At 40.8% G+C, this 144,179-nt stretch overlaps 2 protein-coding genes, 1 long non-coding RNA gene and 1 pseudogene across 3 annotated transcripts; 2 read left to right on the top strand and 2 right to left on the bottom strand.

Annotated features, from left to right (window-relative positions):
* Positions 1-11,148: 11,148 nt before the first annotated feature.
* On the bottom strand, positions 11,149-29,785 carry LOC122643072. Its single transcript, XR_006330160.1, has 3 exons — positions 29,396-29,785; positions 21,545-21,555; positions 11,149-11,160 (listed from the first exon to the last, which is right to left on the bottom strand). It is a non-coding gene; the product is annotated as an uncharacterized LOC122643072 (long non-coding RNA).
* A 34,782-nt stretch (positions 29,786-64,567) lies between these two features.
* LOC122643481 lies at positions 64,568-65,347 on the bottom strand. Its single transcript, XM_043837099.1, has one exon. It carries the CDS (start codon positions 65,345-65,347, stop codon positions 64,568-64,570), a length of 780 nt encoding a protein of 259 aa, XP_043693034.1.
* Positions 65,348-70,441: 5,094 nt separating this feature from the next.
* Positions 70,442-70,894, top strand: LOC122643048 (annotated as a pseudogene).
* Positions 70,895-71,401: 507 nt separating this feature from the next.
* On the top strand, positions 71,402-120,276 carry LOC122641575 (L-aminoadipate-semialdehyde dehydrogenase-phosphopantetheinyl transferase-like). Its single transcript, XM_043834852.1, has 5 exons — positions 71,402-71,601; positions 71,914-72,046; positions 82,778-83,022; positions 119,434-119,608; positions 119,967-120,276. The coding sequence occupies exons 1-5, from the start codon at positions 71,486-71,488 to the stop codon at positions 120,180-120,182; spliced, it is 885 nt and encodes a 294-aa protein (XP_043690787.1). The 5' UTR covers positions 71,402-71,485; the 3' UTR covers positions 120,183-120,276.
* Positions 120,277-144,179: the final 23,903 nt, after the last annotated feature.

Raw genomic sequence — 144,179 nt, 5'->3', positions numbered from 1 at the left:
GTCATATCCACATCCAACTGTTCAAGTTCAATTGAGAGTACATGTGTCGGATTGTTGATGTACTTCCTTAGCATTGACACATGGAAAACTTCATGGACACCTTGCAAAGTTGGTGGTAATGCCAGCCGGTATGCTACGAGTCCCACTTTATTAAGTATTTCATATGGACCGATGAATCTTGGGCTCCATTTCCCCTTCTTGTTGAAACGTAGCAGTCCTTTTGTTGGAGATACTCGGAGGAACACTTTTTCCCTAACTTTAAAATCAATATCCTTTCTTCGATTGTCCGCATAACTTTTCTGCCTTGATTGGGCCGCCTTGATTTTCTCTCTTATGATATCTACCTTATCACATATAACTTGTATCATCTCTGGCCCGAGATATCTTCGTTCACCGACTTCATCCCAATATAATGGGGTTCGGCACTTCCGGCCATAAAGCGCTTCAAATGGTGCCATGCCAATGGTGGAGTGATGGCTATTATCGTATGCAAATTCCACCAAAGGTATGTGGGCATCCCAACTGTCACTTATTTCTAGGACACAGGCTCTGAGCATGTCCTTCAGAGTCTGGATAGTCCTTTTCGATTGCCCATCCGTCTGCGGATGGAAAGCTCTACTAAGATTCAGTTGAGTTCCCAGTGCCTTTTTTAAACTTCTCAAAACCTTGAGGTAAATCAAGGATCTCTATCAGATACTATGCTAACAGGCACTCTGTGTAAGCAGACTATATTTTCAATGTATATCTTGGTAAGCTTCTCCATTGAATAACTTATCTTGATTGGTACAAAGTGAGCTGCCTTTGTCAGTCCATCCACGATTACCCATATGGCATTCATCTCCTTCCTGGTGTTGGGTAGATTCATCACGAAATCCATAGTTATCCTTTTCCACTTCCACTCAGGTATAGGGAGTGGCTGCAACAGTCCATACAGTTGGTGTCTCTCTGCTTTTATCTGTTGACAGGTGAGGCACTTGGACACGTATATCGCTATGGTCTCTTTCATCCCAATCCACCAGTAGTATTTCTTCAAGTCCTTGTACATCTTCGTACTCCCTGGATGAATTGAATAGGGTGAGTTGTGCGCCTCTTTAAGGATTCGATCTTGGACCTCAAAATCATCCAGCGTGCACAATCTGTCTCAAAACTTCAATGCACCATCATGGGCTAATGAAAAATCCGGGTCCTTATGGACTCCCTGTTGTACTTCCCAATTAATCTTGGCCAGCTCGGGGTCCAATGGTTGCTTCGCAATTACCTCTTCTCGTATCAATGGCTGCAAATCCATAGCTGCTAGTTGTACAGCCGTTCCTTCGATCACGAGTTCCAAATCAAGTTTTCGAGCTTCTTCGAATAACTGTTAGCTTACAACCAAGGAAGCGAGGGATGCAGTCTAAGATTTTCTGCCTAGTGCATCTGCAACAACGTTGGCCTTACCGGGGTGGTACTAGATTTCACAATCATAGTCCTTCACCAATTCCAGCCACCGCCTCTGTCTCATATTCAACTTCTTTTGGGTGAAAAAATACTTCAAACTTTTGTGATCGCTGAAGATTTCACTCTTTTCACCATACAGGTAATGTCACCATATTTTCAACGTGAAGACCGCTGCCAATTCTAAATCATGAGTGGGATAGTTCTTCTCGTGTTCCTTCAATTGTCTAGAGGCATAGGCGACCACTTTTCCTTTCTGCATTAGGATGCCACCTAATCCTATCCTGGATGCATCAGTATATACTACCATCCCTCTGATGCCGTCTAGAATGGTCAGAACTGGAGCTGTTACCAATCGGTTCCTTAATTCCTGAAAGCTTTTCTCGCTTGCTTCATTCCACTCAAACTTGGCGCCCTTCTTTGTAAGCTTTGTCATGGGTGCCGAAATACGCGAGAAATTCTCGATAAAGCGTCGATAATATCCGACCAATCCTAAGAAACTTTGAATCTCAGTGGCACTCTTTGGAGTCTCCCACTCAAGAACCACTTTCACCTTGCCTGGGTCTACTTTGATGCCGTCTTTGATGATGATGTGTCCAAGGAATCCAATTTGGTGTAGCCAAAATTTACACTTGCTGAATTTGGCATAAAGCTGGTGTTCTCACAATCGCTGCAACAAAAAGGTAAGGTGTTGAGCGTGCTCTTCCTCACTCTTGGAGTACACCAGGATGTCGTCAATGAATACAATGACGAACTTATCCAATACGTCATGGAATACTCTGTTCATCATATCCATAAATACTGCCGGGGCGTTGGTTAACCCGAACGATAAAACTAAGAATTCATAATGTCTATATCGTGTTCTAAATGCCGTTTTGTGAATGTCACCGCTTTTGATTTTCAATTGATGGTATCTTGACCTAAGATCAATCTTGGAGAAAACTGCAGCTCCTTGTAGCTGATCGAATAGATCGTTGATGCACGGCAACGGGTATCGATTCTTAATGGTTAGCTTGTTCAACTCACGGTAGTCGATACACAATCGTATGCTACCATCCTTCTTCTTTATGAACAGCACAAGTGCTCCCCAAGGAGATACACTGGGTCGTATAAATCCTTTCTTCAACAAGTCTTGTAGTTGGACCCGCAATTCCTTCAGTTCGATAGGTGCCATTCGATATGGTGCCTTGGATACCGGTGCTGCACCAGGGATCAGATCAATTGCGAACTTTGTCTCGCGGTCCGGCAGCAGTTGGGTTAGATCTTTTGGAAAAACATCAGGAAATTCTCTGACGGCGTGAAGTTCTTTCAAGGGTTTTATCTTTGCCTCTATGTCCATTACAGTGGCCAAAAAGCCTTGGTATCCTTCTTTTAGCAACTTTCGTGCCTGGAGTACAGATAATGTTATCCTTCTGGATTTCCTCTTCTGTTCACTCTAATTGGTGAAAACTGACCCATCTTCTAATTTAAATAAAATTTTCTTTTTTGCACACATGACGTTTGCACCGTAGGCAGATAACCAATCCATACCTAATATCACGTCAAAATCCTTCATGTCGATCTTTATCAACCGTGTGGCTAGATTCTTCCCACAAATCTTAATTTGACAGGGGTCGTATACCTCTATCAAACTTACGACACTGCTCGTCGGTGTACTGACTACTAACTCGTGCCCGATGTCTCTCGGTTGATCTTTCATCCTACTTGCAAAAGTGGTGGAAACGAAAGAGTGGGATGCGCCTGAGTTGAATAACACTCGTGCAGATATGGTTGAGACACTCAGGGTACCTAGGGTTTGTATGTAGTTTAGGTTACAGAAAGTAAGCCAATTGTCCCTAGAACTTAGTAGTGTTCACAAACTTACCTGTCAATACGTCGGGGTTTGCCTAAGCTTCTTCATTTGTCATTGTGAAGACCTTTCCTCGCGTCTGATTGTCCCGTGGCTGGAATGGCCTAGCATAGGGCTGATTGGGCAAGTTATTATACCCACACGATTTGCATTCTTTAGCCATGTGCCCTTCATTGTTGCACAGGTTACATTTATAGGGTGGAACAGCTGGTGTTGAGGCTTGGCTCGCTTGACTTGTAGCCGGTCTAGCTGCTACGGCTGCCATTGTCGTCGAACTCGTAGCCGGTTGAGTAGGTCGATTGAAAGTGGGGCGGAAAGGGTTCTGCAGACTGAATTTTGTCACCCCCTTAGCGATGATGAGAACAGGGCACGGACAGACATCGGTATCTCTCTCAAGAAGGACTCTAAACCAAATCACCCTAACATCCCTAAAATGACCCTTTTACCAAATGCTGAAGGAGGTACTGCTCACCTTCCCCAACCACGGCGGTCCCGCTAGCTGGTTAGCTGGCTATAGGGGTCTAGGGGGCAGGCAGCCCCCCCGACAGAAAATTTTCTAAAGGAGTCAAAAAGGAGAAGAAAAGCCCTAAAAAAAAAGCCTATGGGCCCAGATAGAACCCCAATGCTGGAGGAGCCCATTTAGGGCCCAAAATCAAGGAAAATTGGCACTGCACCCCCACGGCGCCGTGGACATTTCCACGGCACCGTGGGGACCCACTACGGCACCACTGTACTTTTTTCACAACGCTGCAAAGGGGTGTGACATCAGCCTGCTGGCGTCATCCACGGTGCCGTGGAGGTGTTATCTGGCCAGGGGAGAGGGTCCCCCCTCCCTTATAAATAGGAGGGTCCCCCTCCCTTATTTGGAAGAAGCTCCTCAGGTAGGGAGACCCTCCATAGGTGGTTTCTACCCCTTTTTCTCCCTTTTTCACCATCTTTTCCCCCTCTTTCTCTTGTGAGTGTGTGAGTGAGTGAAGCCCTTTCGGCGTGGGTAGATCCTTCGATTACCCATCCGAATGTAGAGCGATTCTGCTCTTAGAGTCCGTTATCCCGTCAGTGCACGGATAACAAGTGAAACCCCCCATTATAGACATTATTCTGTCCAGTTGTTTACTACCAAACTACTTAAAAGAGTCGTTATTCTGCCCAAAAGGAATCGACCTCGGTGCATTCGGTCGTCTCCTCTAAGCCAAGGGAATACATTCGCACAGGTATAACTACTGCATTTTTTATTGATTCAGTGTAATCCTTTTGTGTCTCATCGTTTTAGTGTACATTTTGTATATCTAATGTAGTTCATGATGTCATAATGTAGTTCATAGTGTTTCCCCCGTAATAAAAGGGAGAGAGAGTGATTTATCATTTTGTAGCATCTATTACAGAGAGACCGGTTTCGGCCGGGCGAGGTGGGTGCCTAACACCTTCCCACACTCGTAACCTGACCCCTTACCTAGAACCTATAGTCGGACCATATGGAGTCACGTAGCCCGATTCCGTTCACAACGGATAGGGTTACACTTAACGGGTCCTAGGCCCTAACCCTAGGTGGCGACTTCTCATCATTTTTGTATATTTTAATGTATGACCCCAATCCCTTGATTTCATTTTCGTCCATTGACAACATTACCCATACAATCCTTCTTGTCGCTGATAAGGCTGCGGAAACCCCGTCATGGCGAGGACCACGGTACTTATAGTGGCCACTTCACTGGGGAATTGAGTGAATGAACGTCCACTTGAGGTCAAACTTTCTAAAGTAGATGCTACTGACAAATGACAGAATATTCCCTCCGCATTTTTGTATAAAACCAAAAAATATAAAAAAATAAAAATAATATAATAATATATGTGTGGCTAACCCTTGTGTGTACTAACCGCATCAGGATAGTGCTCGAAGTGAAATCAGACTGCGAGGGTACTCCCTGTCGTGCCTTTACCCCTAGGGAGGTGAGGCACATCATACTAAGTACTCTGAGATCGGACGATAGCCGCTTCCTATACCACTTTCTCGCACACACACACTGCATGGGAACCCCTTTTACCCCTGTAGTTATTCGTTGGACCCCATGAGTAGTCATGGGTAATTCGTGGCAAAGCTACAACCCTTGATATTTACTGTACGAGTTTAGAATCACCAGCGAGGGTATTCACTAGTGTGCTGTGGAGTGCTTTAGCAACTCAAAAAAGGCACTAGCTTGATTACTCTGAGATTGTGTGACCTACTCTCCAGGTATATTAAAAGAACCATGTACCCGCAATTCGCGACCACGAGCGATAGGTATATCGGTTTTGTCAAGGGTGACCTTGTTCTGTCCTATTAAAGCCTACCCATTACATGCATCATGTAGGAAAATAGACCATATATGATTAGGGTACGACACAAATTAACCCTTGTTAGCCGTAAGAAAAACTGAGTTTAGGGTCGTTTGATGATTAATCTGGCTTCAATATGAGACGCCACCCAAAGTAAGGAATTTCATAATCCCACAATGGTCCCTCGAAGAAAAATGGAACCCCGCTTCCATATGATGGAACCTTACATGTCCCTCGAATTAAGGGCATCTCATGTTGACCCCAGGCATAATCATCAATAACCCAATAACTAGGGTCTTTCTTTTGTTTGTCTATTTTGTTTTGGCGACGATGGCATTCAAAGTGTGGTCTGAGAGAACTTCTACAATATCAGAAGTTTTGATAACAACTTCGATTACTTGACCCAAATAAAATACAAAAAATAAAAGACAAAAAAAATGATATAAATAAAATACAAAAAAAATGATAAAAATAAAGTACAAAAAAAAGAATACAAAAAGAATACAAAAAAAACACTTGTCCACAATTGTTTGATTTTGGAAGCCTTTTATTCAAATAAAATTCACTCTTAGTATCTAAACTAGGATTTCTCTTTTTCGTAGAGGCACAATTCCATACCAAAAAAAAAAAAAAAGAGCCATTCTCACAAGTCTGGGCCTGACAAGATGGAAGGTTGATCCAAGCCATGCCATCGTCCTTTTCAAGTTCCCCATCCTCTGGCCATTCATCCAATTCATCAACTGAGATATCACTTGAGAGCAACATGGATTCAATGGACGATCACCGATTTGAAAGTCACATAAAGCACCAAATAGAGAGATTACAAACAAATATGGCAAAAGTGCAACGACTCGTGGCACAATTGGCGCAGCCGGTCCATGAAATTTCCAAAAGAGGGTTCGCACCTGGATACGCAGAACAAGAAGTAAGAAGAACTACCTCTGTGACCCCCAAAACTTCAAGTACCATACTGGTAAAAGAAGGAGATGACAGTCGATTTGCAGATCCCCCCAAAACTGAGGTGGAAAAGAAGATAAGGGAAAGGGTTAAAGAGCTTGAGGTGGCAGTCAAAGATAAGAGTAAAGAAAAAGGTGAAGGAGAATTGGTGTTCTTCCCCGAAGGAAAAATCCATGAAGATTTCAAGTGGAAGTTGGGCAAGTTCGACGGATCAGGCAATCCTACAGCTCACCTCAAGATCTTCGCTACCATTGCCAGATCTTGTGGACTTATGAAAAATCAGTGGGGAAGGCCTTTCCATATTCCCTAGTGGGATGCGCATCAAAATGGTTGGCCCAACTGGATCATACCCAGACCCGATCATGGGCATCTGTGGTAAAGGCCTTTATAAAGCAGTATTCATATAATACTGAGATGGACATCACTAAAAAGGAGTTAGAGACTTTGCTCCAAGAAGAATTTTTAAAGTTCATTGCGGGATGCAGGGAGAAGGCTGCAAAGATATGGAATTATCCCATGAAAAAGGAACAACTAGATATCTTGCTTGAAAATTTGACCTTCGATGCACCCATGACCATTGGGGAGGAGATGGAAGATAAAATCTTCAAGGAGAAACCAGTATCGGGTGTAAACTGAGAGGCTACGGGAGCTCATGCTGGAAAGAAAAGCTCAAAAGAAGTAAATGCAACAGGAACAAGCTGCCAGATAGCAAGAGTGCAAGTGATGACCACAAGGACCACACCTTTGGTGATCCAGGTGAAGCCGGAACATCCCAAAAGAGCCTTCGACTTCGGAGGAATGACGCCATCACTGTTGTTCAGCAAGCTCAAAAAGGAAGGAATGATTGACTCGATTCCCCCTAAGCATGTGGATCTGAACAATCCACCTATATGGTACAAGTCTAGTCTTTATTGGCACTATCATGACCAGCAAGGCCATCACACTAACCGGTGCATATTCCTTAAGCATGCGATTCAAGACTTGATTGATGATGGCAAGGTCAAAATTCAAGCTGAGCAACAATCAAGCATGACTGCAAATCCTTTGAGTGAATGCGCTACAGGAAGATTCAAATAAGGGGGTCCCACCCTTTTAACCAAGCCAATCACAAGGAAGAAGAGATTAATAGATGAACGTGTTTATAGGGCGAATGGGTCATCCACGAAAATCATGAAGGAAGGAGAGAACTTTCCTTACTATGAAAACAATGAGCCACGGCTTTAACCAGGATGTGAGACATTCTTCAAAGATGAAGTAGATTGGATAGCCGTGGGACCAGATCAAGCAAGCGAGGTTGGAATCCAAGAGGATCAGGGAATTGACGAACTATTCGCAATGGCAGCAATGCGTGAGGAAGAAGGAGGGCCAGCACCTCAGCGTCTCATATAACCTCTGCGAGGATCCATTGCAAATTGAGCAAGGATGACGGAAATTTCCACATTATTGAGTCTAAAGTTGTAGCCAGCTCTGATGTAGTCCTGTCTGAGTCTGTTTTTGAGCTCGTATTTCTTTTCTCCAAAAAAAAAAGAAGGTTGGAAACTTCCAGTTTGTCGAGTCTCCCCCTCTTATCATAAATAAAATTGCTGATTTCGAGTATTACTCGTCTTCTTCTTCTTCTTCTTCTTCTAAGGATGATAATGCCTTTTAACATAACAACTTGTTAGAACAATTGGAGCAAAGAAAAGCTCAACCCGTCCGAAAGGACACTCATCTTATAAATCTAGGAACTGACCAATGCCCTCGAATAATCAAAATTAGTATCCCGAATGACCTCTCTCCTCAAGGAATTCGAGAAAGTCTTCACCTGGTCTTACAAGGACATGCCGGGCATCGACCCAGGAATCGTGCAGCATAGGCCATCTGCATACCCGAACGCTCGCCCTGCCACCTGTAGAAGCCGATCCAGATACGATCGGAATGGAGCAAGGAGGAAGTCATCAAGCAATGGAGTGCAGGATTCTTCCAAGTGACTCAATACCCTCAGTGATTGTCCAAAATTGTTCCAGTTCCTAAAAAATATGGAAAGGTTAGATAAGGTCAGCCCCAGGGATGATTTTCCATATCGACATACTGGTCGACAACGCTACAGGCTATGCATTCCTGTCATCCATGAATGGATTCTCTGGCCATAACCATATGTGTGCTCAAAGGACAGCGAAAGAAGCATAAAGATTCTTAGGCCGCATCCAATACATCAGCAGATTCGTAACTCGCTTAATCGCGACATGCAAACTCATTTTTAAGCCTCTGAGAAAGAAAAAGAAAAATTATGAATGAGACTTCCAAAGAAAAAAAAAAGAGGGCATTGTGTTAGTCCATTCCATAATCCTGCCAACCAGCGTCCCCTGCAAATACTGTAGATCCCGCCACTTGGCCTTCAAAAACTACCCTTTTGACTTTTAGTGTACCTAGGGTTGTTAAAGGCTAGCTATTAGCTGAAGACTTATTAATGTCCAGGGTGCTAACAGGATCCTTGAAGCATGATTAGACGAACAATTGCATCATTGGACCAGCATATGGATGGCCTTACACTATTGGACGACATCAAGTTGCCATTACTAGAAGAATTAGATGTTTCAGGCTTCATCATGATGATGGGGTCCTCGGTTGCATTTCTTCTGTTTTGGGAAAGTCAAGATAGCCTCAACTGTTGAAGAATTTTGATCTTGCATGAAGATTGCAAAAGGAACAATTTCTCAAAGCTTTATAAGATTTCTTCAACAACAGCAAACTTGAAGAATAAATGGGACCATCACATCGATGGATTATGGTCGGGTTCAATATAGGAAGCAAGCATACCCCTTTTTTGCATAATTGGAAAATACCTCTCGACAACTCCAAGGAAGGGCATATCTCTAATGGTTGTAGAACTTGTTGAGCACTTTGGGAAAGGGTGTGACGTCATGTAAAATGGAACAAATTTCTGTTATGGGTCTCCCATAAGTTCCCAAGTATGGTCAAGACTGGTGGAGTCAATCCCGGCCTAAGCGCTGCCAAGCAAGAAGGGAAACACAGGAATTTCTTGAGATCCAAGATTAAAAAGAATACTTGAATAAGAGGAATGTTCAAGAACTCCAGTGGGACTATCATTAGAAATGCCAGAGTGCAACTACGTGGGATTCATGGGTTGACTCACACCAGTTTAGGTCCCCCTCTTTGGTGTCTCTAAAACCAAAACAGTTCAAGCTAAAGAACTGTAAACCTCCAGAGGCCTTGACTCAGGAAATAGTGATTCTGCTATCAGATACATGTTGCAAACAAGTGATGTCAGCTTTATGTTTGAATTACCTTTTCAGTATCCATATACTTAAACCAGTTGTCAATAAAACTTTGTGCCTCTAGGGAAAAGAGAAGCCATTGTAATATAGTAAGTAATTACAAAGTCAAGCAAACAATAAGTTGTCTTAAAAAAAAAATACAAAAAAAAAAAAAAAACAAATAAAATAAAATACAAAAAAAGTTTTTTTTGTGACCTGAAATAATCCTCTCTGACTTATGTAAAGCACAATTCACATCAAAAGACTTCCTTTTACCTGCGTGAGCCCGCTATGATAATAGGCTAACCCGAACTGATCTAATCCAATACAGAAGTGTTCAAAACTTCCCTTTCTCCACTCAACATCGTGAGGTAGAGATCCGTCAGGCTTTTCCCAGACAGAATCACCATGGATTCATTAGGCAGTGATCCACCCAAAGTACAGTTGGGTCAGCGAGTGGACTAATTGCAGGCTAAGATAGCAGAGATGAAGCAACTTATGGTGCGAATCTTGCAAACAGTATGAGACACATCCCAAGGAGGCACAACACCTACTCTTGAGGAGCTGGAGTGTGCTCAACCAATGACCCCCGAGGTAACCCCGACAGTGCCCAGGATACCCGTCAGAATTGTGATGGAAGAAGAAGATGTCGTAATCGATGCACCTCAAGAGTATCATGAAACTAAAAAAGAGCGTATGATGAGGGATAAAGTTGAAAAGCTTGAAATTGCTGTCAAGGACACAGTTAGCAAGGAGCCTGAAGATGACTTGGTGTTCTTCTCTGAAGGAAAGATACCCAAAGACTTCAAATGGAAACTCGACAAGTTTGATGGGACTGGAGACCCTAAGGCCCACCTTAAAATCTTTGCTACAGTGGCTAAATCCTGGGACCTCATGGAAAATCAAATGGGGCAGACTTTTCTCTACTCACTTGTTGGATTTACTTTGCGATGATTGACACATTTGGATCAGGCACAGACTTAGACTTGGTCAATAGTGGTGGAAGCCTTCACAAAGCAGTACTCATACAACACTGAAGTGGACGTTACACGGAGAGAGTTGGAACACTACGGCAAGGCCCGACTGAGGAATTCTCCCATTTCATTATGAGGTTTAGAGAGAAAGCCGTAAAAATGTGGGATCGTCTGATGGAAGCGGAACAGGGGGGATAATCCTGGAGAATCTGTACGGAGAATATCATGATTGCCTTTACTACCAACACCTCAAGACTTTTGAAGAGCTAATGGCCGTAGGGAAGCGTATTGAAGACAAATTGTTCAGAAAGGCACATGGCCAGTATAGCCACACAATGCAATATCAGAGCCAAAATTCGGAGGTGAATATGGCAAACTCAAGACAACGTGAGTTCACCGATTTGGGTGTGGCTAGGTCTCTTACATATGCTGAATTGAAGAAACTAGGACTTTTGGGTACGGTTCCTCCGCGATCGGTGAGGGATCCTCCACCATCTTGGTATAACCCAGACCTATACTGTGACTATCACACCCAAAAGGGGCACCCCATTGATGAATGTATTGCACTCGGGCATGCTATCCAAGACCTATTGGAAGTAGGAAAATTCAAGCCAAGGGCAAAACAATAGTCTGTTAATCAGGCAATCAATACCCTCGAAGAAGATCTAGAAGGGTTTGACCCCACCTCCTTGATCCAAGCTTTGCCAGTTCCTTCAGAAGAGGTACTAACAGGTCGAAAGTTTTCATCAATGATGTTCGCTCAAGATGTCCATGAATCTTCCTTTCCTTCAACAACCGATATGACCAAGCTGAATGAATCTGAAGGCAATAAAGAGATCAAGGAAAAAGAGGTTTTGGCAGGATTGTAATCTTGGGTTGACCTTTTGCCTTTCCCTCTCCAAGATGAGATCATGCGTCAGATCCTACAATCGAGAAATAAAGATTGCCTAGATTTGTTTCATGAAATTACTCTCCTCAACCATCGCAATGACGACCTCCAAGGACTTTCTATCCATCCAGATTATCCTTTCTTCAATATCTTCGAGATAAGAGACCTCTACCAGTTGTCTACTGAAGCCCTTTATTTTCTCTGGTACCTTTTCGAAAGATATGTGATAGCATTCAACTTCCATGTTCCAGAATTGTTGACCTATATGAACCAGGATGAATTGCATCCAGAATTTGTTCCCCCTCGGTCGAACACAATGAAATTCCTTCTTCAATTTCAGACACAGACTCAATGGCTCGAGCAATTATTTAGCTGTGCAAAATGGAATGTCCTTTATACCCTCCACAATCCATATTGGATACAGGAGTCACGAGAAGAACCAAATGCAAATCTGATCATGCGTCGACCTCACTGCACCTTTCATTTTTTACAACATTCAATTTGTTGGATTTCTTTAATAGAGGATACAGAAAGGACGATTGGGAGAAGATAAGGAATCATTTGTGTAAGATTAACGGAGTCCCTAAGGAGCAGATTCCCCCAAGTTTATGGGAAAATCCTTTTGATGCTACCACCGGTTTTAAAAGGGAATACTTCTTTTACATTGCCAGCCTGCAAAGTGGTAGAATCATCGAAGAAAGTTCTCCTTATTCCTCGACGGAACAGGGGAAGACATTGATTGAGGACATTACTGTCGCCCGAAGGCGTTAAACTATGGTCATTAACTTGATGAGCATCAGTTTCGTTGGCTGACTTAAAATGGATCCAATGCCCAACTCTGGTTAGAAGGACATTTTTAATGGAATAAACTACACAGTCCCGTGACAAAGCAGTGACAGTGCTTCACTCTTGTGTAGATAGGATCGCACTAAAGACATCATTGGGTCTGCATCCCTTAGGTCTTTAGGTGTTTTCATTCAGTCGAATTTCCTTCTATAAACTCATCCACTGTGTTTTCCATAGTTATCAATGAATATGTTTCTTTCCCATCTATCCAATCCTTTTCTTTTTTCAATTCATCCAAGTAACAGTTTGTGATGATTTCATGACTGTTGGTAAAAACAAAGGAAAAAAAAAACTACTACCCATTTTCCAATGTCAAAGTCTTGATGGTCAAAGATCTAGAGCTTTCCATACATCTGATCCCCTTCAAACGAGCCGAAAGCCTAGATGAAGATTTCATCTCATAAAGCCTGTTAAGGGAGGCCCCTTTGGCCGCTAGTCATCTCAAATAAACCCTGAGATAGCAAAATTCACTAGTCCCCCAATTGTGTCTTAGCCTTTAAAAAAAAAACAAAAAACTCGCTTTGACCTACCTACACCTCATTATCCATATATCCTCTTGCTCATCAAAATGTCCCATTAGCTTCTAGGGTCTAACCGGAAGAGGTCTCTCAGTGAAGTAAGATGTCACAAGGGCAATATGTTTTCGAAGGATTTAGAAAAAAAAAAAAAAAAGTAGCTCCGTCTCCACAACCAAAATTAGGCCAATCTCAAAAAGAAAAAAATGAGAGTTCAAAAGAAAAAAAAAAGAGAGAAGAGAGGATGCGTTGGCTCAAGACATTGCAAATAATTGGGAGCACTTAGACCATGGGGCAAAAATAGCCATTTTTCCTTCGAAGATAATATTGTTAAAGCTATCAAGGTTGAAATTACCAAAGTCTTCAGTTGAGACACGAGAGGGATTGCCAAACTTCTCGATTACATTACTAAAAAGAAGAAATTCTCCAACAAGTTCAGTTACCAGAATCTTGGTAGAGTTTTGGGAGCAGAAGTGTCGAGTCATGGTTGGACCCTAGGGGCACATTTGAGCCTCTACCATCCTTTGGATCCAATCCTAAGCCCCATTACAACCTAGTAAAGCCCTCCCAGGCCAAATGATGATAAGACTCTCGTCGACAGCTTCGAGCTCACCTGACTATGATGAAACTTAATTATCAAGACTTTGAAGATCAAGTCATCTTTGTCCTGAACTAAGTTCGACTTGATCCCTATTTGGGGTACGTAGGCAACTTGATGAAGTAATAATCAAGTCCGGTCCTCCCACATGTACAGTTTCCCATTCGTCCATATCCAACTCTTCCTTTTTGCTCACTTGCATCATATCTATCATATTTCTACTTTTCCCCTTTCCTACTGGTATTCCTCTCTTTTTGATGTGATCCGATGGTGTAAAGAAAAAGAAGCACGTCTAAAAAAATCAGAAAGATTTATGGCTTATAGGGAATTAAATGCCAATAGCATTGTACTCACCCTCTCAACTAGTAAGATGACCCGAAAAATCAACTTGTCGCTGAGGCAATCTCTATCCAAGATAAGAAGGACAAAGGAGTATGAGGGAAAAGATTTGTTTCCTTGGGACAATCCACCAGTCAAGAGCATGTGGACTTAAAAGGGCATGTTGGCCATAAGGATCGACTCCCAATCATGAAGAGTCTCAGCCTAAAGGGCGAAATGACCGTACAAACGGAGAAGGATGATACTGTCTAGGATAAAATGCCATGACTCTCCATGAAGGAAGGGAAGGGTAACCTATCCACCCATCTTGTTCATACACATTCCTTCAATTTATCCTTTGACTTGCTTTGCCAAAAGTTCACCCAACACCCATTCAATGTTGGCCAATCGATGTTTGTCGAGCCTACATGTGTAAGAGGATGTAAATAATATGCCTATGTGGAATTGTGCATTACTAAGTCAGAATGTGAATAACTATAAGTATTCAAAATAAATTTCTCTAACAAATAAAGTTTTTTTTAAAAAATAAAAATATAAAAAAAAAAAGAGAAAATAAAATTGTTCGAGTAAATCCTAGATTTCTCTGCCAAGGTTTTTTTTTGTGATGTTGTAACATGCAATTGTTCACTAAGCTTTTGTGAAAGACAAGTCTTGTGCAACACAAAAATGGAGAATATTGGTAAGTACCTATGGTTGCATGTGATTGCTTTATTTGTATCATAAACATTTGCATAAAATTGATTACTTGCATGAGATTGTGTTTTCCTGTTTGCATGAGGACTATGATTCCCTTTGCATGCAAAAAAAATAACAAATAATAAAAATAACAAATAAAAAATAAATAAATAATAATAATAATAATAAAAATTACTCTTTTTGTTGCATTTTGGATCATAATACAAACTACCTGAGTTTTAATGGTAGACTTCTTTGCCATTGACATCATGGATCCGTGTGCATAAGATTGCATTGTCCTTTAAGCATTTCAGCATTCTGATTATGACAACACTCATATACTATCTAATTTTCATCACCATAGTGCCCATGTACTACTTGGCATCTAATGGTATACATGTTGGATTGCTTTTCCATTTTCATCATGGCTACACATGCATAGGATTGCGTTTCCCTAACCAATGTCTTGATCATAAACCATCTGAGTTCTCATTTCCATTATACTTGCATGCAACCTACTCATCTAATCATGGTAGAACTCATATGTAGCTTGGTCTCTGATCATTTAATTCCATCAGACCCTCGTACGGTTTGACCAAACCTTCAATCATTCCTGCACTCACGTGCGATTAGACTATCTGATTACTGTTGAGTTCACGTACTCCAATCATTTGGCCCCGTGTATAGTTTGACCAAGCCCTTAACCACTTCTGCACTCATGCGCATTTGGTTTTTTGGATCACTGTTAGTTTGATCTTTCGATTATACCAGATTCACGCATGGTTTCGCACTCTCGTGCAATTTGATCCTTTTGATCCTTGCTATACTCATACATAGCTTAATTCCCCATTGATTATTCTAATTACAACTACACTCGTTTATAGATAGATTACCATTTGAGTCTTCTGATCCCCTTTGTACTCGTGTACAAGATTGATCCATTATCTGATTTTTCTTATACTCATGTACGAGTTAATCATTAACATTTCTAATCTTCAATATACTCATGTATAGTTTGATCACCCCATGAATCTTTTGGTCTCCATTGTACTCGTGTACAGATTGACCCATCATCCTGATCCTCTTTGTACTCGTGTACAAGATCGATCCATTATCTGATTTTCCTTGTACTCGTGTACGAGTTAATCCTTAACATTTATGATCTTCACTATACTTGTGTATAGTTTGATCACCCCATGAATCTTTTGGTCTCCATTATACTCGTGTACAGATTGACCCACCATCATGATCCTCTTTGTACTCGTGTATAAGATCGATCCATTATCTGATTTTCCTTGTACTCATGTACAAGTTAATCGTTAACATTTTTTATCTTCACTATACTCGTGTGTAGTTCGATCTTCACATTTCTGATCACATAATGAAGATTTGGTTTTTCGAGAGTTTTTCTTTTGAGGTTTTCATCGTGATTAACCGTCTGTTTTGGAAACTCTACCACCTTTGAGCAAAGCGTCAGCAGTACATGTTCTTGGTGACAAAATTAGTTGGTCTTTTATCTTTACCCTTCGGCTGTTGGCACAGGCCTCGACCAAAGAGGGGCAAACTATAGACACTGAATTTTGTCACCTGCTTGGCGATGATGAGAATAGGACACGGACAGACATCGGTATCTCTCTCAAGAAGGACTCTAAGCCAAATCACCCTAACATCCCTAAAATGACCCTTTTACCAAATGCTGAAGGAGGTACTGCTCACCTTCCCCAACCACTGCGGTCTCGCTAGCCGGTTAGCGGGCTATGGGGGTCTAGGGGACAGGCAGCCCCCCGACAGAAAATTTTCAAAAGGAGTCAAAAAGGAGAAGAAAAGCCCTGAAGAGAAAGCCCACGGGCCCAGATAGAACCCCAGTGCTGAAGGAGCCCATTTAAGGTCCAAAATCAAGGAAAATTGGCATTGCGCCCCCACGGCGCGGTGGACATTTCCACGGCACTGTGGGGACCCACTACGGCACCACTGTACTTTTTCCATGGGTGTGACATCAGCCTACTGACGTCACCCACGGCGCTGTGGAAAAGTCTCCCAAGGAGCCGTGGACATCTCCACGGCGCTATGGAGGTGTTATCTGGCCAGGGGAGAGGATCACCCTCCCTTATTTGGAAGAAGCTCCTCGGGTAGGGAGACCCTCCATAGGAGGTTTCTATCCCTTTTTCTCCCTTTTTCACCTTCTTTTCTCCCTCTTTCTCTTGTGAGTGTGTGAGTGAGTGAAGCCCTTTCGGCGTGGGTAGATCCTTCGATTACCCATCCGAATGTAGAGCGATTCTGCTCTTAGAGTCAGTTATCCCGTCAGTGCATGGATAACAAGTGAAACCCCCCATTACAGACGTTATTCTATCCAGTTGTTTACTACCAAACTACTTAAAAGAGTCGTTATTCTGCCCAAAAGGAATTGACCTCGGTGCATTCATCCGTCTCCCCTGAGCCAAGGGAATACATTCGCACAGGTATAAATACTGCATTTTTTATCGATTCAATGTAGTCCTTTTGTGTCTCATCATTTTAGTGTACATTTTGTATATCTAATGTAGTTCATAATGTCATAATGTAGTTCATAGTGTTTCCCCCCGTAATAAAAGGGAGAGAGAGTATTTTGTCATTTTGTAGCATCTATTACAGAGAGACCGGTTTCGGCCGGGCGAGGTGGGTGCCTAACACCTTCCCACACTCGTAACCTGACCCCTTACCTAGAACCTATAATCGGACCATATGGAGTCATGTAGCCTGATTCCGTTCACAACGGATAGGGTTACACTTAATGGGTCCTAGGCCCTAACCCTAGGTGGCAACTTCACATCATTTTTGTATATTTTAATGTATGACCCCAATCCCCTGATTTCATTTTCGTCCATTGACAACATTACCCATATAATCCTTCTTGTCACCGATAAGGCTGCGAAAACCCCGTCATGGCGAGGACCACAGTACTTATAGGTTTGACCCACATTCGGCCTACGATATTGAGTCGAGTTGGAATACGAATTGGTTCCACGGTAGGCTTTATTTGGCCAGCCATAGGTCTGGAAATTATTTGGCCTCTTACCTACAGATGACATCGCAGCTTTGTCTTTCTCCTTCTCTCTAAATCTGTCTTCCATTGTCTTTGCCTTGTTGACCATTTGAGCATAATCCCGGATGTCCATAATTTACAGTACCGATCCAATCTCGGTTTTGAGTCCCTTCTCAAATTTCTTTGCCTTACTAACATCCCCTCTCAGGTGTTCTGGAGCGAAGTGGAACAGGTCTTCAAACCATTGTTGGTAATCCAACACTAACTTGGTCCCTTGTACCAGTGCGGTAAACTCAGCTTCTTTCCTGTCCCTGAAGCTCTTTGGGAAGTAGTTCTTGAAGAAGACTTCTTTAAAATGGTTCCACGTGGGATTTGGATGCGTGGCTTCCAAATTGGGCTTCGTGGCCTTCCACCAGGCTTCAGCCTCATTCTATAACTGATAACCTGCACATATCAGCTTCTGTGCATCTGTGCACTCAAGCACTTCAAATGCCTTCTCTAGGGCACTGATCCACCGTTTCGATTGCATCGCCTCTAAAGTTATCTTGGAAAACGCGGGTGGTTGGAGTTTCTTGAATCTCTCCATAACCTTGGCGGTAGAGTTTTTTGTTAAACATTGAGGCACAGGTGGTGGGAAATGTACTGGCCGGTTGGGTGGCGGAGGTGGCGTCGTGTGCTCATGCATCATAGTTTTGAATTGCATAGACATCTGGCCTAGCAATTCTTGTTGTTGTTGCATGGTCTGCATCATTATGGTCATGAGAGTGTTTACTTCACCGGCTGCTATTCCCAGTTGAGGTGCTGCAGCAGTGGCTCGTGCAGCCGCTGGTGCCTCTGATGAAGCAGCCGATGCTTCAAAATCTTGAGCCCCGGTTCCATCAAGTAGTTGTACCTCTGGTATAATGCGAGGGCGTTTTCCACCGCAACCACCTCGTGATCCTTTCCTTGTGTTGACCATTGTTGCTTCTCTGAAAAGAGCAGCATGTTCAATATTCCAATATTGCTTATCGGGGTCAACATTTAATTCCTAGTTAGTACATGTACACGTCTAGTCCACAATTCCAGTGAATTCATGTGGGTCTGCCAGTAAGGTATATTGTTAGATATGTTCTCCTATTTGTTATGAGGTGTTTCTCCTATCTTTTGTTTGTGTTCTTGTTTCTTAACATTTTATGTAATGGTAAGCTATTCATGACACTATATGAGAGGTTTCAAAATTTTTTAAAGAAAGTCTTTTAATTACTTACCTGCTCTAATAGGCAAGCCTTTCCAGTTTCCTTCCGATCACAAACTCCATCGCAAGTAGGTACTCTATGTCAGCTCTCACTTCTTCAGCTAAGGACATATAAAAGTCTCGCTCCCTGGGTCCACTAATGGCAGTAATGGCTAGATAAAAATCCAATTGGTTCTCTGATCGGGGTAGCACTAGACGTATCCGTCTCAATCTCTCTCTCAGCTGTCTAATATAGATCATGGTGTTAGGGTCTCCAGGCTTGGCTGAGCTAATAGGTTCTGTAATAGAGAGGTTCTAAGCATCAGGTTATACTTAATTAGAAGAATTAAGTACAGGCTATAGGAAAAATAAGCAACTACAAATAGTAAAAACATAATTAGGTTGGCTTGAGGTACCTTAGCGTCTACTATTTTCAGAATAACTTGACAACCTGACTAGTCCTAATCCGGTCTGACCTAGGTTATGGGTATGGTAAGACCTACACTCTTCGCACGTCGTAAATATGTATTACAACATACCTACATATCTATGTTTAGTTTCACATAGCACCACACCATTTGATTTGTACATCACAGTATCATGCACATAATATCAATTATTTACATACAAGTTATTTCCAATAATCGTATACATATTTTTTTTATTAAATATTTAGGCACCAAAAGAAAATCTCAAATTCCTATGTGTCTTGTGCTAGAATTTTCCAAGTGATAGCCATTTCCCCTTTTATGGGTCATTAGGCAATAAGTGATTTATCTCATAATGCATTATTGTATTTATTTAATTATTCATTATTTTTTTTTATAAATTTTTTTTTATATCATTTCATAAAAGTTTACGTTTCCATGCCTATTAAGGCTATTTTAGGCATTACCCAAGTTCCTATGTGCAAATTTTCAAAAACAGCAAAAATGCATTCGCTGGGCGATGTCTCTGGGCGTTAGGCACATCGCCCAGTGCCATCGCCCAGAGAATTGGGGCGCAGGTATATGAGTCCGAGAGGGGCCCATTTCATACCTAACTTCTTCTAAACTCCTCTAAACACTTGGAGAAGCTCCTTGGAGGGTAGTGTGACTGTTCCCACACCAAATCCTTGCATTTCTTCGAGTTCCTTGCGAATCCTCACGTGCTTAGGTAAGGTTTCTTACTTGCTTTCACTATTCTAGGTTTCTTTTTGTTTCTCCTTACATTAGCTAGGGTTTTATTGAATTTTCTTGCCCTAACTACCTCTTTTCTTCTCTTTTTGTAGCAAAATGTCTACTAGCCATCGTACGGCTAGGAAATCCGTGGCACAGAAGAGACTTCGAGTTGAGACTGAGGATTCTTCATCATCCTCAGTGCTACCATCCTCACCTAGGGACGATTCCTCTTCGGAGGAACCCGAGTTCGATCGATTCCACTTTTCTAACTATGAGCATGCTAGGGATTGGAAGAACTTTAGATCCTTAAAGATTGTGAACGGCCGAGTAGTACAGGTGGATGAGTTCCATCAGTACAGTCTTTTTACCAGGTTCAATATTTTGGGTTGGACCTCTATGTTGACACCTACCGAGCCTTGTTACCCTAACTTGGTTCGGTACTTTTATTGTAACTTGGTGCCATCTGGGGCACAAGAGTTCAGGTTGGAGAGCAGGGTGAAGGGAGTGGACATCAGTTTGACCACTGCTTCACTAGCAGGGATATTGGGACTACCCAATACTGGAGAGAGGTGTTACTATAAGCCTTGAGTTGACATTTTTGAGATGTTTTCCTTGGAGACTAGGAGGAGGGTCTTCAGGGTTTTGACTGGGTCTGAGAGCACACTCAAGTCTGAGGCTTCCTATAAGCCTAGTGGTCGTGTGATCAGTAGGTGTGATACCTACAATATCTACCCCAAGGGCAGGAATAGGGGTAGCATATCTATGCTGACAGCCTACATCACATATTGTCTATTGGGAGCTGGCAGAGGAGGTCCGATCATAAACCTCCCATATCTATTGCTTCAGGTCATGTTGTATCACGCACAGAACCCGTCTGATGGGAACCTTCCATATGGGAAGTTCCTCACTTTAGTCTTTCGGCATTTCGAGGTTCCTTTGGAGGGTGAGTATGCAGAGAAGGATAGGTCCAGGCCTATCGACAATACCTCGATTCTGAAGATGAAGGTGCCAGGGGGTGATCCACCAGAGGAGGAGGAGATGATTATGCTTGGAGATGAGCATGATGTGGAGCAGGGTGATATTGGAGGTGTAAATCCCCTACCCAAAAATAGGGGCTAATTGGAATTTTTGTTGAAAGCCCAAAATTTGAGGGTCAAGGCTACCAGTATACTATGGTGCATTGAACCCGAGGTTGAACATAATGAGGTAGCCCCATTGCTGAGGATCTACATACCATTAAGAAGGCAAACACCAACTCCTTGTGACTGTACAGCTCACCACCAAATGTACTGGCTAAGGAAGGTACCATCCCTTGATTCTAGGACCATTGGACAAAAATCCTAGTTCTAGGCTAAACTAATGATGACCCTCATCACCTCAAATGTTTTTGATAAAGCATTTTTAAACCCAAACATCAATTTTCATGATTGATTTGATGATGAGAACCCAATTCCATACATACATCTTAAATCCCAACATAAATGACAAATTCTGGTAATTTACAGATTGACCTTCTCTTAGTTAAAATGATATAACTCCACCACCCGAACTTCATTTGTATTGATTCCAATTTTGTTGGAAACTAGACTCATAGGGATGCATTTTGTTAGAAGACACTATTACCTAGTTATGTCTCTAAGTTAGCTAAAAATTTAGCTCAAGTTGCTGTCAAAATCGGATCCTGCTGTTTTGACAGGTTGACCTTTGCGTAATAAAAATATCATAACTTCATAATCCAATCATTTTTTTCTTTGAATACAATTTTCGTAGAAACTAGATTCATATACCTTCATTTTTTTAGAAGGAACCATGATCCAATTATGTGTCTAAATGGACTGAAATTTCATTTCAATCCAAACAATTTTGCAGATGAATTCTCTGGGCGATGCACACATCACCCAGAGACATCACCCAGAGTGCAAAAATGCATTAATTTAATGATTAAATCTGTGGGGACCACCCATATTGGACATGGGAACCCTCCATAGGATGAAGGGAGTCTAGGGAACCACCTCATACCCTTGGACCCCTGTGGACCCCACCTATGTGGCTAAAATGAGGGAGAATTAGCCTAAAAATGCATTTTGACCTTGGGACAGCTTGGGCCAAACAGACCCTAGTAACTTAATAGTCTATAAATAAGAAGACTCAGCCTCATTTTAGAACCTATTTCTACTGCTGAATCCGTGGGAGAGAAAAGAAGAGAGAAAAGAGAGAAAAGAGAAGGAGAGGAAGAAGGAAGGAAGGGAAAGAAGAAGAAAGAAGGGGGGGAAAGCTGTCCCTGCCACCAAGCCCAGCTCCAGCAGCCATTCTTGGCTGTTCTCAGGTATAAAACTACAACTATACCTGCTGCCTTGCTGCTATTACTGTCTTTCTCCTTAGATCTCTATTGTTTGGATGAGTTTCTAGCCATCTGGCAGCCCAGAACAGCTAGGAACTGCCTAGAACTGCTCCAGATCTGCCATGCAAGAATGGAGCATGGAAGATCTGAGATATTTGAGTAAAAATACAGATCTGTTTTGCTGGTCTTGAAGCCGAAATCTGGCTGTGCATGGCTGCACTGCCAGATGCACTGTTGTTTGACTGTTTGAAGTCCTGAGTGCATGCCCTGGCTGCATGGAACCTACCCCTAGGTGGTAGCAGCTTTGGATTACTATTTTATACCTAAAACCAGCCAAAACCGTGGCTTGCAGCTGAAGCTATGCTGGGTTACTATTCATTGGGCTGTCTGGGCAGCTTCTGGCAGCCAAGTGGTGGGCCTAGGTGAAAATCCACAAGGACCAGTGCAAAGTATACCCCTGGGGGTCCAAGATGACCTAACATGCATGAGGAGAGGATCCATACACTGCCTGTGGTTCAAAACCTTGGAATCTCAGGCTAATCCCGGTTTTGCAATCTCTGGGTGATGGCACTGGGCGATGCAGACATCACCCAGTGAATGGAAACTTCACTGTTTTGCCGATTTGACTTAGGGGACCTACACATATGGACTATAAACAGTGTAAGGAGGTGGAAAATGACCAAAATATCCCTCCTCACATCTGTCCATAATTATGTATACCTTGGGTACCCAAGTGGGCCCCGTAGGGCTTAGAAACCCTGTCTGTGTTGGTCCTGTAGCACTGCTGACCTAGGGGCTGTGTTGTAACACTATTGTGACCTAGGACCATGTACTACAGTGGTAAAATACCATATTGACCCTAAGCCACATTCTCCAGATGAGGCACCGGGACATGGGCCTAAAGCTCAGTGCAAGACCCAGAGAATTCAAAGTGATCTCGAACTGAGCACCGAGTTAGACCTAGGAGCCTAGACTAACACTAGGTTATCCAAAACAATTTTGAATAATTAAAATAACATATTTCTGATTTATTACTTTAGGATTTGTTTCCGTGCTCAAGGTGCACAGCCAGATACCGACCGGAACTGAACAAACATCTGAACCAGTAAGGATCAAACCAAGGTGAGTGGAACTACACCATGAGTGCAGGTGTAACATGACTGATGGGTCATGACAACAACAACAATATTTACTGTCTTTAATTACTTTAAATTGTTTTATATTCTCATTTGAATTCTGAATCTTATCTGATGAACATTGGAAATGGATGATAATGCTTGTATGTGGAATTGCTAGATTAGATGCCGTAGCCGACTTGGAAATGAGCCCTGTGGTAGCCCGTATTATGGGATACTGTAGACACCACCTGACTCATACAATGTCATATAGACATGGGGTTAGAGATTCATCACCCGTGTTATGCACCCTTGCCAACAGGGGTTAAGGTGTTGGATGCCTGTGGGGGCAACCATCTGAATATGAGAAAAGAGAAAAGAAATGAAAAGGACACCGGAATGGTGCATATGGGCTATAAGCCAGAAAAGAAATGGATTGTCCCACAGGTTAATCCAGAGGGCCAGTCGGGCTAACCTTGGAAAGGGATGCTGGAACCGACTGGTTTTCTCCGATAACTCAATGGGTGTATCGTGGGAAGGCGTAACATGTATTGGGGATTGTGGTAGCACTAACCTGCTTTAGTTGTGATGTTAGGTGGCTAATAAATAAAATGAATTGCACCTCATGTAGGACTCATTTGGTTGTGCTTGCATGTGCATGCATGGTTTACATTTCATTCACGGGCTCGGTGGAGCTCACACTCTTGTATATTCTCTTTTAGTTGACTTTACAGGAACGGGTTTGCCAATGGGCGAGGAAGCTGTCGATGGAATCATAGATCTTCCTCATCTTGTTGCATAGCGACGATTTTGTTATTATCTAAGTTTCTTTCTTTCAAGAAGTGTAATGACCAAGATAATGTACTTATTGAACATAAATGGATATGTATATGGTATAACATAGGTATTTGGGATCTTATTATCAATAATATAAACCATCTGTGGGTAGTCTAAATTCTGTTGCACTCTGATATTCTTTTATTATCATTTTACCCTCATTGTGTGGTTTGTGACATGTAAGTACTGCTTCTTGATCCTTGGGGATTGCGGATGTCGTAGGATATCCGGTCACTTGCCTAAATCCTCCCAGGGGGTGGTTTGGGGTGTGACAGGAGGAGACATCTAGGGCGAGCATGGAGAGGAGCAGGGTGTAGGTCAGGGCAACTTCGAGGGTGTTGGCACACAGTTTATAGACTTACCTACCTCTGAGGTGACAGGTGCCACCAGTTCTCAGGTTCCAGGGTCTTCTGAGTAGGCATAGATGATGTCACATTTCAGAGCCTCAGCACTCAGCTTACTGATATGTCGACCAGGATGGATCAGGGCTTCACATCTCTGGAGAGCAGGGTGGGATATGTGGAGTAGCGCTTAGATTTTTGGGACAGATTCTACCAAGTTGACTCATGCCAGACACAGCCTCCTTGGGGTGATTTTCCTCCTACTAAGTAGTTCTCCGATCAGCTTCCGATGTTTTTATGCTACGTGGTTCAGACTATCCTTTTTTTTTGGCTTATGTACTCTTTTTATTTGTTTGAGATGTATTTAGTTTCAGTTTTTTTTTTTGTCAGCTTATGATTCAATTTAGTTGCAGTACATGTAATTAAAGCTTATGTAGTGGCTCAGACATAGTTGCTTTTAGTTTAATGGAATTTATGCATCTTTTACTTAATTGCATCTACCTCCCTTGTAGCTTTTAATTATTACATGTTTTAATTGTTGGTAGCTTATTAACCCTAATCTGCATTCCATGAATGTAAGAAGAGCCTCACGCTCTGATACCAAGCTTTGTCACATCCCAAACCACCCCCTGGGAGGATTAGGTAGGTGATCTGAATTGCTTAACGGCAATCCGCCAAATCCCATGGATCTAGAAGCAGTTAATACATTCACGGATCCACATTCATCACATTACTACAAGTAAGATCAAAGTGCTGCAGATAAACTACAATTGCAATAACAAAGAGAAAGAGCAATACGGGAAATGATCATAATATGTACATAAGTGAGTTTGTCCTGAAACATTTCCCCAACAAACCACAAACTAAAACAATAAAGCTGACAAAAGCAAAAGCCAAAGTAAATATATACATATATATACAGGGTGAGCTGTCGCAACCCCAAAAAGAGAAATAAGAAACTACAACTGAACCACTGATAAGACGGGGATAAACTCCTGTAAAAAATAAAAAGGAGTCCCCAAGACAAAAAGCATCAAGTACACTCTTCACTGGTCTTCATCAACGACCACCGAGAATGCACGCATCATCGGCACGACCTTCGTCGGAGTCCATACCAACAATGTCATAATCACAATGGCTCTCCTCCTCGTAACGAGCCTCCATGCCACAGTGGCATCGATCTGCAAAATCATTTAAGAAAAACATATATAACAGAGTGTGAGCCCCACTAAGCTCGTGAGCAAAACATATCATCATGCATGCACGTGCAACCACAATCCACATGATCCTACATGATATGCATGTCCAGATTTATTATTAGCCACCTATCAATACAGCTAAGTTAAGTCTGTGCTACTATAATCCCCAATACATGTATCCCTGGTGTGGGCTTGGTTACCCCTTCCCGCGATACACCCATTGAGTTAGCGGAGAGGACCAGTAAGCCCCCGCATCCGTTCACCAAGGTCGGCCCGACCAACCCTCTGTGATTAACCCGTGGGGCAATCCATTCCTTTTCACTTTTCTTTTTTGTCTTATAGCCCATATTCACCATTCCAGTGCAAACACATTTCTTTTCATTCATTCACCATTCCGGTGCAAACATATTTCTTTTCATTTCTTTTCTTTTCTCATATATACATATGGTCTCCCCCACAGGCATCCAACACCTTAACCCCTGTTGGTAAGGGTGCATAGCACGGGTGATGAAACTCTAACCCCATGTCTATATGGCATCGTATGAGTCAGGCGGTGTCAACCATATCCCATACTACGGGCTACCACAGGCCTCATTTCCAAGCCGTCTACGGCATCTAGTCTAACAATCACAATCATCAGATAAGATTCACAGTGTTGATCAACAGACAGTCCATGTGTAACAATTGAATAATTTAATTGAAATTTAAGTAACACAGCATTTACAATTTGAATTTAATTGCCGGCACAGCATCACAGATTACATGTACACATATGATAATATTTCACTCACCTGAGTCTGGTTCTAAGAACTCGGTCGTAAACTCAATTCCAACAGCAGTCTGGTTGTAGGCCTCGAGCACGGGATCAAATCCTAGATATAAATCAAAAGTTGTCATTTTATATTTAAATCTGTCCTTGGAGATCCTAGGGTTGATCTATGCTCACTGGGTTGACCCGGTGTTTAGTTGGTCTTCACTTGGAATTCTTCGGTCCTTGCACTGGGCCTTAGGTCTATGTCCCAGTGCATCATCCAGAGACAGTGGCCAAGGGTATATTGGTCATTTTCAATAGTGGTACATGATCCTAGGATATAATAGGCTTACTATGCTCTCCTCAGCCTGACAGTGCTATGGGACCAAGCACAGGCAGGGTTTCCAACTCCTGCGGGGCCCACTTGGGTTCCCAAGCATTTCCCCCATATGGACTGATGTGGGGAGGGGCATTTAGGTCATTTTCCCCCTTCCCATACAGTTCCATGACCATTGGGTGAGGACCCCAAGCCAAACTGCAAAAACTGCAGCAATACCATCACTGGGCGTTGAGTGCATCGTCCAGTGGATCGCCCAGAGTCTTCAAATCGACAATGGGCTGAGATCCCTAGGTTGTGGCTCATGTGCAGTGATCAAATCATCAACCCATGCATGTTAGGGCTTAAGGTAACCCCTGGGGTGATCTTCATCATGGTCCATGTGGATTTTCCACTGGGCCCACCACTTGGCTGCAAGAGGCTGCCCAGACTGCCCAGTGAATAGTATCATAGGGTTTTCTCCAGTTGCAGATCTGGATTTTGGTCATATGCAAGGCTGGAAACAGATGTAAAATGATGTTTTAGGCCTGCTTCGACCTAGGGCTTGGTCCTATGCAGCCAGGGCTTGCATCTAGGGTTCCATTCAGCAGTCTAACAGTGCATCTGGCAGTGCAGCTGGGCACAGCCAGATCTCGGCTCCAAGACCAGCATATCAGCCTCATAAAATAAGCTAAACTTCTCAGATCTTGCATGCTTTGTACTTGCATGGCAGATTTGGAGCAGTTCAAGGCAGATCCCAGCTATTCTGGGCTGCCAGAGAGCAAAAATCCATTCATAACATAGGGATTCAGAGAGGGCAGCAGGTATGGACATGGAGATGTTTACCTAAGTAGGGCTGGGGTGCCACGAAATCTAGGCCCAGGTGTGTGTGAGCAGCTTCCCCCTCCTTTCTTCTTTCTCTCCTTTTTCTCTTCTTTTCCTCTCCACGAAATGAGCAGTAGCAAAGGCTTAAAATGAGCCTAAGGCTCATCTATTTATAGGCCCAGCCCTCCTTAGGGTCTATTTTGCAGCTAACGTCCCTTTTGAAAATGCATTTTTGACTGCATTCATGGCCATTCTGGGCACACTGGTGGGGTCCACAGTGAACCAAGGGTATGAGGTGGTCCCTCAGACTCCCCTCTACCTATGGAGGGTGCCCATGTCCAATGTGAGTGGTCCCCACAATTTAAAATCAATTAAATATGCTGTTTCACACTTTGGGCGATGTCTCTGGGCCTTGTCTGCATCGCCTAGAGATTTTAGCAAGGCTAAATCTCAGTGGGGTTTGCATAAGGGTTTGACCCATGGTCAGGGCTTTGTCCCCACATGCCACTTAGAGGTCTTTACACACTTTTCCAGGGGTGGGTCCCACAGTTGTGAAGAGGAGAGAGATTACTTGGGGTTTAGGCAATATATGATGCTGTGATCTGTACAGGAGCAAGGGTCAGTGATCCATCTACTGAAAGGCATGTAAGAGGTCATCCTCAATGTTTCCTCGTCAATCTCAACCACTGGAGTGCTACTCCACAATGTTCTTGGTTGCCTGATTAGGGGTTCCTATCCTTCAATCAAAATTCCCGCCAATCAGGAGCAGGGTTTGACAATTGGTGCTTGATAAAATCTGTTTCGTGGAACATGTAGGTTGTGTTTGGTTGAAGGTGTCAAACGAGTTGGATTCTTAAATTTGATCAGCTTCATAAGAATCTGGTTCATGTGGATCTGGATTCGGATAAAAAAACCTGTTTGGTTACCCTAGGTCTGTCATGTGGAATCCAGCTGAAAAACTGTTTGGTTGCACTAGGTCTGTCAAGTGGAATCCTTCTGAATCCATATGTAAGACTGTTTGGTTACCCTGAGTTTGTCAGTTGGATTCTACTTGAATTTTGTCTGGAAAAATATTTTAACCTTGTTTTGTTATACAACATATGCATACATTTATATGACTTTATAAAAATGAAGATAATCAAAAAATTGGATTAAAATTCTAAGTGTGTAGTTGCTTAGCCACCTCTGTGCAGGATTCATAGGGACTCTTCTGTATTGCAGTTGCTTAGCCACCTCTGTGGGTCTTTGAGGCTTCAGCTCTTTTTTTGTTGTTATTATACACAATTATATCTTCTCTTTTATTGTATTAACAATAAAATCTTTTTCTTACCTACCCCTCGTCCCCTCTCCCACTCCCAAAAAATGCAAATTACAGAATGCACATTTCATTAGTTTGGTCCAACCGAGTTCACAAAAGATTATCCTACAAGTAAATTAGTAAAAACCAAATATGAGAACTACTGAACACAGAGAAACCAATGAATTGAATGTCCTACTAGTAAATTAGTAAAGATCAAATAGGAGAACAACTGAACACAAACAAAGCAATGAGTTCCATAGTGCATAATAAAAACCCAGGAAATTTCTAAAGGGAAATAAACGAAGTAGAAATACGAAAAAGGAATTTACTGCTCTAGGGCATCTTTCAATTCGAAAGTAGCCTCTGTGGCTTCCTCCATTGTTGGAACTCCTCCAACGACAACTCTAGGCATTGGAGTCATTGAATCTACATGCAGGTCTTCTTCATACAAAGCAAATTCCCAATCATCGTCCCATAACGGCCTTTGAACAGATGCATCAATCTTCCCATTCTGACCAGAAAGCAAGAAGGAAGACCTCCCTTCTTCTATGGACACTGACGAGACGATAGAAGTCGTAGGCCTTGAAACCTTTTAGGAGGCAATCGCCATTGACTACTCTGCAGTTGGCACCAATGGGGAACCTCGCAGACCGCCATTAACACTGAAACTGGCAACCTTGGCTGCAGCTCTAATGGTTCCTCCTCCACCCATGATTTTTCTCAAGAAATCCCTAAAATCCTTAAAATCAATACCTAAAAATCGATTTTGCTCAAGAAATCCCTAAAATCCTTAAAATCCATACCTAAAAATTGATTTAGGGTATGAGTTGCAGAGCCTGTGAGAGAGGAAGCGAGAGAGAGAGGGAGAGAGAGCGAGAGAGGGCTGTTCTTACCTTGATATCTCAGGAGTTGCAGGTAGGGGTCTCCTCCTCTACTCCTGCTCTTCCCCTTCTCTTTCCCTTCGGTCACAAGGTGCTTTCTCAAAATGAACAAATGACAACATTTTATCGGGAACAACTTGTCAAGTTTATGCTGAGAAATTCAAAAGCCTTCCAGGGAGCATAAATTTTGATTTATCCACCCAAGAACAATTTCTATGGAACACTGCTCATCAAGCACTTTTTAGGTGTTTTTCCGTTTCTCAGAATAGAAAAACACCAAAAACTGTTACTGGTAAGGTTATCAAGCAGGCGCTAACTAATGAATGTTTTTTCAAAAAGGTTGTACACTTAAATCTCACAAGTCTCAAGAAATCCTTCAACATTGCTAGTTTTATTGCCATTAATTAAGGTCTTCATCTAAAAGTATATGGTCATCAAATAAGGTTAAGTGCAGAGGAGTCTTAAAAAAATATGATTCGATCCCTAAATTTGATTTATAGGTTTGGTGCTGTGCTTAATATGGGAGAGAACCTAATAACTAAGTTCATACTATAATGTGGTTATCAGTATTGTCATGCCAATAATGCTAAATACCTTGAAATTTCATAAAAGGTTTCTTATTGTGGGCTAATAAACTCTGTTGTATTTACTTTTTTGTTGGAGTAGACCTCATTGAATTCACAGATAAACAAATTACAAGGAAATGGGAGTGACTATTCTTGCACATTTTGACTACTTTATCAATTATCTTAAACAATTATGGTATGCTTATATATTTGCAATGTCACGCCCTAAACCACCCCCAAGGAGGATTGGGCAGGTGATATAACTCACCAAGATGCATAATAACAATCCACCAAATCCCCAGGATCCAGAAGCAGTTAATATAACTCACAAACACACACACCCGTAACAATGGAAAATAAATGAATACAGAGTGTTGCGGAAGCGTTAAACATTTAAATATATACATCACATTTATTCATTGTTTCATACCACCACTTGTTCATACAGTCTATACAATTATAACCAGAGGTTTACAAAAGAACAAAAGGGCTATCCATCACAAGCCCGATAAAGCTATACAAAAGAAGGGAAATTAGTAGATCCTATCTACCCAAAAGAATCCCTAAGCTTGGAATAAATATGTTGCCCATCCCTCAAGGATCATCCTCAAGGGCCACCCTGATCACCCGTATCAAAGGGATAACCTCCGTCGGGATCCACACCCACACAGTCATAATCAGCATCACTCTCCGACTCGAAATGAGTCTCCTAGTCGTCGAAACATCCACCTACAATATCATCTAAAAGAAACTATACAAGAGTGTGAGTTTCACCGAGCCCGTGAATGAAATATAACCATGCATGCACATGCAAGCACAACCATGAGTCTTTATGCATGAAATTTGTTGATATTTATTAATCAACCTAGCAACAAAACTATGGCAGGTAGAAGTGCTACTACAATCTCTGGTGCGGGATTTTAACCCTTTCCCGTGATACACCCATTGAGTTGTTGGAGAAAACCAGTCGGTTCCAGCATCCTCTCCATGGTCAGCCCAACCAGTCCTCTATGTTACCACTGTGCTACCTCCAGTCCTATAGACTGGAGGGTCTACCGACCGAGCAATACCTCCTTGAGACATTGGCCTCACGCATTTCTGTGCCACAACCATATTCTAATAACCATGGTGGGTCTACTGATCGAGCAATGCCTCCCTGAGACATTGGCCTCACACAATTGTGGTATCCAACACCTCAACCCCTCTTGGCAAGGGTTCGTAGCATGGGGGATAATACCCTGACCATATGCATACTATATGGCATAGTATGAAGTGTACAGTGCTCCTGCATCCCATACTATGACACACCATACCCTTTAATTCCAAGTCGACTGTAGCATCTAAACTAGCAATTACATGTAATCAATTCCGTCAACAGTTTTCAATATAAATCAAATAAGAACAAGAGTTTATAAAAGATAGTAAATTAAATTAGTAGTGTTATCATGATTCATCAGGCATGTTACACCTACACATATGGTGTAATTCCACTCACCTTGTTCAAGTCCTGTTTATCCTTCAGTCTATCGGGTCTCGGTTGGGCTTTGACACTGCTCTTTGAACCTAGGGCTATAACCTATGTTAACGGGACCATTAGAATGTATTAAATGCTGTTAAAGGAGGTTTAGAGTCCTAGGGTTACCTTAGGATAGGTTGGTTTCAGATCTAAACACAAAACAATGTTGACAGCATTCTCTGGGACTTGCACTGGGTCTTAGGGGAAACAACCCAGTGCATCTCCCAGAGAGAAAAATGCAGAAATTTGTGGGGTTTTCTCCTAACTTTTCCCTTATTCTAAGTCATAATAGCTTTGGGGAGTAATGGAAAAGGTTCTCCCCATGGTTGGCTCATGTTTTAGGCTCATGGTCCTTCCTTGGATCATGACTAATGTGTTCATTGGTACACCCAAAATGAGGACAACAAGGTTGCATGGGGGTAGGGGTTCATGATGGTTTTTATGTTCTATAAACTACTTTGGGGCTGTGGATGAAGCCCCAAAAGGTTTGGGACAGTTTTGGTCACAAAGCAGCCACTGGGCGTTTCAATGGGCGCTTGGTGTAACTCCTAGTGCATCGCCTAGTGCTTGTACAACATGGGATTTTTGAATCCAAACATGGATTTTCTTGCTGGTTTCATCCCAATTCGATTTGGGATGACTCCCAAAGGTTACTAAAACATGTAATTAGGTAATTGCAATGGTTTACATGATCCTAAACATGGTTTGCTACATTGGTTGATGGATTGGGTTAACACATATAAGATTCAAGTAAGCATGGCTATGATCAGTCCTATAACATCATTTATCCATACTAATAGTATAGGAAATAGGCATTTTAGTCTACTACAGTAGTAACCGTAAGCTAATAAGTAGGAAATACAACATGCATGGGATGATCCATGGTTCTATCCTACCAATCATGTGTTAAATACATGATCTAGCATAAGACTCGGCTATTCACATGGCTGGAACATGAAATCTATGCAACTACAGGTTGTAATAGTGTAGATGATGAGTAAATCATATATAGGAAAGCATGCATGCAATGATCCATGGTCATCTAAGCAATTTACATGGCATTAGCGTATAGGAAACATGGTAGACATGGCTTTAATGCTAAACTTGGTCATTTTCATGCAAGGTACAGAATTGGCTGCATGGTGAAGTAGGATGTGCTCTAATGGGGATGTTTACCATCTATGGTGGTAGAATTCGGCCAAGCTCTAGCTCCCTCTCCTTTCTTTTCATCTTCTTCTCCTTCCTTTCCTTCATTCTCTCTCTCTCTCTTTCTTTCCTTCTTTTCTCTCCTCCCACGATTTGAACAGTAGGAAACAATTTCTAAGACTGAGCCATCTATTTATAGGCCTAAGTTTACTAGGGCCTGTTTGGCTAGGGGTTATCTATGAGGATCCGTTCTTTTCCCAGGGTGGCTCTCATCACACACGGAGTCGGGGTTTGGGGTTGTACTCCTCGATTGGAGGCAAAAGGAATGCATCTTCTTAGGGGTATGGTGTCAATTTATCAGGGGATGGGGGTCATGCAATAAATGAAATGGAGTCGCCACCTAGGATTAGGGCCCAGAACCCATTGGTGTATCCTTAGAAGGGCTTCGAGACTTCGATAGGTCTGGTTAGAGATTCGGGGTAAGTGGTCAGGTTACGAGAGTGGGAAGGTATTAGGCACCCACCTCATCTAGATAAACCGGTCTTTCTACTAGATGCTTGTTTTCGAATATTCTCCCTTTATGAATATCCTATTCCCATATGTATGGCGAAATAATGATGCACAACTATTTATGTTACACTAACTAATGTACACTACACGAGAGTATTTGAAAGGACTACATCGTACTGGAATTAAAAAGTTAACGAAAGAAATGTATACCTATACGCTTTAAATAAATGCAATTAGAAAGATGGACCACGCCTCCCAGCTCAGGTGGAGATAAAAGACTGGCTTTATCCCTTTGTCGGACAGAGTAACGGCTTACGGGTGTTGGATCTTAAGATCTCGGACAGAATAATAGCGTTCCAAGGCTTTGGAAACTAGGGGCTCAAAGGCCGGACAAAGTGGCTATACCATGGGAGGTTTCCCAGATTTGGGTAAGAAAGGATCGAGGAAGCTAGACTCGGATAACCTAGACTTCGGATAGAGGCACGAGGCTCAAAATCGGATTGGGGAAGAGCCCTGAAACAAGGAAAACAAGGAAAATTTGGAAAATTGGAGCTCTAAGGGTGCTCCCTCTCCCACAAACTTCTCTTTCTCAAATGAGGGGGTGACCCCCTTTTTATAGGCAAATTTTGGGTTCGGCGGCACCCTAGAAAATTTGTGGGGCCTCATGGTGGGGCCACGATAGAGCAAAAATGGAGAAAAAATCAGATTCTGGGTGCCTACGGGGCCGCACAGTAGGGTCACATGCTAGGGCTACGACGCGCGCACGTGACACCACACGGAAGGGGCCACTCAGGCTGCGGTGCTGCACGGCAGGGCAGCACAGTGATGCCTCGTGGGGTTGCCTGGGCTATCTGGGACTGTCTAGGGGGGTCACGCACATGATGTACGCTTTATAGGATTGGGATATGCTTTCTGATATAGTGTTGGTTTTGGGGACATTACCAATCTTTTGCGTCCGATTGTCATCATCGCATGGGGGTGACAAAATTCAACATCTACAGTTTGCCCCTTTTTGGTCGAGGCCTGTGCCAACAACCAAAGGGCGAAGATAAAAGATCACCTGATTTTGTCACCAAGAGAATGCATCACTGTCACTTTGCTCATAGGTGACGGAGTTGAATGAAAAAACCTCATTTTGGAAAAACCATTCGATGAGTGAAAACTACCGTCACTTTGCTCATGGGTGACAGATTTTTAAACAACTCTTTGGCAAAGCATTTGGTAAATCCTTTTTGAGATTTCAGATGGCATTAACTGAGTGTGTACTTACCTGATGGGGCAACATTGGTCGGCTGGGTTTCTCCCTGGCGTTCGAACATTTGCCCGCTGGGATTCTGATCTTTGAACATTGCTTGGCTGGATTTCCTCCTGGCGTTCGAAAATTACTTGGCGGGAACCTGATGAAGACCAGTGAGGGGCGCTCTTGATGCCTTTTGTCTTGGGGACTCCATTTTTATTTTGTCAGGAGTTTATCCCCATTCTTGTTTCATGTTTTAGTTTCTTCTATCTCGCCTGTACATATTCACTTTTATTTTCGCTTATGTATATGTCAACTTTTACTGTTCGGTTTGTGGGTTGTACTGGGGAATGGAACAATCTTACTTATGTATATATATCACAATCATTTCCCGTATCACTACGCTTTCACTTTCTTTCTTATAATTGTAGATTATCTGTAGCACTCTGATTTTACTTGTGGTAATGTTATGGATGTGAGTCCGTGAATGTATTTACTGCTTCTAGATCCATAGGATTTAGCGGATTGTCGTTATGCAATTCAAGCCACCTACCTAATCCTCCCAGGGTGTGGTTTGGGGGTTGACAGAGCTTGGTATCAGAGCATGAGGCTCTTTCTACATTCACGGGTTGCAGAATAGGAATAATAAGCTACGAATAATAAAACATGTCTTAAAGTAAAAGCTACAGGAGAGGTAGATGTAATAAAAAAAAGGGCAAATTTCATAATTCCATTAACATGAAGATAACTGTGGTCGAGCCACTACATGGAGTCTGGTCAAAAGTACTACTTTCAATTTACACAAGCAAAAAAAAAAAAAATACATAAACTATAAAAAAAAGAAGAAGAAGAGAACACAAAAGTCAGAACTACACCAAGGTCAAGTCAGGCTAATATATAGATGCAGGTTGGAATGCTAATCTAGCGGAGGTAAATCACTCGGTGGAGGCTGAGACTATTGTGAGTCGACGTGATAGAATGTATCCCAAAAGTCCAGGCATCGCTCTATTGATCCCACTCTGCCCTTAAGGGACAAGAAGCCCCAATCCATCCTCATAGATATCTCGATGAGCTGGGTGCTAAGGCCCTGGAACTGCGACATCATCTGAGACCACTCAAAGGACTCTGACACCTGTGAACTAGTGGCACTGGTCGCCTCATATGGGGGCAAGTCAGTGAATTGTGCTCCAATCCCCTCAAAGTCGCCCTCCTCCTCTAGCCAAACTCTCTGCTCATCTCGCTGCTCCTCTCCCTGCTCCTCGCCCTGCTCCATGCCTTGCTCCATCTGATCTCCCTCCTCTAGATCACCCCTGGCTCCTCTAGCACCTTCATTTTCAGGATCAAGGTCTTATTGATGGGTCTAGACCTGTCCCTCTCCATATACTCGCCGCCCAAGGGAACATCAAAGTGTCTGAAGACCAAAGTGAGGAACCTCCTATATGGAAGGTTCCCATCAGAAGGGTTTTAAGTATGATACAACATGGCCTGAAGCAGTAGATACGGGAGGTTATAACTGGACCCCCCTTGCCCGCTCCCAATAGACAATATGTAATGTAGGCCCTCAACATAGAAATACTGCCTTTGTTCCCGCCCTTCGGGTAGATGTTATATGAGATACATCTACTAATGATCCAGGCACTGGGCTTATAGGCAGCCTCGGACTTTGGAGTCCTCTCTGAACCGGTCAATGCCTTGAAGACCCTCCTCCTGGTCTCTAAGGAGAACATCTCTGAAATGTCTATCCTGGGCTTATAGTAGCATCTCTCGCCTATGTTAGGCAGCCCAAGGATCTCTGCTAAGGTGGCAGTGGTAAGTCTAATGTCCACCCCCTTAACCCTGCTCTCTAACCCAAATTCCTATGCCAGATGGCACTAGGTTGCAGTAAAAGTATCAAACCAAGTTAGGGTAACATGGCTCAGTGGGCGATAATATAGATGCCCAACCTAGGATGTTGAACCTAGTGTATAAGTTGTACTGGTGGAAGTCATCCACATGTACCATCCTCCCATTCACAATCTTTAGGGACCTAAATTTATCCCAATCACGTGAGTTCTCGTGCCTAGAAAATAGGAACCGATCAAAATCCGACTCCTCTAATGAAGAATCCTCTCTCAGTGAGGTAGGTGGCCTCGCTCTCGGACCGTAGCCTCTTGCGTGCTACGGATTTCCTTGCCATTCTATGACTAGTAGACATGGGGCTGTAAAAAAGGAAAGGATAAGAAAAGATAGGGCAAGAAAAATTAGAAAAACCCTAGCCAAAACAAGAAAGACATGGAAAATGACCTAAAATGAGAAGAAAAGTTAAAGAATCTTACCTAAGATTGCATAGGATCGCGGGGAACTCATGAAAATGGGTGGATATGATGTGGAAGTAGTCACACAAGGATTTGGGGCTCTGCCCTAGGTGTTTGGGAAGCTTTAGAGAATAAATGAAATGAAATGAAATGGGTCACTCTCGGACTATTATAACTGGGCCCCGATTCTCTGGGTGATAGCACTGGGCAATGCACACAACGCCCAGATACATCGCCCAGAGAATGGAATTTTGCTGTCTTTGCCGGAAAACATGTGAACTTGTGAGTTTTGCCTAGAAAGGACTTAATAAACACAAAAATATAAATTTTACAAATATATGGTTATAAATAAAATAATAATAAAATTTAAATTAAAAATATTTAATTAATAATACATCTATGACTAGATAAGGTAATGTTCGTGGGCTGTCATAGTAAAATGGGAGGCATAGAGATTTTGGGAAATTTCTTTTCTTGTTTAAGATGAATGATGATAAATAATTATGCCTATACCTATACGTAAGTAGAGTGTACATAAATATTTAATATGATGTGCTTAGTACTATGCGTGTATGAACTAAGGTGGAGGGATGCTATGCAAACTTGAACATAGGTACATAGGTATGTTGTATTACGTATCTATGAGGTTTAGGGAACACAGATCTCACCATACCCACAACCTAGATCAACCAAGAATAGGATTCAATAGGTTATCCAATCAAGCTGAACCCCATAGATGTTAAGGTACCTCGAGCCAACCCATTTATTTCTTCTGCACATGATTACTTAAATTCTTGTAGGTATGTACTTAATTCTTTTAATTAAGTATCTATAGTGACTTGATGCTTAGAACCTCTTCATGACAGGACCTTACTACTTCATTCAAGCCTAGAGACCCCAGCAACATGCGATATATTAGGCAATTGAGGAGAAGACTGATCAGGATACGTGAGATACGAGCCCGTGCCAAGAACCAATTAGTAGTTTACTTAGCTCTTGCAGACGCTAGTGGACCTGTGGATCGAGCTATTTACCTATCCCTAGCTGACGAGGTTAGAAGTGATATAGCCTACCTTTACGTGCAGAATATTATCACTAGTTGGCAATTACAGAGGCTTGCTTGTTAGGCACAGGTACATCGTTAAAAGATTTTTATTAAAAATTGAAAATTTATTATATAGTGTCATGCATAGCATAACATTACATAAAATACTCTTGAACAGAACACAAGTAAAAAAAAACACTTCATAATAAAAAAATAAATAAATATATATGTAATAATACACCTTGCTGGTATGACTACATGAATTCACTGGAACTGTGGAATTGGAATGTACAAGTATTAACTAGGAATTATTAGTTGGCCTTGATAAGGAGTGTTGGATTATTGAACATGTTTCTCTTTTCAGAAAAGCAACCATGGTCAACACAAGAAGTTCTCAAGGTGGTCGTCGAGGAAAACACCTTTGCGTTATACCGGAGGTTGAACTATCGAATGGAACCGAGGCCCAAAATTCTGAAGCATCGGCTGCTTCGTCAGGGGCACCAGTGGCTGCTCAAGCCACCGCTCTAGCACCTCAGCCGGGTATAGCAGCCGGTGAGGGGAATGTTTTCATGACTACTATGATGCGGACCATGTAGCAACAACAAGAACTGTTGGGCCAAATGTCTACGCAATTTGCGACCATGATGCATGAACGTGCAGTACCACCTCCATCACCCAATCGGCCCATACTTTTCCCAACACCCATGCCTCAACACTTAGCAAAAAACTCTACCGCTAAGGTAATGAAGAGATTCAAGAAACTCCAACCACCCGTGTTTTCCAGGTTGAAGGCAATACAGCTGGAACGGTGGATTAGCGCCTTAGAGAAGGCATTTGATGTGCTCGAGTATTTGGATGCGCAAAAGCTGATATGTGCGGGTTATCAGCTATAGAATGAGGCTCAAGCCTGATGGAAGGCCACTAATACAAATCTTGAAGCCGCTCATCCAAATCCCACGTGGGAGCAATTTAAAGAAGTCTTCTTCAAGAACTACTTCCCAGAAAGCTTTAGGGATAGGAAAGAAGCTGAGTTCTTCGCACTGGTACAAGGAACCAAGTCAGTGTTGGATTATCAACAACGGTTTGAAGATCTGTTCCATTTCGCTTTAGAGCACCTGAAAGGGGAAGTTAGCAAGACGAAGAAGTTTGAGAAGGGACTTAAACCTGAGATTGGGTCAGTACTGTCAATTATGGACATCCAGGACTATGCTCAGATGGTCGACAAGGTGAAGACTATGGAAGATAGATTTAAAGAGAAAGAGAAAGAGAAGGCTATGACGTCGCCCAGGTTGGGCAAAAGGCCGAGTAATTTCCAGACCTTTGGTTGGCCAAACAAGGTTTTTCGAGGAACCAGTTCAAACCCCAATCCAACTCTGTACCGCAGGCCGAATGTGGGTCAGAATTCCTTCTGCCCCCCTTTCAATCGACTTTCTCAACCGGCTATGAGTCAAGCTACAACAACACCTTCATCAACCTGACTAGCCACAAGTCAAGTGAACGAAGTCTCAACACCAGCTGTTCCACCTTATAAGTGTTACGGTGCAATAAAGAAGGGCACACGCCCAAAGAATGCAGGCAGTGTGGATACGACAATAACTTACCAAATCAGTCCTATGCTAGACCTTTTCAGCCACAAGACAATTGGACGCGAGGAAAGGTGTTCGCGTTAACAAACGTGGAAGCTAAGGCAAACCCCAATGTAATGACAGGTAAATCCACTAAACACTACTAAGTTATAGGAAATAACCGGTGTATATATGTGACCTAAACTATATACAAACCCTAGGTACCCTGAGTGTCTCAATCATTCCTGCATGAGTGCTATTTGACTCGGGCACATTGCACTCTTTTGTTTCTACCACCTTTGCGAATAGGATGGAATATCAACTGAGAGAAATCAGGCACGATTTAGTAGTCAGCACATGCCGTGAGCTTAAAGGAAGTCTACGACCCTTGTCAGATAGAAATTTATGGGAGGAATTTGATCGCACGAGTAATAAAGTTCGATATGAAGGACTTTGACGTAATATTAGGCATAGATTGGCCATCTGCCTATGGAGCAAATGTCATGTGTACGAAAAGAAGATAGTATTCAAGTTGGAGGATGGGTCAGTTTTCACCTATCAAAGTGAACCAAAGAGAAAACCCAGACGAATAACCTTATCCACCCTCCAGGCATGAAAGCTGCTAGATGAAGGATGTCAAGGCTATTTGGCCACTGTGATAGACACAGAGACAAGGATAAAGCCCTTGGAGGAACTTAACGTCGTTAGAGAATTTCCTGATATTTTTCTAGAAGATCTGACCTAGCTACTGCTAGATCGTGAGACAGAGTTCGCAATTGATCTAACCCCTGGCGCAGCACCAGCATCCAAAGCACCGTATTGAATGGCACCTATTGAATCAAAGGAGTTGCAGGTCCAATTACAAGACCTACTGAAGAAAGGTTTCATATGATCTAGCGTGTCTCCCTTGGGAGTACCCGTGCTGTTCGTGAAGAAGAAGGATGGCAGCATGTGGCTATGTATTGACTATCCTGAGCTAAATAAGCTAACCATCAAGAATCGATATTCGATGCTGCACACTGACGACCTATTTGATCAGCTACAAGGAGCGAGAGTCTTCTCCAAGATTGATCTTAGGTCCAGATACCATCCATTAAAGATCAAGAGCGGTGATATTCACAAGACGGCTTTTAGAACTCGATACGGACATTATGAATTTCTAGTCTTATCGTTTGGGTTAACCAACGCCTTGGCAACGTTCATGGACATGATGAATAGAGTATTCCATGACGTGTTGGACAAGTTCATCATCGTATTTATTGATGACATTCTGGGGTACTCCAAGAGTGAAGAAGAGCACGCTCGATACCTTACCTTCATGTTGCAGCGGTTGCGAGAACACCAGCTTTACGCCAAGTTCGGCAAGTGTGAATTTTGGCTTCATCAAATTGGATTCCTGGGGCACATCGTCACCAAGGATAGCATTAAAGTAGACCCAAACAAGTTAAAAGCGGTTCTTGAGTGGGAGACTCCGAAGAGTGCCACTGAAATCCAAAGTTTCTTAGGTTTGGTAGGATATTACCACCGATTTATTGAAAATTTCTCACGCATCTCGGCACCCATGACAAAGCTAACGAAGAAGGGTGCCAAGTTTGAATGGAATGAAGCCTGCGAGAAAAGCTTTCAAGAGTTAAGGAACCGTTTGGTGACAGCTCCAGTTTTGACCATTTCGGATGGCACTGGAGGATGGTGCAATACACTTACGCATCGAGGACAGGATTGAGTTACGTCCTAATGCAGATGGGTAAAGTAGTCGCCTATGCCTCAAGACAACTGAAGGAACATGAAAAGAACTACCCCACTCATGACTTAGAATTGGCGGAGGTAGTCTTTGCATTAAAGATATGGTGACATTACCTATACAGTGAAAAGAGTAAAATCTTCAGCGATCACAAAAGTCTGAAGTATTTCTTCACCCAAAAGGAACTAAATATAAGATAGAGGTGCTGGTTAGAACTGGTGAAGGATTATGACTGTGAGATCTAGTACCACCCTGGCAAGGCCAACGTTATAGCGGATGTGTTAAGCAAAAATCTCAGACTGCATCCCTCGCTTCCTTGGTCGTAAGCGAACAATTGTTAGAAGAAGCCCGAAAGTTTGATCTAGAACTCGTGATCAAAGGAACGGCCAAACAATTAGCAGTTATGGATTTACAGCCGTCAATATGAGAGGAAGTAATTGCGAAGCAACCATTGGACCCCGTGTTAGCCAAGATAATCTGGAAGGTGCAGCAGGGAGTCCATAAGGACCCAGATTTTTCACTGGCCCATGATGGGGCATTGAAGTTTTGAGACAGGTTATGCTTGCCTGATGATTATGATATACAAGACCGAATTCTTAAAGAATCACACAACTCACCCTATTCAATCTACACTGGAAGCACGAAGATGTACAAGGAGTTGAAGAAGTACTATTGGTGGATTGGGAAGAAGGAGACCATAGCGATATACGTGTCTAAATACCTCACCTGTCAGCAAATAAAAGCAGAGAGACACCGATCGTATGGATTGTTGCAGCCGCTCCCTATACCTGAATGGAAGTGGGAAAGGATTACTATGGATTTCGTGACAAATCTACCCAACACCAGGAAGGGGATGAATGCAATTTGGGTGGTTGTAGACAGACTGACAAAGGCAGCTCACTTCATACCAATCAAAATAAGTTATTCAATGGAGAAGCTTGCCCAACTATATATTGAAAATATAGTCCGCTTACACGGCGTGCCTGTCAGTGTTGTATCTTATAGGGATCTTCGATTTACCTTAAGGTTTTGGAGAAGTTTACAAAAGGCACTAGGATCTTAGCTAAATCTTAGTACGGCCTTCCATCCACAAATGGACAAACAATCCAAAAGAACTATCCAGACTCTGGAGGACATGTTCAGAGCTTGTGTCTTGGAAATGAGCAACAGTTGGGATGCCGACATACCTTTGGTGGAATTTGCATACAACAATAGTCACCACTCCACCATTAGCATGGCACTGTTTGTAGCTCTCTATGGTCAGAAGTGTTGGACCCCGTTATATTGGGATGAGGTTGGAGAACGGAAATATCTTGGGCCAGAGATGATACAAGCAACCTGTGATAAGGTAGATATTAGGGGTGTCAATTCCAGCCCCAGCCCACCAAGCCCGATCGAGCCCGTCCGGTTAAAGCCTGGCCTGGCCCGGCCCAACCCGATTACTAAATATGTTGGGCTTAAGCCCGACACATTTAGTAATCGGGCGGTCCCGGTGTGGGTTTCTAGCCCGTCGGGCGCCCCATCGGACCGACTGATTTCAAGCCCGACCTAGACCGCCCTATTATAGCCCGACCCAATCGACCCTTTAACTTATAAACTTCCCCTTCCCTTCCCTCTAAATTTCCCTTTTTTTTTGTTTGTTTCTTTGTTGGTCTTTGACATTTATTGGTTAGATACACTTAATGTAGGTGAGATGGAGCTTAGTTTTAGTTTTTAGATCTTACTTTGTTAGATGTCAATTAGTAAGCCCACACCGTTTAGAGTTAAACGACTCATTAGCCCATTTTAGATCCCGTTTAGGCCCATTTAGCCCGAATAAGGCTGCCCCGATTAAAGACCAAACACCGACCGATCGAAATGAAACCGTACCATGCCAGCCCAAGGCAAGCCCGAATGCCTAAACTGTCGGACATGATGCAGCTTGTAAAATTGGTGAGGCCCTGCTAGGCCTGACCGTGACCGACCAAGCCCGACCGGTTGACACCCTTAGTAGATATTATTAGAGAGAAGATCAGGGCGGCCCAATCAAGACAGAAGAGCTATGCAGATAATCGGAGGAAGGACATTGAATTTAATATCAGAGAAAAGGTATTCCTCCGAGTATCTCCAACAAAAAGATTGCTACATTTTAACTGGCCTGAGATATTTCCGTTCTCCAACCTCGAGCTCAGTACTTGATTTTAAGCCATCAACCCGGTTGTTGAGCAGGTGTGTTCAGTTCAACATTTGCCCCAAGGGTGGAAACAGGCAAGGGGTTTCTATACTCCGGGTCTTTATTACTTATTGCTTGTATAGGGCAGACACAGGGGGAGCTCCAAAAATTTGCCTGCCCTATCTGATCATGGAAGTGATGATGTATCACACCAAGCACCCATCAAACAGCAACCTACCATATGGTAGGCTTCTATCTCAGGTGTTCAGGCGCTTTGGGGTTGATTTCAATGGTGAGGTTGAGGAGGGGAGGGAAAGGCTCCAATCAGTAGGACTATAATCAAGAAGATAGGTTTGTTGGGTGCCCCAGGGAGCGATGATGAGGGTGAAATGTGGGTCAGATAGATGCTCTAGCAGCGGCTGATCCACGGGCAGGAGACCTACCAGGTGGGGAGCTATTCACTGGCATGACCTCTCAGGTAGTACCTCCACCTCCGGGGTCCTACCGCATGACGGACATGATGATGGAGCTCCGATCTATGGGTGGTCAGCTTAGAGAGCTTTCTACCACTATGCAGCAAGGTATCTCATCACTTGGTGGTAGGGTGAGCACCATCGAGCAGAGGTTGGACTTTTAGGATGCACACTTTTGGGTTGATTCGCATCCGCCACAGCCACCACCTGATCCAGCTCAGCAGTAGTTTGGCTTTATTTCTACTAGGAATCTTTAGGACTTTACTTTATAGTTGTTCTCTGCCTTTCAGACCTGCTAGTTGTACTATTTTTTTTTTTTTAACCTTCCTAGTATGTAATTTGGGAAGTAGTACTTCCAGTTTTTGGTGTAATGGCTTAATGCCCCCTCTAGATATTATGTAAGTCCAAGTTATGGACTTGAATGAATTTTCTATTATGTAATTTCTATTTTCTCGTTGTCTATATATTCTATTGTTCTTGTTTTTCTTACATCTAGTTTACTTTAATCCTATTTCCACTGTCTGTGAGTTTAGAGAGCTTCTTGCTCTAATACCACTCTGTCACGCCCCAAACCACCCCCTAGGCGGATTGGGCGGGTGACCCGGATGTCGATCCACATCCGCCAAATCTCCAGGATCCAGAAGCAAACACCACTCAACAGACATACACATCATTTACAATATAATATTAAAAAATAGAGTGCAACGGAAACTTAAGTGTTATATATACATAAAAGAGCTACCAAAAGTACATAGTTCAATAGTAGCTCACAACCCACAGTACTACCATAATTACACTGTTTAACAGAAGCTCGCACTTACAATACTTCCTAGCAACTACATACATGGCCTTTTCATAGCCCAGCATCATAAACAAGATATACAAAAGCTGCATCTGTAAGCTATACAAAAGAAAAGCGCCAATTGGCTATCCACAAAAAGAATGTTCTATGAACATCAAAAAGAAAGGACAACCGCCATCAGATAAGCTCCTCCAGCCTAATCCTGTGCACCCGCATCAGAGGGATCACCTCCGTAGGGGTCACACCAGAATACTCACGATCACCATCACCATATTGTCCATAATGATCCTCCCATTGAGGGAGATGTCCACCTGCAAAATCATCTAAAGAAACAATCCACGAGGGATGAGCTCCACCGAGCCCAGTAAATGAATAGTAAATCATGCAAGCAGGTACGACCATCACAATCATCAATCTACATGTTGGATTCAATTTTATTACTCTAGTCCACCTAACATCATAACTAAGTCACTAGGTGAATGCTACTTGCAATGACTCGGGCGACAACCTCCGTCGCTTCTCCTCCGTCTTCGGTTGCCACCTCAATCACTGCGGGTGGAACCCACGCTAGGTAGTGAGCACCAACTCCTCCCTTGGTAGACCCCAAGTTAACCATGGCAAACTGACCTGGCTTCTGCTGTCCGCAGAATTTAGGAGGCCATGATCACCCACCACATGCACCCCTATTGGGAAGGGCTGTAGCAGAAGGGTATGTTTACCTAGCCCAATGATATACATATCATTGATCAATATGAGTTAAGTGGTGTCGATCGTATCCCATTCTACAGGCTACCACAAACCTCATTTCCAGTATGAAATGCACGGTGCTCCCGCAGCCCATACTACGGCTCACCATGCCTCTCATTTCCAAGCCGTCTATTACGGCATCTAAACTAACAGTTCACATAGCTTGCATTTGATTCATTAATTATTTAATCAACATGTTCACAACCATAATCCATAGTTACATCAGTAATTCCAATATCCGAAAGTAATTAAATAATAATATAACATAGATAATAGTAATAAAGGTAACTTTGTTATCTTCGATATGTTCACAAGGTCACACCTACAAGAATGATCCGATATCCACTCACCTTGGCTATAATTTGCCGGATCCAAAGACTGTTGATCAACAAGAGTGCACGGGTATGCGTCGCCGGGCGAACAATTAAAGCCTAAATAAATAAATTAGAAGTATCATATTAATACACATTAATTTGCCCTAGGATACTAGGGGTGATCTTGGTCTAACTCCCAGACCAAAGTAAGACACAGAATTGCCATGTCAGCAGCAGTGGTCAATTGGCACTAGTCTATCCAATGGACCAGTGGCAATGGACCAGTAAGCTACTGTGGCCCAAAATCAAAAGGGGTTTGAAGCTTTTAAACCCAAAAGGTTCCTAGGTACTATTTTAGGTAATTATAGGAGTAAGGGTCATATTACTCAACCATATTTTATACTGGTTGATTGGAATGGTCTATCCAATGCACCAGTGGCAATCAACCCATTGCTCCAAGTGTAGGAACAGGGCTGGAAAGGTGTGTTTTGCATTGGGGTTCATACCAAAGGCTCTAAAAGAATGTTCCAGACCTTGGGGTGGGTCTGAGACAACACAGGCTTCAATATCCTACAGTGGTTGATTGGTACTGGTCCATCTAATGGACCAGTGGCAAAGGACCAATGGGAGTTCAGCCACAGAATTGGAAGGGGTTCACACCAGGGGTATTAGATGGTACTACAGTAGTTCCATCAATGGTTTGGGTTATGCTTCTATGCCAGATACAAATTTGGTTGCCCAAAACCTGTCCCGGGATGTCAGATTAGCTCTAAACACAGGTACTGAGCATGGATTTCAGCTGGGATGATATGCAAGGCCTCATACAGGGCATTACAGACCAAGAGGTAAGCTAGGGGTAGCACAGGTTTCAGTTTCCTGCAGTGGTCGATTGGTACTGGTCCATCCAATGGACCAGTAGCAATGGACCAGTGCAAGTTCAATTCAAAAATTTAAATACTTAGGCTATTTTGGCTTAGATCTTTGGATCAACAGCTAGCATGGATGATCAGGATACATATTTGGGTTCCATGCATGCTAACCAATGTCCATGGTGGAATTTCAAACATGCATGGGGGTTTGGAGCTTTTGGCTATCTATGCTAGCATGCTTGGCTATTCATTTAAAGAACAGCAGAAATCACACATGAGTAGGTGTATATTTGTGTTATAACAGATCTATTTAAAGAAATCAATGCCTTGCATCAACATATTATGAAGCTAACAAGTCCTATACCCATAAGGCTCTTTTCAAACCAACCATGGGCATGTGAATCAGTTACAGCTTATGTTCATCATGACACAGGTGGATAGTGGGCCAAGCATAATAGATTTACATTTGCATGCAAGGCTCTAAGGAAAAAAAGCTAGTAGAATATGCTTAACTTTGTAGACATATGAAGGCATGGCTGTATAGCCAACAACAGAGAAGATTTTAAGATTACAGCCATGGAAAATGGAAGATACAGCAGAGAACAGCTGGGTTTGGGGCTTACCTTGATGGGCCCAAGCTCAAGGATGGTTTCCAAGCCTTCTCCTCTCCTCTCTTCTCTTCTCCTTCTCCTCCTCTTCTTTCTCTTCAACGAATTAGGAAAGGGAGGGTTTTTGGTCCAAGGCTGGCTTATATATAAGCCCAGCCACTAAGGGTTGTTTGCCTAAAACAATTTCTATGGAGAATGCATTTTTAGAATTCATAATAAAATGCAATTGGCTTTAAATGGTCCCCACATGATCACATTGCTAAGCTAATACCCCCACAAGTCATTTTAGGCACAGGAAGGTGATTCGAGGTGCGAAACATTGGGCCATGCGCATCTGATATGGATTTTGAGCAGTACTGCAATACTGGTCGATCAAACTGGTTGATCCAATAGACCAGTAGGGATGACCAGTAGGTAAATCCCTGTTGTTTTTGCACCTGGGCCCCACCAAGGTCTGTGCCATGCCAAGGGCATTATTTCCCAGGATCCATCGGGTTTCGAACCTACATTTGGAGTTTGGGTCAGGGTCTGAGCACGGATGTAACATAAACTGCCTTAGCTATAATGTTAGGTGGCTAATAAATAATTTGGACTTGCATATCATGTAGGATCATGTGGATTGTGGTTGCATATGCATGCATGATAATATGTTTTACTCACGGGCTCAGTGGGGCTCACACTCTATTATATATGTTTTTCTCTCTAGATGATTGTGCAGATAGATGCCACTGTGGCATGGAGGCTCATTACAAGGAGGAGAGCCCTTGTGGTTATGATGATATTGGTATTGACCCCGATGGAGGTCGTGCCGATGATGCAAGCATTCTCAGTGGTTATTGATGAAGACGAGTGATGGCACCCTTGATGCTTTTTGTCTTGGGGACTCCATTTTGATTTTGTCAGGAGTTTATCCCCGTTCTTGTTTCTTGTTTTAGTTTCTTCTTTCCTTTTTGGGGTTGAGTTATCTCTCCCTATACATATTCACTTTTATTTTCGCTTATGTATATGTTAGCTTTTACTGTTCGGTTTGTGGGTTGTACTGGGGAATGGAACAATCTTACCTATGTATATATATCACAATCATTTCCCATATCGCTACGCTTTCACTTTCCTTCTTATAATTGTAGATTATCTACAACACTCTGATTTTACTTGTGGTAACTTTATGGATGTGAGTCCGTGAATGTATTAACTGCTTCTAGATCTGTGGGATTTGGCAGATTGTCGTTATGCAATTCGAGTCACCTACCTAATCCTCCCAGGGGGTGGTTTGGGGTGTGACAGCCTTGGTGGACTCGAACCACCATCCCCTTGGAACATGCTCATGTTCCAAGTGCTCTACCAATTTGAGCTAAAGACCCACCAAGTAGTGTTCGATCAGTGGAGGCAAAAGGGTATTTCAGCAGCTAAGATGAAACAGGGAAAGAAGCACTCAATAGATGAATTTGGCTTTAGGTTCTAAGAACACATCATATCAAAGAAGCACACAATAGATGAATTGAGATAACAATATGATGGGAAAATGATTCAATTCACAGAGGCCTAGACTTTCAATTCATGACAACTCCAAATGAGTCAACTACTCAACCAAAACTAGAAGAAATCCATGTTTCTTGCAGCAATTTAAAGATTGGAATGGGGGTGGGAAGAAAAATATCATAGTCCAAATTCATGAATGGGTACAACCTCACTAGTTTGCTATTACAGAAAACACTAGTCGTAGGATACTCTGATAGTTGCACTCTTGTAAATTATTCATCAATTAATTATGATGTGCCTCCCCTTCCCCTTCCCTCAATTGTTAATTTTTTAAAGTTTCCCGTTCATTCTTTGGTTCAGAGTCAATACCTACCCTTAGTAGACTCTTGGGTAACCTTCCTTTTGCTCCATCTCATTCTATTTCTCTAGCCACATAGATGATTAATGGAAGAATTTAGTTGGTTTGGTGGGAAAAGAAGGAGAATGACTTACAACCATTTAATCACCTTGAAGGTGCATAACTAGATAATACAATTCTTAATGGAATTTAGGCTAGATCTTGTAAATGATCCAGTGAAAATTTTTTGTGATAATTAGGCAGCAATAAGCCTGATACACAGTGGTACAAATAGTTTAAAGGAAAAACATATAGAAATATAGTATCACTAGTTACAAGATATAGTAGAAAAAGGTGAAATTAAAGTAACCTGTATGCCTACGAGTGATATGGTAGCAGTTGATCCCCTTACAAAGGGAGTTTGTGCGAAAACCTACATTAAACATGTGAATTTGATGGAACTTAGAGTAGCCTAAGTTTGTAATAGGAACTGAATATTCCTCATCCTGGTAATGAAAATCTTATAAGATTGTTCCTGGAAATAGGAACGAAAATTGAAATATCATGACAGAACATCCTGGAAATGGGAACTTGAAATGAAATGCAATTCCTGGAAATTGAAACTAAGAATTTACATTTGACCAACATGGCCAAGTGGAAGATGTTAGGGATTTGGCCACATTGGCCTCATCCAACATTTCCCAACATTATCCCGTAACAGAAGGGACGTTGGTCTTATCCAACATTATCCCATACATAAGGGATAAATAGAGAAATCTTTGAGGATGGGCGATTCCACGTTTTGAAGAAGTGAGTCGTTGCTCCTTTTAGACTGGGCATTTGTAGTTGGAAAAAATAACGATTTGACGAACACCAAATCCACTGCAAACATTTGTGGAGCACCAAATATGAAATACTCATCATCTTGTTACTTGACCTATTAAGGGGCTGAAGATTTTTTTGGGTTCTGAAGTGGAGTACCTAAAGAAAGAAGGGGTTCATCCCATCTGCACTTGTGCCTCTATAGAGGAAGAAGTGAAAAGTACATGTTAGTTGGACGAGGAAATTTGTTGGTTGGGGCAAGACTATTTTTGGCACAAAAACCACAATATCAGCATTTGGTTTTTCACATTCCATTTTAACTCAAAATGGAAGCAGGGAATGACGTGTAGGTTAGGTGTAGAGAGAGAGAGAGAGAGAGATCCAATGACAACAATGGTACTAAACCCTACATTTCCATAAGCAAAGAACAAGCCAAACGGGAATGTCTTACCTTGGGTTTTTGGCCTTTCAACCATTGTCGTCCCTCCATATAATCATACAAAAGTGAATAACAACACAACAAAGGGATGTTGTGAAGATCGAAGGTAACAAAATTGGAGAAATTATAAGGGTTGCTCTTAATAAAGTGAGAAAGAGAATTATTATGTGGCTGAAGCAAGTGATGACATTTGAGATTTAATAATCTTTTTTTCTCTCTCTCAAATAGATAAAAGTTTAATTACCTTTTAGAGCTTTCAATGGTTCCAATTGTGATAACAACGGTGATTGGATTAAGGGAGTTAATTATAAAAAAAGCCCCTTCATGGCTACTGCAATCTTAAGAACCCATCATCTCTCTTTTGGCACTTGAACCTTGTTTTTTGAATGCACCCACTGTAGTTGGTGACTGTATAAATCAAAACTTTTTTTGATCTGATACAAAGAATTGATCCTCTCACAGTATAGAGTATTTAAAATAAAAAATATAATATTAGTGTAGGGTTACTTCTTGAGTGCCACAATCGAAGCACCTCCAAAGGTTCACAACACCTGAACACCGAACCCGCAGAGGTAGGAATTGACCTCCTCTCAATGCTCTGGTAGAGAAGAATGCAGCAGAAACCTTCTTCGAACAATGATAATCACCAAATCTTGGAGAATTAAAGAGAAGAAGAGGAGAGAGAGAGAGAGAATGTGTGTGTGTGTGTGTGCGCTTCCACAATTTTTAGGATAAACTCTCTCTCAAAATCCATGAGCTCATAATTAATTGCACAATTTTTCTTGTTAAGGTTATATTTATAGTCAAACCCTAATTCTTTTTTTTTTTATTGAGATTGCTAGTTGTGAGGATCCGTTCCCTTTCTTTTCCGGGGCGCTCGTGGGCACGCACACAGAGCCAAGGGTTTTATGTTGTGGTCCTCGGTTGGAGGTAGAAGGAATGTGTTTTCTTGGGAGTATGGTTCAATTTATCAGGGGATGGGAGTCATGCAATAAAATGAAACGGAGTCGCCATCTAGGATTAGGGCATAGGATCCATTGGTATAGCCCTAGAAGGGCTATAAGACTTCGATTGGTCTGGTCAGAGAATTGGGGTAAGTGGTTAAGTTACGAGAGTGGGAAGGTGTTAGGCACCCACCTCGCCCGGATAAATCGGTCTTTCTACTAGATGCTTGTTTTTGAATATTCTCCCTTTATGAATGTCCTATTCCCACATGTATGGCTAAATAATGATGAACAAACTAGTTAATTAAATTAAACTATGTTACACTAACTACTGCACACTACATGAGAGCATTTGAAAGGACTACATCGTATTGGAATTAAAAAATTGACGAAAAAAATGTATAAATGTACACTTTAAACCAATGCAATTATGTAATACGGACCGCGCCCCCTAGCTCAGGTGGACGCAAAAGAGTAGCTTTCTCCTTTCGTCGGATAGAGTAATGGCTTGCGGGTGTTGGATCTTAAGATGTTGGACAAAATAATGGTGTTCCAAGGCTTTGGAAACTAGGGGCACAGAGGCCAGACAAAGTGGCTATGCCACAGGAGGTTTCCATGATTTGGGGTCGAGGAAGTCGGACTCGGATAGTCCAGACTTCGGACAAAGGGTCGAGGCTGGAAGGCTCAAAATTGGATTGGGGAAGAGCCCCAAAACAAGAAAAATAAGAAAAAACTAAAAGATTGGTGCTCTGGGGGTGCTTCCGCTCCCACAAACTTCTCCTTTTCAAATGAGGGGGGGTGACCCCCTTTTTATAGGCAAATTTTGGGTTCAGCGGCGGTGCGAAAAACATGCGGGGCCGCATGGCTGTGCCACGATAGAGCAAAAATGGAGATCAAATCAGATTCTGGGTGCCTGTAGGGCCGCGCAGGCCACAACGCATGCATAGGGCTGCACAAGCCACGGCACCGCTTGAAAAGACCATGCAGGCTGTGGTGGCGCATGACAAGGCTGCAGCACATGCGCATGCATCGCTGCACAGCAGGGCCGCGGCGTCGCATGGCGGAGCGGTGCAATGCAGGGCATTGCCATATGGGGCTGCGACCATGATGCTGCCTCGTGGGGTTGCGTGGGCTGTCTGGGACTATCTGGGGGGGTCGCGCACATGATGTACGCTTTACGTGATGGGGGAAGATGTTTTCTGATACATTGCTGGTTTTGGGGATATTACTAGTCATCTCTGTCCGATCATCGTCATTGCTGGGGGGTGACAATTTAGCGTCTACACTAGTGTCAATTGCTATGATCCTATTGGGTTGTACATCAAGGTAACCTTCATTGAGTCATACCCAATTGACTAATTAAATTAATTGCACACAAAAGCACCTTAGTTTTGGTAATAACCATAAAACCTATAAATAATTGAAAACATTATGTGTAGGTCCCTCCACTTTACAATATCTCACAATAGACCTTAGGGCATGAAATTAAATTACAATTAATAATTTTGTCCATTGAACAACTAGTATAAAGTATCTTGATCACTAGGTGGACAACAAAACAACGTAATTAAGTATTTATAAATAATTATTAAATAATAATAATTTTATAAAACCTTTTGTAAACACTTTACAAACCACGGAGTTTGGAATTTTCATTCAATTAAGTTCAAGATTCTCTCTCGAGGCATTCTCCCTATATGGGAAGTGGATTCCTTATTAAGCATCGCTTTTGTCCACAAACAGACATAATGGACCCAATATAATGATATATAGCTAGTCATATGTATGCATCAACCTTTTGTACACTAAAGTACATTTCGGTCTGCAACGATAAAGACCTCTTAGGTTTGGGGACCAGACAACTATCATGAAAGTCCTTTTACACTAAATATCTGACAGTAGACCATGCTGGGTCTATGAGTGGTCGAGTCTGATACACAACTAAAGCGTATGCACATCTATGTCTAGCATATCTATTCCCGAAAAACACATAATGTTGCAACCATGTAAACAAAAAAACCCAATTCCATCCCTAGTTACGAACACTTTGAAGTCATACCTTGGGACACACAATCGCCAATATAAAAGCAAATACTAATAAATTAAAATAAACAATTTATTTGGATTTGATGGATACTATATCCAACACCCACCACTCCCAAGCTCCTTGCTGGAACTCAGAACCCTCTGGTTTCCTTTGATATGTAGCCTTGAGAGAGAGAGAGAGAGGGGTAAAAATTTTTAAAAAAAATGTAAGCAAGGGAGGGATATTGTTTTGGGTAGTTTTGTGATATTTTATGAAAGTGAATTACTATTAAGGATGTCAACGGATAGTCGAAAATCTGAATTCGATTTGCGTTCGTATTCATTTAGGGATATTTGTATTCGAAAAAATACTATTTGAAAACTATTTGTATTCGTCCGAAAACTAATCGGATATGGATTCAGATATCTCAATATTCAATTAAATATTTTCCGATCCGATTCGTTTTGGCTAACGACATTTTAATGTTTTTTATATAAGTTGCTTTTTAAAATGGTGGATGTCGTGGATTGCAGAAAGTTGGTTTTGAAATTTGAACCACGATAAGTATCGTGAAGATAGAGCCAATGTCATGCCTGCAACCCACCCCCTAGGAGGATTCGGCTAGTGACCTGGATATCCTATGATAGCCGCTAATTCTCCAGGATCCAGAAGCAGTACTTACATGTCACAACCGCATAATGAGGGCAGAAAGATAATAATGTATATTAGAGTGCAACATAAGACTTGAGCTACCCTTAGATAGATTAAATCATTTACAACAAAATCCCGAATACCTAATGTTATACCATATACATATCCATTTATGTTCAAAGTACATTATCCTGATAATTACACTTTCGACAGAAGGAAAAATAAGATAACCCCAAAATTGTCACTGAATTGCAAAGTAAAGAAGATCTACAGTTCCATCAGCAGCTTCATCGCCCATTGGTATACTAGTACCAGCAAAATTATCTAAAAAGAAAGATTCCACGAATGTCACCAAACCCGTGAATGAAAAATAAACCATGCATGCAGTTGCAACATAAACATGATCCTATATACATGAGGTTCAGATTTATTATTTAATCCACCTAACAACAAAACTAAGTCCAGGTAAGAAGGTACTACTACAATCCTCAATACATGTATTCCTGGTGTGGGCTTCTAATCCCTTCATGCAATACACTCATTCAGTTGTCAGAGAAAGCTAGTTGGCTCCAGCATGCCTTCTTTGGTCAGCCTGACCGGCCCTCTATGATTAACCTGTGATACCATCCCCCTTTTAGAAGATGGGTGCCAGACCTAATAATGCCTCAGACATTAGTTCTCTCATAGGCCTCCAACGTCTTAACCCCTGTTAGCAAGGGTTCGTAGTATGGGTAGTGAGAGTCCTAGCTATATGCATTTCTTCATAACATCGTATGAGTCGGGTGGTGCCATCCGCATCCCACAACTATGGGCCACCACCAGCCTCATTTCCAAGCCGGCTATGACATCTAATCTAGCAATTTATATGCAACTATGCCAACAACAACATCATATCTTAACAATTTCCATTTAAATCCCATAACAATAACAAGAATGATAAATGAGAAATTATGTAATTAACCACCACATCATAGCACAACATCAGTGTTACACCTACATGTATGGCAAATTTTCACTCACCTTAACTAATTCTTGTTTTTTCTTTTAATTGTTGGGTCCCAATTGGACTTTGATACGTCTCGTCGCACACGGGTTATAACCTATGTTAATTGGAGCATTAGTAAATGTTAAATAACGTTTGAATAAGTTTAGAGTCCTAGGGTGCCCTTAGTGTTATGTTTGAACTAGGTCCATACCTAAAATAAGGCAGATAACAACACTGGCCCATTGGACTGGCCCTTTCGGATGGAGCCAGAGTGGATCATCCAGTCATGGTAATTGCAACAAAAGTGAGGGATTTTTGGGGGTTTCCATGTGGGTCTAGACTAATGGTCCTAGGGAACAAGGATGGGGTCCCCAACTGATTGATTCAAGGTTTGGTTATAAGATCTAACTCTGGCCCTTTGGACTAGTTCTTTCAGATGGGCTAGAGTGGATCATCCAGACGCAAGGATAGCAACAAGGCTAGAAGAATCAAGGGAATCCTATGTGGTTTAGTTCCAATGGCCCTTAGGGACATTGCTTAAGGTCATATGGTGCTTGGATAAAATTTTGGTTTCAAAAACCAACTTTGGATGATTACACTGGACCTTCCAGATGGTCCAAAGTGGTTCGTCCAGTGCCTGTACAACACAAAAATTTGGATGTTTTCAGGGGGTTTTGGTTTGATTCTTCCCCAATTGCTATGAAATGATGATCAACAAGACTGACTATATTCAATCATGTTTAAATAGTGGAATTCTATAGGGTTATGAGATGGAATCCAACATACATGTTGGGTTAGGTTCCAATTTCATCAAAGCAGCCATGTAAGGTTGGGACAGTATTAGATTTAGGCTATTGGTCTGAGGTAGACATGCATGCAAGAGGGTTGGGTTCTAAATTTAGAATTTCTGAACTGAGATCATATGTTAGCATCATAATTAATCATTTCATGACTGAAATCTAAGATACATAGTGAATTCTGGTTCTAGGAAAAATAAAAGAAGTCTTACAAGAAGGTAGTAAGCATGCATGCAAGAGGATCAACCTCCAAAGCATCCCAAACATGTAATCTTTCATGGAAGACATGGTAGGTATGAATTTCATACAGAAATTCTGAGATCAGGGAAATTTCAGAAGCTAGGAGACTGATATAATGGAGGTGTTACCTCAGAATTTGGAAACAAGATGCGGTTCAAGCCTCTCCCTTCCCTTCTTCTCCTTCTTCTCTTTTCTCTTCTCTCTTTCTCACTTCTCCTTCAATGATTTGGCTGAGAAATGAATTTTAGCTTAGGTCTTTATATAGTGGGTCCTAAGGGTCTATTTGGCCAAGGTCTTAATTTCCCAAAATATATTATATTTCTGATTTCTATGTACACAGGTTCTGCTTACTCTAATTGTCGAGGGAATACCTCTACTAAAGTGAAAAACACTCAGTACAACAAGTCTTGATGATTGCACTGGACCATCCAGATTGTCCAGAGTGGATCATCCAGAGACAACAATAGCAGAATTTAAAAGGGGGGAAATAGAGGTTTTTGTTTGGATTGAGGTGAAATTTCAGTCCACTTAGAGGCAGAATTGGACAATGGTTTCTTCTGACAAAATGAATCTTTATGAGCCTAGTTTATAAAAAAATTAAAATAAACAAATGAAGTTTGGATGATGAAGTTATGTCATTTTAACTAAACAGGGGTCAACCAACCAGAATAGATGAATTTAATTTTTTTATAACAACTTGAAGTGAAATTTTAGCTCACTTAGAGACAGAATTGGACAATGGTTCCTTCTAATAAAATGAATCTCTATGAGCCTAGTTCATAAAAAAAAAATTAGAATCAAAACAGATGAAGTTTGGATGATGAAGTTGTGTCATTTTAACAAAATAGAGGTCAACCTATCAGAATAGAAGAATTTAATTTTTTATAACAACTTGAAGTGAAATTTTAACTCACTTAGAGACAGAATTGGACAATGGTTCCTTCTAATAGAATGAAGCTCTATGAGTCTAGTTTCTAACAACATTTGAATCAAAGAAAATGAAGTTCGGATGATGAAGTTACATCATTTTAACTAAATAGGGGTCAATCTGCCATAATAGCAGAATTTGATTTTTGAGTTGGGATTTAACATGCATGTATGGAATGGAGTTCTCATCATCAAATGCAACATGCTCTGATGTTTGGTCTGCAAATGTTTTAATTTAAGCATTCAAGGTGATGAAGGTCAACATTAGTTTAACCTAGAATTAGGATTAAGTCCTATGGTTGGGTTCAAGCATGCATGCAAAGGAACAGGGTTTATAATTTAATCAATTCATGTCAACCCAAACATGCATAATGATAAAAGGTTCATTCCTAGTTATCTTAACATCTGAACTAAATTTTGGGTCTGGGAAAGAGTAAAAGAAAGAAATTAGATGTGAGATTGGGGCATGCATGTATGGTATTGGCATTTCCCAATTGTATCTACTTGGACAGATTTAACATGTATGACCAATCATGGTTTAATTCAGACCAAAACAGAATTGTACATGATGCTAGGCCTAGGTAAAGGGGGTAGAAGGAGAAGTAGAGTAGGTTTAAAAATTCTTACCTATGCTTAGCAACTTGGGTAATCAATTCTTTTCTTTCTCCTCTTCTCTTATTTTTCCTTTGCTGAAATAGTGCCGAACCACCCCTATTGTTAATGCCTTCGCGTGTTAACCTTCCGTACATGTTTCATAGGTCTAATGTATCATGTATTCGGGTAGGGCCTTAGAAATCAAGGGATGATACCTACCTTAGGCTATTCATTTGGTGGTGAACTGTACAGTTGTAAGGAGTTGGTGTTTGCCTTCTTTACGATATATAGGTCCTCACCATCGGGCTAACGTCCTTTATCTTGACCACTCGATCAATGCACCACAAGGTATTGGTAGCTATGACCTCGAATTCTGGACCTTCAACCAAAAATTCAAATTAGCCCCGATTTTTTTTTGACACGGGTATAACAGCCAGAGTAGGTCCACATAATGACTTTTATGCTTTTTGAATCATGATTATAATAAACAATAATTTATTAATTTTTTTTGTTGAGGATTCTTGTCTTCCTGAAGCTTCGGTTGATCTTTTTTCGAAAGGGAACCAAAGTTTTAGTTACCATTAATAGACCATAGCACGATCGGTATTTGAAGGTGAGACAAAGAGGATTGAGGAGAAATGAAGATCTTCTTCCTTGGTGCCTTTGTAAGTTAAAAATTCCAGTGAGATAGAGGAATGAGGAGAAATGCAGATCTGGGTTTCAGTGAGTGATCCCGAGGGAGATCTCCCTGTCACTATTTTTGCCATATCAGTCGTTGATTTTGCAGCCACTGGTCATCACTGATCTTGTTGTCGCTGAGGAAGGCAGATCTCACTGAAGGTACTGATCTATAGAAGATACGAACAGAGTCCCTTTCTCTGTTTTCCCAAGTTGTTGGTCTTGCTGATGAAGATTTGATTTGGAAATTGTTGCCAATCTATGAGGCAGAGGACTATTATTTTAGTTCTCTCTCTCTCTCTCTCTCTCTCTCTCTCTGACGGCCAGAGGCACCGACTGCAGCCTTACTCTCTGCAACTTGCATCTGCTTGTTGGTTGTTTCAAATCAGATATTCGAATATCCAGATTATCCGTTGGTTAATCAGATTCGATTTCGGAAAATAGTGTTACATCTTCGGTGGATATCAAATCGAATTCATATAACAATTAGATTTACGGATTCGAATACGGATAGTGGTATATCCGTACCAAATTCGATCCATTTACATCTCAAATTACTATAAAAAAAAAAAAAAAGTTGAAGTGAATTAAGGGTCTTTATGGTAACATTTCTCATTTTGTTTATGATCTATTTAAAAAAAAAATCATTAATGAAAGGGTTTTTTTACAATTACCACCCCAAAAACTTTACTATTTACTATTACCCTCCCAAAAAAAACTTTGAAACAACTGTTACCCTCCCATGTTGCATACTAATAACCAACTGGCCCCCACCGTTACATTCCCGTAATGAAGGGGGTTAGTCATGACAGTGTGCCGTTGTCACGAATTTTTTAGGACCAAAATGCCCTTAGTAGTGAAATAAACCCTTCTTCAAAGGGATACCTTCACTTCCTCTTCACTTCACCTGTTGTAGCAAACCGGAGGAAGAAGAAGAACTTCGTCTCAGCCCTCTTCTCAGGCCACGATTTCAGCCCTCTCTGGTTTCACTATCTCCATCGTCTCAGGTGATATTGCAATTTCCAACGAAGTTAAGGTAATACATGCATGTCTTCTTCTCCTTATTTTCTCTCTTCGATTAGGGCATAATATCACAATGTCTTGTTGTACCCTTTTGATGTTTGCTGTAGATGAAATTACCCTACCCATCATAAGCTCACAATGCCTAATTTTGTTATCCCTTAGTTTCCCCTGCAATTTTCAGTGAAGCCTCTAATCTGACCTAATTTCAAAGAACTGTTTGCATCCAAGAAATTTGGGTGATTTCCGGTGAAGGCCCACAAATTTGTTTTGGGTTGAACTATCCTAGAGTTGGCCTATTATTTAATAATTTTCTCAATTTAGTATGATATCAATTTCATAGGGTCAGCCTCCCTAGGTAAAAATATAGAATTACATTCAGTAAATTGCCGGATTAGATGAAGTATATCACGAATGACTGGTTCCGCTTTTGATGGAGGAATTGGGGAAGAACTTGATAGAAATCGAACCAAGTCTTTGCAATCAGTTTCCACCTGAATGTGCGATAAACCAGCTTCAGCAGTGTGAATAAGCCTTGTTCGGACTGCTAAAGCCTCTCCAGTAATAACTTCCTGAGATGGCAAAGCATTGACGCCCCTAGTAATTTCTTGTTATAATTCCAAGGCCACCTGTGGACGATTCTTGTGTGATTTTGAAAAAAATTCCACAAGAAGGAGACCATCTACATGGTTGTGGTTGACTCTGGCATGGAGATTGATCGTATCCAGGCTTATTTGCATTCCAGAACTCATCCATGGCCTTTTGAGCTGGCATTGATTACTGCAAGTGGAGTCCATTCTTGGCAAATGGGGAGTTGTGAGATCCTTATGAATTTCTACACCCTTTATTTCGGTTGTTTTATTTCATATCGAATAAGAAACCATTTTTTATATGTCTAGAATATATGAGGTGTGTGGTGAAGATGAAAGTCCAAGAACCAATGGTATTAAGGGTCCACTAGATTTAAAATGTAAGCTTGTCTTGACCAAGAGATCAAGGTACTCATTGAGTGGTCTTCAGAGAATGCACTTGTGCTTGGTTCTAGGACTTGGGGAACAAGTGGATAGTGATCTCTTTTGTCAACTCATTTAGATCCCCATGTACAAACACCCAGCTGCAAATGGGTTTCTAGTGAATGAAAAGCCAAGAAATTTCTAAAGAAATTATGGAAGTGGGTATTTGTTTGACAATTCATGAAAACATCAAATACTTCTTTGTTTAAAAAGGAAACAAAGACTAATTAATCTATGGCTTGTTCTCTTGGAATGTTTGCAAGTAAGATGTCATCTGGGAGTGTGAATAGCGGCTGTGCAAGGTGGGTGAGGTTCCAAAACATGGAATGTTATTGATGGAGGAGATCTACTGTGAGGATTTCAGAGTCAATGGACAACCCATATAGGCTGTATTATATTTGTTTTAACAGAGACAATGGTGGTTGCAGATTCTTCAGATGGGCAGTACCCATTGGTGAAACAAGCCAATCTGTGCATGCTAGTGATGCACCAAACAATGAGGGTGAAATAGAGCAGCAGAGAAGTGAAGAGATCGGTAGTCTGAATATTAGATTGAATACTGTGGAGAAGACTAGCAATAATGAAGATCACAAATCAAGTAGTAATAGTTCTGATTGTATTGTACTGTATTTGGAATGTAGTGATTTAAGTTTGGGAATTTCAAATTCATTTTGTTGAAGTCTATTTTGGTTAGTCTTGGGTTGTAATCATGGATGTTTTTTAGTTTTAGGTTGTAATGATGGATGTTAATTATGGTTGAATATTGTAGTAAAGTAGTATCTTGTGAACTGTTGTCTGTTATAAGAATAGGGGTAGAATTAAGCATCAATGGTGTATGTTCAATACTCTCTTGAGCATACTTCATAATTCTTACCATTTCTTGCCTCCAATGCATAACAACCCTCTCCACAGGTATCTCAACAGCAGATTTAAGGAGGAAGCTAGATGGGAAAGCCTGGACACATCCTGGCCTGTAGTTTGGTCTAGAATTGGTGCAGGGACTGACATTTGGACCTATATTGTCAGCAAAAAATATCAACGATATATGAGTTTCAAAACTATGAAAACATCTACAAACTATGATCTACCATTCTACAAAATGCTCAATAATATAAGCACTTCAAAAAATGGCAAAATAACACATTAACACCTAGACCCTCTTTCTGACAATTAGAGTGTTCTCCTTATCTTTCTAAAATTCTTGTGTCCTCCTTTCTAGTTCTCTGACTCAGCAGATAGACAACCCCTTCTGTTAAGTGTCTTTTAATTATGTTAGAGAAGTAGACATGGTTATTTGAGTTGATGCCATTAGAAGGTACTCAATTAAAGATCATTTGAGTTGATGCCATTAGAAGGTGTTGATTTCATGAATATTTGAAATGCTTAAATTCAAGAGGTGCCAGATAGTGAATATTTACTTCTCTGAGTAAGAGCTGAAGCAGCTCTTGCAAATTGTCTCTTTGCAAACACTTAGCCAAACATTAACATTATTGTTTAGCTAACTTGAATTTAGGAGTCCTTTTTTATTACTTCTTATTTCTGTTTTCCACTATAAAGCAATGTAAAGGCTTGGTGGCCTCCCTACGAATTGATGAATGAAATTTAGTTGATTTAGTTTAAAGGTTGTTGCCTCTTTTGTCTTTCTCCTCTTCCCCCCTCCCCCACGATTTCTCTTTCCCCCATCTCACCCATCAACCTCCTCTGTTCTCCCTCTTCTTCTCCTTTTCATCCATCAATTTGACCCACCACAGTAGATCCATCCACCAATCTGCAGCACTTTAATTTTACATGCTATTGCAGGTACATCCATGACTCATCATATTATATGTTGCTACATAGAGGTTTGAGTTCAATCATCAATGTCTACAAATATGATGTTCCCGTCAATCAATCTGAGCACCCAGCCCTTCACTTGGGAGTGTGAACTTCTTACTTAATCACAGTTCAATACAGTTTCCAACAATGCTTTAATTCCCACTTTACAAAGCCACTTTTACCAACTGATATAGGATACATGCATGAACGAAAGGAAAACCGCAGAAAAATAAAAGAATAAACAGGTACATAGGCCAACTAGAGCCTTTTCTTTCTTTTTGTGTGTATGTCTGTATGTGTCACCGTTAAGTTGTCGACTAGAGCATATTCTCTTTGAACCCTTTCTTCACTTCATCAATAACTCCAGCAGTTATGCATGGCAAGCTACTGAACATTTATTGCAAATATTTTTAAGTGACCATCTGTTTCATTCAGTCACTTTAATAAGACCCCTAAATGAAATGCAGTCCATTCGGGGTTAATTAATAAAGATGTATCAAGCATGCACTATACCAGCAAACTTTTTAATGATTCTTTAGATTCCTTGGAGCATATTAGATAGAAATAGCATGAATTACATATTGCAGTCTATCTATACAATTCCTCCAATGTCAATTTCCCAATGAAAATTCATAGAAATTAAGCTTCATTTCACCTTCTCAAAACATAGCAGGATCGACAGAACTATAAGCTCTTTGTTGACAAAACCAATACAAACAATGTTTATGCTCTACAATTCCTTTCAAAAGAAGCAATGCAAAGAATGAAATTTTCAATATGGTTGCAAAGTAAGCCTTAATTAAGGCAGAGTAACAGGATCTGGGGCACGTAGCCTTCCCTAGAAATTGGCTTAAGGTTTAAAAAGTTGCGTTGGAAACATACTAATTTGGCATTTGGTGCAATGGCAGAACGTTTCCACATAATTGATTAAAGTGATTGGGTTAAAACCTAAATAGTTGACTTGCATTGGAAGCTATCGTATTTTAGAGTAAGCAAAAGTCTTTTAACTTATCCAGGGGAGAGAAGGCCTCTCAAAGAATAGAAGAAACTGAACATATATTCCAGAACAAACATGGATTAGGATCATGCAAACCTACATGCTCCTGTTTCTACACAAAAAAGACTCAGCAATTTAAAACATAATTGAGTCTTGGTAAAATTGGTATTAGAAATAAATAAAAAAACAAAAACAAAAAGAAGCAAAATATGAATATAAAAAGAACAGAATATATGATCATAGACACAAAATAGCTAATCAGGTTTACAGACATAGAAGGGTAATAAGATATTCCCAGAAACAGGGTAAAATAAGATTATATTGTAGAAGCAGATACCTCAACGAATATTAATCCAATGAAAGCCAAAAACAATAATGTCTCTCAGAGAAGTATTGAACAAAAGGAACTGAGCAGCAATTGTTAAACGTAAAACAAAAAATAGAAACTAAAATAGAAGCGTAGGAAGACAGAGATAATGCATATATCAGACCTACAAAATCTTCAACCAGAAGTACCTCATCAACCAAAAAATGCATATATCAACCTCAAACAGTTGAGATTCACAAATAAAGTTACTGAAAAATCAAGCCCAAAGGGCAGGATAGCAGTCAAGCCCCAAATAAGTCAAGAACCCCAGTAGGAGTACATGTAAATAGTCTCTCTAAAACTGGCCCTTAAATGGAGAGGCTTTCCAACAGTAGCAAAAAAAAGTCACAATGAAATTACAAAGACCCATTGTACTTAAAAATGTCACAAACAACCTATGACTCTGCACCTTAATACCAGCCCAACCCCAAGATATATTTGTAAATCCGAAAGACATAGTTGCAGCCTCTCATTGAAGTTGGCTCCTCAGCTCAATATCACCTCACCATATCTACAAGTCATGAAACAAATTCCAAGTGACCAACTATACTCAAGTAAGTGTTAAATATTTGTTTTAAACAAATCAAGTTAATCAAGTTTTACACCCCATTGATAACTAGTAATTTAACTCATACCATTATTGTTGTGGGTTTGCTCTTCTGAATGCTATAACCTTTGCAGACTTGGCAACCATTTTTCCCTTCACCTTCTCTTGTGCACACCCAATTGAAGTTGTAGTAGATTGCTGTGAGGACCTCTGGGAGGACCTAGTTACCATCTATAAAGAGGTAGCATCATCATCCTTACTGTTTCTCTTTCTCTAAAAAAAGACAAGAACAAAAACATTAGATTCTACATAGTTTTATCATGCAAAACTAAATATGACATTGAGTATGTTATCATGCTATACTTTAGGAGCACTGGGAGAAGTAGATGGTCTCTTGTCTTTATACTTGCAAGTCCTCTTGTTATGATCAGTACCTCCACAGAGTTGACATCTAATACTCCTTGTCTTCTTCCTTGAATTGCATGGGGCTGCCTCATCTGATTCTCTTCTCCTACTCATACGAGGTCTACCAATCCCCCTCTTTAATATTGGAGGAAGCAAGTCAGTCTCGTGTAGTGTACTAAGATCGCTCATTGGGTAAATTATTTCTTGATAGGCCATTAAATATCTTTTTGTGGTGTAAGCTGGATCACAATAGTCCTCTAAAGTTCCTCTATAATTTGGAATGCAAACTCCAGCATATTTACAAAGTAACCCTGCTGCTACCCAGACCCCACACTCACAGGTTGACTCAGTCATGTTAACAACATATCTTAGGCCAGATCCATCTTGTATCTCAAACAACTCTCTACCTGCTGAAATGGGTACACAGTGCCTCATACCCTTCTGTACTGCCTCTAGTTTCTCACAAATTGGAGTCAGCCTAGTGACACTGGTTAAGCCACTCTCATACCTTTTATGTAATCTTTTCATCATCTTCACTCTAAAACCATCCACCAAACTAAGAATAGGCTTACTCCTCAAGGGCCCTACCCAATGATTGAATGACTCAATACAGTTGTTGGTGATGTGGTCACTTTTGGCTCTATGATCAAAAGCATGTCTTACCCACATCGGTACTGGTGTCTTCATCAACCAATCATAGGCCCCTTCATTATCTTCCTTCATTTCATTCATAGCTTTTTGGATCCATAAGCATTATATGATTTGTATGCAACCCAGAACTGACTCCTCAGTTGAATGCCACTACCCCTTCGTGACTTGAAGTTATTGTATATATAGGTGTTTGCAGCAATGCCTATGGTGTGCCTCAGGGAATAATGTTGTAATAGCTTCAATAAGACCCTATATATGAAAAGAATATTCACTAGTCAAAAACCTAAACATCATTAATATATTGCCATAACATCACAAATATAATGTCAATGATATTAGTCATACCTTCTGTTTATCTGTCATAAATGTATATGAAAATCCTGTAGGTGTGACTGAACCTATGGCATCACGTAAGCAACTGAGAAAGAATAATCAACTGTCAGTGGATTCATTCTCAAGCACTCCATAAGCAACTAGATACATGCCATTGTTTCCATCCATTGAAATAGCAGATACCATAACTCCACCATATATTCCCTTCAAATGACATCCATCAAGGCCCAAGAATGGCATGCATCCCTTCAAAAAACCTTGAACACAAGCATTAAAACATACAAACAAACGCTTGAATTGACGATCTACTCTGTATTCATCTCTCATTAATTCACTCTCTACCAGTCCATTTAAATATGCATTCTGATATTCTATCGCTACTTGATTCCCACTGTTTGCTTTCATTATCATGTCTGCATAACTTTTCAGTCTCCTAAATGCTTTTTTATGACTTGAACTATCTTCCCCTAGGGCAATCCATTTAACTCTATATAATTGCATATTGCAGGTCTCCACTGAATACAGATCACTCAACATTTGTTCCATGGTTTTCAGACTCATATCTGGGTCCGATCTAATTTTAGACCCAATCTTTCCTGCTATCCAACGTGCACCTACTCCCTTAATTCTAACCAATTTCGTACATGTGTGAGTGGGAGTAAATGTCTTGATAGCAAATGTAATGCCATCGTTTAAACGTGAAGCATATATCTTCCATGGACACTCTCTTCCTGCACATATTGCACTTACCTTTTTGCCCTCATTTTTTATCTTCAATGTCTTAAAACATTCTTGCACTTCATAATCCTTCAGGACTTCTCTGAAGTGCTGCCCATTCTTGAACAATTGTCCAACTTTCAAATGGATCATATTGCTTGGATCCCTCACTATATCAGACTGGGTGGAACCATCCTCTTCCTCACAATTTGTTTCCTCTTTACTGTTCTCTTCCTCTTCTGCATCACTTCCAAATTCTTCATACTCTTCATCACAACTTTCTGAACTCTCACTTAAATAATCAGATTCTCCAGCTACATAATCAGAATCCGATGTGTCATTGTTCACTTCCTGTTCCTGACCCTCAAGTACCCTACTAGCTGATGGATTGGTTGGATCAGCTGATGGAATGGTTGCATCATTACTTTCCAAATCTATAGTGGTAGTAGTAGTTGTAGTAGATCTCACAATACTAGCACTCCTACACCTACTAGACATACCAACTTCAATAAAAAAAACCCCCACTATCATGCATAACTGTAGAACTCCTATTGTCAAATGTGACTCGATTATGAGATGCACTAGTTGACCCAAGAACAGCAGTCTGACTACTATTATGCGTCACAGTAGCACCACCCTTCTGAACATTCATGTCACCATCCCTTTGAATATTTCTAGCACCATCCCTTTGAGGATTACTGAGGCCACCCCTTCTTATATTAGCTTTTGGCCTAGTACTTGTAGTAGACATATCAGTAAGGGGAAAAGATGGATATGGAGCTCCAATCTCTGGTCTATTTCTTGTAGTATCACCCACAAACTGGACATGGTGTCAATTGATGGTAACATGATCAGTGTTGTTACCAACTTGGACATTGTAGACATACATGTGGATACAATCCACCTGAGTACCAAGCATGTTTAACATTTCCATCACATCTTTATCTATCTTCACTACCATATCTTTCATATTGTCAGTTGTCGTATATTTGACATTGAAGTCCACAGATCTCCCTTTGGGAACAATACTCAAAAGTGAGTTATATATGTCAGATATCATATCTAGGTAACCATATTGTTCAACATCAATAACCTTTGTAAATGTGTCTTGAAGATAGTGGTAATGTACTTCAGTTGTTGTCATTTTGAAGATTAGAGACTGTTTGACTGCATGGTATATGGATTTTATAGAAAAGTGGGAGAAGCAACAATTAATCACATTAGTCAAGAACAATCATTAAAATTCAAGTTTGACAAATTACATCCAAGTATCAATATTATTAGATAAACTTCTCAACTAAAGAAACAAATACAAGATTATCCATTAAGTCAGGTACAAATTTATATAAAGTTCTTCACAGCACTAAATGGTTTTGAAGGGAAGAAGTCAAGGCCATTTATATGTTCCAATTGCATTCCAAATGTTAAAGCGAGGATTTCAATTTCAAGAAGGGAAGAAATCAAGGCTTTTAAAAGGAAAAAAATCATGCAAAAGCCTGAACCTTTGCCTATTTTTAGAACCAAATCTGCAGCACCCCATTGAAGTTGGGTCACATACAAGAAAAATGCAATTTACACAGTCAAACTACAACAAAGTTGGATCACATTAAAACAAAATGCAAGTGACAATGAGTGTTGACTTAGATGAAATATGGTCCATATTTCTGGTGGGATCTATGAGAACAGTCTGTTTGCTAGGGTCAATGCATTCTATATTGGTCTTTGATTTGCAGAATTACCATGAGTGCTGGTTTACTATGATTATGTTTAACGGGAGGGCAGCTGCCTCCTCAGTTAATGAACTGAAATAGAATTAAGCAACATTTCTATCAACATAGAAGGGAATCAACAAATTTGACTACTTAACTAGATAAATCCCATGTAACCAGGCAAGAGATTGATCAAGGAATGCATTCTTTATGTAGCATCTTGAAGAGAAAAAGAGAAAATCTCTCTATTTCCAAGCAGAAATAGAACACTAGACACAAAGGCAAGAACATGTTTATGAACATGGTATGAAGCACTTTTACCATGAAGAAGCTTACATTGAATTTTGTAATTTAGAAATATCAGTCTCAGATTCTCTATTCACCATGAGCACCTTCCCTAAAATTCAATTCACCTAGCATGTCTAAAATTGCAGCCCCCATTAGGACCATACACAAATGCACAGGGGGTTTACCAGGCCAGTTGGCCACCCCTCTCACCCCACTTCACTCTCTCTCTGTCTCTCACATTGTCTCTCTTTTCCTCACTTGGCCTTCACCATCTAACATTTGAAACCCTACAATCACCAACAACTATGGTTGTACTGTAAGCTATTCCCAGATCTTCCATAAGAAAAAATGGGCACAACCACAAATCTAAAAAAATGGATCTTAAAACAATTTGGAATTAAACCATTTACTATGGATCTTAAAACAATTTGGAACAAGTTTTGTATTCAAATGTGTGAGCTGGTCCGGCATGCCCATACCCAAAGGCCATTCCATCACCATCGGTTCAATAAAATGAAGTTACTACACATAAACAACTAAAAATAGAAAACGAGAACTCTATAATACATCAAAATAATGAGACAGATTACATAGATGAAGGTGAAAACTAAAGTCCCAAACCCAGAACAGAAACCCTAAAGAAAAGAGAGACAGATAAGTTCAATAAACGACAGATCTGTGGTAGCAACAAATTGACAGTAAATCTTTTCAAAACATTCAAATGAATGGAAATTTGAGCCAAAAAACCTTAGTTCTTAGCGAGTTTGAGTCGAAAAATATACCTTTGTGCCCTTGCTCGCTTCTCTCTTCTCTTCTCAGAGAGCATGCAATTGCGTTTTTTCCTTCTGTCCTGCTCCGAGAGCTTTAACGGTGGCACCTCTCTATCCTTTAATACGGCGGCTCAAATCTTGGCCTGAGAAGAGGGCTGAGACGAAGTTCTTCTTCTTCCTCCAGTTTGCTGCAACAGGTGAAGTGAAGAAGATGAAGTGAAGAGGAAGTGAAGGTATCCCTTTGAAGAAGGGTTTATTTCACTACTAAGGGCATTTTGGTCCTAGAAAATCCGTGACAACGGCACACTCGCATGACCAACCCCCTCCGTTACGGGAATGTAACGGTGGGGGCCAGTTGTTTATTAGTATGCAACATGGGAGGGTAACAGTTGTTTCAAAGTATTTTTTGGGGGGGGGGATAATAGTAAATAGTAAAGTTTTTGGGGTGGTAATTGTAAAAAACCCTTAATGAAAAGGTTTTTTTATAAAAAAATGAAAATTGTTTGGTAACTATTTGACATATAAGAGAATAGAATGAGAAATCATTTGGGAAAATAATTCTGTGTAAACAATTTTTAGTGGAGGTAAAGAAATTCCACCATCACCCATCATCTTCTCCTATCCCACACCCTTTGCAACCAACTCTGCCCTACCCATGAAACCCTTTGATCCTCAAACCCTTCTCCCTCCTGCGAGTCCAATCCACGATCGGTGATAACTTTCGCAACTCCATTGACCGACGGAGATTCTTGTGGCACCACCGATTCCACAGGTAAGTTTTCTTCTTCTCCTCCTCTTTCCTTCTTCCCTTCTTTGTTTCCCTGTATCGGGTTTTCTCCCTTTTTTTTCTTCTCCTGTTCCCCCCTCCCTTCTTTTCGTTTTGTAATTCTTTATTTTTTTCTCTTCTTCTTCTCCTCAAACCCTTCTCCCTCCTACAACTGCAATCCAAAATCGGTGGCAACTCCTGCGGCTCCACTGACCGACGAAGATTCCAGCGACACCATCGATTTCACAGGTAAGTTTTCTTCTTCTCCTCCTCTTTCCTTCTTCCCTTCTCTATTTCACTGTTTCGATTTGTAAATCTATATTTTTTTCCCTTTTTTTCATCTCCTCTTTGCCTCACCCTTCTTTTTGTTTTGTAATTCTTTATTTTTTTTCTTCTATTTCTTCTTCTTCTTCCTCCCCTCCCCCCAAAAAAAAAGCAGAAGCCAATAACTAGAAACAAATTCACTGATAGCCCAGGAAATGGAATGAAAAAAAACAAAAATAGAAAGGTTTACCAGACTCTGGGGAAGGGGATGCGGTGCAAGAGCAAGAGGCAGAAGAAGAAGGAGGTGTCTTTCTAATTTAAGAAGGAAATGTCTTACTTAGACTCCGCTGAAGAACTCCAAACCATCACAGTCTTTGACCTCACTAAGGGCAAGAAAGCCATTTTGTTTGCTGTCCCTGGAGCTTTCACCCCTACTTGTTCTTAGAAATATATTCTTGGGTTTGTCGAGAAGTCTGGTGAGTTGAAGGCGAAGGGTATCGATACCATCACTTGTATCTTAGTGAACGATGCTTTTGTGATGAAGGCTTGGAAGGAGGATTTAAAGATTGGAGATGAGGTCTTGTTGCTTTCTGATGGGAATGGAGAATTCATGAGGGCAATAGGGTATGAGCTTAACCTTGGTGATAAGCCAGTTGGGTTGGGAGTGCGGTCTAGGAGGTATGCTCTTCTTGCGAATGATGGGGTTGTGAAAGTTTTGAATTTGGGTGAGGGTGGTGCGTTTACGGTGAGCAACATTGAGGATATGCTCAAAGCTCTCTAATTTCTTTTTCTTCCTGGGAAGAATGGGGTTGCAGGAGCAGGATCGATGAGGAAGAAGGAGGTGTCTTTCTAATTTATGAAGCAAATGACTCTTTTACCTTCGACTTTGGGAGATTATAAGCACATGCTCATTAAAGTTCCAAAAAAATGAGTGAAAATGATTTTTTGGCCAAAATTCATAATAAGGTGTCAATTCTGTGTTGATTTTCTATTATTTTGATGTTTTGTAAATAGAAATAGGGTCCATAAATTGTACCAAACACTTATAAAATTGTTTGGGTTAGAAAATGAAAATGAAAATGAAATATGATACCAAAAACACCCTTATGTTTGTTTTCTTTCCTATGAAAAACAAGAACAGCAAAATGAAAAAATTGCCCCAAAAATAGGCCAACAATGTGGGACCCACTATGCGCTTCCGCTTCCGCTTCCGCTTCCGGTAAACCCGAGCTATGCTTTGCTTCTCTCTCTGTCTAGCAACTACCCAACGCCGCCCTCTCTCGATTCGATCAATTCGTCTCTGTGATTCAAGAGCGTCTCTTTCGCATTCTCTGTAGGGTTTGTTCACCGATCTTGTTTTTAGCTCTCTGTAATGGAGAAGGGGGTCAGAAGATGGCTCGTTGATATATCTAAGTGGAATCCTTCTCGGGATGAGTTCTCCTTCCTCGTTTCTCTCTTTCCTCCTAACGAACACTCCTCCATCTTCAGGTTTGCTTCTTTGGTCTGGTCCCATCACTTTACTATCTATTTCCAAATTGGCTGAGATCAAACTTGAAATTTTGAAGCCTAATGCAGAAGTTTCCAAGAACCAACGTGTGGTTATGAAAGATTTGATGTAGCTGTTTCAAAGTGTGTTTTTAATAATTAATTTAGGTTTGATTAAGTCTTTCTGGTGGATTTATTGTAAATGATGCTGAAGAGTAGTGTTTGTGAGATTCAGTACTGTTGATTATGATTCCTTAGAATTTATGGCTGGTTATGAAAGATTTGACAAGCTTACTTAAATTTGTATATTTTTAGGTTTGTAAAATTTGAGGATAGAAAAAGGGCAATTGTCAGCCGGTTGCTTCAATATTCACTCGTAAACGAAGTATTGGGAATCCCATTTAATGAGATAATTATAAGGCGCACCATTGAAGGCAAACCTTATCTGGTATGGCTTTGGTTAGGCTATGATCTTGATATATTTGCATCTATTTAAAGCTCTTTGGCTGATCATCATATTTGGAGTAGTTACTTAATTGTGAAACACAATGCAAGAAAGAAATTAAAATAAAGAACACATCTGAGACAAAATATTAAAATGAGATAAGATCAGAACACCTTCCCCTACCACAATGGCAAACCAAGATGTAGAAAATTTCACAAAACCCAATTCCTAGAAGGACAAGCTTCAGAAACATCTTGTACAAGTAAAAATCCAGTGTTTCTGATTACGCTTCAGACAACACTGGAATTATTCTGAAAATTCCATCTTTTAAGATGGTACACTAATATTGAGCATCGTTAGCCCATAGTAGTTGTATTTTTCTTCGATGGAATTGCACACAGTATCAACTAAAGATGCGCAAGCACGGGAAAGGGAGGTTAATTCCATATATCTCGATAAAGTTGTGGGTAATTGTTAGAATATATGTACTCCAGAATACTGTGGGGGTATTCTGGTCCTTTTGGGGGTATTTTTATGTTATTAAGTGTTATTAGCTTATGTCGGCTATGTGGGTTTTAGTCCCACATCGCCTAGCTTCTATTATTTATAACTTCCCATCTATTATAAATAGAGGGGCCTTTATCTCATTAATACAAGTCATTCTATTATTTTATTTCCTCTCTTTGACCCACGGTTCAACCATCATGGTATCAGAGCTGGTATGATCTAGGTTAGAGAGAGAAAAACCTTATTTTCTCCCTTCTTTTCCTCCAATCGATCTCTCCTCTTCTTCTCCCTTTTTTCTCGTTTTTTCCTGTTCCTGTTTTTCTCCTTTTCAGCACAAAAACAGGGGCAGCACTAATGAGGTAAACATCATATCGATGATTTAGTGCTGCCCCCTTTCTCTCCTATCGTTTTTTATTAAAAAAACAGCTGGAAGCCTCTTCTGTGATTTTGGGGTTCCTCCTTCTTTGCGATCAGATCTCGATAAACCTGATCCTCTAATAGAGGAACACCCTAAGCAGCCTTTTTCCAGCCCTATGTTACCCTATTCCTACACCTAACTTCCCTCTTTTCTTTCTCTCCATCAATTAATATTTTTTCCAGCCTAGATCCCCTAATCGATCTCAACTTGTCAGGGTTTTTCAAAACCCTGATTCCAATCAATTTTAGGGTTTCCCTTTTCAGATGTAGCTAATTTTTTTGGGGTGATTCCCTATTACTACAAACCCTACTCGACCTAAGTTTGGACCCTTTCTAATGGCTGGATTTGTTTCTACAGCAAAAATTCCTTAATCTGCTAATTTGGTTACCTGCCAAAAACCCTGACTTTCAGGTTTCAGTTTTTGCTGCCTTTTGGAGGGATGCTTACTCCACCTACAAGGATCACTCGACCTTAGTTTCAGCCTCTTTCCAAGTGTTTGAAGACCCCTAACCCCAATCGATCCTTCTTTGAAAAAATCCTAACAAATATCGATTTTAGGGTTAGGGTTGATTGCTGCTATTGGAGTTTTTTGGACGTGTTTCTACCATCAAGAAGGACATTCTACTTCAACTATTCCTGGCTTGAAGAAGGTCTATTGCACATGATAGCTACTGCCCTATTTTTTTGCAATTTTTTGGTGTTTCTCCCACGTGAAGATCAAGTCTCAATTACCAAGGAGATTGGTTATTCGAACTGGAGATCCATTCCAGCAGTGGTGGTCAGCATCTATTACCAGAATACATCACCTTTGACAAGTTATCATCACTTTGTTGAAGCCCCCTTCCCTACAATCGATCTTCCCTTTCAGGGTTTTTTACAAAACCCTGACTATAATCGATCTAAGGGTTAGAGCAGTCCACTATTGCTGATTTTTTTTAGGAGAGTTTATAAACATCAGAGGAGTATTCAGCCCCTATTTCAGCATCATTCATCAGTTCTTTTTGGAAAAATTCAGGTTCATTCTTATGGCTCGGTTTCTCCAATTATCAACCTATGTTTCTTACTTGTTCCTATATGGCTGGCTGCTTCAACTACCTATGGATCTGTCTGGTTATTTATCTTATATTTGCTGGTTATTTTGAGCTTTCATACCTACCTGGCTGGTGTTATTGATTGGCTTCTATAAGCATGACTGGTTGACATGTTACTGCTGCCTTTATGTGGACTACTGCTGCCCTATTATTGTGACTGAGTTTCCTACTATTGGAGATCGAATTTCTTTCGTTATTGAAGACTCGAATCTGCTACCCTGGAGATCAGCTATTTGGGACTCCAACAGTGTGTTCCACGGTTCTTGGTTGCAACTACGAACCTATTCAGTTATGTGAAGCTTTTCTGGTTCATATCTGGCTCACCTTGGAGCTTGAATCCTAGCATGGTTACTAATTCAGATCTGACCCAATTTTTGTTGAGGCTTCTACAATCCATTGCTGTCCAGATATCTTCGTTCGTACTGTTTAGCATGTGGGAGTTTATACCTTGGAGTTTTTGCACACTTGTTCCTCCTTGTTTGAAGATTGAACAAGCCTTGACAATTGGAGCATTTCCTTACTTCGAATCAGGTTTGTATCTTTTTCAGATCTGAATATTGGGGTTAGGAGTTTCTCCCCTGCAGGGGTTTGCATTCGAAGTGTTTGTTTGATTGATGGAAGAAGGTTGGAGCTTTCTATGTTACCCAAGTTAATCCTACTCCATTATCCCACTGTTGTTTTTCTTTCACCACCTCCCAAAACATACTTTTGGTATTACCCATAACACCCTTGGAAGTTAATGGTATTCTCTTCTTTACCATTTCTTCTTTTTCCATTACCCTTGGCAGCTCTTGGAAAATTCTGGAATATTATGTTTTGCCTTATATCTTACATCATCCCTGTTATGTCCACGTGTATTACACGTGAGGAGGGGATTATATACAGTATGCCTGCAGCCATTGCAGAAAGCAGAACTTGCAGGAACACTTGGTGCAAAACATAGAAGGTTAGAGGTTTCACCATTGCCAATGGGTATCTACTTTGTTATTGGGTTAAAGTTTGTCATAAGGGGGAGGTTGGCCTTAAAGTTTTGAAGACGTTTGGTTATTGCCTGCCCATATGAGATCCTACAGTTTGGTTGCTTTTTCCGTTGCTTAATCTTCTTTACTGCTGCTTGACTCATTTACCGGCTACCCTAGTTGCTTATCTTCAAGATTATACTTTAGAGATTCATTATTGGACAAAGATTGGTGAGAGATGCCTTTTTTGCTGATCAAGTCTGTCCAAGTTTGAAGGTCTATTTTTTTCAAGTTCTTGAAGGTCTATTTGGGAGCTGCATTCATTCTGAAGCTGGATTCTGCTACAACTTATTTTTCCCGTTTTATTCAAGTTGAGCATTAGTACCTTGTATGCACCAACTTGAGGGGGAGTGTTAGCATTGTTATGGAGATAGTTTTTCATTAGTAGAGAGTTTTTTTCTTTAGTCCACGCTGGATCTTCCTTCTTTCATATTTGTATAATCCAGCGTGAGGGGGAGTGTTAGAATAATGTACACTAGAATACCCCCACCGTGGGGGTATTCTGGTCCTTTTGGGATTATTTTTATGTTATTAAGTGTTATTAGCTTATGTCGGCTATGTGGGTTTTAGTCCCACATCGCCTAGCTTCTATTATTTGTAACTTCTCCTCTATTATAAATAGAGGGGCTTTTCTTTCATTAATACAAGTCATTCTATTATTTTATTTCCTCTCTTTGACCCACGGTTCAACCATCAGTAATCTTCCTTTGGATTTTTGTTTCATTGGAGAACTGATCAGTGAAGAGGTCTGAATTTCAGTTTTAGAACTGTTGGACTTAGAAGATTCCAGTTATATGTTATGTGTTTTGGATATGAAAACCATTGTGTGATGTGTGTGGGTTTACTAATATGTATGCTAATGTGCTAAGAGTTTGATGTAACCCAAGCTTCTAATGAGGAATAGTTGAAGAAAGAACAAGGCATGTTGATTGAATGAAGAACTGCTGAGGACGGTCTTCCGGTTACATGGTTGATGGTTTTCTGTGACTTGAAAGATCAAGGAGCTGAAAGTAACATCAAGGTTGAAGGAATCTATCAAGGACAAAATTAAGATTTTATTTTTTATTGGTATATCATTGTAATCCTAATGTACAAGATCAATAAGATGTAAAAAGCCCAAGAAAATGACGTCTCAAGGCAAACAAAAAATATTCTAGGTGGTTTGATTTAGAAAAAAGTCTAAGTTTACTGTCCACGCTCTTCCGTGAACAGAGACAGGTGACCGAGCTTTAATGGCAAACCAAAAATATTCAAAGTTATAACACATAGACAACCAAGCTTTAAAGTTCTAAGTCCATAAATGACTCTGGCAGTCTTCCGTGCGAGATTCTGTGCATTTTCTAGTGTAATGAGACTAAGTCACACTAGGACGAATGATCTTGCGGTCTTCAATGACTTGATTCCGTTCATGTCCGAGAGTGATAGTCTTAAGTCCCTCTAGCCATGGTCTTCCGTGACTGTCATGCGATCTTCTGCGCGATAGCATTTATTGCTACGTGGTTATTAAGTTGAAAGGTTTTATAACTCATAGTTAATTAATCACTTGAATTCTAACCACTTGAGTGGAACTCTTATACATCTTCACTAATGTTGAGGCTTAGAAAATAGAAGTTGAATATTAAAGATTAAAATTGATTAATATTTCCAACCAATTTGAATTACAAGTGGATCTCCAACAACTAGTTTCTCTTGGAAATCAAAAGATAATTCAAATGTTCAAAGGGGAAACTGAGTTTGATTCTAACGGCTAGATTAATAGCTAGTTCGTTTGCCTATAAATAGGTGGTGTCATTTGATGTCATGTAATAAAAAAGATTACTACAACAGCAAACAACTTGTGCAAACTTAATTTGTTTAATCATCCTGAGAAGAGCTGTTGTGAGCCATGTAATTTCTAGCAAGTCTCCCTAGTGTGATGTGAGCGGCCACAGTAGTCACATTTCACTGGATCACAAGAAACACCAGCCTTGCTGATCGAACCAGTACTGCCCACAGGTAAAGAGGATTGTGGTGTAGTAACAAGAGTAGACTGAGGAGGGACAGTAGGAGGCATCATGACAGAACGACGATGATCCTCATGCTGAATCACATTATAGGCTTCAAGCAGTGAAGGGAATGTGCTCCTGTTCAAAACCTGAATGCAAATCTGATCATACTCAGGATTAAGTCTAGTAAGGAAAGCATATACTCGTTCCATTTCACGTTCCTTTGCAAATGTGCTTGCATTAATGGGGCTGGTCATGGTAACAGGTGATAATTGTCCAATTGTTGTCATAATTTCATAAGAGCAGAGTAATAGGCAGACCTAGAGAGGTCCTTCTGTCTGACGACGAATTTCATATATTTGGGCATAGTTGCTGGCTTGACCATATGTGTGCTTTACAGCCATGGTTCAAGATCTCATTGAAATCTCGGTTTGTAGAAACTCGAGACGAGATGCCTTGCGATACATAAATAATACAAGATCTCGCTCGAGATCTCGGTATCTCGCCGAGATCTCGAGCTATTTCTCAGTTTCAACCTTATTAAAGCTTATAAAATACCATAACTCAACGAGATCTTGCCTCTCTTTCGCCTGTCTCGTCTCTGTGAAGGGGAAACTCCATCTTTGGGTATTTTTTTTCATTTCTTTTGGCAAATCACACCTCCAACACCTAATAAAAGCTTGATTCATTGAAGATTGAAGTTGCTAATCTCCTCCAAGCTGCATCTCAAGAACCTAAGGTAACTATTCATCTTAAAAATTATATTTTTCATAGAAACATGATCTAACCTTGTCTGTGTGGAATAGCCTAGGGTAGACCTCATGCACATAGTTCAAAATCTCGCGAAATTTCGCCAAATTTCGTATATCTCGAGCTGTCCGAGATACGATACCAATCCGAAATGGAAAAATACCATATTTCGACGATATCTCGTGAGATATCGACGAAATATCGTGGACTCACAATATATCGCGAGATATTGAAAAAGTCACGTGCAATATTTCGAGTATTTCGGAAATTTCGGTCATCTCGTTTCGGAAATTTCGTAAATCTCGTTTCGAAAATTTCGGAAATCTCGGTCATTTTGGCATTTTACACCCACAGAAAAGTACCATATTTCGACGAAATTTCGTTGAAATTTCGGTATCTCGGAAATTTCGGTCAGACCGAAACACCGAAACGAAACGAGATTTAGTACCATGCTCATGCATGCCATAGACTATCAACTTAGGGTCCATCGTCAAAGTACCATTTTGGGTTTGAATTTGTAAAAACTAATGGTTTCACCTGTGTTTAGAAGGCCTAAAATAGGGGAATGTCAAGTTTCAGCCCCTTTCTTGGCCAAACAATCACCGAAACCTAGCATCGAGTTCAAAAAAAAAAAAAAAAAACATAATCTTGGTGAGATCTCGTCGAGATCTCGGTTTCGTGGGCTGGCAAAACCAGTACCGAAATTGAGATCTAAAACCTTGTTGACGGCATCCCATAACTCCTTGGCTGAATTAAGGAGGACAAAGCTGGAACTAATGGAAGACTCCATGGAGTTCAACAAGAACGACATGATTAAGGCATCAATTAGCTAACCAATTATCCATAGCTGGAGTTTCAGTGGGCATAGGTGTGTCACTAGTAATATATCCCAAAAAATGATCACCACGAATGGTAAAGAGGCAGGCACGAGACCATGACAGGTAATTTGATCCATTCAACTTAGTGAGTTCGGGTTGGAGAGAGTGATGACGGTGAGGGGCAGTAGGGTGACTCAAGTAGCTGCTCCTAGTATCAATTGTTGTGCTAGAACCCTCCATTAAAAGAACCAAACAAATGCACTATAGTTGGGAAGGAAGTTATTACTCACAACATAGAAAGCAAAAAGAAGGCCAACGAAGCAATGGCAGCAGGCACAAAATACCAAGCATACAACAAAGGTGTGCAAATAAAGGCTAGAGAAGCACAAACAAGCCAGGCGGAGCCTAGGCAAGGTGGCAAAAGTACAGGCAGGTCAACTAGAAGGCCTGTAGAGTCTAGGCAAGGCGACAGGGGGCTATGGAAGCCTAAGCAGAGGCGGAAGGGGCCATTGGAGGGGCAAGCAGAGGCGGTAGAGGCCACAAAGGGACCAACGCAAGGTGGCAAAGCCAGGCGGAGCCCTGGAGAGGCCAGGCAAGGCTGGCGGGAGCTTGAAGGGTGGCCTGCGATTGGGGCAGGAGGCCCCTGGTTTGGTTTGACAGGTGCTGGAGGCCCTTGGACGATCGGAAGTGGGCTAGGGTAGGGCCTTAGTAGGTGCCAACATAGGGCGATGACCCTAGGAGGCGCAACGACGGTGGTGGAGCGACCATTGGAGCCAAACAGTGGTGGCAGATGTAGGCGCATGTATAATCAACCATGTCTGACGCGGTGAGGCTAGAGCCTCGAGATCATTGGTGGTGCTCTACTGGCGGCGGCGGCGGAGAAAGAAAACAAAAAAAATTAAGGTTTTTTGGCACTTTGATAAGATGACAGAGGCCACCACTTTATTTATAATGTATGATTATTACAAATGTGGAAGATTTACTTAGCACAATTAACATGTGCAACATGTGCATAATGAATCTAGATACTCTAGTGTATCTAGTTACATTATACACTTCAATAAAGGAACTAAAGAGAACCAAACCGAACCGGGTCAATTCCAAATCCTTCAACATACGATTCCTTTCCTAGGAAGGAATCAAACCCTTACACAACTCAACCACTAACCTCGGATTGAGCAACCGGACTACTCCTGGTCAAGGATTTCTACCCAGGCCAAGGATTTCTTCATAAAGCTACACAAACTTCCTTTACAGTAAAATTGCTTCTTCTTTCAAGCTTGAAACTATAAACACTTTTAAGCGTAGTTGATCAACACAAGATACTTTGCTTTTGATCTGGAACACTTTCTAGCTCTTGTTCTCAGCCCTTCTCAAGATGATGTAGTAGCATAGCTCGAACATAGCAGCTTCTCAAAGTGATGTAGACAATGAAGCTCACACAACAGCTTTTGTTAAGATGATTAAATGAATTAAGCTTGCACTAGCTGTTTGCTATTGTAGTAATCTTTTTCATTGCATGACATCAAATGACTTCACCTATTTATAAGCAAACGAAGTAGCTGTTACTCTAGCTGTCAAGCTTAGTTTCTCCTTTGAACATTTGAATTATCTTTTGATTCCCATTTGAAACTAGCTGTTGGTGATCCACTTGTAATTCAAATTGATTAGAAATATTAATTCATCTCCAATATTCAACTTATATTTTCCGAGAAACACTAGATGTTGGAGCTCATCATCATCAGTGAAAATGTTTAAGAGTTCCATTCAAGTGGTTAGAGTCCAAGAGGTTAATTGATGATGAGTCAAAACATTTCATCAGTGAAAATGTTTAAGAGTTCCACTCAAGTGGTTAGAGTCCAAGAGGTTAATTAATGATGAGTCAAAACCTTTTAAATTTGTAACTACATAGTAATAAATGCTATCAAATGAAAGACCGCACGATAGTCACGGAAGACCGTGGCTACAGGGATCGTCCATCTTGTTGTCACTTAGTAGTCTCATTACTCTCGAACATGCACGGAAGCACGCACGGAAGACCGCGAGGGTTGTCCAGCGGACTTAGAATTTTAAAGCTTGGTTGTCCGTGAGTTATGACGGAATATTTTTGGTTTTCCAATTTAGCTCATTCGTTCGTCTTTGTTCACGGAAGACCGTGGACAGCATAATTAGACACTTTTCTAAGTCAAACCACCTAGTTTCTTGGGTTTATCCATTTAGGTCCTTATGATGTCATTTTCTTGGGCTTTTTACATCTTGTTGATATTGTATAATAGGATTGCAATGATATACCAGTAAAAATCAAATCCTACTCTTGTCCTTGAAAGATTCTTTCAAACTTGATGTTGTTTTCAGCTCCTTGATCTTTCAAGTCACGGAAGATTGTCCCTTATACACGGAAGACCATCCTCAGCAGTTCTTCATTCAATTAACATGCCTTGTTCTTTCGTCATCTGTTCCTCATCAAAAGCTTGGGGTACATAAAACTTCTAGCATATTAGCACACATATTAGTAAACCCAAACACATATCACACAATGGTTTTCATATTCAAAACACATAACATATAAATGGAACCTTCTAGGTCCAACATCTGCAAATTTATTTCTTGATTGTTACCTTTTATACCTTCTAATCCCCATTAGTTTTAGGATTGCATAATAAATTTTGATTTCTCTACTAGTTTTATTATGAGATCAAGGAATCCTTTTTGCTGATTATTTGTTGTAAACCTCAAACTGTGGCTTCTATTAGGACATTGAACATTACCTTGTGCAATATATAAGGGGTAGATTTTATATCATCAAAGCAATCTCCTAATAAAACAGTCAATAAGTACTGGTTCTCTCACAAAGCAAAGAGATGTCAGTTGCCCAAAAGAGCTCCACATTTTGACCATGTGACCTCTCCTTGTGGCAAATGTGATTCCTAAGGTGCCTAAGCCACTTGGCCAGATATGCTCTTATAGAGGTTTCTAACCTTCCCCCATGTGTAAATGGTCTGAAATTTTGATGGCTGATATGGTGAGTGATATGTCTAACACATAGTGGTCCATACAGCTGAAGCGGGCATGGAACTGGTCCCATTGCCAATCCAGTGGTTCCCCTACGTGATGGATGGTCTGGATGAACCTTACCGTTCCTTGATGTGGTTGAAACAGAAGATCATACCCTATCAAAATGGTCTGGAAGCTCACCTAGGTGGCTAGGAAACCTAAAGGAAGCCCTTTTTCCACTCTCTTTGACAGATTATTCTTCTCAACTGTCATTTATATGGAAGAGATTCGAGAGAAGTAGGAGAGGAGAGAGTAAGGAAATGACATTTGACTATTCCTTTATCGGCCTGGGCTATCTCTTCTCGGCAATTGAAGGTCCTAAACGCCTTTCACTTCATGGTGAATGAAAGATTTGTCACCGGGTGTACGTTGAAGCTTCTAGCGTAGAACTAATTCGAGAGGGCTTGGTGGTCTTAAGAATGGTTCGGGTGGGGGGGGGGGAAGTTCTCCTAAGAATAAAGAAGACGAATAGAATCTAATTCATGTTAACAGTAGAGTGGATCCAATACCATGACGATTTCTTAGAAACATTGACACTATTCATGTTCATGCTAACAGAAGAGCAGATCCAATACCAAGATGACTTCTTAGAAACATTGACATCATGACAAATATCTTCAATTTGGTGGGTATTTTTCTAGTCTCTAAAGACCCTATGATTTATGGTTAAGCATCCTGTTATATTTTCCCTTTATGGCATCCCAAACTAACAGCCACAGCAATTGGTCCTTTAATTCTAATGGGTTTGCAGTTCATCAGGGTTGGGCATTCATATATTTTTCCGCTCTTCGGTAGAATTTTGTACAATGTTCTGCAACTCTTCTAGCTGGTTTAGGGTTGATGAGAGGACAATGAATTGTATATGTATAGCATTCTAATATATTTTGCTGTCAATGCTAATGCCTTGCTTCTCAATAAAGAGGACCATGACCTGGTAATCTGGTATGAGTAGGCAGAGTCCTGGGCGGGGTAGACTGGAGATGGTTCTAACCTTGAGCATTCCTTGTATGAAGTCACCACTCACAGACTCAAAACCATGACATAAAGCATAATTATATTTACGATAGTATTTGTATTCTCATTGTTTTGTAGGAATCTGTTAAAGAAAACTCGGAATTCCCCAATTTCAATTTCAATGTATCCCATCATGGAGACTACGTGGGAATAGCATCTGAACCACTCTGCATTGTGGGTTTGGATATCGTTTCTCATTTCATTCCTAGGAAAGAAACACCTCCTGAATACCTTGCGAACTTTTCACCTTACCTTTCAAGGTTAGAGTGGGATAGTATCATCAGCGCTGGTACTAGCGATCTAATGTTGGGTGAGTTTTACAGGTATGGTTGTACTTTTGTCCACATGGTTTCTGAGGAGTTACTAGATTTATTTAGAAGTTTTTGTTTACCCATCATGACAGTTCTTTGCTGAATTCTGAACTCTTGAAACTGGTCATTCCTATTGTTCTTGTTAAAATTCACAACTGTAGTTCTAGTGCCGAATATTTGCATACATGCATGGATTTATAATTGTTTATGAGAGACCAGAAATTTTATTGGGTCAGAATGTCAGATATAACATTAATTGCAAAGTTCATTTCACAAATACCATCCAATTGGGTTACTTTGACCCGCACGAAAGACAGTTTTGTAATAATTTTCCTTGGTTCCTGTCCACTAGCTGTGTCAGCATATCCATACATGTTTACACAACATGACATGATAGCATGCTATCTCTCTCTCGATTGTTCTTCTGCTTGTCTTTTATTCAATCCCTGCTTCTCCATGCTAAGTTTCTGTATCTAAATGACATGATTTGATTGGATGCTATTTTCCTTCACATTGTTCTTTTTGTAGTCTTATGAAATCATATTATCATCTTTGGTGATCATTTTCTTATATTTATGCATCCTCATACAGCCATAGCCATATGTGGCTACATTCTGACATGAGAGCATGCTCTCTCTCTTTCGATTGTGACTACACACATGTAGTCACAAGCGTGCCTAAGTTCTCATCAATTTTGACGGAGTGAAGCAATAAAACTGCCGGCATATGGAACTTCGTCGCCAGATGGTGGAGGCGAAAAGTTTTTGAAAAAACCATTTAGGGTACCATGCTGTCAATGGTATACACATTAGAGAATTAATTATTTATATGGTCCTCTACCCCCTTGAGTTGGGCTCACATTCACATACGTGAGCGTACGAGAACGGCTCCCAGCTGTTCAGATGGAATCCATCCATGTGGTTCCCACAAAGTGGATTCCATCTGTACAGCTGGGAGCTGTTCTCGTACGCTCACATACGTGAATGTGTGCTGGACTCCTACCCCCTCCTCCCCCCCCCCCAAAAAAAAAAAAAAAACTTCTTACCTAAATACCGTACTTGTCATAGCGTCTAGGTGACCCAAGGTGTTGGAGGGGGCCTGGATGCAAGGCGACACCAACAAGGTGACCCTAGTTGTCAAGGCGATGCCTTGACAATTCTTAAATGCATTTTATATGCAGCTAAGTCTTATACTTCAGCCTTATACTTGATTTCTTCTGTGAGATACAGAGACCTCCTGTGAGATGCAGCAGCAACCTTGGTGGGATGCCAAGTTGGACTGGTGAGATGCTAGTCAAGTTCTAGGTGAGACGCCTAGTTCATATCATTCTTCTCCAACCATTCAAGGTCAGTTTTCTAATTTCCTCCTTCCCATGTGTATCAATTTTAGTTTCTTTTTGTTCTACCTTACTTGTAAATCTGTTAACTAGCTGCTGTTAGTTTTCTCTTCAGTTTTCAGACCTGATTTCTAGAGCCGATATAGTCTTCTTCTTAGTCCATCGATCTCAAACTCTGTTGGCATATCACTGCCCATCTCTGAGTGCTGTTATAGCCTTACTTCTACCTTGGGTTTCTATTTACTGAACTTACTTGCTATTTTGTGTTTATCTTAGTTTCAATTTTCCAAATCTGATCTTTGTTTCTAATTAGGTTTGACTTGCTATTTCTTGATTGCTACTTGCTGTTTTTTTGTTAATTGCTAAATCTAGTTACTATTTTGATGACTGGCTATTTTTGTGACTCAGGTTTTAAAATCTGACCATTGTATTTGCATTCAAGTTTGAAGAGTCGATATTCCTCCTTAAATGTCAATTCAGTTAGGGTTTGGAGTAAATCTGATCACTTTTGGACTTGGTTATTGGTTTTCTCCGTTTGGCCCATGATTACCTGTGGTTATAGATTCTTTTATTGGTTTTAATCCCAGCCTTTGGGTGATTGGATAGCCATTATCAGACTGCATGACTGCTATGAGCAAATTTGAATTTAATCCTCCCCCTACATCTGATAATTCTGAGCATCCCAGACCTAATGAAGGATTACCATCCCATTGAACTACTAATACAATGAGATTTATGGGTAGAGGGCCACAGGGGATTCCTACGTGTCAACCTTCTTTTAAGGACCTCATGCGAGTTTATTTTGAAGGTAGTTATGGTGTACTTATGACCCTCCCCAAACCCTGCAGTGGCAGGAACCTCGGGCACTGGGTACGTCCCTTTTTTTAATGGTGTACTTAATTGGCATACTGACGATACCGAAAAGGTAATCTAGAGTTGAAGGAATACAGTGGGAAATTTGACCTACAGTATTCTACGACTGGCTAATCTCTTTGGATGATTATTTTGACTGGTAAAACTTGACAGAGCCGAGAAAACTGAAGTTAGCTTGAGCCAAGTTGATTGGACCAGCAAGGGAGTGGTGGAATACCCAAGAGTGGAAGTTACGGATATGAGGTACGACACTTATCATGTGGGATGAGATGAAAGGAGAGTTGAAGAGCAAGTAACTCCTTCAGACTTTCCGGGCACGACTATGACCAACTAGATTCCCTATGACAAGGCACAGTCTCTTTAGCCGAGTATATGTGACAGTTTGACTCTCTTTTCATGGATGGGAATCGAACTGAATGATATTCAGTTTCTGTCTCAATTCAAGTTGGGGTTATGGCAAGAGATTAGAAGGGAGATTTGATGTAGATAAGTTCTATTCCAAGCAGTGCCATTGTATGAAGGGAGGAACCAGGCCTCTTCCTTAGCCTGCCATTCCTTACATGATCCTGTTCTGGTTCAATCGAACTAGGTTCAGTTAGTTCAAGCCAGACCAATCAGGTCTGGGTTTTTTCTGGTTCACCCATAACAGTCCTAATTAATCCAGTCAAGTCTTGGTCAAAGAAGGGTCAAAAGTAATTAGTGCATCTGTGCAGAATTAGAGAAGCTTTATCTAGTTAATTACAATTATTATCTAAATTCTTAGATGATATTATTTCCGACAATAAGTCAGTGCAATGATGTTTGTGTAAGTCCTTGAAAATGTAAGTCAGTTCATCGATGGTTGTGTAAGTCCGTAAAAATGTGTAGTTTGTTAAATGATCAAAGGGTCTAGGAGAAAGTCCCAATGAGAGTCCAAAATCCTCCCAACCATTCTTTAAAGGGCTGCATATAAGCATTTTTAAGTAAATTAAAAAGTTGAATGAAAATTTCTGGTTTTATGAGAATAGTTGTGAGATGTAGTGGAGCCTAATGAGAAGTTGGGTTGTTTGGTGAGATGCTAACCTAAGCATTGGTGAGAATCCTTGGTTGTATCCCTCTTATCTTTTTCTTCTTTTGTTCTTGCAATTTATTTTTCCCTGAATTTATCCACCTGTTTGTTTTTAAGTTGTGCTGGTAGTTTGTTGTTGTTTTGGTGGTGTTAACAGAACAATGAGAGTGTAATGCTTGAATGATCTTATGATTACCACACGCCTCTTGTTTATAATTTAGGAACAAATTACAATGGACAATAATACTCTGTTGTAGCCGACTCTACAATGGGAGTCGACTACACATAAAATAAAACCCCAAATGACCAGAATACTGTGGCGGTATTCTAGAGTACATAATTTAACACTCCTCAAGTTGGAGCATAGATGTCAAACTTGCCCAACTTGACCAGAATAGGATGAAACAATCGGCCAGTCAGTCCCTTCGTGAAGATATCAGCTAGTTGATCACCAGATTTCACAAACGGAACACAAACCAGTCCTGCTTGTAACTTTTTTTTGATAAAGTGCCTGCAAATCTCAGCGTGTTTGGTACGATCATGCTGTACCAGATTATGAGCAATACTAGTTACTGCCTTGTTGTCACAATATAACATCATAGGAAGACGAACAGGAACACCAAGGTCTTATAGTAAACCCTTGAGCCATAACCATAGTACTATATCTCGCGATATATCGGTATCTCGGGCCTACCGAGATATCCGAAATATCCGAGATATCGCGAAATATGCCCGAGATATTGCATTTTTTCTGCAATATTTCGGGGGTTCATCTCGGGGGGTATTTGGCCATATCTAGGCCTGAAACTTCATGGACAGCCTTATTTAAGCTTAATAAACACATTTAAACCATAAAATTGTAAAAATGTGAATTCAAATTGGTGTTTTGGGCTTGCACCCTTGATTGACATACGGTCGCCGACCCTAATGTATAAATAGTTAAATACACATGGATTAATGAAATCACAACTTAAGTTACAAATTACAAGTGCTAAACTCGCTAATAGTAGTTCTTGTGCCTCCCCTGGATCAATCCCACTCATGCCTCTGAGTCGACGTCCATTGCTCTCTGTTTGAAGGACATATGTGGACCACGGTATAGAATCGGAGAAGAAACGAGTGTAGTCATCCACAAGTGTCACGTAAATGGAATCATCAACATACTATAGGTAACCTATCCTAGGATATAAACTAGGGTTACCAATCGATCCAGTCCGTGAAGAAGATGATCCACTATGATATGATGTTGGTGCCGGCGCAAGAGGCGATGGCATTGGCTGCATGTATGGCTGGTGAGGTTGGTAGCTAGGTCCGCTAGGGTATGCAAAGATGTTATCTACAAAAGATGATCCAGTATGTCCCTGGGATTGGGATTGGTAGTCATAGTCCCCTACCCCACTAAACTGCCCATATGATGATGATCCATATCCATATCCACCGTAAGGTTGTGATGCACCATAATCCGATGCCAATGGAGTGGCATGTGCGTCAAAAGATGGGGCACGCCAATGTCCAGTCGGTCCTCCCTCCCTATCACCCATACTCAAACCACCAACAGAGCTAGATAGGTTATCAATGTCCATGTGATCAAGTTGCAACTGTGTTTGTCGACCCCTACGCTTCCTGTTGTATGTATGTAGGGGGCCTCTCGAGGGTGGGGGTGCGGGGGCACGTGCTCCGTGGTCCGTATCTTGTGTGGCATGATCAAACTGTGTCTCTCCAGTGAATCGGAGTGGCTCTACAGGTGCCATATCCTGGGCCTCCTGGCCTACCACATAACGCTCTCACATGCTGTCAAATTCTTCACCAGCATCACCACCACCAACATCACCACCACCAGCATCACCATCACCACCACCAGCATCACCATCATCACCATCATCATCATCATCATTTGAGGACTTAGACCAGTCTTTATCATCAGCAACATTGCCACCAGTGGGCTGGAATGGTATAGGTGAGGCTTCCCTTGCATGTATCTGACCCTCGTCAGCCATATACTCGTCCACATCAGCACCAATCTCAGAAGCTATCATGGGGTCGGGCCTACCTCCCTCCTCATCCAACACTGGCTCACCTCTATCCCTCACCCAATCCACAATAGGGTCCTCATCGTCTGAGTCAACTTGAAAGATGTCAGCTAGATCAATGGTGCCCCTCTGTCCCACATGTCCCATGCGTATGTGTTGCAGTTTCAACCTCAAGTTGTAGTGCACATACACCATGTCAGATAAACGTTGAGACCCCAATCTGTTGCGCCTCTTGGAGTGGATGAGTGCAAAGGTACTCCAGTTCCTCTCACAACCAGATGCAGAACATGTTTGGGCAAGGACTTTAATTGCTATTCTTCTTAAGTTTTCAACCGATTCCCCATACAACACCCACCATTCAGCTGCATTACAAGTTTACAACAAAAAAGACATGTGTCAAATGCTGTTTCAACTTTCAACTTTCAAATTTCAATACATATGTAATTTAAAACTTAAAAGAATTACCAGCATCACCACGTGCTCTGCCTTGTATCGCAGCCTCAGTTCCAAAACTTCCCAATGCATCCCTAAATACCTTGATCTACACCCATGTGGAAAATTAGTAAGTACTTCTTCACTACTTATTTGAAAGCATGAATAAGTTGAGCTTCCAAATGAACTCACTTCATTGTTGCAAATTGCTTGTAGAGCGCACCATCCGGCTCCAACTTCTTCACTACTTGTTTCACAAAGATCAATAAGTCGAGTTTCCAACCCAAGCCTATTGTTATATTGATACTTAGGGTTCAAGTAGTATGCTGAAATATGACATATAGAATAGAGGTATTGTCAAATGCATAGGTAATTAGTAAATAATAATACTATGAATTAGTAAACATAAAACAAATTTACTCACCATTTATGCGGTGGATGCATAAGTTGATTCTCCCAATGAGCATTTATGATATCTAAGAGGTGTTTGCTCATCGTGAGGAGCCACACTATAGACACTATCTTTCATCAAGTCTATTGCGATATAGGACTGGCATGGTTGGGCCCTTCAGAGCGGAGTCAGCAACGTGTAGAACTTTAACTACTGGCTCTAAAACTTTCACCACTTTGCTTAGTTTGGTCCAGAAGTCCTCAGATGACATCGTTGTTTGTGCTTCCCTCCTATTTGCAGTCTTGGAACCCTTCCATTCAAACCACTCCTCAGAAGCAAACATGCTTCTCAGCCCGGCCTTCTTTGTCTCAATGCTTTTGAGAGCAATGTAGTTGGTGGCAAATCTTGTGATGCCAGGCCTAACCAAGTCACCCCCACATTTTTTCCCTCAATAGATTGAGTGCATAGGAGTGGTTGTATACAAAGTTGGTGACTTGTCTTGCACTTTCAACCACAGTCTTCACCAACTTTAACTTTCCCATATCTTTTAGCATTAAGTCAATGCAATGGGCTGCACAAGGAGTCCAGAAGAGCCGGTACTTACTATTGTTCATCATTTTCTCACCGGCCAGCTTGAAGTTACTTCCATTGTCCGTTACAATCTGGACAACATTCTCAATACCCACATCTTTTTCCACTACTTCCTTTAACAATCTGTAAATATATTTTGCATCCTTTATCTCTTTGGATGCATCCACAGATTTGAGGAACACTGTCCTCCCATCACAATAAACCATGAAATTGATGATGGACTTTCTTGTAGGCCCAGTCCATCCATCTGCCATTATAGTCACCCCATATGTCTCCCACATATTCCTCATCTCACTAATGTACTCATCAATCTCACTCTTTTGTTGAGGTAGATAAACATTCATTACCTCATATGGGGTGGGGCCCTTGAATCCTGGGCCGGCCTCTGCAATGGTATCTATCATGGTATCATAATGGGGGCCTTGTGCGATGTTCTTTGGGATGGTATGGTATAGCATCCACTTAGCTATTGATTCTTTAACCAATCCCTTCATCCCATTCCATGCTCCTTTGATTTTGGGTTGACTGCTTCCTTTCTTCTTATGCAATTTAGGATCAGATGTTGATGGTGGTACTGGTACTGGTAGAGGTGTTGGGGTTGCCCTCACACTTTGTGATCTTTTAAAAGGATTCAAAGTTCTAGGACCTCCGTAACGCGGCTCTCCTCCACTACCCCCTACTCTTTGTCTCTGCTGATCATCTTGAAAACTTACTCTGCTCCTTGAAACAGTCCGCCTAAAATCCCTAGCCTCCTCTGCTGTTTGTATGTCATCAGGTACTGCAATGTCATCATCATCATTGTATCGTCTTCCTCCTCCCATTGAACTTCTCACTGTATCCTCAAGTTGTTCTCTTATCCTTTGCTTGTCAGCCTTCCTCTTCTTTCTTCCCCTCAAACTATCACCAATCTCCCTGGCTACTTCAGTAGGGACCATATGACAACCTACAACATCTTTAGATCCTCCAGTCTGATGTTGTTTAAGTCTACTGGACCCACCTCCCATAAATTGCTTGTGACAATAGTTACATATAGATTTTCTCTTATCCCCATCAATGGGAGTACCATGTAACCATGCAATGTCACCCCTATGCTGGCTGGCTGGTCTCTCTTGTTCCCTCTGTTCTCTTTCTTCCCTCCGCCCCCTTTGTTGACTACTTTCCCCAACCTTTTGCTTGCCCCTCGCACGTTGTCTATCACGATCCGCCATAATGATACTTGTTTACTGCAATGTAAGTAACACAAATAATTAAAAAACTTAATGTAGATGCACTTCAATTGACGCTTTTAGGTTACTAATACACTTGTATAGTCATTTAATATTTTTCCCTTAACCCTTATATTTTTCACATAATTAAAACCAATTTTTTATATATAATGTTAATATAAGTATTGACCTAACACAACAAAACCAAAAATTAGTAAACATAATATACATGTAATGCATCTCAAAACATATAGAAATAACTTTTATATTTTTTCATTATTTTTTAAACTTAAAACTCATATTTTTCCTTATTTATTTCTGTTTTTTTAATTTTTTATATATTTTTCTTAATTTTTGAAAATTAAAAGAATTATTTAAGAGCAGAAAAATAAATCCGACACTGTGAAGCCGTAGATCGGCCATTGGTGTCTAACATATATTTAATTCATTACCATCCAAGTCATATTACCCCTAATTATTTCCTATTTTAGTTGTAGGAAAATGAATTTTTAAAACCAGAAAAAAAATAAAAAAAATACATATGGGAAAAAAATTTCGACACCGTGAGGCTGTAGATCGGCCTCCGGTGTCTAACATATATTAATATCATCAACATCCAACAACATTTGTACAAAATTTTTAAAAAAAAAATAGTTTTAGAGAAATAGAATTTACCTTAAATAATGAAAATAGGCTTGGATGATGAGCTTAGATGACCCTCCGACGTCTTCCCGGCGACAAGGAGCTTCAACAATGCTTGGATGAGGCTTGGAAGGGAGGAAGAAGAGAGAAAATTTGAATTTCAGCAGCTCTCGATCGAAATATCGACCAAGAGCTGCGAAATATGGAATTATAAGGCTCTTAATGTGACACTATTTGTCACTTTTACAATATCTCGCGATATATCGTGAGATCCACGATATATCGTCGATATATCACGATATATCGACGAGATATTGTATTTTTATGTTTCGGAAGTGTTTCGTATCTCGGACATATCGAGATTCACGAAATATGGCGATATATCGCAGATATTTCGCTAGATTTTATACCATGGCCATAACAACTCACAGATACCTTGTGCAATAGCACGGAATTCTGCTTTAGCACTAGAATGAGCAACCACATTCTGTTTCTTACTGCGCCAAGTGACAAGATTCCCACCTACAAAGGTACAATAGCCAGAGATAGACCTTTTGTCAGGAGAACCAGCCCAATGAACGTCTGTATAGGCCTCTATCCACAGGTGATCATGAGGAGACAGAAGAATCCCTTTCCCTGGAGCTGATTTCAAGTAACGAAAAATATGAAGAACAACCTCCATATGAGAAGAGTAGGGATCATGCATAAACTGACTCACAAGACTCATCGCTATAGCAATGTCAGGACGCGTATGTGAAAGATAAATCAGCTTCCCTACCAAACGCTGATATCGACCCTTATCAACAGGTTCACCCTCCTCTTTGAGCCGCACATTACCATTTATAGGTGTATCAGAAGGATGCCAGCCTAATAACCCAATCTCAGACATCAAATCCAGGATATACTTCCTTTGAGAGAGAAAGATGCCCTTTGAAGATCGGGCAACTTCAATTCCAAGCTCAGATCCTTAATTTCGAATTCCTGTCCAAGAAACCTAATCAGCCGACTGACCTCATCACAATCATTTACAGTCACCATAATGTCATCAACATAGACTATGAGAATGGTAATCTTATCATCCATCCTTTTGATAAACAGAGTATGATCGACATTACTCTGTTTATATCCCACAAAAATGATAGCCTTGTGAAACCTCCCAAACCACTCTTGAGGTGACTGCTTCAGCCCATAAAGTACCCGCTTCAATTTGCAAACCTTGCCTTGGGTTTTGTCACATGAGAAACCTAGTGGAATATCCATGTATACCTCCTCATCGAGCTCATCATGGAGGAACGCATTCTTCATATCCAATTGTTGCAGATCCCATCCCAGATTTACATCACAAGACAATAATACTCTGATAGTGTTGAGTTTGGCAACTGTGGCAAAGGTCTCCTGATAATCAATTCCATATGTTTGGATGAATCCCTTGGCCACAAGTCGTGCCTTATATCTATCCACAGTACCATCCACTTTCTTCTTTACCATAAATACCCACTTACATCCTATTGGTCTTTTCCCTAGAGGAAGATCCACAAGTTCCCATGTATCGTTTTTTGTAAGGCTTTCTTTTCTTCCATCATTGCTGTGTTCCACTTTCCATCTGTTAAAATTTCCTACCAATTCTGCGGACTACGAATAGAAGAAAGAGAAGAAACAAATGCATGGAAATATGGAGAAAGAGAGTCATAAGAAACAACATGAGAGATGGGGTGCTGAGTACAAGTCCTAGGACCTTTGTGAAGGGCAATAGGTAACTCAGGAGAAGGGATCTTACCGGATGAAGAAATAGGCTCTGGATCTAGGGTTGGTAACTGGATGGGTACTGTTGCTTCAATGGATTGAAGCTGCTTGCTTCTAGTACGACTCTTCTGATAGACTTGAATATTAGAATTATCAATTCTCCTCGGAAATTCACCAATGGTTTTTTGAACTGAAGTGAGCTCCCCTTGAACAAGACCTTCATCTATAGGCTCTCCCTATATAGGATCCCCTTCACTCGAGATAGAGAGAGGGGCAGGAGTAGGTGGGGCAGCAATAGGTGGAGCTGAAGGATCAGGGGCAGACACATGTTGGACATGAGGAAGAGGAAGAGGAACCTCTAGAGTCACTACATCTTCACTAAAATTCTCCCCCTGAAGAGGTAGTGATGAATAATAGGATAAGGCCTCATGGAAAATAACATCCATACTCACCAAAGCACGTCTGGTGGGAGGATAGTAACACTTGTATCCTTTCTGGGTTGCAGAGTAGCCCAAAAAAATACAACGGAGCCCACGAGGCTCAAGTTTACCAGGGGATTGAGTATCCTTAGCATAACAGACATAGCCAAAGACCTTAGGGGGAACAACAAAGGAGGAGGAGCCATGTAAAAGTTAAGTTGGTGTACGAGAGTCAAGGACCCGAGTGGGCATCCTATTAATGAGGTAAGCTGCTGTGAGGACAGCATCCCCCCAATATTGTGTGGGAACATGATGGGAAAACATAAGTGTCCTAGCCACTTCCAATAAGTGGCAAATTTTCCTTTCTGCTACTCCATTTTGGGCTGGTGTATCGACACAACTGGTCTGGTGAATAATCCCATGGGCAACAAGGTATTTTTGAAACTGACGTTCCATATATTCCTTGTCATTGTCACTCAGGATTTTGAGGGTGGCATTGAACTAGGTCTGAACCAATTTATAAAAGTGTTGAAAACAAGAAAAAACTTCACTTTTATTGTGCATCATATATACCCATGTATTCCTAGAGTGACAGTCAATAAGGAAACAAACCAACGATGGCCAGAAAGAGAAGGCTTTCGACTAGGACCCCACACATCAGTATGAACCAGATTAAAAAGAGAAATACTTCTTTTACTAGAAATAGAATAAGTTGAACGAGTCTGTTTAGCTAGAACACAAGCCTCACAAAAAAATCATCCTTATTACATTGCTTAACTAGTGCTGGAAATAAAAGAGATAAAGTCCCTACTGGGGGGGGGTGACCTAAGCGAGATTGCCATTATTGTAATTCAGAGGAGATCGAGGAATTCTGATACAGTTGAGATGGTAATGCAGCTAGAGAACAACCATCATCAAGCAGGTACAATCCACCATGCAATCTGCCACATCCAATCGTCTTCCCCATTACTAGATCCTGAAAAACACAATGGGACGAAAACAAAGTTACTTTGCAATTCAAATCTTGAGTAAGACTACAAATGGAAAGAAGATTAGTAATAAAGTGAGGAATATGCAAAATGGAAGATAAAGTAATGGAAGGGGAGCAATGGATGGAGCCTTTTCCTAAAACAGAGGATAGGGAATCATCGGCTACTCTAACTTTGTTCTGACCAGAATTGGGAGAATATTTGTGGAAAAGGCTGGAGGATCCAATCATATGATCAGTGGCACCAAAGTCTATAATTCATGGACTGGAAACTACCGATGCATAATGGCCCACAAATGAAATACCTGAACGGGCGAAATTGGAACTTGATAGGGTGGAAGATTTAGTAGGAGTTGATGTAGTAGAAGCAGCGGAAGCCTTTAACATACGACAAAAAGCCTATAGTTCTTCCTAGGAGAGATTAAGTTCATAAGTGGGAGTGGTGGTAACAGCTTCAGTGTGATTAGCCTTGTTTTTTAAAATTTCCACGACCACGTTTAGCCTCATAGTCAGCAGGTGGCTTTGGTATGATAGGGTTTGTTGCAATGTTCACATTTTACCACCTCCTTGGTAGAATCAGCAGCAGTGCATGGAGACCCATCAAATAACATAGAACTAGATCCGGTTTGGAGAGCAGATCTCTCAGTTGGAGAATGTAACATAGCAGCACGGCAGCTCTCTTCAGTATGAACCAAGGCATGGGACTGTTCCAAGGTGGGAAAAGGAGACCTACTCAGCACTTGAACATGAATCTGATCGTATTCAACAGTCAAACCAGCAAGAAAGTCATACACCCGTATTTTATCCACATGCTTGCAATAGGCAGCAATGTCGGTTGCATTGGTAGGTTGATAATTAGAATAATGGTCCAGTTGTTGCCATAAACTCCTAAGGGCAGCATAGTACTGTGAGATGGTTAAGTCCTTTTGTATAGTGTCAGGAAGCTTCTTACGTATTTTATATACCTGAGCATCATTCCCCACCTGCCCGTAGGTTTCCTTTGCACCAGTCCATATTTGGGTGGCTGTATCAAGAAGTAAATAGCCACTAGAAAGCTCCGGTTGCATGGGGTGCATCAAGAAAGACATAACCATAGCATCATTGGGAACCCATCGATCCTGAAGAGGGCCCTCATCAACTGGTTTCACAGTAGTTCCAGTGAGATGTCCAGTAAGACCACGACTAGCAATGGTCAAATATGTAGATCTGCACCACATCCGGTAATTAGTACCATTCAGCTTAATGGCAGCCGCGAGAGGAAGATGGTCATTCCTTGTCTGTCCTTCAACTCTGGAGGTAGCAGTAGTAAGATCAAACATTATCACCCAATCTGATCACCAAAAAATCGCAGAAGGGACCCAACAGCTATCGATCCAAATAGACTTCTATATAATGGAGGTTAGGTGGAGGGCAGCTACTAGATCAATTTATCACCTCATTAGTGCTGCCCTTTAAGAAGGGTGAGAACCAAGGGAAGGAAGGAATGAAGAAAACAAGAAAGGAGGAAGAAGAGAGAGATGATGGAAGAGGATGGTTGCTTTGTAACCTAGATCAGGTAGTTTGGCTCTGATACCATGTTAACATAACAATGAGAGTGTAATGCTTGAATGATCTTATGATCACCCCAAACCTCTTATTTATAACTTAGGAACAAAGTACAATGGATAATAATACCCTGCTGTAGCCGACTCTACAAAGGGAGTTGGCTACACATAAAATAAAACCCCAAATGACCAGAAAACCCCCTCGGTATTCTGGAGTACATAATTTAACAGGTGGATTCCTTAAGGTATTTGGTTTCTGATCATAAGGGACAAATAATGCTTAAACCGACTTCAAATTTTCAGTTTTCACTTCTTTGCAAATCCTATTTATTGAGGATTAGGATTCTATTGCAAGGAATGAAGCAAGATCTCATTAATTTGGTATCAGAGCCGTGGGTGAGGGTAGCTTTAATACTCCAAACTAGACCCAGACTTCAGGGCACAAGTAATTGACATGTTGGAGCAGTTGACTGATCGTATGACCATGATGGAGCAGCGCTTTGATTCCATATCTCCACGGAGAGATACAACCAGTCCAATCGACAACCAATAACACCCATCCTGATCATGAACCAGACAACATTTAGAAACATTCCCCTGCAGCCACTGTCACACCCCGGCCCGGTTAACAAGGGCATGGTGTGACCGGATGCCAATTGGCACCCAATCAATCCTCCAGGATCATAAGTGCAGTACTCCCATTCACAGTTCCTCAAAACACAGTAAATCAATACAGCAGAAGAGAATAAGAAATAATAATAACAACAATAAATAAGGAGATCTAGTGATAACTAGATATTTATATTGACTGAAACTTTGTATTATGTCATTATAGTTCTCGCAAAAGTAATACAAGACAAAAGTGATTAGGGCTTTCAAGAAATGGAGAAAATCCCCAAATGCTGAGAAATGATTTTAATTTAAGGTCCTAAAGGCACTAGGGCCTGTTTGGCTGTGTGCCCTACACTATTCACCTAATCTTCATTAATTTACTTGTTAACCCTTATAATCTTATATGCCAACCACTATTTAAAGTAGAATGACCTAGCTTAGGTTAGCATTAAGTAGGGGTAGGTCCCACTTAGGGCCAGTTGGGGCCCTCATCTATTTAATTTAGTTTAATTTTATTTATAGGTTACTATTCATGTTTAAAACATAGAATCCGTGAATAGTGGCTCACCTCACGCATATGGAGACAGTGCCGGCAATAATCTCCTCTCTTCTACACAGTCTTCACACATGCATGGAGGGGCATCTTTATAAGTCGGTCTCAAGTATCTTCTTCTACTCTCTTCACTCCACTCACTAACATATGGAGGGTATTTAACGAACCTATCACAATCCACAAATCTGCCCCACGTCCGATTAATGAACCTTTCTTCGACAACATCTTCCGGCACTTGATTAATGATTTTGAATGTCGGCTTGACAGTGGCAGTCCATAGGTCGATGGTGTAGGCGGCTGCCGAGGCTACGCTACATTAACAAAATTTTAAATTAGTACAGGTTTTTAGGCACGGGTGTAACAAGAAGTATGGATTGTACGAGCGGAAGGTCATGCCATTTGGCCTTTCCAATACTCCTAGCACCTTCATGAGAGTTATGATGTAGGTATTGCGTCCCTTTATAGGCAAGTTTTTTGTTGTCTATTTTGATGAAATTTTGATTTACAACAGGGAAAAAGAGGACCACCTTGACCACTTGACCACTTGAGGCGTATGATGCGAGTGCTACAAGCTGAAAAGCTCTACATCAACCTCAAAAAGTGTTTGTTCATGTTGCCCAAGGTTGCCTTGGTTTTATCGTATCGTCAAAGGGTGTAGAAGCTGATCCGGAGGTCCAAAGCATCATTAATTGGCCTATACCAAAGACCCTCACCGAAGTTCAGAGTTTTCACTGCCTCACATCTTCCTACTGGCGTTTCATTTGAGGATTCAGCTTTGTCATGGCACCCATCACTGTGTGCATGAAGCAGAGTAAGGGCAAGTTCGAGTGGACTCTATCCGCTACCAAAGCCTTTAAATTCATTAAGCGTAAGATGACCATGGTTCCAGTATTGTAGCTACTAGATTTTGATCGCATATTTGAGGCTGCCACAGATGCTTCTCACATTGGCGTTGGTGGTATCCCTAATCAAGGTGGCCACCCCATCGCTTTCTATAGCGAAAAGTGGAACGATGCTGTTAGCAAAATAGAAAATAAGAATGCTTTGAGTGAGTAATGTGGTCACTCAACCCCTTTACTTATAGCTTTCAATAAGAGGGCAGAATTACAAATATGTCCCTGCATAGCCGATTATGTTGGCTATGGGGAAAACAGAGAAAATACCCAAAGTACCCTTATTGGGTTACATAACTCAACACTCCCCCTCAAGTTGGTGCATAGATATTGTATATGCCGAACATGACTAAACTAGGATGAATCAACTTTCCACTTAGCCCTTTGGTGAAGACATCAGCAAGTTGATCATCGGACTTCACAAAAGGTTTACAAATCTGCCACTCTCTAACTTCTCCTTGATTAAGTGTTTGTCAATCTTCACATGCTTGGTATGGTCATGTTGCACTGGATTATGGGCAATGCTGATTGCTGTTTTGTTGTCACAGTACAACATCATTGGAAGATGAACAGGACCACTAATATCTTAGAGTAAGCTCTGAAGCCACAAAAGTTCACATATGCCCTGGGCCATAACACGAAACTCAGCTTCAGCACTGGATCTTGCCACAATATTTTGTTTTTTACTTCACCATGTGACAAGGTTGCCTCCTACAAAAGTACAATAACCTGAAGTGGATTTCCTGTCAGGATTACCACCCCAGTCAGCATCTGTGTAAGCCTCAATGCGAAGATGATCATGCGGAGATAGGAGAATCCTTTTTCCTGGAGCTGACTTCAAGTAATGGAGAATACGAAGAACAACAATAGGTAAGTCAAGAGAAGAATCCTTACCAGGTAATGAAGCAGAGTCTGGATCTGGATCAAGATCTGACGATTGGAGAAGAGGTACAGTAGTGGTAGTCTCAACTTGTTTTTTGTGGTTCCGGGTATAGACTTTATCAACAGGAATCTGACTCACGGGTCTACGCTCCCCCTGAATAGGAATCAAACTAGAGACTGAAGTTGGAGGCTATGGAGAAGAAGGCTCCCCTTGAATAGGAGCCGGAAGGATAGCAGACACATCTTCAAAACCTGGATCATGCTCCCCTTGAAGAGGTGGCTGAGAATTATACGCTAGGGATTCATGGAAGACAATATCCATAGTAACAAAGGTACGCTGAGTGGGCGGGTGATAACACTTGTATCCTTTTTGGATGGCAGAGTAACCCAAAAAGATATACCGAATGCTCCTAGGATCCAGCTTGCCATGAGGGTGATGGTTGCAAGCATAACAGACACAACCAAATATTTTGGGAGGCACCACAAAAGAGGAAGAACCTTGGAGAAGGTCAATAGGTGCACAACCATCAAGTACACAGGTAAGCATTCTGTTGATGAGGTAGGCAGCGGTGAGGATAGCATCACTCCAATATTGGGGAGTAACTAGCCATGCAAACATAATGGTTCGAGCCACTTCAAGAAGATGTCGGTTTTTTTCTCTTAGCCATGCCATTTTGGGTAGGAGTATCGACACAGTTGGTCTGATGAATGATTCCATTTTCAACCAAATAATTTTGGAACTGTCCCTCCATGTATTCTCTGCCATTATCACTCCTCAGAATTTTTAATGTGGCACTGAACTGGGTCTGAACCATATGATGAAAGTGCTGAAAACAGCGAAAAACCTCACTTTGTGCTACATCACGTAGTGGTCCTAGTAAAGCAGCCAATAAAGGAAACAAACCATCTATGGCCAGAAATTGAAACATGATGGGAAGGCCCCACACATCAGTATGTACTAAAGCAAATGGAGAAACACTTATTTTATTTAATGGAGAATAAGTTGAACGAGCCTGCTTGGCCAAAACACATGCCTTACATAATAACTCATTCGGTTTACAATCCTTGACAAGATGAGGAAACAAAAAAGCTAAAGTTCGAAGTGGAGGGTGACCAAGCCGACAATGCCCCATAGATGGAAATCTGGAGAAGTGACTGAATGTAACTGATGAACCAGAGGTGAAGCGGACAAAAGAGAAGTCGAGTCCGTGTCGAGTAGGTAGAGATCACCATGTACCTTACCACCCCCAATCATGTTGCCTATTACCAGATCCTGTATGACACAATGAGAGGGAAAGAAGGTTGTTTTGTAGTTTAAATCTTTGGTCAGACTACTAATAGAAAGGAGATTAGTAGAAAAAAGGGGAACATGCAAAACAGAATTTATTGTACGGGTAGGAGAGAAGTGAATGGAACCCTTTCCATGAATAGGAGAAATAGGTGGTCCGAGACCACTTGAGGTAGTTGGTACCATCGAGCTTGATAGGAGCAGCAATGGGAAGGAAATCTGTCTGTGGCTGTCCATCACCACCAGAAGTTGCAGAAGAAGTATCGGAGCCAGTAATACTTGCAGCCAACTAAACTTGAAGAAGTAATGAAAGGTGCAGCCAGCCAAGAAGAACAAATATGGAATCGATAGGAAACTCCAAAGGTTGAAATCGATCCAAATAGGGAAGGAAACTTGTTGGGGCCAAAAAACTCAGAACCTGAGGCTGAGAGCAAGGTCAAGTGGCCTCCTTGGAGGTTGAAAACAGTTCTGAAAATAACAGCAGCAGTAAGTAGCCCTAATCCCAGAAATTGATGTAGGTCAGGGTTTTTGAAAAAAAACTGAAGGGGAAAATCGATTTGGGGTTAGGGTTCTTCAAAGAAAGCCTGTAGAGATGGATGGATGCTGGTGATGGTTGCAGATGAAGCTCCAACAAAGGGAAGATCAACCCAGAAAGTAGTAGAGGCTGAATCTTCAAAAGCTTGGAAAACTTCAATATCACAAGGAAGTAGGCAGCATCTATTGGGTAGAAGAAGGGTTTATAACATGGGGAGAAAAAGAGGTAGGTTTGAGGGCAGCAACTGGATCATAAGATCACCTCATTAGTGCTGCCCTAACTCCTTAGGTGAAGGAGAAGAACCAAGAAGAAGAGGATAGAAGAGATCGAAGGAAAGAGAAGAGAAGGGAAAAATGATGGAAGGAAGGTGGGTTTTGGAAACGTAGATTAGAGTAGGGTTTAGCTCTGATACCATGTTAGCAAAACAGAAAAATAGGAATGGCTTGAGTGAGTAATGTGGTCACTCAGTCCCTTTACTAATAGCTTTCAATAAGAGGGCAGAATTACAAATATGTCCCTGCATAGCCAACTATGCTGGCTATGGGGAAAACAGAGAAAATAAAACAGAGAAATTACCCAAAGTACCCTTATCGGGTTACAAAACTCAACAGATGCGAAGCGGTATTTTACCTATGACCTTTAGCTAGATGCTGTAGTACATGTGCTAAAACATTGGAGATATTATTTAATCTGTAAGAAGTTCATACTCTTCTCCAATCTAAGGATGTCTATTTGGAACTGAATACCAAAAACCGACCGTATAAAACTGTACTGAAGAAGATTCAGTATGGTTTCGGTATGGGAAAAGGGAATCTTTCTCGGTTCGGTATGGTATCGGTTTCTATGCCAAAACTGTTCGGTATGTACCAAACCGTACCGAGTTATCTACTTTTTTTGTACCGAACTGAGGCTAAATGTGTTATTGACTTATTGTGTTTATATATATTATACCTATATAATAATATAATGCTAAGTTGCAAAGAGTAAAGGCAACTTCCCAAAAAAAGTGTAAGACAAAGAGAAGTTTACCTATTTCATACCGAATAAGAAACTGATGATATGTGTTGAAACTGTATTTCGCACAAGATTGTCAAGACTATACACAACTGATGATAGTTTGAATAAGAAATCGTATTTCACACCGAATAAGAAACCATTTTGTATACCGAATAAAAACCATACTGAAACTGTACCGAGTCGGTATGGTATCGGTATTGAAAATGAAATTTGTATTTGTTACGGTTTTGGTATTTACTTTTTGTCTTCTCTACCAAATTGAAACTGTACCGAATTCCCGATACCGTACCGATTAACACCCTTACTCCAATCATGAGGCACTCGAGCACTTGCACTCTCAATGCATAGTGAGTAATCGACATGCCAAGTGGGTAGCTTATCTCCAAGAGTTTATATTTGCTTTAAAGTATAAAGCTAGGAATGAGAACACAATGGCTGATGCGTTGAGCAGAAAAGTAAACTTTAAACACATTTTCAGCCCAAGGCATGGGTATAGATCATGTTCAAGAGGAGTACCTTTCAGATTCAGATTTTGCTACTGTTTACCAGACCTTAAAGCAAGGGGGTACAGACGTAAAATATTCAACACATGAATAATTTCTCTTCATGGCACACTTATGCATTCCCAATACATCGTTATAGCAATACCTTATTCGGGAGCTACATGGAGGTGGATACGCGTCCGGAGAGAGGGATGAGCCCCATGCCTTGTGAATCGGAGTCGCTACCTAGATTTTGGGGTCTAGGGCCCCACATGATATGTTCATTGATTGTCTTTAATTGTCTTTGTTCTAGTTGACTCCAAGTTGAACCGGTTCGACCATGAGATCGAGAAAGGGTCAGATTACTGTCCGAGAAAGGGGTTCTTGTTTGTTAGGTTCAAAATCAAGGGGACTTTTCACCTAAATTACGCCCTACATACCATTCCAAAACAAAATATCATCATTGTTCTATTTGTCCCCAGGGTGTCTAGTTGTCTACAAAATGCCCCTCTTTGACTAAGGTTACTTGGTAGTGATAGTCGAAGAAGTGACCCCACATTTGTCAAGGCAAGCTAGGCACTTCCCGCACCTTGCTCTAGGGTGCGGGAGAAAACCAGACTGATTTTTTTGATCTTCCCGGGCAAATGCAAAAACTGGGGCGATATCTCTGATAGCCTTAGGGAAAAAGTGTAGACCAAGGTGATAATTCTGATCACCTCAGGTTGTGATGCGAACCGTATTGATATAAACATGCAAGCAGTAAAAGCTGAAAGTGCTCTGTATGGACAAGGATGTTATAAATGCAGGGTTCTTGATTGGAGTACAAACCTACCAGGGGGAAGTGAACTGGATGGCACAAGATGAACTCATCTAGTTGAGGGGTTTCTGAGCAAATTGTTTGGGGACCGGATGAGATGGACAAATCTCACCAGGGGAATTTCTGAGCAAATTTCCTAGGACTAGATGAGATGGACAAATCTCACCGGGTGAATTTCTAATCACATTTTCATGGGGCCGGATGAAATGGACAAATCTCACCTGGGGAATTTACTGAGCAATCAATTGGATGAGATAAATGAATCTTTCCCAGGGAGTTTATGAGCAAATTTTCTGGGACCGGATGAGATGAACAAATCTCAATGAGGGGAATTTTGGAGCAAAATTTCTGGATTAGATGGTTGGGGACACTACTAGTCATGTCCTCTAGTGACACCACTGTTCGTGTCTAGTTTTGAGCAAGGTATAAAATTTCGCGATATATCGGTATCTCGGGCCTACCGAGATATCCGAAATATGTCGAAATTTTGCCGAAATATTGCATTTTTTCTGCAATATTTTGGGAGTCTATCTCGGTGGGCTTTTGGCCATATCTAGGCCTGATACTTCATGGACGCCCTTATTTAAGCTAAATAAACACATTTAAACCTTCATATTGCAAAAAAATGAACTCAAAGTGGTGTTTTGGGCTTGCACCCTTGATTGATAGTATACGGTCGCCGACCTTAATGTATAAATAGTTAAATACACATTGATTAGGTAGTCAAAGGCATAAAAGAAATTTAAACAAAATAATTAAAATTCATAAGACAAAATTCATAAATCATATTCTCATAAACTCCATAATAGGCAATGACTCAATACTCAATAGCTCAATACTTTAATAGGCAATACACAAAGTCACAACTCACAAGTTCACAAATCACAACTTACAACTTACAAGAGTGCAAGACTCACAAGACTCACAAGTGCTAATATTAGTTGGTGCCTAACATATATTTAATTGATCCTCATCTAAGTTATATTACCCCTAATTGTTTCCTATTTTAGTTGTAGGAAAATCAATTTTTAAAACCAGAAAAAAAAAAAAAAAAAAAAAAAAAACATATGGAAAAAAAATTTCGACACCGCGAGGTTGTAGATCGGCCTCCGGTGTCTAACATATATTAATATCATCACCATCCAACATGTATTGAACATACTAGTTTAAAAAAAATCAGTTTTAGAGAAAAAAGAATTACCTTAAATAGTAAAAAATCCTTCACAATCTTGCTAGGAGGTGTTTCTGACGTATTTTGGGCGATGATCCGTCGAAGAAGATGAAGAACAAGTTGGAAGAGTAGAAAACAAAGAAAAAACCTCAAAAACAGCCTCTGCCTAGCTCTCGGTCGATATTTCGACCGTTAGCTGGCGAAATATGGTATTTATAAGGCCTCTTTAATGAGTCACGTGAGGTGTTCTGTAACATTTCGGTGATATTTCGGTATATCGCCGAAATGTGCCGAAATGTTACGAAAAATTGTTGAAATTTTGTCCTTTTTGGTTTTGCCTTCACATCTCGTCTCAGCCCAAGCGAAATTACCGAAATTTCACGATATATCGCCGATATATCGCGAAATTCTGTACCATGGGGACACTACTGGTCGTGTACCCTAGTGACACTACTGGTCATTCGTGGTTTTGGGAGACTACTTGTCATGTACCTTAGGGACACTACTGGTCGTGCCTATTAAGTCATCCATTTGGAAAAATAATGACACTCTTCGCTTCATGCCATTAACAGTAGTATTACTAATGATGCATCCAAAATCTTTGTTCTCTTTTATTTTTTTTGGTGTGTTTTTCGGAATCTCCTATAAGAAGACTCCTTTTGGAGGCAATTTCCCTTTTCTACCTTTCCTTTTTCCTTTTTTTTTTCCCCTAGGATGTTTGTTTGATCTTACAAATGTAAACTTTAAATAGTCAAACTAGGGTACAATATCGTTGAAGGGATTGACATGTGTTGACTCTTGAACAGGGCTCAGGATGATATTAGTTTGATATCATTTCAGTTTAGGATCACCGAGAGAAGAGTCTCCTGCTCCTGTGATTTTTGGTGATGGGCATTGGATCTTTTGGGTAGGTCTGGGAGTTATGGACTTAGGATGTGGATGGTTGTTATGGGCTGAATGGGCATGGGTGGGTGAGTGAAAGATTCACTCTTCCTTCTCTTCAAGGGTAAACTTTGAACAAACCGGCTTGATTGTCTTCGCCTCCGACTGAGCTACACTTTTTTTCCAATTTTTTCTCTTCTTTCCTTTGTAAGATTCTTATTTACTGGATTGCCCCCATATTTTATGAAGGTTGTGGTATGTTTGATTGATGGGCGACCCACATACATGATACTGGGACTCATAGTTTTGGTATGATTGTGCCCCTTGCAGCCTAAAAACCTCTTAACTTGCCTCATTGGCAATGAATCTACATTCTTTCTTATCAAGATAAGTGACTTCCCATTGGCAAGGGATCTATCTTGGTTTTTCTTGTCCAAATCTTGCCCCACTTGCATTCTTTTGCTCAGAGTAAGATTGGTATTACTGATGGGCCGTTTGCCAAATACGATAGAGAGATGACTAAAGAGATGCTTTCGGAGAAAAATGATGGTAGATGGATGGATTAATGGATGGATTTTAAACCAATGGATGTATGAACAAGTGGATAGACCAAACTTGAAACCAAGTTGCTTATATACCCTCGAAAACAGATCAGGCTAGACGTAGTTCAAGATTGATGTCTTAATGTTAAAGTACAACCTTCAACAAAAAGGGTACCTGTACCTGAAACCGACAGGTGGGTATGTAGAGAATACCTAGGGGCGTCTTGATAACAAAGTTCCATCATTGCCGGGTGAGCTTGAAACCTTAGTTTGAAATCTCATGATCGTATAACCTAGGAGGTCTTTATTGGGTTTGTAATGGGGCTTAGGATAGGGTTTTAAAGGAGACAAGGGATCAAAATGTGCCCTTGGGTTTTTAGTTGGAAGATAATAAATTGTTATGACTTTTTTCCCCTATTATTTCTCTAGTCTCTTCTGCAATTTTTCTTTTTTCCTTATTTCCCAATCCCTCTTTCTTCTACTTCACGATTGAACTTTCTTTTTCTGCCCCCCTTCATTTTTCTTTGATATTTTTTACTTCCCTCTTTTTAATTTTTTACCTTTCTTTTTTCTCTTCTTCATGGTATTGGGTTTAAAATATCTTTCAACTAAACCTTGGGAAACAATAGGGCACGGAAAATAAGGTTTCATGATGGTGGGCTATGGGTAGGCTAGAATTGGCTAGAATTTCACAATGGATAGGCAAAGGCTCAAAGGGTGGCTAGTGGAATTTATTGATTTGTGACTTTAATTTTTGGTATAAACAAGCGGCCAAAGATTGCCTCCCTTTGTGGGCTTAATGACATGTGATCTTCTCCTAGGCTCTGCTCTCTTTGGAAGGGGATCAAATTTGTGGAAAGCTCAATATTTTTTCATCATCGAGACTTCGACACAGGTTATTTATGTAAATTATTTAGCACAAATTGAGAAAACGAAGAAGGATGAGGGACACAGGGGAAAAGGGGTCTTTATTGATCTAAAATGAAATCTTCTACATGCAACTGGGGAAAAAAAGATCTTTTCAAAAAATTCTCTTCAAAATTAACTCTTGCCTTCCATTCTCTTTGTGGACCCTTACTCTGTCCCCTTTCTACTTGTGATCAGATTGTAGCTCGATCCTAATCTTTCCTTGGTCAATAAGGTCTTGGATATCATGCCTTAGGGTCAAACAGTCATCTGTCTCATGCCCATGTTGGGTGTGGTCCTCACAATACTGATTGGACCTATAGTCCTATACTACCCTGGGGTTGATCTGAGATTTTGCATGGACTGATTTGGGAGAGCAATCCTTCGCTTAGTTCTTTGAGAATGATGCTATGTGGTACCCTAAGGTCATTGATCTTCTGGGGTTGAGAATTCAAGTTATAGGTATGCCCACCTTATTTTTGTCCAATCCTAATCTACTTCTGATCAATAAGGTCTAGGATATCGTGCTTTAAATTCAGGCAATTTTGCGTTGCGTGCCCATATTGCATATGATTTGCACAAAATTGGTCCGACTTATACCATTTTGGAAGTGGGATTAGTCGGACACTGACTAACTTGGGAAATCAAACCTTGTGCTTGTAATTCTGTAAGAGCAACGTTAAGTGGTATTCCTAAGTCATTGAATTTCCTCCCTTCACAAGGCTTTTCCTTGTCACTAGAAGTCATGGGTGAACTAGAATTGCCTTGTTTATATACCTTCATCCATTTGTTGCCAGTATGTGGGTGGCCCTTAGATCTTCATTAAACTGACCAACTTGTAATGTGGAGTTTTTATGAGATTGCATTTCCGTAACTTCTTCATTGGTCATAGGGTCTTCTCTTTCATCATCCTCTCGTGTGTACTCTAACTTATGCAACTTTTCCCTTGAGATTTGGATTTCTGCATATCTGGATGAGGGTTGTTTGGTTGGATCGGTCCACTGTACCATGTGGTGTACGAGGGTTAAGCGGGTTTTTGAAGTTTTGATCTTGACCCACTTGTTCCCCTGCCCCAAGTTGCTTGTTATGGGCAGATCAGCTCCAAACAAGGTAGGCCACCAGTATCTTTAGTTTTTGGACCTCGACACAATTCATCAATGCTGTTATTCGTGGTTGAGTAGGGCTAGGCTTGAACTTGGTCGTTCTTGATACACCCTTTGGGAGAAGAAAGAATGCTTGGGTTACGCTAGAATTAAATTTGGCTAACATAGAATGGAAATGGGGCTAGAAATGGTGAAGATTCAAATGGTGAATGGATAGGTTTTCCTAGGACAAGAATGATGCCATTTTGAACTCAAACCTTGATTCAAGCTCAGAAAGTGATCGGGCTGAAATGGGCCGGAAGAGATAAATCACTAGACCTGGGTTGGGGCCCATTCTAGATTTTGATATTTAACAAGGCAGACAAATATTGGGGCCCAACTCAGGGTGGATGGTGTACTCCTAAACCAGGCATCTTACTTGGACCACAGTCCACAACCCTTGTGTTCGGTTTAGCCACAGCGAGAAACGTCTTGCACAACTAAACAATAGTAAAAAGCAAAAATAGGCAAACAATGGTTAGCCCATGTGGGATGGTTTTGAACTGGTGCTACGCGGGTTCAGATATCAGGATCCATGTCACCTTGAACCAGGATAGTTTGGCACCATTGAGGATATCTGGACCTTTGTGCTGGTTCGAATGTGGAGGGAATATTAAGAGCCATATAGTCTGACCTGGTTCAAGCTTACTGTTTGGGCCAGGGTATAGAACCATCCTTGGTTTGAGTGTTGAGAACCATGCTGCTTGAACCGGTTCCAATGGTGTGGAGGACAATACTCCCCAAGTGTGAGTTCTTTTTCCTCAACTTTGACAATTGGGCCGAATCGGACTTGTGGCAGATAACATTCTTTCCTTTCGATGCGGTTTCCAAACATGCACACATATGGGAGTCCATGTTAACAAGGGAGGTCTAGGAGACATGGACGATCATATATGGTACGACAAAATTGGGTCAAAACCACCTTTGCACATTATCAAACATCCTTATGTCAGTTGTGGTGTACCTAGGGCGTTCGGGTTCTTAGTCCTTATATGATGCATGTGGTAGGCTTAGGTCATGAGGTTCTATTTCTAGCATGGAAGCACCCAAACGAGTACACTAGTGCTTCCATTTAATATATCCAAAGCTACAAGGCTAAGGGGTGTGGTTTCGTGGCGGTCTCTTAGCTACGCCATGAGTGTTAGGTGGGACAATGCTAATGATGTGAATGTGTGTGCTTGTGATGACATAATGATGGTTAGTACACAAGTCATTACATATGGTACAACAACAAAAAATTAGGAATAATTTATTATCTACTAGAATGCGGTGTCAAAAGAAGTTTGACATTACCCCAGTGGAGCTGCCAAACTGTGGATACACATCCGAAGAGAGGGACGAGTCCCACGCACTTGTGAGTCGGAGTCGCCACCTAGATTTTAGGGATCAGGGGCCCACATGATATGCTCATTGATTCTCTTTAATGATCGTTGTTCTGGTTGACTCCAAGTTGAACCGGTCCGACTATGAGATCGGTAAAGGTCAGGTTATGGTCTGGGGAAGGAGTTTCTGTTTGTTAGGTTCAAGATCAGGGGGACTTTTCACTTAAAGTTAGGCCCCACCATTCAAAAGCAGAATATCATCATTGTTCTGCGCATCCCCCAAGGTGACAAAATGGGTGTTTACAATTATGGACACGCATTTGTGGAGAGGGACGGGTCCCTTGCATTTGTGAGTCAAGAGTCGCCGCCTAGATTTTATGGATCTAGGGCCGCACAAGATATGTTCATTGATTGTCTTTAAATGTCTTTGTTCTGGTTGACTCCAAGTTGAACCCATCCGACCATGAGATCGGAAAAGGGTTAAGTTATGGTTTGGGGAAGGGGTTCCTGTTTGTTTGGTTCAAGATCTGGGGGGACTTTTTATTTAAAATTAGGCCACACACACTATTCCATGAAAAGTATTATCATCGTTCCTTACATCCCCCAGGGTGACAAAATGGGGTGCCTACAACTTCGAGGACAATTTGGCAAAGATAAACCCTTTCTCGGGTGGCTGATCTCTACTACTGTCCGAATCTTCAGAGGGATATTCAACACTTGATAAAAAGGTGTCATCTGTGCCAGCTTGACAAGGGAGTGAAGCAAACGAAGGACTATACTTCCCACTGCTCGTTCCTTATGGACCTTGGCTTCACATCAGTATGGACTTTGTACTTGGCCTACCCACTACTCAGGAGAAGCACAATTCCATATTTGTGATGGTGGACAGATTGCTAAAAGTGGCTCACTTCATACCTTGTCGAAAGGCCTATGATACTAGCTATATTTTTGAAAGAAGTAGTGCGACTACATAGACTACCAAAATCGATTGCTTCTAGTCATGATGTTAAGTTCATGGGTTAATTTTGGAAGACTCTGTGGATGAGGTTGAACACAAAGCTACAGTTTTCTATTGCCTTTTACCCATAGATGGATGGACAAACTGAAGTTGTAAACTGAAACTTAGGCAACTTGTGTGGTGTCTTGTACGAGCCTATGAGAAGACTTGGTCTTCAATACTCGACATTGCTGAATTCGCCTAACTGTTCCATCAACTACACCATGGGTCAAACACCTTTCAAAATAGTGCTTGGTATCCAGCCCAAGAGGCCAATGGATTTGGTTTCTCTTCTCACATCACTGAAATACACCGACATACACCGACGCATTTGTATCAACAATGATACATACAAAGCTGCAGCAGATTGTTAGTGCTGATTCATTGAGTTACAGCCGGCGACATGGTGATAGTTCAAGTTGCTCTGGAGAGGTTTACACCTGGTACCAAGACAAAGTTGCACCTTCAGTAGATGGGTCCATTTAAGGTGCTGAAGAGGATTGGACCCAATGCCTACATGCTTGAGTTGCCACCTAACATGTCCATTAGCAATGGTTTTAAAGTTGCTGATCTTACTATATATGTGGGTGACCGTTCCGATGAGGGTGATACCGAGCATACTCTATTGATGCCACAGTTTGCTTCACCGGACAAGGATGGGGTTGAAGATGTTGACAACAAGAAGTTTTCTATGACACGGCAAGGAGGCAGTTACCACTCTTTCCTTGTAAGTGGAAGGGTCCTCCTCGACATGATTGCGATCCATGCAACCCAAACTTTTATGAGCATTAAATGTCCTTCCTACATTCGTTGGAGTCGAATGTTTCAAGCCGAGGAGAACTGATTTTTTTTTTTTGATGAGTTGTACTCCAAGCAGTCCGTCACAAGAAGGGAGGAACACAGGTTGTACTCCTCGCTGCCCATTCCTCATGCACCATAGGTTCATATTAGCATGGATTTTGTGCTTGGCCTGCCCGCGACACTGGTAAAGCATGATTCCGTGCTCGTGGTAGTCGATAGATTCTCAAAGATGGTTTACTTTATCGGACATATGATGCCACTCATGTAGCAGCGATATTCTTTAAGGAGGTTGTGCGTTTATCTGGGTTGATTGAGTTGATCATATTCGATAGAGATGTAGTGTAGTTCATGAGCTATTTTTGGAAGATGTAGTGTACAACTTTTTACCCACAGATGGACGTTGTGAATCGGAGTTTGGGCAATATCTTGTATTGCCTTGTTCGTGACTACGAGAGACCTGGCCATCTATCTTTGATATAGCTGGAGTTTGCAAATAATTGCTTGTCGAACGGGACAACGGGTCATACTCTGTTCGAGATAGTAAAGTTCAGCATAAACGATCTATTGACCTTGTTCTCCTTACTCACGTGCATGTTAGCACTAAGGTGGATGAGTTTATATACCATATCACTGAGGTGCACACTGATGTACGAGGATGTATTGCCCTTAGCAATGAGTCCTACAAAGCTTCAGCTGATCGACATCGTTGCTTTGTCGAGTTTCAGCCTGGAGACATGGTGATGGTTCAGATCTCTCCAGAATGGTTTCTCCTAGCACCAATTTGAAGCTGCACCACCATAAAATGGGACATATAAGATTCTGAACAGAGCTGGACCTAATTCTTATGTGCTTGAGCTGCCTCCTGAGATGGCCATAAGCAACATCTTCAACATGGCCGACCTTACTCTTTATCTAGGTCACCATTCAGACAAGGGCATACTGAGCATGCTTTCAAGATGCCCCAGTTTGCTAAACTCGTTGAGGACAAAATTGAAATTGTGGTTGACGAAAAGACAGAGATTCATATGATACCACATTAGAGATGGGATGATGAGTGCAACTGCGTTTACCTTTTCTAGTAGCAATAGGTAAATCTAAAGAAGGATCACTGGAAGAAGATGAGGATTGCTTACTAGGAGGAGGTAAAGAGTCAGTGGAGCCTGGAATGGTACATGTAGATTGGTTAGGAGGGATGGTAGTAGGCCTGTCATCTAGTCTTTGTTTCTTATTCTTGGTAAACACTATAAGTGGCTTTTCCCCTTGAAGTGGCCGAACAGACTTTTCCCCTTCCTTAAGCTGCTCTCCCTGAATGGGAACTTCTCCAAGTTTCTCCCCCTGAATGGGAGCTTCTACTTCTTGTTCTTGACTAGTTACCCCTTCAACATCTTCCTCCCATGGCAAACCTATAGGTGGAATAAGTTTAAGGACCTCTTCACTTTGAGCAGACTCCCCCTGAAGAGGGATAGGGTAGAAAGGAATGGACTCTTGAAATACCACATCCATAGACACAAAATTTTTCTAGTGGAAGGATGATAACATTTATACCCTTTTTGGGAAGTAGAATAGCGCCAAAAAAATACACCTTAGCCCCCTAGGATCCAATTTCCCATGAAAATGGTTATTACGAACAAAAGTAACACAGCCAAAAACCTTGGGTGGAACAGAAAAAGTAACAGATCCAAACAAATATTCCAGAGGACTCTTATTACCCAAGACACGGGAAGGCATCCTGTTAATAAGAAAGGCTGCAGTCAATACAGCATCCCTCCAAAAACGAACAGGGACATTCATGGAAAACAATGGGGACTGAGCAACCTCAAGAAGATGACATTTTTTTCTTCCTGCCACCCCATTCTGAGGAGGAGTATCTACATAGGAGGTCTGATGAATAAGACTGAAACATACTAACAGTGTACTCAGTGCCATTATCTGACCGAAGAATTCTGATTTTGGCATCAAACTGGGTAGCAACCATCTTATGAAAATTTTGGAAGATCAAGGACACAGCACTTTCTTGTTGCATTAAATAGACCCAAGTAGTTCTACTGTAACAGTCAATAAATGTCACAAACCAACGAAAACCATAAGAAGAAACAACACGGGGAGGACTCCACACATCCGAATGAATCAAACTAAAAGGAACCAAGCTACGTTTATCAGAAACAGGATAAGTATGTAATGGGGAACAAAATAGGAGAGGGGAAATTTGAGAAGAAATCACAAGGGGGGGGGGGGAGAAAAGCCGTGAGAAGAAGAAGAAGGGGGGTTGTGCACACGTACAAACTCACTTTTCTCTTAATTCATTCTTGCATAATCATAATACGTTGGTTACACATCTATTTATAAAACCCCAAAAAAAGAAAGACTCTTAATTACTTACTAAAGCCAGGCTAACTAAAATAGAAACCCAATAAAACTCAAATTGGAAATTTCGTTGTCTAATAACTACCTTAAAATAAAAGATTACATAATAATTTCCCAAATAAAATAAACTTTCTAAAATCCTACTAGATCCAAACACTCAAACTGGACCTGGTTCAACTGGGTTTGGGTCGGTCTAATGTAGTATACCAGTTGGGTCGGCCCGGTTCAAGATTGTCCTGCATTAACTCGCCCGATGTTGAGAAAAACTCGTCCACGAGTTTTAAAGAAGGAAAGGATCAGCACCACTCGATCAACATCCACGATCAAAAGCTTAGTTGGGACGGTGATCCCACACATCTCCCGATCAGCCATTGCGATCTCTTGATGGTTGTCAACAAACGATATGATTTTGATTGGAATCCGATTGCGGGGTTTTACCACTACAATTGGACCATTGATCGGCTCTTCGGTTGCAACCTTGATCGGACCGTTTAGTTCATCCCAATCATCACGTCTAATTTCAATTTGTTCTCCCACTTGTGTTAATCCATTCGGCTCGTCTTTTGCTGCTTCAACTTTGTCGACTTGAATCTCTTTAACAGAGACATCTTCAGTAGAGTTTTCCGTCAGTGCAATAGAATCTCTTGGAAGTGATTCAGTCGATGATGACTCAATCATAGTTGTCCTGTCTTTTTATTCTGAAGGCACGGATGTGTTCGTGGAACCCTTTGACCGTTTGTAGTTCAATTGTACCTTGCTTAGGCATGAAAATTGAATGTCCAGTGTACAACCATCATAAATATTACGCCCTTGAAGAGCATTTCTTGCTGAAACGGCACTCAGGAGTGACTGATACTGGATAAGGGCTTGAGAACTAGCAGACTTATGAAGTTGTCATGATCTTTTCCACAAATCCACAAGGAGAAAATACCTGAGGCAGTGCTTCCACCATTACAGGATATAATAGGTGATGGATTGTAACCAAGAGAATTCGGTTGCATTGTAGCTGAGTCCTACTATTGGTCAATTCTGGTAAATATGATGAAGTGTAGAACATTGATGGCACAATTGTAAATACAATGAAATTTATAAGGACGGCAGCAGAATTTTAATTATGGCAACTGCAACAACTAACACAAAAGGGAATGGAATCTCACGTATAAGGTGAAGGGCAAACTGGGAAGTGGGTGAATAAAAAGAGAAAACAGAATTAATAAAAGACTGAGGGGCAGTGTAGGAATAGAAAATAAGAAAAGAAAAAGTCAGGATGTGGGGATAGAATTGGAATAAAAGAGAGGAGAAAGGGAATCAAACGAACAAAAATAGAGGAAGTGGGTTGTTACCATTTCTGGAACTGAGAAGCGTAAAAAAAAAAATGGCGGAAGAAGATTTAGACGATGGCTGGAAGTCGACTTTGCAGTCGAAACAGAGGGCCAACGGAGACTTCTACTTTGATTAGGAGTGGGAGTCTACCGAACCAGAGAGGAGACGGCGGGAGAAGTGCTGCGATGCGAGGGAGCCGAGCAGGGATGGGACAACTCGTGGCTGGGAGTTTCAACTAGGTATGTAAATTTCTTTCTTTTTCTGCTTCGAGTCTCCGTTCCTCTTCTTCTCGAATTTTTTTTTTTTTTTTTTTTTTCTGTTTCTGGTTTATGGAGGAATCCTATGGGGTGGAATCGAAATGATGGAGTTGGGGAGGTGGATTTCTGTGGGAGAAGGATGAATGGATGGGGTTTTCTGTGTTTTTTTTTTGGTTCGCTGTTACAACGAGGAAGAAAGGAATGGGAAGGTGGGTTGGGTTCTGCTAAGAGGATGGAACGAGGGGAAGGTGGGTTGGGTTCTGCTAAGAGGATGGAACGAGGGGAAGGCGTGGTCGCTGGAGTCTTAAGGGTTTTTTTCTTTTTTTTTGGGTCATTGTGATTGAATCCTCGCATGGGAAAGGGAAGTTGGTAAGGGTGGTTCTGTGAACAAGGGTTGGGACTGGGTTTTAGTGGGCTGTGGGTTGTTGCGGAAGATGAGAAAGAGAGAGTTCTGGAGCCTTGAAGTTGCAGCAGAATCTGGGCAGAGAAACTGAGCTGCAGGTGTGCAGCAGCTCTCCAATTGGTAGTGTGAACAGTAGCAGGCCTATCAGTCTATGTGAGGATTAGGAGCTGAATCAGGTATTCAAAAGGTACTATTGCAGAGGATTGTTACAGTCTCACAGCAGCAGCAGCAGAGATCAAGTGGAGGGAGATGAAGAAGATAGAGAGATAGAACAGAGTAGAACCAGAAACGAAGAAGAAGAAGAAGAATAGAATAGGGAAAAGAGATCACAAGCGAAGGGAAGATGATGGGATCCTTTGGCTCTGATACCAGATAATGGGGGACAAAATAGGAGAGGGGAAATCTGAGAAGAAATCAGAGGGGGGGGGGGGGGGGGAGAAGAAGCCATGAGAAGAAGGGGGGGGGGTGTGCACACGCACAAACTCAATTTTCTTTTAATTCATTTTTGCATAATCATAATACGTTGGTTACACATCTATTTATAAAACCCCAAAAAAATAAAGACTCCTAATTACTTACTAAAACCAGGCTAACTAAAATAGAAACCCAATAAAACTCAAATTGGAAATTTCCCTGTGTCTAATAACTACCTTAAAATAAAAGATTACATAATAATTTCCCAAATAAAATAAACTTCCTAAAATCCTATTAGATCCAAACACTCAAACTGGATCCGGTTCAATTGGGTTTGGGTCGGTCCAATGTAGTACACCAGTTGGATCGGCTCAGTCTAAGATTGTACTGCATCAGTATGTCTAGTTTGCTTTGCTAGAATGAAAGCATCACAATGAAAATCATTCAAATTACATAACTTGGTAAAAGCAGGAAATAACCTAGAAATAATTCTCAAAGGGGGGTGTCCAAGCCTACAATACCAAGTATCTAAATCTTGAAGAGATTTAGTGGATGTCTCAGGGGAAGAAGCCACTGTAGATAATGTAAGGGAAGGCTTCTCCAACACGTACATGCCACCTTCCATCCTACCAGAGCCAATCGTACTGCCCGTTTCCAGATCCTGGAACACATAATGAGAAGGGAAAAAAATGACTTTGCAATTCAGTTCACGAGTAATACTACTAATAGATAACAGATTAGTAGAAAAATTTGGAACATGAAGAACTGAAGACAATGAAAGGGAAGGTGAATATTTAATAAGACCTTTCCCAGAAATTGGAGAAATAGAACCTTTAGCCACCCTGACTTCACTATTACCAACCAATGGAGAATAATGGGAAAAATATGAAGGGGAACTGGTCATGTGATCTGTAGCTCCAGAGTCAATAATCCATGGAACTTAACAGAGGAGCTATGACCACAAAGCCAAATACCTAAAGTGGAAGGAGCAGAACCATCAGGGGAAGGTGCAGTGGTGGCAGAGGCTACACTGGCATGGGCCGAAGGTGCTGAAGTCCAAGTTTCCAGCCTAGACATCAAACGATGTAGGTTGCTCAGCTCATCGGTAGAGAGAGGTGCATAAGAAGAATCCTCCTCAGTGACAGATTGATGGGCAGCACTGCCTACAGACCGTGGCTGACTATGCCCACGAAATTCTGGTGGGCGACCATGTAACTTCCAAAACTGATCCTTGGTTTGACGTTCCTTTCCATAGTAATCACACTTTACCGGAGGTTTACCAGGTTGAGCAGTACCATGAACAGGGGCTCCACTAGACCCAGAGGCAGGGGCTGAAATCCCCTTGGTAGACCCAGAGATAGGGGTAGTGTAAAGAGTAGCACGCTCTGCAGGTGGGGGATGAACCATGGCTGCCCGCCTGCCCTCCTCGGAAGCCACGATTGCATAAGCGTGTTCAAGAGAAGGGAATGGATCCCTATTAGGCACATGGGAACGACTTTGGTCATACTCTATATTCCCTCTTGCGATAGGCCATGGTGTCATCCTGGCATGTAGCGGTAAATTTCCCATAAAAATCCAAGGTCTGCCAAATACCTCGCATGGTATTGTAGTACTGTCTGAGAGTAAGATCCTTCTGCTCCTAAGTATGAATTTTCCGACGGAGTTCATAACACTGGGCTGCATTACCAACCTTGAGTAGGTTTCTTTGGTAATACTCCACACAACAATAACATTCTCCAAAAGGAGATAACTTTGGGAGATGGAAGGATCAATAGTACTGAGAAGAAAGGACATCACTAAACATTTATCAATGTCCCATTTATCTTGAGCCTTGCCAATAGTAGTAGGACGAACATAAGTGCCAGTCAAATGGCCAATCAAACAACAGGAACCCACAACAAGGGAAACAAATCTTGACCACATGAGGTAATTGTTCCTTTTAAGTGTGACAGAGTTAGTCTGGAATGTTGGAAAATCCTTCTCATGATGCACAAAGGATCCTCCCTGTCCAAAGGAAATAGTGGAGTTGTCAGCGTCAGACATGTCTGCTAGTTACGGAAGCCAAATCTCTCAACCCCAAAAATAGAAGCACCACATAAAAATCTCCAAATATAAGGAAAGAAGATTTAGATCATAATGGTGGAAGAAAAAAAGCCCTTGGTGGGATCAACTCACCACCAAGGGAAAGAAGAAGTGGAAAACAAGGAGGCGACCCCCGGGAAAGCGAAAAGAGGAGTTGCAAGGCGGCTGACGGTGGTGATAGGTTAGGCAGTAGGATGGTGGTGGTGAAGGTGGTTAGAGGCGGTTGTGGCGGTGTGTCTCGCGAGAGAGAGAGAGAGAGAGAGAGTCGCGAGAGGGAGAGGTTAGGCGGAAGGGTGAGGCGGAGGCAGAAAGGGTGGCTGGGTCGCAAGGTGGTGGCAGTGGTGCTACAGTGGCAGCGGTGTTGGTGGAGGTGGTGCGACGTGAGGGGAGGAGGCGCCGGTGATCTTCTTAGGCATCCATAAGGACACGAAACCCTAGGTTGATCATCATTCCCTCTGATACCATGAAGGAATCAATCTTGGGAATTGGGGAATGACTTGTGTCATTATGACACACAACTCACTTTATTTATAATAATTGAAAATGGAGAAAAGACAAGAATGCCCTTAGGGCAACATTACAATATTACCTAGGACAGAATTACCCTTAATTCCATATTGCAACAGGAAACATCTAATCACCATAGGGTGGGTGCGAGAAGCTTAGCCAAATATTCCTTAAATCTAATTTCAAAAGGTAACTTATGGCTACACTGGCCAATGGGGGAAACAAACCATAAGGCAAAAGGTCATTTTGTGTTAATATTTGACCTTACTCAGTTCTGAATGACAAAAGAGACAAGAGGGTGCCACCTATGTATAACATATACTAATATATTTTGGTGAAGATTGTTGGGGGTCATATAGAATTATTTGTACTCTGTGTTTCTTTTTCATAGCATGCTACCTCTTGAAGATTTTCCAAAAACCTTAGGGGTCCATGGCTTCTTTAGTGTATTGATATGCTACTTTTATTTTAAACGTTTTCTTTCCTTTTATATCTCATCTAATTTGTCTGCTTTACATTTCCCTCAATCATTTTCCACTCTGTATCTATAGGTATAGACATGTAGATGATCCCATTTAGTTGGGATAAGGCTGAGTTGAGTTTAGTTGCATGTATAGCTATAGACATGCTTGTCTCTAAAGTTCATTTTTTAACCAATTTTATGACTTTCATATTACATGTTGGAAATTGCATCTAGAATGAAACTTATTGTTGGATAGACGGTGATTGGGACAACAGGTCCACAAGGTTTGGGCACTTGGCAAATATTTACCCCATCATGGGAGAACTCTTTTGTGTATGTATATTTTCCAAAAAGTCCAAATAAAATGACTGAAATATCAGTACCCAATAATAAATTTACTGAAATATTCAAAATTTCTATTTTGGCAAACAAAACTAAAGGTGAAAATTGGACAAAGTTGAAAATTTTAGTTATTGAATTCCTCCTAAGCATAGTTAATAGAACAGTCTAGATGTATTTTTTGTAGATATTGGTGTTTGAAAGAGGCATTTATCAAGGCCATAGGAGCTGGGGTAGGTTTTAGGTTGGACAGGCTGGAGTTTCATCACACTGATTGGAGCGACATATCAGTCCATATTGATGGGGAGGAATCGACAGAATGGAAATTTTTCCTTTTCGAGTTAGGAGGCAAACAGCATTATGTAAGTCTGATATGAAGTTTTTTCTCTTAGTACTTTTCCCCTTCCTAGTTTTGTCCCTTTACAAAAATATCTGCATTTCCATTGGCTTTCCAAAAAGCTCATAAATCATTTTGGTTGTTTTGATTAGGGAAAAGGCTGGGTATGTCAGTGGTATACCATAAGTTAGCACCCTATCTATGTGTCTATCTCTCTCTATTCCTCCCTTTGAGGGGTAAGGGAATCATTTCAAAGAGGGAAAGAGAGCGATAGACACATAGGATGCTAGCTTATGGTATACCGCTAGCATACCCATCCCTCTCCCTTTTGATTATCATCTGCGTTGTTTCTAATGTTTCTGATGTGGATTATGGAATCATAGGTTTCTGTAGCAAAGGGTCACCCAAGAATGGCCAATAAGAGTTACAAGCAAACTTTGAAGGGTTCAGAGTTTGAATATGATGAGTATTATTTAGGTCTTCAGCTTCCTAATACAGGTTTTGTGTCTCGTACAATAGAACAATTAATTCCAGACTCCCACTCAGTAAGTTATAATATCCATCGCAGTAGAAGTGAACATGATGTAACTGAAGCTTAAGACCAGTTCATACTTGAGAGCAAAACTGTAATTGAAGTGTGCTTCTTTAACTTTTTGCATGGTTGTTGAGTTTTGGATACATACAGCAAAATAATTTAGATCTTTAGGGAAGGTTGACAGACTGAAGCACAAAATAGAGTGATTTGGATTTTACACAAAACTTGCAAAGATGAAGCAAATTGTCGCTTTTGATGTGTTTCACTGCTGCCCAGAAATTTGTTCCATGCTTGTATGAGAGTGATTTGGCAAAAAATACAAGAAAGTGGAAATTACAAGATTACACAAAAGTAAGTCTTAGTTTACAAAAAGTCGTCAAATTGCTTTTGCGAGGGCTAATTGAAGCGAGTACCAGAATGAAAGGTCATGTGACTTCGGTCTCGGATCTGATGTGCTCTAGAAGATTGGGTATTCAAGTGCAGCATCACCTTCCCCAAAAAAGTGATGAAATTTTCTGGTGTAAACCAGAGATTAGATGGTTAAAATTGAATACTGATGGGTGCTCTCTTTGGGAACCCAAGTAGGGCTGGTGCAGGAGGAATTTTCAGAGATCATTTTGGAAAGGTGGTGTTTGCCTTTAAAGATTTTATGGGGGTTAAAAAAATAAAACTTTGAAGTGGAGTTTGTTGCCCCCATTTTCGGGTTGCAGAAAGCAAAGAACTTGGGTACATAGAGACTTCGTATTGAATGTGATTCAACATCAGTGGATGCTTCATTCCAATTTGGTATTATTCTTTAGGTCTTGATGCAGGATTGGTGGTTGGTTGAGCCATTGGCATCTATTGTTTGGAAATCAACCATTATTTTAGAGTGGTTAATCTGATAGCAGTTTTTTGGCGACGATCTTCTGTGTATCCATTTCAGTTTCCTTTTCGGTTAAAGGAGCAATTATAGAGGGATGTAGAGTGCAGACCTCGTTTCAGATTTTGTTAAATTCTTTCTTGTGATGTTTGGTTTTCTTGTTGATTGCAATGTCGAAGGTGGGGATTTTCATTGCATATGTATTCTGTATTTGTTTGGGTATGCTGAGCCGTTATTTCTGTAATTATTATTTATTTTTCTAATATATTCTTTCTGATCCTTTAGTAAAATAGAAAAAAAAACTACCTGAATCGTTGGTTTAACTAAATTACTCACATTTGAAATGGGTATTACAAAACTACTCACAACAGAGAACAACACCACATCTGCTTATTGTTTGGACATTTTTGCCCCAAAATTTCCTCTACCATCACTGTCGACTCTTCGATCATCTTCTCGATTGCATACACATATACACATCGCCCACCCATAGCACCATGCTCATGTGCGGAGTTCACACTCAGTTGTACACTTGCACCTATGCCATGCAACGCCCAAATGCTACACAGCCCCTACGCATCTCCCAGCTGCTTCCCATTACTAGCAATACCCGCCGCTGCCTTGTCAAACAAGCTGCTTTGCCCATTGCCTTGCGCATCTCACGCTTGCGCTTCCCACCAGCCCCTACATTGTTGCCCTCTCCACCTCTACCCCATAACAACCACTGTTGCAATTGTCATTACCCACTACAATCGGCGTCATCGATTCCAATCACCCACTGCTCTACATCTCAATTCAGTTGCTGCCACCTCCCAACACCTCACCCTCGTGCATCGCCTCCTCCCTCCCCATCTCCAAAACGCATCCATACCCTTAAGCACCACCTCCCTGTCATTGCCCACCAGCCCCTTCTCCTCCCTGGGCACGTCTCTTCCCCCTGTGCATCACCGCCGCCTCATTGCTACCGTTGCCTAAATAGAATGGACATGGGCCCAAGGCCCTATCCAAGCTGCCCACAAGGGGCAGGCCGGACCCAATCTGCATGTGGGAGAGGGAGCCGGCCACTTAAGTGGTTGACTCTCTCTCTCCCTCTCTTTGTTGATTCCTATTATGAATCTACAAAGGGGCCTTAGGGTATTTGGTTATATATAGATGACCTCTAAACCCTAAGGCCATAACATCAGTAACAAAGATTTGTCTCTCTCCCTACTCTCCAAGTAATTGTGTGCTCTTGGGATTCCATCTCTTCCCGAGGATTTGTGGTGTAGAGTTTTTCTTCATGGAGAAATCTTTCAAGATATTTGAAGATCGTGAAGGAGATCGTTCGAGTTCGTGAAGCCAGTAACCGAACTCGTATGAGATCCTCTTCTGTTGCATTCTCATCTCCGTTCATGTAACACCCTAACGGGTGATGATTTATTTACATTGGTATCAGAGCTATAGGGTTTGGTTCGCTTTCGATTTGAAAAGAGAAATTGTGTTTTTTGTTGGGGTTTCTTGAGACTTGCAACCAGCGGCGGTGCACATTGCTATAGCAGTGCACATGCACCACAGTTGGCTGTCATCGCAACACAGAGGCCTACATGCGTGCACGCTGTCGCTGCTGCTGTTGCTGGCCCTTGCGTGTGCTAATAGACCCTGCTGCACCTATGCGGCCCTCGTGGCTTGCATCCCCTGCACTTGTGATGGCCTGCACTCACGACTTGCTACTGGCTTGTGGCGCATGCATTAGATTCAGCAATTTTTTTTTTGTTTTGCTGTGGCCTAAATCGATCTCTTTGATCTGTGCATTGCCTTCTATTTTTCCTATTACTCATAATGCAAATAAAGGTTCTGTTCATATTAACAATAACCCATTGTGTATGATGTAATAATTGCATTGCTTGATAAAAGTTGCACTGATGGCATTAATTTTTTTTTTAAAAAGAAGGCAAATTCGATTATGGGTTTTTGGGGCTGTGGGTCATTAAAGACTAATGTAAGACCTTGGCAGCAAGCTCAATGCCTACAGTCGGACTATTTCAATACCAAAAAACAAAAGGTAGGATGAAGTTTTTTTTTTTTTTTTAAAACCTTGATTTTAGGGGTTTTGGGAAGGAGATGAGTGAAGTGAGAATCCCTTGACCCAAACCTTTTCTTTTTTCTAATTGCGTTAAATCGTGGTTGTGTGCCATTAGATTGCATGCGTGGCGGCAAAAGACAACCACAAAATAAAAAAAAATTAGGGTTTTGCAAGAAGGTGGGTGAATAGAGAATCTCTTCTCCCACATTCTTATTTTGCCCTAAATTGAGTTATTATTGTATGGTTGTGGGCCTCAATTATTATTTGGTTTTAATTGCCCTTGAGTTTTTATTTTTGCTTTAATGTGTTTGCAAATTTAAATTGGCAATTTTACCCTCACGTGGTGGTATTGATTTTGTTTGACTCGTACCATTAGGAAAACGATGTCAAACCTCATTCCATGTAATCCATGTTATTTATTATATATTCTATGGGATGGAAAATTTATTGGTGCTTATGTAAGGGATATATTTTGTGTATGTGCGATAGAGTTGGTATTTAAACGTGATGCAAAGTGCGGTGCTCCCTAATAGTGATATAGTAGAATTTTTTAATGTAAAGAGATGGTTGTAATTTAAATTTTATTTTTTGAGAAGCCATGTAAAGAGAAGCTACTACACTGTGTATCACTTTCTTGTATTGATTCGACATATCACTTCAAATACCAAATTGGATTCCTTTAGTGGGATCTTTGCACACTTGGTGTATGACGCAATCTTTTGTGGTTTGGAGATGCCCATTCCTCCTTGTTTATTTGTTCGAAATCGATTAAACTCATACGTCCCCCCAAATCCACACTCACATGTGAGATTTGATTATGAGTCTAGCAAAATTTTTGGTTTCACCATGCGGAGTAGGAAATCATTAATTTTAATTAGGGCTTCTTGAACGAATTTTTTTAAATGTGTACTAAAAGTCCACCTTGCGCATTTTGATATGTAGTAATGGCCATCAAGTCCGTTGTTGCTGACCTTAACGAAGGCAATAAGTTGGATGACACCAACTATGACATGCAGCATCGCAAGATTAAATTCTTGCTAAATGAACAAGAATGCCTTGAACACCTGGATATTGAAATGGCAAAACCCAATGAGGGTACTACTTCCTGACACCGTCAAGATAAAGAGGCCTATGATGCTTGGTTTAAAAGGGATCGTAGTATGTGTTTTATTATACTAAGCTGCATGCACGACGATCTCATAGGCACATATGAGAAATCTGAGACTGCCAAGTCCATGTGGGACTAGGTCAAGTTAGACTGTGGGGGTACATGAACTAAGAAGTTGAGGGTCATGATCTTGAAGTTTGAGATGTACCAAAAGGACCCTAAGCACACCATGACTGAATACCTTAGGGTTGTGAAGGACATGGTAAGAAAATTAGATGATGTTGGGATAAACCTTACCGATGAGCAGCAAGTTCAAGCCGTTATTAGGACGTAACCTGATTCCTGGGCCTAAATGAAAATAGTTCTCACACACAACGACAGTGCCAAAGCTCAATGACATTGCCGCTCATGTGCAACTAGAGGCGAAGCGCTTAGAGGCGACCCAAACACAAGCCCTTGTTGCCCAAGCGGGGCAGCTTAAGACTTTTGGGTCTAAGCACAAGAGACAAAGGAAAATAGGGATCAAGGACAAACTCAAAATGTTGTACCAAGTGGAGGCAAGTCCACCAAGCGTAAATGAGGCAAGCGTGGTGGCAAAAGAGACCTATCCAGGGTCAAATGCTATAACTGCCAGAAGATGGGGCACTTTGCTCGTGATTGCATTGAGACAAAGTAGGTACCATTTCTACCTCACTCTCCTTGTACTTTTGTATGTACACATGTTTTGATTGCCCACACTCAATCTGACTGGATTGTGGATATAGGAGCAACAAGACATATAGCTCGTGATCAAGGGGAATTTGTAGATTATATGAAAGTTTCGGATGGTGCCCAAAATATCTACATTGGAAATGGCATACGTGAAGCGGTTCGAAGAGTTGGTACCTATCAGCTCACCTTCCGCACTGGGCGCACCTTACTTCTTCATGATGTGCTATATACACCGGAAGTTCAGCATAATCTACTTTTAGTGACAACACTTTTACCTTTACGATATTCATTTATTTTTTTATGGTGCTTTGATGCAGTTACACTTTAATGGTGTTTTATTTGGACAATGTTTGTTTGAGAACGATTTTATTAAATTAGATTTAGTAAATCTTGTTGTTTATTCTTCATCTTTAATTATTGATACTGATAAGAATTCAGAGTTTGTTATGTGGCATGTTAGACTAGGGTACATAGGTCATGATAGGATGACAAGGCTAGCTAGAGAAGGCCTTCTTGGCCAACTCGCTAAGGTCAACCTGCCGACATTGGAACCTTGTTTGGTCGGAAAGGCCCATCGGAAACCTTTTGGAAAGGCAATTCGAGTAACCCAGACCCTAGAGCTTGTCCATTCAGACATCTGTGGACCGATGAATGTGAAGGTATGCCATTGTGCTTCTTACTTCCTTACCTTGATTGACGATTATTCATGATACAGTTATGTTTATCTGATCGCTCACCGCTACAAGACATTAGATTACTTTAAACGTTTTGTAGCAGAGGTTGAGAATCAACAAGGCACGAGCTTAAAAACTTTGCGAATTGGCCGAGGACGCGAATACTTCTCTGACCAGTTTAAAGAACAATGTGAGGAAAAAGGAATTACCAGACAGTTGACTATTCCTCACACCCCGCAACAAAATGGTGTCACAGAGCGAAGGAATAGAACACTTCTAGACATGATTAGGTCGATGATGGCACAGGCCAACCTCCCAATATCTTTTTGAGGGGACACTCTTTTAACCGCTGCCTCGGATATACATAGTCAGTTCCGTCCACTCCCTATGAATTATGGAAAGGCATAAAACCTACTTTGGGGAACATGCGACCATGGGGATGTGCTGGTTATGTTCATAGTTGTTCGTGAAATAAAATAACCGCAAGCGTACGGGTCAATGTAGCTAATGGGTTGATCTCAGGGAGATAAGCCACTCTATCTTATTTACTTGAAGTAACGCGAGAGTGAACCAATTGCAGTGATTAATTAGACTAAACTAACGGTCCTAACACATGCATCTATCGATTCTAATGGCCTAACCATTCATCACCTAACCTACCAAAATCTAACACGGAATACGGGATTGATTGATGGATTGAAATATCACAACCACACAAATGAAAACCTAGATCTAAGAGTAAAGAAATTACTAAACCAGAAATTGCTTGAGTCAAATTCGACAAAGCTTTCTCTACCGAACTTGAATTCACATCCACATCTACCAACCTGAAAATCAAAATAAAAATCTAACATAAGAACATAGTAAGTCATGAGAATGAGAATAATCCAAAATAAAATCCCAACATAAGAACTTGAAATAAAGAGAATGAGAATGGAAAGAAAAATGAAAATAAGATCGACTACTTCCTTTTACCAAACTTGCAATTGATGTTGATGATTATTGTGTTGACTGAACTTGAATGAAACTTGAAGTGTTGTTGATGAAGCTCGCGTTGTTTGAATGGAAGAACGCCCACTCTCTCTCTCTAGAACCCTTAATCCCTCTCACAAGAATTGGAAATCCTAGAGCTAGAAAGCTTGAAAATAAAAATTACTCTAGAAGGCTTGCAGAAAAAAAAAAAAACTGAATTGAAATTGCATTAATTGAAGAATACAACTTGAGAACTCAATGAAGAAGACAATTCCCCAAAGGAGAAATATAAAACTACACCTCTCAAGCTCACCCCCCTTGGCCCACGATTTTTCTCCCTCTTATACAATTTTTTACACAAAAAAAAATTTTACACCACACCCCTCCACGATTTTCTTTCCCTTATTTGATTCCCATATTATTTTATTTTTTTCTTCTTTTTTTAATACCCAAAATTACACCTAATAAAAGATAGAAGGTCTCTCTTTCCAAAAAAAAAAATGTTGGGTAGGTGGGGTTGTAAAGAGCAAAGAGAATCCTTCCACCTATTTTCTTTCCTTCTTTTCCTCCATGCAATCCAATTCCAATATTTTTCTCCATCACGGTTTTGGGTTGTGAGATGGTGAGATCTTGAGAGAAAAATTAGGGACTCCCCTTGATAGAACACGTTGGATGAGAGAGGTGATTTGATTGCTTCCTTTCCCTTGTGCTCCACGATTTCTTGACCATGAGATGTGGAAGAATTGAGATAAAAGAGGAAACACAATCTCCTTGAATAAAGATCCATCCAAGTAGGTGTGTAGGAGATAAATTAGACAAGATAAATCTCCTCCCTTCAAGCAAAATTCGGTCCATATATTGTGGTGAGGTGGAGACAAAATAGGAAAGATAAATCTCCAAAATTCCAAAATCCTTCTCTCCCTTGAAAACGTGTAAGTGGGTCCCATGACTATTTTCTCTCTCCTTTGAAAGTGAAAAACGCAGAAAGGGGGTCTTTGCATTAGAGAATCTCAACCCTTGATCATGATTGTCTTCTTTGATGCCAAATATACCCCTGAAAAATCGTAGACTGGCCCAGGCTTGCATTCCAGCTCATTTTTGGCCCATTATTCTTTTCTGGCCCAAAAAGAATAATCGCATGTATGGATGTCAAAACTAATGCGTACTCTTAATGCATCACGTCCATCTTGCTCAGAATTCAGTCATCTTCACCACCATGAAAAGAAACTGGATCACTTTAAGTGTAAATTTGAAGATATGACGCCTGATAGTCTGGAACAGCCTTCAAGCTCACAAATGGACCTAAAACCTGAAAATGACAGAAAATACCCAAGGTTGCTCCATTCTAAGTATGTAAATGCATGCTTTATGCCCTAATATCTCACACATAAATGTGCTCATTCATAGTACCTCCCATAAGTTTGGAAAACTTGACCCTAGAGCTAAAAAGAACATTTTTATAAGGTATTCTGATAGCTCAAAAGGCTATGTCATGTACGGTGAACACCACAACGGAGGAATCATAGAGACAAAGTCATGCAATGTAGATTTTCTTGAGACCAATTTCCCTAGTATAAGAGATACTAGTAGGGATCTTGACCTCTTTGAGATAGAGGCTGATGAACACGTTTCACCTCTTCTTGGTGAGGGTGGGGAATTAACTCATCCAATAATCGCAAGAGAGGGTGAGAGTGGTCATTAGGCTAGTGAGAGTGTGCCACCTAGTGAGAGCACACAACCCGATTCTCAAGACCCTTTTACGCATAGGAGCACATGTGGACACATTTCTCATCGTCGTTTTGACGGGAATGTTTTCATTTGCGCTCCAAGGGATGAGGATGAGCCAGCTTCAATCGGTGAAGCGTTTTCCTCTCCAGCTAAGAAAATGTGGCAAGCTGCTATGGAAGATGAGTTGAGTTCTATGAGTAAGAACCAAGTCTGGGAGTTAGTTGATCTTCCACCTAAGCATAAAGCCATCGGGAACAAATGGCTCTTGAAGGTCAAATGCAAGGCAGATGGTTCAATTGACAAGTACAAAGCATGCCTTGTGGCAAAGAGATATACCCAAAAAGAGGGTATAGACTATGATGAGACGTTCTCCCCTGTGGTGAGAATGGCCTCTATTCGCCTTATTCTGGCCATTGTTGCAAAATTGGATTTGGAACTCTACCAAATTGGATGTTAAAACTACTTTTCTCAATGGAGAACTGGACGAAGAGATCCTCATGGCTCAACCAGTGGGCTTTGAGGTGAAGGGACAAGAGCGCAAAGTTTGCCGTCTCAAACGTTCCATAGCCTTAAGCAGTCGTCCAGGTAGTGGTAAATTAGATTTTCTAGCAATGTGGGGAGAAAACATGCGCGCTTGTATGTAAAAAGGTCTATGTGTGTACTTTTTTTTTTAATTCGAATATTATCTGGGACCCGGGCTGGCCCCTATCATTTTATTAATAATCAAATCAAAATAAAAGAATGAATACAAGGGGGGGGGGGACATTCCCGCCTTACCCCAGCCCGAAGAAACAAAAGCACTCTCACTCATAAACCTAGGATCAAAAGACCTTAACCACCGCCCAAAAAAGATCGTACATCATTTACGAATAACAGGGAGACCCACCGCTTCGTCACTAGATATTTTTTTACGATTCAGAGGGAGATCCACCCAAGAATGAAATATAGAGTTGGATGTCGAGTTACAAGCATAGTTAGCTAACCAATCCACCGCTTTGTTCCTGTTTGAGTTTAAAATAATAACCGCAAGCGTACGGGTCAATCGTAGCTACGGGTCGAACACGAGGAGGTCAACCTTGAATAAATTTTCACTTTTAATTAACGCGAAGTGTACAACTTACCAAATATGGAAACAACCTATATATAGAAACTACCAATTATGGAAACGAGCAAATATAGAAGCAACTAAATTACCAAAGATAACAAATTAAAAATAGAAACTAGGGCAACCACTAAGGTAATGGATGAATTAAAAATAAGACAGTCACTTGGGAATGAGTTCCACCATGAGAATTAGGGCAGATCAATGACTAGCATATTAGGGCAAAGCATGCATACGGCCTAAGTCTATAAGATATGCAGCACGACTCATATACGGCTAACATATCCTATGAAAACAGTGCTCATACAACATACAATGTAAACAAAAAAAAAAAAAAAAATACATGAACATAATGGTGTCACAATGGATACGGCTAACGAACATGTATATAGTTTCCCTTGGAATGACATACAAGCTGTGGGCGGTCATCCATCATAAGTCCAATATTGATCATGTCCATTAATCACATAGACAATGCTAGCCATCAATTCTTCCTTCTCTCATGGTTTCACCCACTCCCAAAAGGAGAGGTTTAGCTAGCCATGAAAGCAATGAAGAGGGAATGAAGGATTGATGGAGAAAAAGACAGAGAAATTATTAAAACTAAAATTTATAAGAAGAAGAATTTAGTTGATTCGAATAACTCCAATGAAGATGATTCCGTCACTTGAATCCCATCACTTGAAGCCGCATCCAATATTGAAGAACAAATTATCAAAATGTATAATGAAGATTACGCATATGATCGAAGGGATGGGGAAATAAAATTTATCCTAACAATGATTCTATAAAAAAATAAAATTACATATGATAACCTAATTACATAAGATCTAAAAAGTAGAAATAAAAAGAAGATGATGAAAGATCGGGTATATCGAAGAGGAACGGCACTACTGCTGTTATTATCATTCTAGAATAGAAAATTAAAACTGAAAAAGAAAAAACGAAGGACTGAAGGGAGAGAGCGGCTGGAGTGCGGTCAAGATGGGTTTTATGTGGGGGAGAGAGCTCGTGAAAGGGCGATGGGGAATTTAAGAGGAAGTGGGAGAGAGAAGATATAGAAACCGAATTTACCAAAATAAAAGAAATACAATCCGAGAGAGAATCCGAGAGAGTTAGGAGAGAGATTAGAGAGAAAAGATATTTTTCTCATTTTTTTTATTATATTTTTTTATCCTAAAATCCAACTTCACTAAGAATCGTTTTTGGGCTATATCTTTTTATCCTAGGTCCAGATGGAACTAACCCGAGAATTAAAGTTACACCATTTTAAATTCCGGACAATAGGAGCCCAATATCCGATATCTTTTGAAAGATTCTTGATTCTCCAAAATTACCGTTATGCCCCTATACTTGATTTTTCTCTCTTCTTCTTCTAAACTCGAATCGGCTCTAATCAAGTGACTTCCGATGTTGCGCATTGGAAAGCTAACCCGACTGAAGTCTTCAACCTTGTAATCCGGCATTTGGCGGTCCAATTAGACATGTATTCTCCACTTTGACCAAAATGCCCCTAAACCTGAAAAATGACAAAAAGTACCCGAGTAGCACTGTTCAATGTGGTAAAATGAATGCTTTATATCCTAAGATTTCACACATAAATGTGCTCATCAGATTCCCCCACATTTGAATGTTACTTGTCCCCAAGTGAACAAAACAAAAACTAATCTAGAATGCAAAAATCCTAACTCACTTTCGTAGGAATCACGGTTGCACTTAGCATGTGCAACAAGCCTTTAAACCCCTAGGTTATCCTTAGTGGACGAGTTGTGTCTCGTGAGTGTTTGCAGTGAATATACACACAAAATTCAATTTGTAAATCCATACTATAGCCAAGATAAGGAATGCAACCCCAAGATAATTTACTTTGAGATTTTCTAGATATTCCCCCACACTTGAACTTTATTATCCCACTCTGAGTTGGAGAATTATCATACATCTAACTTGGGGAGGTTTGGGGTCAGGTGAGTCACATTGTTTTTCCTTGAGATTAGATCGAGTAGGTCATCAAGGCTACAAAAGATTTCAGCTCGGAACCTTGGTAGAACCCTTAAACATATGCACACTTTCAATTTCACTTCGATTTCACTTTGCCATACATTTTCAAGTATTGAACTCAAGTTTCCCTCCACTACAATTGGCTTGAATGACATGCAGGGCTTGCACTAGACACCCAAGTTACTAAGTAGTGTTGGAATAGATTCTCAGTGCATATATCATTTGATTGTCACATTGTGGCTTTAGACATTAATGCAGTATGAGTTCAAACTTCTTCTTCTTTTTTTTTTTATTATTTTTTTTTAAATTTTTTCAGCACACACTACTCCAATCCGTGCAATGTCTTGACTTCTTAAGCTTTCTAAGTGGCTCTTGTAACGAGCTTTAAGCAAATTACTCTCAAACCAGACGATTTTAAGGAATTAGGTGTAAAACACCCCTCGGGCTTACTTACTTAAACCAAATAGGCTACAAGCCAAGACTGGATCAAAGAGCAAATAAATTTTTTCTTCTTGGCAATCAACTATATTATACAAGTGTATTATGGTTCAACCTTAGCACCTAACCAAAACTCATGTAAACAGGATGACTAACAAAATCGGCTCTCTCAGTAGACAATGTACTTTCAAAGAATTTAAAATCCCTTTGATCTGTATATTCCAATTCCCTCCTCAGTGCGAAAATTTTTATTACTTCAAAGTGTAGGGTATTTTGGATGCTCTCAAAATCTTTTAGAAAAGTAAACTAAAGAGGCTACACACTCGATCTCGAACCAAAGTACAGACTACAAATCGATGAAATCCCCCCCATATTTAAATTATACAGTGTCCTCAATGCATGGAAAGAAAAAAAAAAAATAAGGACAAAGAAGAGGGGGCGTACCGAATATGATCATGGTGGCTCAAAATAAGGAGGTGCATGGAAATTCATGACATCGTAAGAATGTGGTGAAGAAAGTGGCATGAGATAGGAATTAAAAGATGTGCTAGAGATTGTAGAGTATGTACCCTTACCTGGATCAAATATTACAGTGCCTCCATTGTGTTGTTGGGACAACATCTCTTGTTCCTTTTCAGGCGGTTCCACTGGTGGTAACTTAGGAAGAGAAGTAGACAGATTACTATCCGGCTCAACAGGTGGTGGCTTGGTCCACAATTTAAAAGGCTCTCCCCCATACTTGGATTGAGGCAAGTCCTTTAGACATTGATTGATACCTGTGTTAAGAGCAGTTACAACCAAATCAGGTGGTTCAAAAATTAGATGCACGTCTTCATCTAAGCATGGTTGTTTTCCCAATCTAAAGACATTAAAATCACGAGATGCATTCCCAAAAGATAGCCTCATCAGACCATTCCTCCAATTGATCATAGCATTGCTAGTAGTTAAGAAAGATCTACCAAGGATAATTGGGATTTGACCTTTGATATTGGTCACCGGTTGGGTATCTAGGACTATGAAATCCACGGGAAAAAGAAATTCTCCAACCTTTAATAACACATCCTCAATTACTCCCTTGGGAGTCTTGACGGATCTATTTGCCAATTGTAATGTGACAGACGATGGCTTAAGGTCTCTTAACCCTAATTGTTGGTACACTGAATATGACAATAAATTGACACAACTCCTAGATCAAGAAGGGCATGGTCAATTCTAGTGTTACCAATCATACATGAGATGGTTGGACAACCAGGATCCTTATACTTAGCCACTATCTGTTGTGACAGAATTGAGCTCACATTGGCTGTTAGGAAGGCTTTCTTGGGTACATTGGTTTTCCTTTTTTGAGTACACAAGTCCTTGAGGACTTTTGCATAGGTAGGTACCTGGGAAATAACATCTAAAAGAGGGATGTTAACTTGCACATTTCTTAAAACATTGAAAATTTTTTCAGTTATTGCATCTTTCTTATTGCTTTTAAGCCTATTGAGAAATGGAGCCTTAGGGACATAAGTCTTCTCAGATGGCTCTTCATGTTTCTCTTCATTAACCACTATAGGTTCATCAAATGAACCTTGGACAGGGGGCTGGTCATTCACAACTATGGGGGGGTCATGTGGGGCACTTACAATGGGTGATGGATGGAGAACATTCACAGCATCAATAGGAGGCTCAGAAGTTAAAGGAGTTGGTTGAATTGGAGCCTCTTGTTGGTTCTCACGTCCACTCCTTAGAGCATATATGGCATTACATTGACTAGAGGGTTCTGAGTGGTGTGGACTCTGATGGATAGAGTTCAACTGAGTGTGAGGTGGATAGGGCATAGAGGTCCCAGGGTTCGGATCTGGTTGACTCGCCACCTTACCCATTTCCCTTTCATGGAGAGTATTGGCCGGTTGAGAGATTTGCCTCTCCATGTTATGTTGGCTGGTCAGAAATGTGCTCATGAGGAGCTCCATACTCTTCTCAAGAGAATTTAACCTGGTAGACTCATCACTATTTTTCAAAAATTCAGGTGGTTGCTGATTCATCATTGGGGTTAGATTATTGGGAGGGGAGACAAATCTAGGGTTAGTCTGCTGAGGAGCAAATTGACCTTGGATTGGAGGCTGGAATGTAGATGAACCAACTTGATTGGGATCTTGGTTCCATGAGAAGTTAGGGTGATTTCTCCACCTAGGATTATAGGTTCCACTATAAGTATTGTTCATTACATGCACACTCTCATAGCTTCCATGCCCACTACACCTATTATGGCACTCATCCATCACATGTGATGAGGATTGATATCCACTACACAAAGGGGTGGTTTGACAAACCTGATTTATCGGGGAAGGTCCCTTGGTCACTATGGCTTCCAGTCTTCTAATAAGACTGTTCAACTGAGTCTCTTTGGCTACAGTTCCCTCTACCAAAAATCCCTCACCGGAGTTTTCATTTTCTTGAGTGGATTCCCACTCTCTGGTCTTGTCCGCTAAGTCAACCAAAAACTCCCAAGCTTGATTTTCATCGGTGAATGATGAAAATCCAGTTGGGCACATGGATTCCACCAACTGCTTGGTTTGATAATCTATACCCTCATAGATGATTTGGCACAGATGCCAAGTATTTAGGCCATGGTGAGGACACTCTTGAAGAAGGTTGTTGAATCTCTCCATGAATTTAGAGAAGGATTCGTTTGGCCTGTGTCTGAACTGCAGAACATCATTCATAATCCTATTGGTCTTATGCAAGGGAAAGAACTTCTTTAGGAAGACAACTATAAATTGATCCCATGTAGTTATTGAGTCTCTAGGCAAACCATAGAGTCACTTTTTTGCTTGATCCTTAAGTGCAAAGGGGATGAATCTCAACTTAACCGCATCATCAGTCAATTGTTGCATCTTAATGAGCACACATACCTCCTCAAACTCCCTAAGAAACAAATATGCATCTTCGTTAGCTACCCCATAAAAGTGGGGCAACATACTAATGAAATTAGATTTAAGCTCATAATTGTTTCCTTGGGCGGCGGGTAAGCGAATGCATGAGGGTTGTGCAGCCCGTGCGGGATAAAAGCGGTCCCTAAGGGTCATAGGTTGCCTCTCTCCTTCCTCACCCATAGTTGGAATCTCAACTCGTTCTATCCGGTTCTTAAAATTCCTCTCCCAAACAAGCATACAAAAGCTACAATCCGAAATTTAAAGCACAAAGCTCTTTTTTTTTTTTCTTTTGGATTTTTTTTTTAAATTTTTTTGAAAACACTACGAATCAATTAATATTGGAAACTAAACAAGCGTCACCTCCCCGGTAACGGCGCCAAAAACTTGTTTGAATTTAAAATAATAATCGCAAGCGTACGGGTCAATCGTAGCTACGGGTCGAACACGAGGAGGTCAACCTTGAATAAATTTCCACTTTTAATTAATGCGAAGTGTACAACTTACCAAATATGGAAACAACCTATATATAGAAACTACCAATTATGGAAACTAGCAAATATAGAAGCAACTAAATTACCAAAGATAACAAATTAAAAATAGAAACTAGGGCAACCACTAAGGTAATGGATGAATTAAAAATAAGAAAGTCACTTGGGAATGAGTTCCACCATGAGAATTAGGGCAGATCAATGACTAGCATATTAGGGCAAAGCATGCATACGGCCTAAGTCTATAAGATATGCGGCACGGCTCATATACGGCTAACATATCCTATGAAAACAGTGCTCATACAACATACAATGTAAACAAAAAAAAAAAAAATACATGAACATAATGGTGTCACAATGGATACGGCTAACGAACATGTATATAGTTCCCCTTGGAATGACATTCAAGCTGTGGGCGGTCATCCATCGTAAGTCCAATATTGATCATGTCCATTAATCACATAGACAAAGCTAGCCATCAATTCTTCCTTCTCTCATGGTTTCACCCACTCCCAAAAGGAGAGGTTTAGCTAGCCATGAAAGCAATGAAGAGGGAAGGAAGGATTGATGGAGAAAAAAACAGAAATGATTAAAACTAAAATTTATAAGAAGAAGAACTTAGCTGATTCGAATAACTCCAATGAAGATGATTCCGTCACTTGAATCCCATCACTTGAAGCCGCATCCAATATTGAAGAACAAATTATCAAAGTGTATAATGAAGATTACACATATGATCGAAGGGATGGGGAAATAAAATTTATCCTAACAATGATTCTATAAAAAAATAAAATTACATATGATAACCTAATTACATAAGATCTAAAAACTAAAAATAAAAAAAAGACGATGAAAGATCGGGTATATCGAAGAGGAACGGCACTACTGCTGCTATTATCATTCTAGAATAGAAAATTAAAACTGAAAAAGAAAAAACGAAGGACTGAAGGGAGAGAGCGGCTGGAGTGTGGTCAAGATGGGTTTTATATGGGGGAGAGAGCTCGTGAAAGGGAAATAGGAAGGAGATAGGAGAGATGAGGGAATTTAAGAGGAAGTGGGAGAGAGAAGATATAGAAACCGAATTTACCAAAATAAAAGAAATACAATCCGAGAGAGAATCCGAGAGAGTTAGGAGAGAGATTAGAGAGAAAAGATATTTTTCTCATTTTTTTTATTATATTTTTTTATCCTAAATTCCAACTTCACTAAGAATCGTTTTTGGGCTATATCTTTTTATCCTAGGTCCAGATGGAACTAACCCGAGAATTAAAGTTACACCATTTTAAATTCCGGACAATATGAGCCCAATATCCTATATCTTTTGAAAGATTCTTGATTCTTCAAAATTACCGTTATGCCCCTATGCTTGATTTTTCTCTCTTCTTCTTCTATACTCGAATCGGCTCTAATCAAGTGACGTCCGATGTTGCGCATTGGAAAGCTAACCCGACTGAAGTCTTCAACCTTGTAATCTGGCGTTTGGCGGTCCAATTAGACATGTATTCTCCACTTTGACCAAAATGCCCTTAAACCTGAAAAATGACAAAAAGTACCCGAGTAGCACTGTTCAATGTGGTAAAATGAATGCTTTATATCCTAAGATTTCACACATAAATGTGCTCATCAGTTCCCCTCTCTAAAGGTGAAAGAAATCATCGGTTGAAGAGCCTACACTAGGAGGAGAATTTTGTGGAACCAGTACCATCCTTTCCAAAACTTGCATTCTTTGTTAGCGATGCACCGAACTGCCATTGATGAGTCAGAATTAACGTGGAAGTCCGTGAAACCCATATCAGCACATAGTTGAAGACCATCCCTCAATGCTCGTAATTCAGCTATGGAATTAGTCCACTCACCATAAAAATTAGCAAAAGCCGCCAAGACAAAACCTCTTCCATTCCTTATGATCCCCCTCCCCCTATTCCAGGGTTACCTTTACATGCCCCATCCACATTGAGCTTTATGGCATTGAACGACGGGAACCAATAAACTGCAATTGGAGGTTTGATGCGAATCTGGGAATGAGAAACATGAAAATTTTGAAGAACCAAGCACTCTCTGAAGGAAGGGATCTTTCTGGAGGAACCAATTTCAGGGATTTCCCTCACCCAACTTTTAATCGCTTCCACAATGGCGCTAGCAGGTCAAGGTCTTCCCCCATGTTTCCTGTAATTTCTCTCTTTCCACAATTCCTAAACAATGAGAGAAGGGATAAATCCCATTATTTTCCCACACACTCCTTTCCCCTTGGTGTGTTCTTGCCAAAAAAGCATTCGGCTTCTAATGTCTTGAGTCCCAATGGTCTCTATATCAAGAACAGAAGAGAAGTACTTCCAAACCTTTGTTGCTGTCACACCCTCCACCAGGCAATGGGAAGTTGTTTCACAAGCTGAAATGGCACAACAGGAGCACTTTGACGCTAAGGGGATACTCAATCTCTTCAAAGACTCATCTGTTGGGATGCCTCCCCTGCACATGAGCTGCTAGGAAAAAAATCCAATCTTTGGAGGGAGAGATCGATTCCAAAACCATTTTGCATAAAGCTTGTTCGAAGTAGTTGGTTTGATCATAGTCCACGCCAATTTTGTAGAAAAAATACCATCACTTGTTGGTGACCAAACGAGCTTATCTACATTGTTTGAGATGCAATAAATGGAGTTCAAGATGCTGGAATCAATTTGCCCCAAAATTTCACCATTCCATGATCCGTCTGTGTGCAACACGTCCTTAACGCGGGTTTCTAGATTCAGATTTAAAGCCCCATCCACATGATCCATAAGCGGACCCCAATCGGACCAATTATCTAGCCAAAAACTCATATTACCCGATCCAATGAGCCATCTGGAGTTTGCTAGTAAGAAATCTTTATGAGTTAATGCATTCTTCCAAGAAGTCGTGCCAATGTTCCTAATGTCCGCCAAAGCTATATGCTGATTTTTTAGAAATTTCGCTTTAAAAAAGGAACACCAAAGCGAGTTTTCCAACATGATGCGCTATAGGCCTTTGATCCTCAAAGCCATACTGATGTCCTCCAATCGGCGAATGCCAATACCCCCTTCAGCCAGAGGTTAAGTGATCATGTTCCAGCTAACCCAGTGGTGACACTTGTTCCATTTTGAGTGACCCCAAAGAAAATCAGAGCAAATACCATTGAATTTTTTGATCATCGATTTGGGTGGGTTCCGAGTGGAGATAATATGAATTTGCATTGATGCCAACACATGCTTCAATAAAGTGACCCATCCCCAGTTGATAATAATTTCCCCTTCTAACTTGCAACTTTTTTGCGCATCTTTGCTAAGAAATCATCAAAAAAGTTAATACGAAGCCGCCCTGAATACATTGGAGCACCCAGGTAGGTAATTGGGAGAGTTTTCTTGGAGAACTCTATTACCATCTCATTCATATGACATCTACTATTATCAGTTCTATTCTCCACAATGAAGCAGCTTTTCTGCTTATTGACAAGCTGCCCTGACGAATCTTCATATCTACTAATAAAGCCAATGAGTTGCTTTAGAGAGTTTTTAAGACCCCTTGCAAAAATGATTGTATCATCCGCGAAAAGACTGTGAGAAACTCTTGGACACCCCTTTGGCAGCTGGTAATACTTTGCTCTCCCTTCCAGAAATAAAGATCTAAGGCCCTTGCTTAAAACCTCCCCTACAAAAATGAAAAGAGATGGGGAAAGGGGGTCTTTTTGTTTCACCCCCTTAGAAGATTTGAAAAATCCCTTAGGACCTCTATTCATAATTAAAGAAAACCAACAATTTTCCACAGTTCTCTTAATGAGATTAATCCAAGCCTTGGCAAAGTCAAATTTTTCTTATTCAAGCCTGTCATATGCCTTGGTTATGTCTAATTTAAGGACAAACTTCCCCCCACGAGTTTTCCTGTTTATATCATGCACTACTTCCTGCACTAAGGCAATATTATCATGGATGCAACGGCCTTGAACAAAACCCCCTTGTTCTCAGATATTATGGAAGGAAGGATGAAAGCCAATCTAGATGAAATGACTTTAGTAATAATTTTGAAAGAAAAGTTGCATAAACTAATAGGGCAAAAGTTAGACATTACCTTAGGGTTGTCTTTTTTGGGGATAAGCACCAGATGAGCCGACGTGTAGCTTCTGGGTAAGAAACCTCCATTAAAAAAAATCCTTGACCGTTTCCCACACATCATTGCCAACAATCTCCCAACAAGCAGTGAAAAAGTATCTAGAAAATCTATCAGGTCCCGGGGCACTGTCCACCGACAAATTAGAAATCGCCCCCTTCACCTCCTCTAATAAAGGGGGGAGGGGGGGCAGAAGACTAAAGTTATCTTCTTCTATGACTAGCTGAGGGATAAACTGCAATAAATCACCATCCCTTTGGGCATCCTGAGTAGTAAAGGCTTTTGTAAAAAATCTAATGGCTTCATCTTCAACTTCGTCTTCACCCAACATCCAAGAGCCACTAGCATTTTTGATTTTTTTCCACTCCTTTTTTTTCCTACGCATCTTGACTATTGAGTGGAAGAACTTAGTATTTCTGTCACCCTCCTTTAACCATTGCACTCTGAATTTTTGTCTCCAAAATATTTCTTCTTGTGGCAAAACTTCATGTAAAGCTTTTCTAGTTTCTGTCAAATTTTCTCTACTTGCATCACATGGGTGAGAATCAAATTCAATCTCCATTCTACACACTTTATCTTCCGCATTGCGAACATTTTGGTGGATGTTGCCAAAAACAGATTTGTTCCAAGAGTGCAAGTGAGTGCGATGAATTTTCAATTTAGTATAAAGAATGTAAAGAGGGCTTCCCAAAATTGGAGTCGACCAAGATTGATTTACACAATCCTTGAAATTCGAATGAGAAATCCACATTTGCTGAAATTTAAAAGAAGAAAACCCGGTTGAACCCTGTAGAGAGCCTTCAAGCTAAATAGGAGAGTGACAGGAACACAATCTATTATGATGAATTACCCGGTTCACCACAAAAAGGTTCATCCAGGGAACATTAAACAAAAACCGATCCAGGCGACCTAAAATTTTAGTACTTCCCTCTTGGTTATTAGACCAAGTAAATGCACTTCCTTCATAGCCTCCATCTACCAAAGCTGCATTATTAATAAAATTACCAAATTCATGCATGGACACAGAACATGCTGCTCTCGCACCTAATTTTTCCATAGGGTCAAGAATTGCATTGAAGTCTCCCCCTATAGCCCATGGCAAATTAATGGTCGCAACATCTTCCAGTAAACTCTCCCATTGCAATCTTCTATCACCTCCTATACACAAAGCATGCATTCCAAAGAAAGATATTGCATGTGACTTTTTATCAATGAAATTTGCAAGTCACTTTTACAGAAAACCCATATTCTGTCACCATTCTCAGCGCCATTAGAAAACACAACATTCATTCCCAACTTCCTCATAATTCTAGAAGAGTTAGCGAATGGAATTTTTGGTTCAGAACTTGTCTGCCTTTCCCTAGAAATGTGCCCCTTGATCAGATATGAGGGCATGTGGCACTCCATATCTGCATATAAGGTTCTCTTTGATGAACTTTTCTACCTTTGCAGCTATCAAGATAGCATAGGATTGTGCCTCCACCCATTTGGTGAAATAGTCTATGGCCACAAGGATGAATTCATGTCCATTGGATGCCTTTGACATGACTTTCTCAATTATATCAATGCTCCATATTGAAAATGGCCAAGGAGCATTTAACGAATGGAGCTCCATTGGAAGAATGTGAATAATATTGACAAATATCTGGCATTTGTGACATCTCCGCACAAATGACGCGCAGTCAACTTCCATGGTTGTCCAATAATATCCCATTCTGAGGAATTTCTTGGCAAGCATCCTGGCATTCATGTGTGGCCCGCAGATTCCCTCATGGATTTCTTCCATGATGACTTGAGCCTGGTCCTTGTCTACGCACAATAGTTGTTTACTATCATAGGACCTCTTGTATAGCAGGTCGCCTTGAAGTACAAACTGCATGGCATGCTTTCGCAACCTCTTCTGCTCACTGGCTGTGGAATTCAGAGGATATTTCCTTTTTCTGATGAAGTGAATGATGGGTGCAGACCACGACCTTCCATCAGTTGTCAATGTATTTACTTACTCTTCATATGCTGGTCCAGGTCTTCTATCTACCAAGAATTTTGGAAATGATACCCTTATTCCCATGTCTTCCAGCTACTTTATCACCTACTTTGATTTCACGTTTCTGTGAAATATATACATGAACTGTTTCTGGATTATAATTGCAAACCCCCTTTATCTGGATCCATCTCACATCAATAACTCGACCCCTTCCACCGATAGGTAATTTTAGACAAGTTTCCTTTAAAGTGGATACCTGAATGCCAAGTATGGCTCATAATAATCTATCTTCCAGAGCATACGATGATTCTTTCAACATAGGGCATTAATATAACTGGGAAAATCATGCCAAAGGCATCCAATGGACATGAATTCATCCTTGTGGCCATAGACTATTTCACCAAATGGGTGGAGGCGCAGTCTTATGCTATCTTGATAACTGCAAAGGAAGAAAAATTCATCAAAGAGAACATCATATGCAGATATGGACTGCCACATGCCCTCATATCCGATCAAGGGGAACATTTTTAGGGAAAGACAGACAATTTCTGCACCAAGTTTGATATCTAAAGGCATCGGTCTATGATTTATTAGACCACAGACTACTGGGGCAGTGGAATCAGCCAATAAGAATGTCAAAGTCATATTGCAAAAAATGGCTAATACCCATAAGGACTGGGTAGATAAGCTCCCGTACGCATTATGGGCTTATCGAACCTCAATTCGAACCTTTATTGGGGCAACCCCTTTTTCCTTGGTCTATGGGATGGAGGCAATATTACCCATAGAAATCTAGGTGCCATCTCTTAGAATATTGATGGAAAGCAAATTGTTTGAAGGAGAATGGATGCAAGCAAGACATGATGAGCTTAACCAACTTAATGAAAAGAGGATGAAAGCTATGGATCACCTCGAGAAATACCAACTCAGGATGGCAAGGGCATTTAATAAAGGAGTTCGCCCACGCAACATCGAAGAAGGAGATTTGGTACTTCGAGAACAAAGAGCACTAGTTCATGACCCAAGGGGTAAGTTCAGGCCCAATTGGAGCAGACCTTACTATGTGAAGGAAATCTTGGCTGGGCAAGCAGTTTCTCTCACTGACTTGGATGGAGAGGATCTAAAGGGCCTTGTCAATATGGACCAACTTAAAAAATATTTTGTGTAGCCATTTGGTCTACATGAACTACGTTTCACCTGATTCATTTCCAAAGGATACATAGGCAACTTGGCATGTTCAAGTGCGACCACAACAGCTAGTCCCCACTAGTAGGGATGTAAATGGATATTCGTAAATCCGTATTCGATCCGTGTTCGTATCTGTTTAGGAGAATCCGAATCCGTCCGAAACTAATCGGATACGAATATGATAATCCCCTTATCTGACCGATTATTATCTGATTCGTTTAGCAGTTTGATGGTAATAAAATATCTGAAATATAACTCTGTGTTTGTCTATCCTTTTAAGTTACCTTATCTTATTTTTATAAATTTATAGGTTAAGATTATGTGATTCTTTTTCTAGATTTGCTATTGGTTTATATATATTGTTTTATGCAATTTGATACATGGAATTACATATCTACTAAAAAATCAAAAGTAAAAAACGTAAGAGAATAATAGACTAAGAAGAGTAGAAGAAAGAGTAGTTAGTGAACTCTCAAGTCTCCACCTTAACCCTCATCATAAAAACGGTAAATATGCCAACGGATAGTCAAAAAATCGTATTCGATCCGTATTCATATCCATTTAGGAGAACCTGTATTCAAAAAATCACTATCCGAAAATTATCCGAATCCGTCCAAAAACCGATAGGATATTATCCGAATCCGTCCGAATATAATCGGATACGAATATGATAATGCCACTATCCGACCGAATTCGATCCGTTTACATCCCTACCCACTAGGGACATTCCTCTAATTCTGCCACCCGACATCTTTGTCATTCAAAAACCCTTTCCGCCAGTTCTGCCACTCGGCACTTCCGTCTGTTAAAAAAAAATCCATCATTTGGCATCCTTCCAGGTGTTTCAAATAGGAGTTGACTAATCCTCGAGTCTAAAAAAAGAAAAAAAGAAAAAAAAGAGACTTATTCCAGTTTATTAAGGAAGTTCTTCGATTCAGTGCAGGTAACATGCGTCATCCACAGAAGGCAACCTCCCTCGACAAGATCTTGTGAAAATGGACCCTTAACATGAATTCTGACGATCCAACTATTCTAGAAGACGTTCAATTGCCAGTCCTAGAAAGGATCATGTGCTTGGAGATTCATCACGACATGCTTCGACAAGCACACCAATGTTGGGATCCAAAACTGCACGTTTTCAGATTTGGAGAAGTAATGACAACACCCACAATTGAAGAATTTTGAGCTTGCATGCTCTCACCACCACCAGGGAGACTCTTTTGCCCCCCCTTGCGCAGTAACTACGAAGAAGTTTTTCAAGATTTCTTCAGATGGACCAAGAGGGAAGTCAAAGAAATCATGAATTATGGGAAAGTGGATATTCTGAAAGTACCAGGGATTTTCTCCAAGCAAAAAGGAGTCAAAGGAACCCAGCAAAAGAACAGAAGAAGAGCATATCTCTTTTGCATGATCGGAAGATACTTGTTACAAACTCCAAAAAGGGGTGTTCCCTTGTGGTTGCAGACCTCGTTCGGCAGCTCCTAGATGGGTGCGACATCGTCCCCACCACACTGGTGGAGACTTTGAAGGGTCTGGATGAAATGAGTGCTTCCCGAAGATATGGAACAGATTATTGCACATGATCACCCATGATCTTGCAGATTGGTTGATGGAGAGACTACGGTTGGTCAAACCTATAACTGATGCCAGATTTCAGCCAAAGTATTTCCAAATTCGAATAGAGACGGAGGAATTCTATGCAATCA

The sequence above is a fragment of the Telopea speciosissima genome, chromosome 10 (assembly GCF_018873765.1).
Source record: "Telopea speciosissima isolate NSW1024214 ecotype Mountain lineage chromosome 10, Tspe_v1, whole genome shotgun sequence".
Lineage (NCBI taxonomy): Eukaryota > Viridiplantae > Streptophyta > Magnoliopsida > Proteales > Proteaceae > Telopea > Telopea speciosissima.
Note: the sequence above shows the minus strand (reverse complement) of the source record. Positions and strands in the feature narration are given on the sequence as shown.

Bases quoted from the DNA above. Each gene is read 5' to 3' on its own strand.
- LOC122643481 (XM_043837099.1), bottom strand. From the start codon at position 65,347: ATGAATGAAATGAAGGAAGATAATGAAGGGGCCTATGATTGGTTGATG.
- LOC122641575 (XM_043834852.1), top strand. From the start codon at position 71,486: ATGGAGAAGGGGGTCAGAAGATGGCTCGTTGATATATCTAAGTGGAAT. The intron at 71,602-71,913 runs GTTTGCTTCTTT...GTATATTTTTAG, and splicing joins GAACACTCCTCCATCTTCAG to GTTTGTAAAATTTGAGGATA. The intron at 119,609-119,966 runs GTAAGTCTGATA...ATGGAATCATAG, and splicing joins TAGGAGGCAAACAGCATTAT to GTTTCTGTAGCAAAGGGTCA.